We start from the raw sequence: 108,383 nt of genomic DNA on the forward strand, positions 1-108,383 counted from the left end.
GACATCATAACCTAATTTTGCAATAAACTGACAGTGATTGATGCATGGCGCTTCTTTAATACACACTTGAAACGAATAAACCTATACCTGTGTAATAGGTAAACGATGGTCAAATCCACAATCCCATTTCCCCCCCCACACTTTTACAGTATGTACAAGTAAGCCATAAAACCTGCTCCTTTGACTGATCATACAATTATATTATTTAAGTTAAGAATGTTCAGAAAAATCCAGTGGCGTTCCAGAATACTGGAAATGTAATAATTCACTCCTAAATTATCCAGTCTTGAACAAGAGCTTAAAGAACTTGATCATTGACTCGTTTAATTTAAATTATTTTAGAACCAAAGCATGGAAGTAGCTGGGAAATATTTAAATTCAAAGTAAGATATATCGCTATTTCACGCAGTAAGGAATTAAAGTAGCAAAAATGTTTGAAAGAATATGAGTATATGAATAAATGGAATGTTCTTTTAGAAAAGCATATCCCTTCAGAAAAGGAAGAAACAGATCTGAATACATCTCGAATAGAACTAGATCAAATGTAAACTGATTTAGCTAAAACCGACTTTATTAGATCAAGAGCAAAATGGGTTAGAGGGTGAAAAAAAAAGTAACTTTAAGAGAAAATCTCTTTCTGCCTTAAATATTGACAATACCTTGTGTAAAAACCCTAAGTGTAAGGCTCTGTATTTATTTTCTTAGTCAACCGTGTGTTCTGTTTCTTTGTATTCTTGAAGGTAGCCCTGTCTTCCGTTTTGACCCTACTAAGACATTTCCTAGCTCGTGTGTGAGAACCAGTTCAGTCCTACTTTTGATTCACCTGCCTGTTTGCTAAGACATTTCCTAGCTCGTGTGTGAGAACCAGTTCAGTCCTACTTTTGATTCACCTGCCTTTTTGCCTACCTGTGTATGACCATTGCCTGCCTGTGACCACGATTCCTGCCTTCTGCAAGGGCGAAATATAAATTGATAATTTTAGCATATGCTAATAGACTTAAAATGGGCTTAAACCGGCGTATTATTGAAACCCAAATTGGTTTCATGAAAGGTCGCCACATCAGCTGTGACATTGGGTTAGTTTGAGACTTGATTCAGTTTGATTCAGTTGACCCCGAGGCTATTATTTTATTCCTCGACTTTTTTGAAGCATTTGATACAATTCAACACAATGCTAATACTTTCGATGTGCACTTTTGGTTTCGGGAGTAGTTTTGTCTCTGTTATCAATATGTTTTATAAAGATATGAAGTTACGATTAATCGTAACACATCTCAAATATTCCATGGTTGCCCTATTTCAGCGTTCTTATTCATTTTAGTTGTAGAATTACTATCTATTAGCATTTTAAACAACTCTGAATTAAAGGGTATTTCAATATTTGGAAAATAAATACATATCTCAATTAGCAGACAATACCGCTCTGTTTCTAAAAGACAAGGGTCAAATGGCTTCTGCACTTAATGTTATCAAATCATTTCATTCTGCTTCTGGTCTGGAATTTCAATAATTGCAAAATATTGTCCCTGCATAACTTAAATTACCAATCGAATGAGAATATTCCAGTGAAAGATGCACATGGCGAAAAACCATATTGTCTGTCAACATCTCAATTTCTTTCAGAGATTAAAGAAAACGAAATCCATCTTTAATAACTGGCTCCAACATGACCTCTCTATTATTGTAAGGGTTTTATTGTTCAAAGCAGAGGGTCTGTCACGTTTTGTCTACCCTGCTCTATCCCTATTTGTAGCTGATCAAACCAGCAAGGATATCAAGAAAACTTTATATGGAAAAATAAACAACACAACCTTGAGAAGTCTGTAATATCAAACCAAAGAGCTGATGGTGGGTTTGAAGTACTAGATTGAATTGATATCAACAATATCTTCAAAGTAAACTGGATAAAAAGAGGCATGCTTAGCTCTGAATCTATATGGTACTTAAATTCCCTGTCATATTTCTATGAAATTGGGTGGTCTTTCATTTTTTTGGAAGTGCAACTATTCTCCAGCAAAATTACCCATCAAACTGTCCAAATTTCATAAACAAGCCCTTTCAGCCTGTCCACAACTTCTCCCCACACAAGACACTTCTGTGGAACAACAAAGATATTGTTGTTAAAAACAAGTATTTGTTCTTTCCTAAGTGGTTTGAAATAAATATTAGATCTGTGCTTGATTTATTTGATAGAGAAGGAAATATACTCTCGTATAGAAAGTTCTTACAAACATTTAACTTCCCAATACATTATAAATAATGTAATGCTATATGCAAAGCAATACCTTCAGGACTTACTCAATTCATTCAATGTAATTTATGTTTTGGAGAACATGTCAAGATAGATACACAACTAATGTTCGAGGTTGCCCCCTGCTGGAAAATAAATGTAATAATACATTCATAAAATAACTTTTTAACTCCAAGGACAAGATCTCTCCTAGAGCGAAATTCTTCTTGAATGCATATATTACTGAAATTGAATGGATGAATGCTTGGTTGCTCCCTCACAAATTTTGTATGTCAAAAAAGTAAAAGCATTCCACCTTAAAATCTTGCACAAAATATACCCTTGCAATAACTTGTCTAAATTCAAGGACTTAAGAGGACTATGCCTTTTCTGAAGGGAAAACTTCTTTATATGTGTGACTGTGAAATTATTTTGGAGCGAGTTAAGTATTTCAATTTTTTATTTCATCAATAAGACCCATGTATTTACAATTAATGATATAATATGTTATTATTCAAATGAAAACAAAACTACTGAGTAAGTCGTTAATTTCTTCATTCTCTCTGGTAAATTGTATATACACAAAAACAAATATTTTAAATCTGTCCCCAAATGCAATATATTTTTACTTGAAATCCAATATTTAATAAATCTCTAGAATTAGTCAATAACAAAAAAAACACTGTATTCTTACAACTCTATCATAGGTTTGTACAACTGTAACCCCTGACCTTCTTACAGCTCTATCATAGGTTTGTACAACTGTAACCCCTGACCTTCTTACAGCTCTATCATAGGTTTGTACAACTGTAACCCCTGACCTTCTTATTTTATTTAAGGTACTTTAACGTTTGAAAGTAAATTGTTGTGATTTCATTTTTTTACTTTTAATGTTATTTTATGTTTCTTCCGAGAAAATATACGTGTAGTGATGTCCTATGTTTTTTTTGTTGTTATTGTATTGTAATTAGAAATGTTATGATACGATTTTTTTTAAATACCCCAAAAAGTATATATTTATTTACAAAAAAACAGGGAGCGTTCGCAATTGTATGCAGTTGGTGAAGTCTTCTTCTTCGGTGGGGTTTATAGGCGGTTGGCATCCAACGTTATGGTGCATTACCGCCGTTTACTGTACTGGAGTGTGGGCCAGGTACAGGAAGAAACTGAATCCTACTTGCCAGCTCCGTTGCTCTTGAACAAAATAATAACATATTTGAGACTATATCTAATGATGTTCTACTCAATATACTATTTAAACTAATTTCCTGTATCCCCTTCTCCCTCATACTAGATCTCAGCCTCTTTCCCTCTGATAATACCCACACTGTGGCAAAACATGCTCCGCTGTCTGTTTCCTGGCAATAACCACACTTTCCTGTTGGATGCTTTCCTATCACATTTAAGGATTTTTTCGAACCTACTGTGTCCCAGCCTCTCTTCAGTCGGTGAAGTCGATATTATTGTAATAAATTAAATCTTTGTTTATATTGTTGTAAATTCATTAACTAATTAATCTGAATCATCTACTGTGTACTGGCTTCATGAGATTATTGCAAAATTGCAACATTTTTAAAAGATTAGAATGAATTTACAATAACTTTCTAGATTAGAAATCAAAATGAAAAACATATTTTCAGCAAATCAATTAACAAATGTAATCAAAAACAACATATTAAAACGCTTAGATTTTTCAGGCTACACCAAATCAAATCAAATTGTATTTGTCACATGCCAAATACAACAGGTGTAGTAGACCTTACAGTGAAATGCTTACTTACAAGCCCTTAACCAACAACTCAGTTTTAAGATTAAAAATAAATTAAAATAAATAAATAAAAGTAACAAATAATTAAAGAGCAGCAGCAAAATAACAATACCGAGGCTATATACCTCGTATACCTGTACCAGTAGAGTCAATGTGCGGGGGCACCGGTTAGTCGAGGTAATTGAGGTAATATGTACATATAGGTAGAGTTATTAAAGTGACTATGCATAGATAATAACAGAGAGTAGCAGCAGAGTAAAATAAGGGGGAATGGGGCAATGAAAATAGTCTGGGTAGCCATTTGATTACAGTGGTTCTTCCTGTAAAAGTTGCGTCATACTGCAGCACACCTTGCGGGCTGACGCAGAATTCTATGGCAAGTTATTTAACTGTCAGCCATTGTTGCCATTAATGCTAGTTAGTGCTAGTTTGACCACCAGAGGGCATCTTTGAGAAGCATTTGACAGTCTTCAAAATTGTCTGTACTAGAGAATTTAAAACCTTTTTTGTAAGAACATACTATATGGGATTAATTTTAAGTTTAGCTTAATTCAATTGATTAATATTATGGTGTTTCTATTCCAGGAATAACAAAACCCTCAGGGTTTCCGTTAGGAAAATATGGCTCTGTACAACGTGACAGGTCGGGAGTAGGCTACAGTACTAAGACCATAACATTTCCACACCCTAATTGTAGTCTAACCAATACCCAAACGGAGATTCAGTGATCATAAAAATCTCATTGATTTATCAAGACCAGTCCCCATGCCTGTCTCAGAGCAGCACAAAATGGTGCTGAAATAGTTGACCACACGCAGGTAGGCTATTGTTTAAAATCCTATTACTTCTAACTTCAATATGCTTTAAATGCCACAAATAATTGAACAAAATTCTTAAAACTCTAATGCTTTACTATTTAATAATTTCTGCCCTCCAAATTTATATTCATTGTTTAAACACTGAACCCCCTAAGCAAGGGGACTAGAATTGGTCAAACTTTCAGTTTAATACATGTCAAAATGATCCTCTTTCCCTAAAAGCATAATGGTCATTACTTTTTTTTTTTTTTACATGAAAGGGGGAGGTTAACTTGGACCCGCAGACAATCGATCTGAACTAGACTTAAGTTTCCTTTAACCCTAAAGAACATTATGTAGCGAACACACTTTTTTTTCTGAAATCAACTGTCCAGACATCAAGCCATGAAGGGAATACAGCACTGAGACCCTATAGCTCGGAATCACTCAATCTCTTCAAGAAATTATTTTATTTCCTCATTAGCCATGTACATTTGGCATAGGGTTTCCCAAGCTCGGCCAAAGTTTTTGTTTTTGCCCTAGCACTACACAGCTGATTCAAATAAGCTTGATGACGACTTGGATATTTGAAATCCGCTGTGTCGTCCTGCAATCAGGACCGGGCCCCAGGGCCGAGTTTGGGAAACCCTGATTTAGCGAACCCTCTTATCAAGAGCAACTTACAGGAGCAATTAGGGTTAAGTGCCTTGCTCAAGGGCACATCAGATTTTTTCACCTGTCAGCTCAGAGATTCTAACCAGCAACCTTTCAGTTACTGGCCCAACGATCTAGGCTACCTATTGCCCTATGTAAAATAAATGACAGCCAGGTAAATACTTGTACACAAACACACCTTTTTCAAAAAAATCATCCTATGGTTCTCAGTGAGGGCAATCTCTTGTGAAGGCTGATGGGACCTGGACGAAGAAGGACAACCCAGAATACAGTTTGAATGTTTTATTGGAGGGTTGGGTGACTGTAAAAAAGGAGCAAGCACCTGTAGTAAGTGCCTTAATACAAGTTATAAAAGATGGGCAATAGCTGGATATCTGAGGACTCCTGTTAAACAAAGGAAGTCTGAAATGGCACCCTATTTCCTATATAGTGCACTACTTCTGACCAGAGACCATAGAGCTGTGGTTGAAAGTAGTGCACAATATAGGGATTAGGGTGCCATTTCAGACACACACAGGATCTGAATCTATTACTGTGGTAGATCAAGTTTAGAGAGGGAAAAGCACCTGGTTCACTGAGACCAACATTAGGACCTTTTCAGTTTAGGTAAAAACTCATCCACTGATCATTACTTAAAAATCAAATAAAAATCACACATTTTCAACCTGGGCTCAAGTCAGTGCACATAAACATCGGCATTGTGTTACATAAGTTAGATAAAAATAAAAGGAATTCTACAAATGCCATTCCCTGGAAATTAGACAGAAATCTCTTTAAATACTGGGTGCAACTGTCTAAGGCAACTTTAAATTCGATAGAAAAGGGATCATCTAGAAGTAATGGTGTACAAAGCAGGAATGAAGCTATACAACGTCACATTACTCATTTTCCTTTCACACTGTACAGAGTCCACTTCCTTCAGCTCTGACCAGGCCGGCCAAAATACAAGGCAGTGTAACTTTTTTATCCTACATTTTACTGTGTCTCCCAGACACATTGTATATACACATTCAGGACATACAATACAAACATAAATATGAGCAGGACTTTCTTTCCGTCCCCAAGGCCCAGTTTAAGGCATCCAGACATACTGGACACGATTTTTCTATTGGCTATTCAATGAAATGTTGATCTCATTTTAAAATGCATGAGGACCATTTTTTTTTTGGGGGGGGGGGGGGGGGGACGACGACATTTATACATTTTTCCGATTAGTTGTGCAGTTAGCTACATAAACAGTCAATATGTATTAATCGAACAGAACTTATTGTAATACTACGAATAAAGGTTTAGCTCTGGTGTCCTTCCTTGGGTGTTCAAGGAATCGAAACACCAGAAACCTTAGATAAATAATAGTAGATAGCTTGTCAATTTTTTATGTCACACGAATCAGAAATGTTCTATCAAACATATTTGCCTCAGACGGATCTTAATGTAGATCATAATAAACAAGTTATGACAGGCCCGAGAAAGCATTTTAATGTTGATTATATGCATCTTGTGGCATGATTGTCATGCCAGACCAATATTTGGAACATATTTAGTTAATATCATAATGATATACACATACCAATGCAACCAGATTTAAACTCATTAGGATGGGGTGTGTATTCAAAATAAATGAGTAACTCTTCACTCAAACCAAAAAAAAATGCCAAAACCTAATTTACATTTTCATCTTTGATATAAAAAACCTCCCGAAAAGGGTATTATGTCTGAACACCATAAATATCTATATTTGCCCATGTATGTGTGAATGTATGTTTGTACGCACATACACTAAATCTTTTGCCAACTTGGGTTTTCAGAAGTCTGGAACTGTGTAAGGTTTCAAGAAGTGGTCACCAAGGCCTCACAGATATGTAGGTTCATTCCAACCAAATCATTTATTTGTTGAAAAATCTATAATAGTACTTTGATATTGAACAAGAATAGAATTACAAATACCGTTCAAACCATGTAAAAGGATATGCATGTGGTGCAATTTACTGAATAGGATTTGTTTGACTGAAAAAAAGTACCTTGGATACCCGTGGGGCTTGAGGATCAACTTTGAAAAAAAACTTATTCTAGAGCTTCAACAACAATAATATTGGTTATTATTAACATTGAAAATAATAAAACATGGAAAAACAAGAAGGGGCAAGAGTGGCTGGAGTCTCCTTCGGGCTCGGGTACTTTGGTAGACTAAATCTATCCGTTTTTCTCTCATTCCTCCCTCAGGCCTGGTGACTGGATATGGTGCTCAGAGCATGAGGTCATCAGAACACAGCAGCCACGCTTGCCTATCTTTCTGGGAGATCGCCTTTCGCTGTTCTACGCATTCTGCCTACGTAGGTAAGCCTGCTGTCCGTAAGTATATATATATATATATATATATATAATCATTAATAAATTGACTGGAACAGTTGAGTCTGTGTGGGGAGGATTGGTATGTACACCAGGCTACAAAGCCTCTGAGGGGGGAGTAAGGAGAACAGGGCGTATGGGGCCTTTTTGGGGTTCACCCATCATGAGACTACTCTCTTGGTATCCTCTCCTGCGGCCCTCTATGGGGTATAGTTCATCAGGACATGTATGTGTATACAGCACAGCTCACAAGTTCTTGGTGTTTATGTGTGTTTTGTAATGCTTCGTGAGATGGTCGCTCCTCATGAACCGTTTCTGACACTGGTTGCACTCGAAGCGCTTGTCTCCTACAAGGAAAAGACAGAATAAAATCAGTGGTTTAATTTTCCTGCATAACACAAAACTATGAAAGAGCAATACCATCCTTCTCTGCTGCAAGGGAATCTCTGCTACAAATCTGAGTGCCTGCTTGAGTCCTGGAAACTTCAGCAAAACTTAACATACTGTATGTTAATGTACTGCTCGAGTCCTGACATATGGTGAACACAATGGTGTATCAGAATGTTTTGGCATATGGAGTATTGTCGACTGACTTGTGCTAACCTTGCTGTGTACGTACCTCCTGTGTGTGTGTCCTGGGGTGTGTTCAGTAGGTGGAACACATTTTGAAAACAGGGGCGGTACTATCTGAACTTGTCCAATAAGAACACAGGATTGTCATCATCCATTGCAAAACGTTTTGCTACGGTGCTCCTTACTGAACATGACCCAGTGTGTGTTGCAGACTGACCTACATTTCACCCTACAGTGTGTATCAGCGTGTCTCCTGCGGTGGACAGACCTGTGTGTGTCCTGGCGTGCCGCTGCAGCTCGTCGCTGCGCGTGAAGCGTTTGCCGCAGAAGACCCAGTTGCAGACGAAGGGCCGCTCGCCAGTGTGCAGGCGCACGTGGGCCCGGAGGAGGGACGTTTTCCGGAACGTCTTCTCGCAGCCTGGGATGTGACAGATGTGCTTCCTCTTCCCTACCTCGCCGGGCCTGCACAACACAGAAAACACAAACTTAACTACACTATATATACACAAATGTATGTGGTCACCCCTTCAAATTAGTGGATTTGGCTATTTCAGCCACACCTGTTATTGACAGATGTATAAAATCAAGCACACCGCCACGCAATCTCCATAGACAAACATTGGCAGTAGAATTGCCTTACTGAAGAGCTCAGTGACTTTCAACGTACCACTGTCATAGAATGCCACCTTTCCAACAAGTCAGTTCGTCAAATTTCTGCCCTGCTAGAGCTGCCCCGGTCAACTGTAAGTGCTGTTATTGTGAAGTGGAAACATCTAGGAGCAACAACGGCTCAGCCGGGTAGTGGTAGGCCTCACAACCTCACAGAACGGGACCACCAAGTGCTGAAGTGCGTAAAAATTGTCTGTCCTCGTTTGCAACACTCACTACAGAGTTCCTCTGGAAGCAACGTCAGCACAAGAACTGTTATGTCGAGAGCTTCATGAAATGGGTTTCCATGGCCGAGCAGCCGCACACAAGCCTAAGATCACCATGCGCATTGCCAAGCGTTGACAAGAGTAGTGTAAAGCTCACCATTGGACACTGGAAGTGCGTTCTCTGGAGTGATTAATCATGCTTTACCATCTGGCAGTCCAACGGACGAATCTGGTTTTGGCGGATGCCAGGAGAATTTGACCTAACCCAATGCATAGTGCCAACTGTCAAGTTTGGTGGAGGAGGAATAATGGTCTGGGACTGTTTTTCATGGTTCAGGCTAGGCCCCTTAGTTCCAGTGAGGGGAAATCTTAACACTAGAGCATACAATGACATTCTATACGAATCTGTGCTTCCAACTTTGTGGCAAAAGTTTGGGAAAGGCCCTTTCCTGTTTCAGCATGACAATGTCCCCATGCAAGCGAGGTCCATATAGAAATGGTTTGACGAGATAGGTGTGGAAGAACTTGAGCCCTGATCTCAATCCCATCAAACACCCTTGGGATAAATAGTTACTCCGAATGCGAGCTAATCGCCCAACATCAGAGCCCGACCTAACTAATAATCGTGGCTGAATGGAAGTAAGTCCCTGCAGCAATGTTCCAACATCTTGTGGAAAGCCTTCTGAGAAGAGTGGATGGAGGCTGTTATATGAGAAAAGGGGGGGGGACCAACTCCATATTAATGCCCATAATTTTGGAATGAGATGTTTGACGAACAGGTATCCACATACTTTTGGTCATGTAGTGTATTCGCTTATATTTCTGCTTGGTGCACAGATATTAATAGCAGGAGGATGGAAAGTCGTTGCTTGCAATCGTGGTTGTTTCTCTGTCCCAATCTCACAAAAGGGTACACTTTTGCCATACAGGTATCAGTTTGTATCAACCAAGACTTTCCATTCTGGCAAAAAAATATATGGTTTAATACTGTATATAATGCTTTTTCCCACCAGGTGCTCAGGCCTGTCTCTAGTTTGCTAGTAAGAGCCACTTGCCTCTTCTCTGCGTCCTTACAGTTGGGGCAGGTGCAGGCCATGCGGCGTTTCTTCTCCCCAGGCTGGCCCTGCAGCTCCAGAGCCAGAGTCTGCTCCATCTGCACCTGGTGGCCCTGGGAGGTCACGCCGCCCAGCTGGAGGGCCCCGCCCTGCACCGTCTGCACTGTCAGGTGCTGCTGCCCTGAAAGAACAGTAGAGACATTTTAACATCTTGCACATGTATAATAAAAAAAAAAACCCAATCCACACACACATACTGACACATGACCACTGACACACACATGCAGGCCTCCATTAGCTTGCTAAAAGTCCATTGGAATGAAAAACGTTTTTAAAAGAAGACAGTATGGAAATAGAGTGGATATGGATATGGTCAAGCACTTTTTATATTTGTCACGAACACACACACCTCCTGCATTGGTGATGGTGACGGGCACTCCTTGCACCTGGACCCCGTTAATGTTTATAGTCTGCACGGCCTGGCCCGCCGAGGAGAGCTGGGCCGCGTTCAACGCTATCATCCCCCCCGCCGGAGCTATTTTTGGTAGGGTCCTCTCCTTCCTGCCCCCCGCCAGTGTTCTCTTGGTGGCCCCCACGGACGACAGGGTGGTGGTGACCATGCTGGAGGGCGTGGAAACTGTGGTTTCCTGGAGCTGCACAGTCTGCCATTCGCCTGATGCTGTTTTGATCAGCAGCTGAGAGGAGCACAGGGGTGTCAGACTAACATGGAACAAGTCTGTCAGATTAGGACACATTTCTGTATTAAAAGGCCCACTTTTATGGTTTCATTACATTTCAGCTGTTTGGAAAGCGCATGTGCAATCAATCAAGACTGAATCATGGACACTCTTACTGACAGCTGTGGCTGCTTCGCGTGACGTACTGTTGTCTCTAACTTCTTGCCCTTTGTGCTGTTGTCTGTGCCCAATAATGTTTGTACCATGTTTTGTGCTGCTACCATGTTGTGATGCTGCCATGCTGTTGTCATGTGATGTTGCTACCATGCTGAGTTGTTGTCTCATGTCGCGATGTGCGTTTTGTCCTTTACTTTTATTTTTAATCCCAGCCCCCGTCCCCGCAGGAGGCCTTTTGCCTTTTGGTAGGCCGTCATTGTAAATAAGAATTTGTTCTTAACTGACTTGCCTATTTAAGGTTACATACACAAAAATAAAAATAATAAACATGTGGGTAGCCTGGAGTGAGTGTAGAGAGGTGGTGTGCATGCAGCATCTGTAAGAGTACTGTGTATGTGGCCTGTGTGCATGACGACATTGGCAACTTCAGACTGACCTATCTACAAATCACCTCGCATCCTAACTAAATACTCTGAGTAACTCCTATATCTGTCAGTTTGCTGAGAGAGCTACATTGATGATCTCTAACAACTTGTGTGTGTACCTGAGTGGGCTCTGGTTGCAGGCTGGGTGCAGGCTGTCTCTGGGGGACCTGAGGCAGGGTGGCGGAGGCGGCCTGCACCACCTTCAGGGCCTGCTGGGGGATCTGGACCACCTGCTGCTCCTGTTTCTGCTGCACCAACTGCACCAGCTGCTGCTGGCCCGACCCGGTGTTCTGCACGATCAGGAGCTGGTTACCCGCCTGGGGAGAACACAGAGAGAGCAGCAATGAGACACAGACCTAAATCTGTCCAACACTTACTCATACAGGGACCCCAATACTGGAGGTTGAAGGGTTGATAGAGTAGGATAACCCTCATGTAAAGCATAGCACTTTGAGTTTGAGAAATACAGATGAAACCATTACTCATTTACACTCACAAGCATTGTAGACATATTCAGTAATTAGTACCCCAATCAAGCAAGTGAACTAGTCCACAAGTCATGGTTGACCCCACACCAAATGCAGCAGAACAACAAACATACCTGAATAATATTCTCCCCGGCTTCTAACAATATCGTCTCCATCTGCTCGGGGGGCGGAGAGGTGGTCTGTGGTGGAGGGGCTGCTGCCACCAGCTTCTTCCTTCCTCGTCTGCCCTTCGTTGGAGGGGGAGGAGCTGCTGCTGGCTCCTCTCCGGTGGCTACGTTGAGGGGCAGCGTGAGCCCGCTGGGCAGCCGCACCACGTTGGCTGCATTGGGTTTCCGCCCCCTGGGGGACGGCTTGATGGCCACCGTCTTCTGCGGGGTGATGGGCGCGGTAGCGGGCTGCGGCTGGGGGACCGTCATGGGCGTGGTGATGATGGCCTGGTTGGTACCCGGGATGAGCTGGATCTGTCCGCCCTGCTGCATCATCTGGATGGTCTGTGTGCCTCCCAGCTGCGGCATCACCTGGTACTGGATGTTGGATGTTTGATTCGAGCGGCCAGGGCTCTGCTGGATGGTGAGGACGATGGGGGTGCCGGGGCTGTTGGAGCCCAGGCCCGCTGGCAGCTGGATCACATTTCCTTTAGCGGACAGGAAGCCCAGGTTTTTGTGAGGGGCGGGGGCGATGGGGGCGGGCTTGATGGGGAGGAGACGGCGAGGTTGGGGTTGGGCAGGAGGGGCGCTGACAGGGGCCTGAGCGGCAGGGGGGCCGATCTTACTGCAGGTGGCGGCCAGGAGGGCCAGTGGGGAAGGCTGGGAGTCCTGTACAGGATGAGAGAGAAAGAGAGAGAGAGAGAGAGAGAGACAAATGGTTCGGGGTGGAACAAGTTGGACACAAAGGATTTACTGTTGATACCAGACCCGGGCAAAATCCCCGTCATTTGCATGAAGAAGCGACGCCGATACAGGGGACGCAGGTTCAGGTGCCTTGTGAGAATTCGCCGGTGAGTGGGTAACCCGCCTCTACCATCCGTCCTATTGGCCAATGTTCAGTCATTGAAGAATAAACTGGATGAGCTCAGTTCAAGACTATCCTACCAACGGGACATTAAAAACTGTAATATCTTATGTTTCATATGAGTCGTGGCAGATCGACGACATGGATAATATACAGCTGGCTGGGTTCTGTGCATCGGCAAGACTTAACAGCTGCCTCCGGTAAGACAAGGGGTGGCGGTCTATGTCTATTTGTCAATAACAGCTGGTGCGCAAAATCTAATATTAAGGAAGACTTAAGGTTTTGCTCACTTTAGGGTAGAGTATCTCATGATAAGCTGTAGACCACACTATTTACCAAGAGTTTTCATCTATATTTTTTGTAGATGTCTATTTACCACAACAAACCGATGATGGCACTAAGATCGCACTCAACGAGCTGTGTAAGGCCATAAGCAAACAGGAGAATGCTAATCGAGAGGCGGTACTCCTAGTGGCCGGGGACTTTAATGCAGGGAAACAAATCCTTTTTACCTAATTTCTACCAGCATGTTACATGTGCAACCAGAGGGGGAAAAAATCTAGACCACCTTGACTCCACACACAGAGACGCGTACGAAGCTCTCCTTCGCCCTTCATTTGGCAAATCTGACCATAATAATATCCTCCTGGTTCCTGCTTACAAGCAAAAACTAAAGCAGGAAGTACCAGCGACTCGTCCAATACGGAAGTGGTCAGATGACGCAATTCTAAGCTACAGGACTATTTTGCTAGCAGACTGGAATATGTTCCGGGATTCATCCAATGGCATTGAGGAGTATACCACCTCGGGTCATCGGCTTCATCAATATGTGCATTGATGACGTCGTCCCCCGTAACCAGAAGCCATGGATTACAGGAAACATCCGCACTGAGCTAAAGGGTAGAGCTGCCGCTTTAAAGGGAGTGGGACTCTAACTCGGATGCTTATAAGACATCCAGCTATGCCCTCCAACAAACCATCAAACAGGCAAAGCGTCAATACAGGACTAAGATTGAATCTTACTACACCGGCTCTGACGCTCGTTGGATGTGGCAGGGTTTGCAAACTATTACGGACTACAAAGGGAAGCCCAGCCTCGAGCTGCCCAGTGACACGAGCCTACCAGACAAGCTAAATTACTTCTATGTGCACTTAGACATTGAAGCATGCATGAGAGCAACAACTGTTCCGGACGACTGTGATAGCCAATGTGAATAAGTCCTTTAAACAGGTCAACATTCACAAGGCTGCAAGGCCCGATGGATTACCAGGACGTGTACTACAAGCATGCGCTGCGCTGACCAACTGGCAATTGTATTCACTGACATGTTCAACCTCTCCCTGACCGAGTCTGTAATACCTACATGTTTCAAGCAGACCACCATAGTCCGTGCCCAAGAATACCAAGGTAACCTGCCTAAATGACTACAAACCCGTAGCACTCACATATGTAGCCATGAAGGGCAGTGAAAGGCTGGTCATGGCTCACATCAACACCATCATCCCAGAAACCCTAGACCCACTCCAATTTGCATACCACCCCAAACGATCCACAGACGACGCAATCTATATTGCATTCCATACTGCCCTTTCCCACCTGGACAAAAGGAACACCTACGTGAGAATGCTGTTAATTGATTACAGGTCAGCGTTCAACACCATAGTGCCCTCAAAGCTCATCACTAAGCTAAAGACCCAGGGACTAAACACCTCTCTCTGCAACTCGATCCTGGACTTCCCTCACAGGCCACCCCCAGGTGGCAAGGGTAGGCAACAGCACATCTGCCACACTGATCCTCAACACAGGGGCCCCTCGGGGGTGCGTGCTTAGTCCCCTTCTATACTCCCCATTTACCCACTACTGCGTGGCTAAGCATGACTCCAACATCATCATTTTCCGAGGACACAACAGTGGTAGGCCTGATCACTGACAACAATGAGACAGCCTATAGGGAGGAGGTCAAAGACCTGGCAGTGTGGTTCCAGGACAACAATCTCTCCCTCAAGGTGATCAAGAAAAAGGAGATGATCGTGGACTACAGGAAAAGGAGGGCTGAGCACACCCCCATTCTCATCGACAGGGCTGTAGTGGAGCAGGTTGAGAGCTTCAAGTTGCTTGGTGTCCACATCAACAACAAACTAACATGGTCCAATCACACCAAGACAGTCGTGAAGAGGGCACGACAAAACCTATTCCCTCTCAAGAGACTGAAAAAATTTGGCATGGGTCCTCAGATCCTCAAAAGGTTCTACAGCTGCAACATCGAGAGCATCCTGATTGGTTGCATCACTGCCTGGTATGACAACTGCTCGGCCTCCGACCACAAGGCGTGTAGTGCGAACGGCCCAGTACATCACTGGGGCCAAGCTTCCTGCCATCCAGGATCTCTATACCAGGCGGTGTCAGAGGAACGCCCTAAAAATTGTTGAAGACTCCAGCCACCCTAGTCATAGACTGTTCTCTCTGCTATCGCACAGCAAGCGGTCTAGGACCAAGAGGCTTCTAAACAGCTTCTACCCCCAAGCCATAAGACTCCTGACCATCTAGTCAAATGGCTACCCAGACTAATTGCAGTGCACCCCCCACCCCCTCTTTACACCACTGCTACTCTCTGTTGTCATCTATGCATAGTCACTTTAATAACTCTACCTACATGTACATACTACCTCAACTATCCTGTGCCCCCACACATCGACTCTGTATTGGTACTTCCCGGTATATAGTCTCACTATTATTATTTTACTGCTGCTCTGTAATTACTTGTTACTTTTACCTCTTATAGTTATCCATATTTTTTTCAAACCGCATTGTTGGTTAGGGGCTTGTAAGTAAGCATTTTACCCTAAGGTCTACCTACGCCTGTTGTATTCGGCGCTTGTGACTAATAAAATTTGATTTGAAACACAACAGACCAGCAAAATTGATAAAAGGTTGTGGTGGCAGTAGAAGGAACAGCGGCAACAGGAAAAACCTTGGTACTTTCACACTAATATATGGTAAAGAATGCAAGCGACTTCAATAGCTAACATAGGAAAAAAACATCACCTGATTCTCTCACACACACACCTCCCACTCAACTAGTCTAAAGGCCAGTTTTATTGCTTCTTTAATCACAACAGTTTTCAGCTGTGCTAACATAATTGCAAAAGGGGTTTCTAATGATCAATTAGCCTTTTAAAATGATAAACTTGGATTCGCTAACACAACGTGCCATTGGAACACAGGAGTGATGGTTGCTGATAATGGGACTCTGTATGCCTATGTAGATATTCCATAAAAATACAAATCAGCCGTTTCCAGCTACAATACAGTTGTGGCAAAAAGTTTTGAGAATGACACAAATTTTCACAAAGTCTGCTGCCTCAGTTTGTATGATGGCAATTTGCATATACTCCAGAATGTTATGAAGAGTGATCAGATGAATTGCAAAGTCCCTCTTTGCCATGCAAATTAACTGAATCCCCCAAAAACATTTCCACTGCATTTCAGCTCTGCCACAAAAGGACCAGCTGACATCATGTCAGTGATTCTCTCGTTAACACATGTGAGTGTTGACGAGGACAAGGCTGGAGATCACTCTGTCATGCTGATTGAGTTCGAATAACAGACTGGAAGCTTCAAAATGAGGGTGGTGCTTGGAATCATTGTTCTTCCTCTGTGAACCATGATTACCTGAAAGGAAACACGTGCCGTCATCATTGCTTCGCACAAAAAGGGCTTCACAGGCAAGGATATTGCTGCCAGTAATATTGCACCTAAATCAACCATTTATCAGATCATCAAGAACTTCAAGGAGAGCGGTTCAATTGTTGTGAAGAAGGCTTTAGGGCGCCCAAGAAAGTCCAGCAAGCACTAGGACCGTCTCCTAAAGTTGATTCAGCTGCAGGATCAGGGCACCACCAGTACAGAGCTTGCTCAGTAATGGCAGCAGGCAGGTGTGAGTGCATCTGCACGCATAGTGAGGCAAAGACTTTTGGAGGATAGCCTGGTGTCAAGAAGGGCAGCAAAGAAGCCACTTCTCTCCAGGATAAACATCAGGGACAGACTGATATTCTACAAAATGTACAGGGATTGGACTGCTGAGGACTGGGGTAAAATCATTTTCTCTGATGAATCCTCTTTCCGATTGTTTGGGGCATCCGTAAAAAAGCTTGTCCGGAGAAGACAAGGTGAGTGCTACCATCAGTCCTGTGTCATGCCAACAGTAAAGCATCCTGAGACCATTCATGTGTGGGGTTGCTTCTCAGCCAAGGGAGTGGGCTCACTCACAATTTTGCCTAAGAACACAGCCATGAATAAAGAATGGTACCAACACATCCTCCGAGAGCAACTTCCCCCAACCATCCAGGAACAGTTTGGTGATGAACAATGCCTTTTCCAGCGTGATGGAGCACCTTGCCATAAGGCAAAAGTGATAACTAAGTGGCTCGGGGAACAATACATCGATATTTTGGGTCCATGGCCAGGAAACTCGCCAGACCTTAATCCCATTGAGAACTTGTGGTCAATCCTCAAGAAGCGGGTGGACAAACAAAAAACCAACAAATTCTGACCACCTCCAAGCATTGATTATGCAAGAATGGGCTGCAATCAGTCAGGATGTGGCCCAGCAGTTAATTGACAGCGTGCCAGGGCAGATTGCAGAGGTCTTGAAAGGGAAGGGTCAACACTGCAAATATGGACTCTTTGCATCAACTTCATGTAATTGTCAATAAAAGCCTTTGACACTTATTAAATACTTCAGGAATTATACTTCAGTATTCCATAGTAACATCTGGCAAAAATATCTAAAGACACTGAAGCAGCAAACTTTGTGGAAATGAATGTCATTCTCAAAACTTTTGCCCACGACTGTAGTCATTTACAACATTAACAATGTCTACACTGTATTTCTGATCAGTTTGATGTCATTTTAATGGGGTAAAAAAATGTTTTTATTCCAAAAACAAGGACATTTCTAAGTGACCCCAAACTTTTGAACGGTAATATTACATATTAGAAACGTTGAAGAAACAATACTCCAAGCAGCAGCTCCATACTACTTGTTAGAGCTAGAGAACTGATACTGTATACTGGTTGTTGGGGTGGGCTTGGCGTGGGGGGGTCCGTGGGTGGCTTTTGATAATTTTAATGGATTCCTCATGTCTAACTCATTGTTAGGTAGAATTAAGGTCCAAATTCGATGTTCGTTACTATAATTATTGAAGATATGAATCTTATAAATTAAAATGCCCAATTTGGGTGCCATCAATCGGCTTTACTTATCAGATATCAAATTATATTGCAACAAAACGTTTCAGGAATGCTAATCTTATCCGTTAACTACAGAAATGATTTCTGAACAATCGGAGATGGTGGGTGTCAATGCTCTTTCTTGTGCTTTTTGAAGTGGAGTGACTCTTGTGCAACAAAGCTTGGAGAAAACTTTCTATTTGTTAAAAAAAAAAAACTTATCATGAATTTCACACAGCCCTAGGTGGAACACAGTTTACATACAGGAGGTTAAGCTACATCTCACCATTGGCAACCAATAAAATACATAAACTTCAAAATTCACAATAGGATGGCATTGCTGGACTCAGTATTCACGCTTTAGTCAAATAATGAACCTCTTGGTTAATTTTAAGACACCACTGGGTGATATTTACACATCCGAGAACCACCGAGGACAAGCAGGAAGTAGTCTAGCTGTGACTCACTTGAGAGGAAGTGGCAGAGGGTTGGAGATACTCGCTGGGACTGACAGCAACAGTGGTGGCCATACTGTCCTGTTGATCTGCAACATACATGGAAACACACATTGCATATACTGTAAATAGTCTAACACATTTCAAGTACCAAAAATAATGCAGGTCACTGTCAATACGTCTGCTGCAGAGATTCAGGAAATTATTAAATCCGAGGGAGCTGTTTTGCCCTAAACGCATGCAAAGTAATTCAAATAAGACACAGTACACAAAGGAAAATGGGCACTGCAACTCTAATAGATTAGTTGTGGCTGGCTAGCTACCACCCCGTGAATGCCAGTCACATCAGACTTTGGTGTAAATTGCGTGACCTTTAATCCGTACTAAAAGTGCGGGTCTATGCCAATAAAAGATAGTCAGACTCATGCATTGCTAACTACAACTCCTAGTCTTCAGAATACAGAATTAAAAGGCCCTAAAAAATACAGTATGATAGCTAGCAAATGGGCACAGCAGAGAGCTACTACTTGTGTACAGTGAGTTGGTGGCTACTGTACCTGGCTGAATTCTCACGCAATCTCACAAATAGCTCAAGCATGATAATGTATCGCGAGAGTATTAATACAAAAATTGGACTGTACAAATAATATGCACTGTGGATTATTGGGGTCAATTGCAATCATGACCAATGTGACTGTCTCTTTAAAATCGGATATTTCATGCTTAGAATATTTTTGGAGCGCGGCCTGAAAATAGCGCCGCCATCAAACGTACACAGATAGCCAGCAAACCATTTCGCTTGCAAGAAGCTAACTGGAAGTCAAAAATGAAACAATTAGCTGGCATTGCAAATACTTTCTCGTGCAGCTGACTTTTCAAAGTGAGTGGAACAAACAGCCCATTGCGATACATGCATGTGGAATTTGTTTTAATGTGAGATATCGAAAATGATTATCATCAATGTATAGCTAACAGTAGCTGGAATTACAAACAGGATTCAGCTTTACTGGCTAGTATGCTAAGCTAGATACGCGTAGCAAATCAAACTCTTTGATACTGAAAAAAAGGCAGCCCTTTTCCGGAAGTGCATAGCTGGCTTGCACAATGCTCCTACTCAACAACAAACATAAGGAATTTCCAGCACAAACTGTTCGATGTGTTTTCTTTAACATAGACCAAATTGTTTTACGAAGTACAATGTAATATAAATACCAATGTTTTAATTCCTACCCACCGCTCATGACGACACTCGCTCTCCGTGAGCCTTCAAGAGCAAGCCCCTGGAAGATTCCGCCCACGCTCATGGACCAATCCACGCGCTATTGTTGAATGAAGGATGCCCAGGCCAGCCAATAGACACGAGCTCTCAATGTGATTGAAATTCAATTTTGCCAATGAAAAACATGAAACCTCACACAACCGTCGATGGATGCTATTTTAACCAATGGAGTATACAGATTATGGTCTATGGGGTGGGTTTTAAGGGAAAAGGTGGACCAGGCAAAGGGCCTATTATACTGGTTTTACATTTAAATGACGTCTATAATGTCCAATAAGAGCTCTATGGGACAAATCGGTCAAACTCAGAATGACATCCATTTTGATCAATGAGTTTGTTTTAAGCCATTTGATTCAGGTAATACCTACGACAAAAGCACAGATACAGTATGTTATTAGAATGGATAGGCTATACTCAGTCTGTCATAGTCAACACACAATAAGGCTTACGGATGACGAGGTATGAAGGTAGTGCTGATAAGGGCACAGGGCAAGCTGTTACAAACTCGTTTCTGTCACTCAAACTAAATTACAGCTGATCTGTAGTGATGTAGATCCTCAGGTAATCTATAGTAATAACATGTTTTCTAAATACTCACCTACACCTATGTGAATATCCCAGTCATTAGTCATCTGTTAAAGGTGTAGTAGCGCGATCATTGATCATGCAAAACAGGCTTATTATGCATGATGATCAAGCTTGATTTTGCAAAATGATGTCTAAGGGAACTATCAGACGTGTATTTCTGCTTATTAAAACATTATAGTACCACTTTGCACTAGCACCTGGTGGCCTACCATTTTTAGGCTGATTTGATATATGACATGGATAATACGCCTATAGAGAAGGTGTATTCAAGGTTTACCCTACAAGGTCCGGAAGCCTGCAAGTGCTCTGTTCTACCTGATCATTCATTTTACCACCTCATCTAAATCAGTCCCTGATTAGAGGTGAACGATGAAAACAAGCAGTGGAACGAACTGGCTTCAAGGTCCAGAGTTGAGTTTGATGGGTATAGAGGGCAAGAATTTGAAACCAGTCAGCAACAAGAGACCAGTTCATGGTTAGGGTCATTTCCATTTCAACACAATCAGTAAAATAATTACACACAAAAATTCAGCTCAGAATTGAAAATATCAAATAATTAAACCCTTAGTGTAGACCTGCTGGACCTTCTTATCCAATTTCCTATTTCAATATATAATCACAAACCCATTTACACAACTGGATTCTCTCTATAGAGGCCAATCACCAATACTGCTGGCATAGTTAGATGCCAAGTTCATGTGTTGTCCATCCATTAAGTTGGCCCCCAACAAGCATGTGTGTTTCAGCAGTCCTCATTCTCTGTATTACAATTCAAGTGGGTCAGAAGTTTACATACACTAAGTTGACTGTGCCTTTAAACAGCTTGGACAATTCCATAAAATGATGTCATAGCTTTAGAAGCTTCTGACAGGCTAATTGACATAATTTGAGTCATTTGGAGGTGTACCCGTGGATGTATTTCAAGGCCTACCTTCAAACTCAGTGCCTCTTTGCTTGACATCATGGGAAAATCAAAAGAAATAGACCTCCACAAGTCTGGTTCATCCTTGGGAGAAATTTCCAAACGCCCGAAGGTACCACGTTTATCTGTACAAACAATAGTATGCAAGTATAAACACCATGGGACCACACAACCATCATACTGCTCAGGAAAGAGACGTGTCCTAGAGATGAATGTATTTTGTTTCCCCCGAAAAGTGCAAATCAACCCCAAAACAACAGCAAAGGATATTGTGAAGATGCTGGAGGAAACAGATACTAAAGTATCTATATTCACAGTCAAATGAGTCCTATATCGACATAACCTGAAAGGCCGCTCAGCAAGGAAGAAGCCACTGCTCCAAAACTGCCGTAAAAAGCCAGATTACGGTTTGCAACTGCACATGGGGACAAAGATCGTACTTTTTGGAGAAATGTCCTCTGGTCTGATGAAACAGAAATATAACTATTTGGCCATAATGGGGGAGGCTTGCAAGCCAAAGAACACCATCCCAACCGTGAAGCACGGGGGTGGAAGCATGTCATGTCATGTCACAGCATGTCATCATGTTGTGGGGGTGCTTTGCTGCAGGAGGGACTGGTGCACTTCACAAAAGAGATGGCATCATGAGGCCGGAAAATTAGGTGGATATATTGAAGCATCTCAAGACATCAGTCAGGAAGCTTGGACGCAAATGACCCCAAGCATACTTCCAAAGTTGTAGCAAAATCACTTAAGGACAACAAAGTCAAAGTATTGGAGTGGCCATCAAAAAGCCCTGACCTCAATCCTATAGAATATTTGTGGGCAGAACTGAAAAAGTGTGCGAGCACGGAGGCCTATAAACCTGACTCAGTTACACCAGCTCTGTCAGGAGGAATGGGCCAAAATTCACCCAACTTATTGTGGGAAGCTTGTGGAAGGCTACCTGAAACGTTTGACCCAAGTTAAACAATTTAAAGGCAACGCTACCAACTACTAATTGAGTGTATGTAAACTTCTGACCCACTGGGAATGTGATGAAAGAAATAAAAGCTGAAATAAATCACTCTACTATTATTCTGACATTTCACATTCTTAAAATAAAGTGGTGATCCTAACTGACCTAAAACAGGAATTTTTTACTCGGATTAAATGTCAGGAATTGTGAAAAACTGAGTTTAAATGTAAACTTCCGACTTCAACTCTATGTGTGGTTTGAGGTGTGCATTACCCTCAGAACAGTCTCAATTCGTCGGGGCATGGACTCTACAAGGTGTGAAGCGTGTTCCACAGGGATGCTGGACCATGTTGACTCCAAAGCTTCCCACAGTTTTGTTAAGTTGGCTGGATATCCTTTGGGGCGATGGACCATTGTTGATACACACAGGAAACTGTTGAGCGTGAAAAACCCAGCAGCGTTGCAGTTCTTGACACACTCAAACCGGTGCGCCTGGCACCTGCTACCACTTTATTTCAGTCAATTAAAAATGATTGTGCGGGCCTCCCGGGTGGCGCAGTGGTTAAGGGCGCTGCACTGCAAGTCCAACCGTTAAAGTTTGCTTTCTAGAAGAAAAACTAGAATAAATTTGAACTTCATTTGTTTTGCTCTGTGCCATCAGAGTCCCTGGGTTCGCACCCAGGCTCTGTCGTAACTGGCCGCGACCGGGAGGTCCGTGGGGCGACGCACAATTGGCCTAGCGTCGTCTGGGTTAGGGAGGGATTGGTCGGTGGGGATCTCCTTGTCTCATCGCGCACCAGCGACTCCTGTGGCGGGCCGGGCGCAGTGCGCGCTAGCCAAGGTTGCCAGGTGCACGGTGTTTCCTCCGACACATTGGTGCGGCTGGCTTCCGGGTTGGATGAGCGCTGTGTTAAGAAGCAGTATGGCTGGTTGGGTTGTGTATCGGAGGACGCATGACTTTCAACCTTCGTCTCTCCCGAGCCCGTACGGGAGTTGTAGCAATGAGACAAGATAGTAGCTACTACAACAATTGGATACCACGAAATTGGGGAGAAAAAGGGGTAAAAAAAATATATTAAAAAAAATAAAAATGATTGTGCAAAAGAGGGAAGCCATATTTTTTCTCTTTTACTGAAAATGCTGAGCCTGTGGCCAGCTTGGGGTACGGAGGAACAGAATGATGAGCAAGTTACAATCAGGGATTTTTTGACAATTAAAACCAACAAACAAAGATCAACCATGGCCTCCTGTGGGCCAGTCCACAACAACCCTCATAGCAACAGGAGGGAAGAAAACAAGGAAATTATGATAATTGGAAAAAATAGCAGTACAAATGGACCAGTGCATCAACTTCAGTTCATAGGTACAGTGAATATCTGTCTAGGGATTGATTCAAAGTCTAGGTTCAAGTTGTTGTTTTTTTGTTTTCAGGTTGTTTACAGGCTAGAAGAGTCCGTTCTCCTGTCCGTTCTCAATGAGGCTGTGTCCTTTTTTGTCCCTGCCCCATGTGTGCCCGCCGTATGGACAATTTTCCAGCATTCCACTTCTGTCCCTTTCTACTCTCATTGGTCAAAGTCAAGAGAAGGCATGGTCATCTGGATCCCTTTGACTGCAGCTGACTGGATACAGAGGGTGCCCGAGGACTTTGATTGGCTGATGCTGGAAGACTGGCAGACCAGCAGACACCTCTTCCAGTTACGTCTGAGACTCGGCCACTTGTTCTACTCCAGCCCCTGGTCGAATGCTCTTGATTGACAGGTACATCTCTTCCTCTGCATCGTAGTAGTAGAACTTCCTCAGGTACATGATCAGTGGTCTGGAGAGGGAGAGGTCAAATGCAGAAAGATGCCTTTACATTATGTTTAGCATGCGAGGTAGTATTCTCCCTGTGTATAACACTCTCCGTAAAAGAAAGGAAACTGATGAGGATGATGATGGATTGCATTAAAGTACAGCTGCTTTTTATAGCACTTTTCACTTGGTCTCAAAGCACATCATCCAGGTCTAGTCTGTCAGCAATCAAGGATTATTTCCTTGATGTATTTATTTAGACTAAAATAATATGCTGAGGCATTTCTGTCAAAGCTCGGGAGAGAATGCTATTTCACTAACAACTATTTCCAAGAAAACAAATACAAGGTTAAAATGAATGACTAAATAAATATTTGGATAAATTGAGTATGGCAGTACTTGGGCAGCGGCAGCTCCTGGATGTGGTCGATGCGGACCATTTGTCGGATGCAGAAGCGGCAGAGGTGCTGCAGGGACTTGACGTTGCTGAACCGGGACACTGGGTAGAGCAGCTGCACCGGGGTAGGGGGAAGCCCTGGAACACACACACACGAATGAGCACAAACAACCAATACAGATGCTCGTAACCTCTCAGCAACCTTGTATGCTATGCTTACTGTCATTCCAACCACTACACTATGTGGTAGTTCACATAAACATCTAATTGGTTAGGCCGTGTAGGAATGGGGGCCGTTTTTTACCTGGCACACGTGATCGCAGGAAGTAGAGGAATTTTCCATTCTTGGAGTGCATGATGGCTCGCTCGATAAACTCCACCACAGAATGACATCGGTCCTCAAACTTGGGGTGACACCACAAGCTGAATGTCCCTATAGATGGAGACATGGAAGGGACACACACCTTAAGGTTACAACGAACACTTACACGTACATACCATTTAAAGGGGAATGAAATAGAACCAAATACCATTTAAAGGGGAATGAAATAGAACCTTGTGGTACCACTTTATTTAAAGTGTTCAGGTATAATGCTTTATTACTTGTTATAGGCACGTATTATGTCATCTGTCACTTGTTTTTCTCAACTACCCTGTGAGTTGGGTGGCTGATATGTGCTGTATGTGTAAAAACATAAATAGAATTAACTGCATGCTTTCTGTCTGTCATATATTTACACTGCATGATGAATGTGTCTGTATGTGAGTAAATCCCGTTAGAAGTGCTTTATGCGTATGCCATGTATATATGCGAGCATGTCTTTGTCGTTCACCCAATTTGTGTGCGGGTGACTCACCATGTTGCTTTGTGTGCGTGTGTGTGTCTGTGTGTGTGTGTGCCTGCCTTTGTGTGTGTGTATGTGTGTCAATAAACATACTGACTGAGTAGCTACAACATTTATATTTGTGTGATTGACTGACTGTGTGCGCGTTTCTGCGTATTTCCTGTACACAGGACTCACCTCTGTAGTGCTCCATGAGCATGTGGTGTGTGTAACTCACCTCTGTAGTGCTCCATGCGCGTGTGGTGTGTGTAACTCACCCCTGTAGTGCTCCATGAGCGTGTGGTGTGTGTAACTCCCCTCTCTAGTGCTCCATGCGCGTGTGGTGTGTGTAACTCACCTCTGTAGTGCTCCATGCGCGTGTGGTGTGTGTAACTCACCTCTGTAGTGCTCCATGCGCGTGTGGTGTGTGTAACTCACCTCTGTAGTGCTCCATGCGCGTATGGTGTGTGACTCCCTGGGAGCGGAAGCTGAGGCTGAGGATGTAGCGGGGGTCAGAGCTGTCCCTCACCAGGAACGCCCCGTCAGGCTTCCCCTTCAACTTCATCTCTGCATCTTCCCAGTTCATAGGACCCCAATACCAGCCACACTGGGGATAGACATGTAAGTGATTATGAAAAATAGAAACATACACACAGACACACACACACACCATCCGTAGAATCAAATATAAACGTAGAACTGAATGAATGTCGTGAAGAAGTTTTCATCAATTAAAGGTTTGTTATCACACACCCACTAACACCAAGGCAGTTATCATGAATTAAATATTTGTACCTATTTGTTAGTATGTAACCCAATTGATTAGTAGTGAGTCTATATTCAGTCAGTCAGTATGTATGTGTATGTGTGTCGTTGAGTGGGTTCGCAATTACCTTTTCCAGCTCTCTCAGACTAGCGGTGAAGTTGCTGGCCTCAGGCCGCCTCAGAGGACAGAGCCTTGGGGGCGGGGCCAACCTGGAAGAGGGAGGAGCTGAGATGAGCTGTGAAGAGGTAGAGTGAGGCAGGGCCCGGAGGAATGCATCTGAAACAAATAAGAGAAATATTCAGCTAGACACAATGATATGAATGTGTAGCCCAACCCATTACATTTGGCATAAATGGGAGTTGCAAGAAAGTTCAAGTCACACGCATAGATCTCAAGTTAGGACTTGTTACTAATAGATGATAACGGTGTTCAATTTGAGCAAGACTGCTTAGACAGACCAGGTGCCACAAATACTAATTCTCAAGGCATATAATGAAAAGATCAGACAAGCATTGGTTTGCGACCGCACACCTTCACAAATCATTTCCACGCTGATCGGTCTGTATAGTCTTTCCTGAATACAAGCACTTACAGTATTTGACCTGAGGGCAATTATACAACCTTCACCCCAACACGCGAGTGTCACAACATATCACTCTACGAACTTAGGCATTGGCCGACAGGCACACAGGTTTTTATGTTACATATATATTCATACCTGCAGATGTTATACATGTTTATGATTACTGATATATTCACACATGTTTATAAATACAGCATTATAAATATATCTTATTGGTACTGTTTTGTATTATTATTGGTCTTTTCAGAGTCTTTGGCTCTGGCCATTACGTGCTCTATTACGACACCGTCCGCCCGTTTGCCCCATGCACAGCTCCCAGCTCTCTGCTCTCTGGTGTCTTACCATTGAGGCTGATACTATGCTGGATGGTGGCATGGGAGGGATGAGGAGGAGGAAGAGGCAGGGGGAGGGACTGTAGGGAGGCCCCCATAACACCCACTAGGAAAGGACCAGGCTGCGGCCCACCTATGTCATCTGGAACAGAGCAGGGGGGGGGGGGGGGGGGGGAGGTTTCAGACCAGGGAGGGGTCTAGATCACAGGCTTTCTCAACTCCTCTCCTCTGGACCCACTGTGATGTGAAGTTTTCATCTCAACTTTTTTTGCACTGTTCATTTTTTGATACATATTTTGATTTATTTAAATGTACTCCTTGAAGTATTCTAGGGTAATTAACAAATCAAAACGACATCCGATGTAATTTTAGATTTTTAGGTTGCCAGAAATGGGTGATTCAACGTGACATTCAGTAAATTGGTTTGTCCTTGTACCACTGCTTGGCTGAACATTCAATTCTGATAGGTCGAGAGGGTGGGTCCCCAGGATCGACGTTGAGAAACGCTGGTCTATAAAGGCCACAATACAACAGTCCCTCAGACTTATGGCTGTCGATGTGAGTGTTGCCGTGGGGATCAGAGATGGTGTAAAGCTATTAGGCTCTCCATCACCATAGAACAGAATGAGTATGTTTACATACTGTGATATTGCTTTCAGGAGAGGGAGGTAATACGGTGGCTATAGGACAGTAGGGTGAGTGAGGGTGTGCAGGAATAATTTTTAGTGTTTGCGTTTGCCTTCAGGTAGAAACATAGGCAAAAGAGATGCGTAAAAGAAAGGGAGAGACAACAGAGAAAAATAGACTACTCTACAGAGACACACATGGAGAGAAAGAACAGAGAGAAAGAAAGGAGGTAAAGTACCTAATAGACTGAGACTTCTGCGTGGTGGAGGTGGAGGCGTGGGAGGGTGCCGAGTGTTCGCTCCTCTCCTCGAAATATCCACATCCACCAATGAAACAGTCTCACCTGCACCCAGAAATGGAAAGAAGGAAAGAGAAAGAGAGAGAGAGGGAATGTGAGAAAGGAAATGATAGAGGAAGAGAGTGATGCCACTAAAGAGACATGAGTTCTTGGACCAGAGTTTGCCTCTTCAGCCAAGAAATGGCAGAGCCCCTTACCAGTGAAAGGAGCAAAGGAAGCAGGAGAGAAGGCACTTTGGGCCCTGGTCATTCTGGGTTGGCTATGGCAAGAGAAAGACAGCAAAATAGGAATGAAATAAGTTATAGAGGGATGGAATATAGAGGTGATAGGGTGAAAAATAGATATTAGCTAGGTAGCTTAGATTTAGAAGAAACAAAAACAGATTTTGAAAATATTCTGACAGTTATGGGTCTATAGTATCCTGATATAAATTATAGGCATATAATCAGTAATTACTCACGATGCTTAAAAGTGTTGAAGTCCTTACCTGTCCACGTCATGCTCCCCACCACTTCCACTGGCCATATCCGTCAGACTTCCAGCGGAGGAGATTGAAAAGGCCACTGATGGCCTCTTATCCAGAAGGGTATTGGAACCACTACAGCTTTTAGTTCTGAAAAGTTTACTCAGGCGTATTTTAAGTGAACCCTTTCTGGACTTCCCTGGAACTTTTAGTGTTTTCTCTCCGTCGCTTCCCCGACCGTTTGGAGTCCGGGGCGCACTGACGCACTTGTCTGCCCGCTTCCGTGGTGTTGATGCCTGGCTAGGGTTTGGACTGACAGGTCGGTCCGAGCTTGGTGTAGCCGCAGAGGCCCCAGGTAATTTCGACACCTCCGGATTCTGTTCTGTATCTCCCGGGCTCGGTTGAGTTGGGTTAGGTGCGTTTCCATGCAGGCTACATACTTGTGCGTCACCGTGCGCCGACGGACAAGGTTCTCCAGCCACCCCTTCCATCTGTCTGGTCAACTCTGCTTGAAAGCTACTGAGAGAAAATGCACCGGACATCTTTTGAACTCGACGTGCTCGACTTTCATCCGAATCGTCCTCCGGGCAGCCAGTGATACCCAGGCTGGCCACGTCCCCAGTCCCAAGCCCCTCCAGCACCAACAAAGCATCGCTAGTCTCAGTCGGGTCATCCCCATGCCCCATCCCCGCAGGTGCCGGCCCATGTGCACCCTGACACGAGCACTGGGGCATCTCCCCGTCCTTGAATAATATCTTGGGTACCGCGCCGAGCCCCAGCTCCCCGAACCTTCTGGCCAGGTCGAACACTGGGCCGTTGGGCAGTTCCCCGGTTGTGCACCCCCATTTCGACTCTATCATGGTGAGAGGATTGGATTTATCCGATAAGGGATGCCAGTCTAATGGGTTGGTGATCAAACGGTGCCGATGACATAGCTCACCTCCCTCGATATCGGCAGCAACCGTGGATAATGCCACCCGGGGATGCAGACCCCAGCTCCGGGACAGATGGTTCTGCTGTTGCGTGTCGCCGGCGCTGAGCGTGTTGTTATTGATGCCTCCGCTTATGTCGGAGACAGAGCCGGAGGTCTTGTCCAAACCAATATGTTCCCTCGACTGATTCCGACCGTCGGATTCACGGTCTAAAATCTCCTCACCATCCCTCAATATGTTAGGAAACACAAGGAGCCGAGGCCGTAAGCCGCCTCTGTGAGCGAACTCAAAGCCCTTGGCCTCCATAGAGCTCTGTGGAGGAAGAGTAATAGACACCGAAGGTCTAGTTGCCATCACCCCGGTGTCAGGTGCCGCCGTTCCGCAGCTCTGTTGTGCATTGTTCAGCGAAGAGAGATGCCCGGAATGCGCGAGGCCTGTCTTGGGATCTCGGGAGAATTCCAAGCCCCCTTTCATGTTGCTATGAGCCAAGACCTCTTTACCGAGTCCTGCCACCACTCCACCCGACGACAGATTCCCATTCTCCTCGTCTAAGCGGTCATCCTCGGCCGCGGAAACCAGGCGCATCAAGACAAAATCGGGAGACATATCTTGCGCGTTGTTCATAATTATTCCTCAATTCACGAAAGGGAATAAACGATTTCAACGCTTCACATAGCTACCGCCGTTTGATGGATCCCCGTTGTCATATAATGAAGAAAGGCCAAAGCGCTATCTACCATAAATAGGCTACGAGCGAATAAACTATTTAAAGCGTTCTTTCATTATCGCACAGATAAGCACCTACAAAAAAAACGACATCCATTTCTATTCTAACGAAGACCGAGCGAGTGCACGCATGAATATATCCAGCTTGCTGTTGTAAGCAGTCGAACCCCGGGGTCAAACATACGGTCTCATTTGTTAGAATAAAAAGCCTCACAAGTCTGACCACTCTCTTTCTCTCGCTATCTCTATCTCTCTCATGTTCCCAGCGAAGCCCCACCCGCTCCCTCACTTCCGCAAATCCTATGCGTTCGTTCTGTGTTCAGTGTGTCCCTTGTCTCCCTCCCCCCATTTCTCTCTCCCTGTGGCGTGAAGTGATGAGAGAGAGAAATCAAATAAAAGTTTATTGGTCGCATACACAGATCTGCAGATGTTATCGCAGGTGCAGCGAAATGCCTGTGTTTTCTAGCTCCAACAGTGCAGTAATATCTAGCAATACAAAAAAAAATACACACAAAATAACACAAATAATTAATCATTTCAGAATGCTAGGCTGCTTTGCAATTAGTGACATGCATAGTAGCCTAAATATTACAACATCCAAATTGATCCAATTATTGACATTGATTGGGGGAAATTAATTCAATACAAGACTACATTTGGTGTTGCTGAATTTGATTGATTGATGGCTGTATAATAGGCTATGGATTGATTCGTTGCAAGAATCAGCATGGTACTAACATCCCTAATAGCTTAGGTAATAATAAACATTTACTATTCAAGGCCTATTTTGAATTCACTGCACGTCTTAGGAAATGATAGGACGACTTCAACAAATTAGTCCATTATTTTCTCCGGTGCACAGAATAAAAATCTGACCACTTGTGCCAATGGCTGTGGGCAGTGCTGGGCACCTGATCTGCTCAGTCTGTTCTTGGCATCTCACCGCCCAGTCTTCGCCAAACTTAAAAGCTGTGTCAATTTCAGTTCAATTTGGCTCGGGAAGAAACAATCTAACATTGTGCTATTAAAGTGACTAAGGAAATTAGGGGAGGAAAAATAAGAAATAAAGATTCGGAATCTATTCTATTCCAGACTGTGCCACATCATCAAAACTTCCTGGACGAGAGTCATCGCATAGGCCCTCACACTATGTGACTGCACTTGATGTGACTGCACTTAAAAACATAAATCTGGTGATTCAGCAATCCACGTGTCACTTATAAAATGTAATGTCATAGAATAGAACAGGATAGAATATAAAGTCCATCAATTCATTTGCAAAAGATAAATCATCAATGCATGGGCGTTTATAATTAGACCTCCCCTATCATAACCATTTGACTTCCACTTGTAGCCTGCTAGATTCAGAGGAGTGGCCTCCTAGACTGCACTCATTGTTCCCCAATTAAAGTGATAAGACATGATTTGGGAATTCTAGAGCCTTCCATCAGAGCAAGCAGCACTGTCCTGAGCTTGACAACCTACATTTCAGCAATGCCTATCTGCCCTTGTTGGATACCCCATTTCGGATTTCAGAATGCTATCAATTTCCTCCACTTGTCATATACAATACATACCACCTTGCAGACAAAGGATGGCAAAAGGTTTTCATCCATAAATCATGACTCATTCAATCCGTTGTAAAAAATATTTTATTTTTTAATTACATCTCTCAACCAGAAGGTGGTGCTACAGGCCACCAATGATGGTAAACCCACTGAAGCCCAGTTTAATACAAATGATCATCGTAGAATGGATGGACAGACATTAAATTCTTGATGAGTGCTAGCTAGTATGTAAACACATATATTTTTGTCAATGAGATGGTGCAGGGTAATGCATTATCATGATCACAGATAATGTTTCATTCAAAAGCTGCTTATACAGGTAATGTTGGGCAGGGCTGGCAACACAAGGGGCTGAAAATGCACATATGCACAACAATAAAATGGCTTGCTTATCAAGGGTCATTTTAAACAGAGTCCTGATTGCGAGATTTGCATTGCCATTGAGTCCCGATTGTGATATTTAAATGGATGTATACATAAACACAGACTATGCACAAATCATTTGGTATCAACATTTACAAGCAGGCTTAATTCTGTATTACTATGAACAAACTCCCAACTACCTACAGTAAAAGCACAGGCACATGTGAACACACAGAAACACACAGACTATACACACTTAAATACACACACACACACGCACACGCACACACACATCTGTGCAGCCTCATTGTCTTTCCCACACCACTGCAGAACCTCCCCTGCTCTGCAGTCCTGGGTGGGGGTAGGCGGCCCACAGGAATGGATGAAAATTCTCAGAAGCCCGTTGCCATGGCACCGAAACAAGGATGTGCCTGCATCACCCAGAGCCTGGAGTTGTCTGCTCCATCACTGAGATATAAGAAGGGGTGGGAGGTGTCTCTCTCTCTCTCTCTCTCTCGCTCCCTCTCACACACACAAACACTCCCTCTCTCTCTCCTTCTCTCCCACACACCCTCCTTCCCTCATTCTTAGCGATGATGAATACTGAATCGTATGATAAGGGAGATTCCCATTTTATAGCCACACATGACGACACTCAATATGAATCTATCTCCACCTGTTCGCCAAATAGACACCGGTAATCTATTTGTCAACACACCTCATACAGCTGAAAGCATCATCATATCTATAGCATCCCTGACTTCCCTGGCAGTGTGTGTCACTGTGTACATATTCCTGGAGGATCAAAGAGCAGCCTGGTCCCTCATCCACTCTCCTGGCTGACCCCGCTGGAACACCAGGGGTTAATCCATCGAGCGCACGATTTTGATGGATGCCCAAATACAGGCGGATTAACCCTCATCCCGCATCATCCTCTCTCCTCTTTGCGCTGCAGACACACACGCACACTAAAACACACACAAAGACACACACAGACAGACACAGCAGTCCCTGCCGCCAACAGATGTGCACTCTCATCACTCCACAGGCACAACAGTTACATTAGCATCTCCAGCAGCATACTGAGGGGGAATCACAGAAAGAGAGAGAGGGAGAGAAAGGGGGTAGAGGTTGCGGAGCAGGGGTAATCACCGTCAGTCAGAAAGAGAGAGCGAGAGAGAGAGTGGACAGTGAGAGCGAGAGATGCTTTACAGAGGAACTGTGGAGCGAGCAAGAATGTAACAGGCAGACAGAAGGAGGAGTGCAGGAGAGAGAGAGAGAGAGAGACACAGAGGAAAGACGCTCTTTTTCTTTCCCCTTCCACACACTACTACACCTGCTCTCTCTCTCCGCCCCACCTTGCCTCAGACCCTCAATATTGGGCTGTTCCCTCACTCCCCTCCTCCCTCTCTGCCTCCTCCTGTCGTACACGCTTGCGCTTGTTTCGGGCTGGGAGTGTGGCGCACCTCTCTCTAATCTCGGTTGGTTTTGTCTCTCACTGCTCTGCTTCTGCTCTCCACGGGGACTTGTCGTCGGGAAACGGGAATACAAACATGGGAGTGACAGGCAGATTGACTGCGGACATGCTGGGAATGGTAGTGGGATTGAGCGGGAACGCCACTGGATTTTCCCAACAATTCCCTCTCCCTCCCACCGACATGCAGGATTAACCAGGAACACCAGTTGGATTCCCCCAGTTCCCATCGGAGGTAGAGAGTATGATTTTTATCCGTGTGTGTGTGTGTTTGTGTGAGTGAGGAGTGTGTGATTATGAGGCACAAATGAGCACGGTGTGTTGTGTGTCTGAGACAGTGCTACAGATGATCGACTCCCCCTTGTCGTTACAGTAGACACCTGCTGGAGCACCTCAGCCTGTATGACTACGACTGGAGAGAAGAAGAAGAGACATAAAGAGAGATGAGAGAAGAGGCTTATGAGGCTTTCCAAGCCTCGGCCAAAATGTGACATTTATTTGAGGATTTTGAAAAAGGTCAAGACTAGAGATTATAAAAGAGGGGGGTATTAGTATATGGCCCCCCCAACGGGAGTGGATTTGAGAATGGGCCCTGTTTGGCTCCTCTTGTTGCTGCTCACACCCCTTCTTTCAGCACAGGTTAGCATAGTTTCTGAATTGGCGACTACAGCCGAGTCAGAGGACCCAAAGTCATCCGTTGTGAGCGCTACAGGGGAGTCGGGCATCCCCTACAGCCCTGATCCCTCAGGGTCGGTCACGACCCCCTCGGAAGCCCCAGAGGAGGACTGGACGCCGGCAGAGGTCTTTCTCTACAGCGGGGACAACTCCGTCTTGGAGATAGTGGAGTGCGACCGGGCGTACAGTCTCACGGGTCAGAACGGCCCCCTGCCGCGGGGGTTCTATGGCCCCCTCCGACCGTCCATGGATGCCCTGGCCAACACGGCCAACTTCCTCAACATGATCCTCCAGGCCAGCGACCTGCGAGAGAGCAGTGTGCGAGAGGACATGGAGTGGTACCACGCCATGGTGCGCGCCCTTCTGGAGGCCGACCCCCTCATCCGGCAGGCCCTCCTCACCTTTGACGCCGACCCAGCCTCCACCGCCCCCCAGCTCGTGCTCCGCGCCTCCCGGAACCCTGCCCCCCCCAGGTACCAGAACATCCTCCTCCAGGACCTCTCTAGCCAATGGGAAAGTCTGCACCTCCCGGCCCCCGCACCCGACGACACCTGGTTCAGCAGTTTCAAGTTTCCCACCTCCTCAAACCAGCCCACCTCAGCCCTATCTAAAAGAGTCCTCCTCAATGACCTCAGCACCCTGGACACGCCCAAATGGGTGCAGGGCGATAGCTATGTGACCAATCGCAGCGGGGTGCGCTGGGCCAACGGGCCATTCCTAGAGTGTGAGGACGGCCGCTTCCTGCCGGGCTGGCTGCTCACCCTATCCACTTCCTTCTACGGCCTGAAGCCCGACCTCAGCCCTGAGTTCAGGTCAGTCAGGGCCCTGGCTGCGTCTAAAATGGCACTCTATTGCTTATATAGGTTTTGACCAAGTGTCACCCTATTCCCTATATAGTGCACTACTTTTGACCAGGGCGAGTTGGGCGAGGGCCCTGGTCAAAAGTAGCACACGACATAGGGAATAGGCTGCCATTTGGACAAACCCATGTCTCTCTCTGTGTCTCATACTGATGACCTCTTTGAGGTAGATAGGTTTAGTACCATCATCAAGGACTATGATGGCTCCAACCCACTACTCCTGCCCCCAGTAGGCTATAATTCACGTTTCGTGCCTGGCTCTAAAAATATCTGGCCCCAGCAGTACTAGGGCCTATAGTAGAAACCAGAGAGCCACACTGTAGATACTTTGATAAGCATTTGAAATAGCAGATATGATTGAATTACCCATTGCTGGATACGATCTGACATTTCAAAGTAAGGCCCTTTTAAAGGCCAAAGAGGTTGATCTAGAGAAAATGTCAAGCTCCAGGCGATAGAGTTGAATACAGATGATTCAATTACAATAATAATATATTTGTTCCCATAAAAGGTCCTGTTGTTGTTGTTTGTGCCCAGTTCGTTTCCAGGATATTCTCTTTTACTGAAATGGATGTGTCTCTTTGTGTGTGTGTGTGTGTGTGTGTGTGTGTGTGTGCGCGCGCGCTCTTGTGCCAGGGGTGTAATCCGTGTGGATGTAAACGTACAGGGCTTTGATGTGAACCAGTGTGACACGGGGGACGCTTGGTTTGCCAACACACACCAGTGCAACCGCACCACCATGGAGGTAAAGAGACTCTCAAAACATTTAAGCCCTGGAAAAACAGTAACTGGAACCTCAAACTGTTGTTGAAGAGTTACAGAACCTCTTGTCTCTGACCAAAGGCCTAAATTCAATCAGATCAAGCGTTAACCGGTGATAGCGTTGGAGCTGTCAAATCGGTGAGCAGCTGCTCTTGATCATTGCCACGAAGCCACACCCCTCCCATCCGCATTACAGTGGGTTTTGACCAAAGGCCACACCTTCTCTTGACAATGCTTTGCTCCAATGCTTCGCTTTGATTGAAGTTTTTATATGTAGAGCAGAGCTCAACTTTTTTCTACCGCTCTGCTAGCAGGGTTCTCGCCGCTCACCTTCTCACCATCCCCCGCCCGTTTCTCTGCATGCCCTCGGTGAAAATGAAGGGGAACACAACTTCTCCAGCTGAATTCGTCGTTGGTGAAACCCCTGCATTAGAAGTTGAGAACGAGAAAGTGTAGGCTACATATACATAATTACGTTCAAATTGAAAGTCATTCAACAAAATAATGAGGATTTCTATCAGCCTAATCGAGGTGTAGAGCTCACATTCCAGTGTTGGAACTTGTAAACAGGGCTGCACTGGAATTATCTTAATGCAACTCCATGCACCCAATGGCAATGTCTGCTGTAGATATAATGCCAGGAGCCACTTGTGGATTTGACCGCTCTAACGCACTTCCACCCCCGATAATGCCAAAACAACCGCTATGCGGATGTCTGCTAAAGCGGATCTGATTGAATTGAGCCCTAAATCTCCTAGAACCAAACCTTGAGTGGGCTGGCCAGCTACTCTGTCACAAGAGACGGCAAAACCCCCTAACTGGCTAAACTCAACTCCACGATTTACATTGGAGTTGAGGGTACTGGAGCTCTGACGTCACATAAAATGTTGATTTGATTCAAAACTGCTGATTAAATCACCTAAAGCAGCTGTGCCACCAGAGACCCTGGGTTCGCGCCCAGGATCTGTCGTAACCGGCCGCGACCAGGAGGTCCGTGGGGTGACGCACAATTGGCCTAGCGTCGTCCGGTTTAGGGAGGGTTTGGACGGTAGGGGTATACTTGTCTCATCGCGCACCAGCGACTCCTGTGGCGGGCCGGGCGCAGTGCGCGCCAACCAAGGTTGCCAGGTGCACGGTGTTTCCTCCGACACATTGGTGCGGCTGGCTTCCGGGTTGGATGCTCGCTGTGTTAAGAAGCAGTGCGGCTTGGTTGGGTTGTGTATCGGAGGATGCATGACCTTCAACCTTCGTCTCTCCCGAGCCCGTACGGGAGTTGTAGCGATGAGACAAGATAGTAGCTACTAAAACAATTGGATACCACGAAATTGGGGAGAAAAAGGGGTAAAATAAAAAAAATATATATAAATAAATAAATAAATCACCCAAAGAATAGCCCACAGTTACACAGAACAATGTCTTGTGTAATTGCGGGCTATTCTTTGGGGGCTAAAATCTGCCGTTTTTGAACCATCCACACTAGTCACCGCGCAACTCCATCGTAAATGGTGGAGTTGAGTTGAATAAGCTACAATACTCCAAACCCTAACCTATATACTTTTGTAAGTCACCATATAGGCAGTATTTAAGTAGTAGTAGTGGGTATTGTGACATCATATGATACATATAAATGCATTCGTCAACCCTAACCGCTTGAAATAGCTTTACTCTCTCTCCATCTCCATCCTTCACCTGTTACTTCATTTACATTTGTATCCTCCACTCAACCCCTCATCCATTCATTGTTGTCCTCCTCTGCTCCTCCTTTACCTTCACCCCCAATTTATTCCCCTTCTCTTGTTTGATCATCATCTGTCCTTTCCGACACAATCCTCTCCCTCTCATCCCGCCCTTCTGTTTAAAGATAGCTGTGCTGGGTGGCGGAGGGATGATCTGCAGGATTAAGATGATAATCCAGCCATGAACGACAACCTTCCCCCAATCCCCATGCACCCATCACTCATCTGACAGGCAGAAACAGAACACAGGAGCACGCCCATATCCCAATCTCATCAGCATCATCCCCTCTCTAGTCTCATCCTGTCCCCTCATGGAACATCCAGAGACAGGTCAGAGGTGGAACAAGAGAGAGATTGATTTCCAGGTAGAATGGGATGTTTTATTAGAGATGATTTAATTTCCTACAAAAGGAGTTCATTGATTCAAGTTTAATTGCGGGCTAAGGCCTCTTTTAAAAGGGGAAGAGATGACTTGCACTATTAAAATAATAATACTGTATTTAAACTATATGATCTTATGATCTAGCTACACTTAAATCAAGTGATTTGATACCTTTATCAGGTTTTTTCAAAAGGCAAACATGTCTTTCACTTTCACTTGTGTGTGTGTGTGTGTGTGTGTGTGTGTGTGTGTGTGTGTGTGTGTGTGTGTGTGTGTGTGTGTGTGTGTGTATGTGTTACATACAAATTACTCACCAAGTCAATTGTAAATCCATATAACAGTCAACTAAGAAACATAAAAACACTTCTCAATCAAAATGTCATAACGCAATAAAAAAAACATACAATGAACCATATTAGATAGACACTCAGTAAGAGTCAAGCCATAGAGCAAATAAGCCTCTGGAGTGAGCTTGATATGTACATCATGAGGCTTTAAAGTGCTGGTCCATGCTATGTCTACCAACCGGCTGACTTATTAATTACTTGCTATGTATGCCATCTCCATCTCAGAATTAAATTGCCTTCATGCCTGAGTTCAGTTGAATCCATGGAACATACAAATATTTAACCCTTTCAGTAGAAACGCGTTTACCCCGCCCACCTGAGGATTTGTCTTTTTCAGGCATCTATTTCCTGTGTTTGAGGGGTGAAAATCCACTTGTCACTTAATTCTCGCTGGATTGATACCTTTCATTTGAATCCCCCGACTCTTTCATACTCTTGCTTGTGCCTGTCGTTTTTCCCCCGTTAACGTTACGACCGTGGAAATGTTTGTTCTGACCTGTCAAACACACCCCGGCAATGGCTGTCATGGGCTCAATGGGATACATTGTCTTTCTGTTGAATCTATATGAACGCTAAAGCTTCGTCAACACACCGTCTCGACGCTTACATCACAAGAAAGAGAAGAAAAATAACCTTCTTTTGATGGGTGTTATTTTTTTGTGGAATTGAAAAAAAGTAATCATTTAATACAGTTGAAATGTTTACAAATTAGATGCGCTGAAGTGAAACCAACTTCAGAAAATGAAGACTCGAATTATAGTGATATTATGTCTGATCTCGCCAACAATGTAAAGTATGTTTAGATACTGTAGGTGTAATCTAGAGCCAAGCGTGTTTCTTTTTAATCTAAGGGTATCCTGCTATTATCACACTTGTTGAATTATGCAAGAGAACGTGACAACAACAGTAATAAATGAGGCGGACAGTGCAGGTGGGGTTGACAAAGCAAGTGTCTCGTGGTTGCAGCCCTGTTCCTCCTCTTTGTGTTAATTTATTCATATCTGCAAATACGTCTGGTGTATTTATGCAAATGAGGTACATATAATAATAAAAAATACCTGATACATTAAGTAAATGTATATGAATGAGTGCATTCTAAGAAAGAAAAGTGAAATTTGACAATAAAATGGAATACCTGAATTCCCACCAAAATCCCTGAACTCTAATTCAGTCAATATCTCACGGATTATACAAACTCAAAACGTTTGGAGTATCTTCATCCATTGTCCAACTGTTGCATTTATTATAATAGTTTTGAAACCTTTCAACAGTTTAGATGACCGTTGCTACTTTAAGCAAGCAATTAGGTCTGTCAATACCTGAAGTGGGATTGCACATGTACTTGAGGGTAGGTGTGTGTGTGTGTGTGTGTGTGTGTGTGTGTGTGTGTGTGTGTGTGTGTGTGTGTGTGTGTGTGTGTGTGTGTGTGTGTGTGTGTGTGTGTGTCTTCCTACGTGTGTGTGTGTGTGTGTGTGTGTGTCTTCCTACGTGTGTGTGCATATGGGATTTCACTGGTAGAAAAGGGGTAATGCTCTTGGTAGCAAAGCATTACATATCCATTTAGGTTTTAACTTAGATTAACACGGAGGCGAGAGGCAAACGTCCAAATGGGTGTTTCCTTGACTGAGTGCTGCTGTGCTGGGAACCATCATGGTGGAGAAACTAACACCAGGCTGGCTGAGAGAACATGTGGAACACACTCCATCTCCATTAACTCGAGAACAGCCAAGCATGTCAGTCCAATCAGGCATAGGCAAATACAGTCACCTAACTGTAACAATTCATACCAACAAAGCCCTATTTATCATAACAAGAGAACAGTGTTTTTTTGGCCATTTTCACACAGAAATGCTGATATTACAGCAGCAGCAGATAATGATGCCTTGGTTGCATTGGTTTTTCTGACGTCCACAGCTGTTTACAGATGGAAACATTGCAGATATGCCAAAGAAAAACTATTACTTGCAATTGAATTGTTTTTTATTCCTCTAGGAGCTCCCCTTTCAGGTGTGGAGTGGGGATATTGCAATAATGATAAAGTCCTCCTAATACAGACATGTCAAACTCGACACCTCACGGACCCTATTCATCCTTGGTATCAATCAGGGACAATGATTGAACAAAACCCAAACTACCCTTGTCCTTGTACTGTGATGTGAACTTAAATCCCCACTGCTTTTACTACCTTCCAGTGTGAGCCAATCACAGGCCAGGGATTCAGATTGGGCCAGTACTGCTGTCGCTGCAAAGAGGGATACTACAGCCCCCCAATGGACGGTAAAGTAGACACACAGGCTTGCATCCCAAATGGCACCCTATTCCCTTTATAGTACACTACTTTTGACCAGAGTCCACAGGGTAGTGCACCCTGAAGGGAAATTGGTGCCATTTGGGATGCATTCAAATAATCAAGAACACTTCTATTCAATGTTTGTCTAAGAACTTTACTTTATATAAGACCCTGGTTAATGTGATGTAATCTTTTGACTTGTAAGCCAAAAACAGCTCTAAGACAATACTTAAAGATTCATTGTCGTCACTGTCCAGCTGTCTTTGTTTCTATCCCCGTGTGTGTCTAATACAGAAGGTGGTGCTCTGAACGGCAGTGGTGGGGAGGGGGGTGGCGTGTGTTACCCGGCCCTGCCCATCTGTCTCCCCTGTTGGCCGGGCTGCAGGCGCTGCGAGGACGGCACCCCCTGTTGGGTAGAGGAGGACTGGTTCCTCAGAGCCGGGGTGCTGGCCGTCCAGGGCTTCTTCATGCTGCTGGTGTTCATCAGCATGCTGGTGGCCTACCAGTTCAGATGCAGCAGGGTGAGTGAGTTCTAGTGGGTGAGAGGGTCATATTCATTAGGGTACACTGTAGCAAAATGTATTGCAACGGAACATTTAAATGAGTGCTTCTTGTTGGACAAGTTAAGGTAGTCCCTCGCTGTTGCAGTATGTTTTCTTCCGTGTGGTGCCTAATCAATACACCTCTGGAGTAACTCTAACAGTTAAGGTTAATGGTAGAGAAATATGATTCTAGATCTGTGGTTAGGGGCAACTTCTACAACAAGCCATCATTGATGGTTAACTGTTCGGTTTCATCATGAAGATCTCACTAGTCTTCAAGTTTCAATGTTTATTCGCAGTGCTACTTGAGTCGATAATTAGAAGGAAATTGACATGAAGCTCTGCTAAAAGTAACAATTAAGTTGTTCCCTCATTCTTTTGAAACACTGTCAGTGCTAGAATATTGCTTCCTTGTATATAGCATATGCTGAAACTCTGCTCTGTGGCTCTATTACAGGTAATCTAGTCATCTTGACGTCTTCTGTCATTACTCATCATAATCGTTGTCACTCTACATAAGAAATGTGGAAATACCTAACTCAGGGCTCTGAGCTTGAATTTAAAAAAACGTCTCAAAGTAGGAGTGCTGATCTAGGATCAGGTCCGCCCTGTCCATATAATATTATTCACCACGATCTATAAGGCCAAATTAATTCTATATCAGCACTACTCTAAGAATCCTTCTGAATATGAGCCCCGAGTGTCAACATGAATTGAACATCTTAAGCCATGTTCTATGTGACAGCTTACGAATGAATACATTTATCCAATATCAGATACAGTAAGGCCAACATACAGGTAAGTGCCAAAATAAAGGAAACACCAACATAAAGTGTCTTAATAGGGCGTTGGGCCACCATGAGCCACATCAGCTTCAATGCACCTTGGCATAGATTCTACAAGTGTCTGGAACTCTATTGGAGGGATGCAACACCATTCTTCCATGAGAAATTCCATAATTTGGTGTTTTGTTGATGGAAAACGCTGTCTCAGGCACCGTGCCAGAATCTCCCATAAGTGTTCAATTGGGTTGAGATCTGGTGACTGAGACACACACACACACACACACACACACACACACACACACACACACACACACACACACACACACACACACACTTAAACCCCCTATACTCCTTTGATCCCCCTCTTTCAAAGTCACTGAGATCTCTTCTCGCCATGGTAGCCAAACTACTGGGCAACTGGGCATTTTATACAAGCATGATGGAATGGTACGTTTTTTTTTAAAGCATTGCTTAATTAACTCAGAAACCACACCTGTGTGGAAGCACCTGCTTTCAATATACACAAGTTTGGGGTCACTTAGAAATGTCCTTGTTTTTTAAATAAAATCACATTTTTTGTCCATTAAAATAACATCAAATTGATCAGATTAGCCTTAATGAAGCTGCCAGTTGAGGACCTGTGAGGCGTCTGTTTCTCAAACTAGACACTCTAATGTGCTTGTCCTCTTGCTCAGTTGTGCACCGGGGCCTCCCACTCCTCTTTCTATTCTGGTTAGAGCCAGTTTGCTCTGTTCTGTGAAGGGAGTGGTACACAGCGTTGTACGAGATCTTCAGTTTCTTGGCAATTTCTTACATGGAATAGCCTTCATTTTTCAGAACAAGAATAGGCTGACGAGTTTCAGAAGAAAGTTATTTGTTTCTGGCCATTTTGAGCCTGTAATCGAACCCACAAATGCTGATGCTCCAGATACTCAACTAGTCTAAAGAAGGCCAGTTTTATTGCTTCTTTAAACAGCACAACAGTTTTCAGCTGTGCTAACATAATTGCAAAAGGGTTTTCTAATGATCAATTAGCCTTTTTAAATGATAAACGTGGATTAGCTAGCTCAACGTGCCATTGGAACACAGGAGTGATGGTTGCTGATAATGGGCCTCTGTACGCCTATGTAGATATCCCATTAAAAATCAGCCGTTTCGAGCTATAATAGTCATTTACAACATTAACAACGTCTTCACTGTATTTCTGATCAATTTTATGTTATTTTAATGGACAAAAAATGTGCTTTTATTTAAAAAACAAGGACATTTCTAACTGACCCCAAATTGTTGAACAGTAATGTACTTGTACCCCTCATTTGCTCAAGTGTTTCCTTTATTTTGGCAGTTACCTGTATATCTTCATGTATCATCGCATTACAGCAGGGGCATTAGTATAATTGTACCTCGCCCTGGCCATTCTTCCTCTCTAAGATAGTGCTCCACGGCCCTAGTCTCTGCATACATCAACACATGTAGAGTTAAATGGTTAAACGCGGAGCCACGATGGTCCACAGAGACATCGGAAATCAAAGCACTGTAAAATAAGCACATCATACTGAACCAATCACGTTTCCTCAATTCCTCCCCCCCCCCCTCACTTTCAATCTCCATTTCCACCTCTCTCTCCCTCATCCACCCCTTCCCTCTCCACCCTCATCAACTGCATCCTTCTCGCCATTGACCTCTACCTTCCCTCTTCTCTGCCCTCCCTCCCCCATCTCTCCCCCTCACCTTCCCTCTCCCCCACATCCATCCCTCCTCTCTACCCTCCCTCCATCTCACCTTTCCCCCTTCCCTCTGTCTATCTCACCTCCCCCTATAGAGGATTCGGGCATCGGGTCTCCTGCTTTTGGAGACCATCCTGTTTGGCTCTCTGCTCCTGTACTTCCCGGTGAGTGAGATAATATATGAGCGAGTGAGTGAGTGTGGAGATAAGAGCGCTCTTTTCAGATCACTGCGTTGGGTTGGGGATTATATTGTAATGGAGGATTTAGATTGGTGGTGGGGAGGGGGAAGGTTGCAACCCAAAGGCACCCGTATAGACCCTGGTCAAAAGTAGCGCACTATATAGGGAATAGGGTGCCATTTGGGAAGCAACCAATGTATTCGTTGCATAACTCTGCTTTACTCGATGGCCGACGATAGGTTATTAATCACTTGTGTGATTCATTATCTCTATTAAGTAGTCGTTGCTGTCAGAGTGTGAGCAACTGGTCGAAGGAAGTCAGGTGCAGAAGAGCAGAGATGAGTGAACAGGCACACTTTAATCAGGCAGAGGAAAACAGCCAGAAGCAACTGCATCACAACACTCCGGCCCAAGGAAAAAACGATAGCGCACAAATCACACAAATAGGTACAAAATAACAAAACCACGGGTTACAACAATACCCGGTGCAAAACCAGTCTGTAGCGTCACACACGTAACGAACGAACAAAACCACACACAGACATGGGGGGAACAGAGGATAATCTACACATAGAGTAATGAGGGGATATAAACCAGGTGTGCGGACAAACAACACAAAACAAATGGAAAATGAAAGGTGGAGCGGCGATGGCTAGAAGACCGGTGACGTCGACCGCCAAACGTCGCCCGAACAAGGAGAGGGACCGAATTCGGCGGGAGTCTTGACAGTTGCACAACTCACCCACACGTATATCTACCCTGAATCATTGATCAAAGTATCCCGTTCAAGCCAATGGTAAATGATGGGGGCATGTGATCATATTACTTCGCTCGCTAGAACACAAGGTTGAGTTACATATGTGCGATATACACATATTAATGTGTTCCCTTCCTCCGTTCAAAACGGGGGAGCTTTGCTGTGTTCCCACTTCACTACGGTATCACAGATGCACTAAAGAAACACCTATGGGGGATTGAGACGCTAAAAGACCGACACAAAGGTGAAATTCCTTTCAATCTGCTGTAACTGTGGAGCGTTGGCCCAGACAAAAGGGCAACGGAGGGACAGACTCTCTCATCTCTGTAGGGCATCACCTGGGGGGGGGGGTCACACATCGCCCCCTTTAGCCCTCCAGCCATTTGATCTACTGTTGCCGCGTCACCGACCTAGAGCACACATACGAATCCACTCATGTACACACACAGTCCTGTACACTGCGCATTTATGTACACGTTCTGTACTGTTGTGTACAGTTGTGATTACCAAGTGCATAATGTGTCTCTCCACTGAGGAAGGTAGAAATGTTCTATTTCAACACATTCTAATCAATTATGGTCCTGTATTATTTTTTTATCCACAAAGCCTGTTACCTATTGTAACTACAAAGACAAGGTAAACTAAGCTCACGGGGAGTGATTTCGCGTGATAGATCATCTGCTAATGCCTCTCTCTCTATCTCTCCCCCTCAGGTTTTCATCCTGTACTTCAAGCCCAGCACCTTCCGATGCATCCTGCTTCGCTGGGTGCGACTTCTGGGCTTTGCCATCGTCTATGGAACGGTAACACTGAAGATATATAGGTCTGTACTACCGCACTCTCTCACTACTACATTTCACGTATCGTCAGTATCACCGCACGGGTATCCCCTCTCTATAGTCAGGTCGATCAATATGTTGTAAGCTCTTTCTCTGAACTCAGATCAGTTTCTATGCTGTAATGTAATTCAAAATGTGTCAAAAAAGTGTCTGTGTATGTTTTATCTCTGAGGAACGAGTAACATCGAGTCAACTTCCCACACATACAGGGTTCTCAAGGTGTTCCTGTCGCGCACAGCCCAGAGAGTGCCCTACATGTCCAGCATACACCTGCTGAGGTTGCTGGGAGTCATGGTTGTGACCGTCAGCTGGTTCCTGTGTGCGTGGACCGCGGGCGTTCTACAGAACCGTGACCGTAACGTTCCGTTACTGATCATAACGAACACGTCTGATGGTCAGGGCTTCAGCCTCTGTGACCTAGACCGCTGGGACTACATGATGGCCGTGGGTGAGTGGATAAATCTAATTGAAAAAGAGGGTTGTTGGTGTTTTCCAGGTGATACAGAGAAAATAATCTATATTGAAAAGATAAACTCCAGCACACGAGCATTCTTGTGTAGACCTCTTGACCAAAACCAAAAATCCAGTGAATGCTACTGTTATCGATTTGGCTTTTTTTGTCTGGCTACAAATCACATTCCTGATTGAGGTCAGAGGTAAAAATCAATTTACAAACATGATTTTGAGCTCAACAACCCAGACAAAATAACACATTACTGCCTGACACTACTTGTGTATGAGAAGAGTATAAACGTTATGCCTGTCTCTTTGTCTGACTCAGCCGAGCTGATGTTTCTGTGCTGGGGCAGTTTACTGTGCAGTGCTGTGAAGCCAGTGCCCTCAGCCTTCCACGAGCCTCGCTACATAGGTATCGCCATACACAACGAGCTGCTGCTATCCTCCATGTTCCACCTGCTACGGTAACCAGCGTACATGATCCTCGGCTCTAAACAGAGGCAGTAAACCGGGATAAAGCCAATGATTTATAGTATATAGGCCTACACTAGATGACTAACAGGGGGCGCTGTTTTGAAGCCACTGCACCTCCATCTTGGCACTCCCCCACCGTTGTGAAAAATATTTTGAAAGCTGTAGAAATGTATTTATTCATGTCTTTTGTACAATACGTTTATTTTATTACAGACACAATGCATACTTTCAATTATATTATGTGAGCTAAACATTTAAAAAATAAAATAAATAACATGTTCCTTAATAAATTATAATTTTTGTAAAGTTCTGTTACTGTTCCCACTACAACAAAAAATACCTAAATTCATGTAATTTTGTCCTTGAAACATTTCATTCCTATGGAGGACTGCTTCTTCTAGGGAGTGCCAATATGGCTGACCGGTGGCTTCAAAGCCTCTGATTGGCCAATACATAGCATCAGCAATCCAGGGTTTATATACATCATTGGATAAAACATGCTTATTCACCACGAGAAACGCATATTGTATAGGGACATATAACATGTCTTCCTGTTTTATATTTTCCTTAGGTTTGTCATGCCCTCTCTGCATCCTGACTGGATGCTGTTGCTGTTCTTCACCCATACGCACGTCACTATCACTGTGACACTTGCCCTGCTCTTCATACCCAAGGTACATGGCAATTTTCTTCCACAAGCAATGTAAGTATAAACCTGTCTCTGACACATAATAACTACTCTGTGTGTGTATTCTGTAGTTCCTCCATGTGTCGAGGGCAGGGAGAGAGGAGATTGCAGAGGAGGTGTATGAGGATGAGGTGGACTTGCGGCGATCCGGCTCGTACCTCAACAGCAGTTTTACCTCAGCAGTTTGGAGTGACCACAGCTTGGACCCCGATGACATTCGGGTAAACTCCCTTTCTGCCCTGGACCCTTACTAATTGACCATTTCTATTCAGGCACTGTCTAGGCCAAGACGGGAAGAAATTATTCAATAGAATTTAAACCTTAGTAAAATAAAACTATTGTAAACATTGAATTACTGCTATAACCATTTGTAGGATTACTTTATACTAATTTAAAACCAATTAGACTCTTCATTATAAACTTAGACATAAAAAGCCCTGTGTGTATTACACAATATGTTGCCTGGCATAGACCTGACCTGTTTTCTCCTCCGCCTGCCCCTTCTCTTCTCCCTAAACTTGCTCTCCTTAACAATAACTCTTCCCCAACTAACGGTTCCCAATGGTTTTCCCTCTGCTCACTCATACCAATACCCTCCCTAATTCCCTTTATCCTTCCTTCTCTCTTCCTTTTCACCTGCACCAGGATGAGCTGAAGAAATTGTATGGTCAATTGGAGGTCCACAAGACCAAGAAGATGACAGCAAACAACCCCCACCTGCAGAAGAAGCGCATCTCTCGGCGCGGGCTGGGCCGGTCCATTATAAAGCGTATCACTGAGATCCCAGAGTCCATGAGCCGACAGTGCAGCCGTGACGGCAAAGAGGTCAACCTGGGCAGCAGGGATGTTACGCACGCCGAGTCCTGTAAGAGAGCGCCAGATACTTTTAGCATAAATTACAAAGATGAACCAGTAAAGCAGCCTTCACCGATGCTGCGTAAATCTCAAAGTGACTATGACTATGTAACCGATAAAGACCCCTCCTTGCACGACACCATGTTAAGGGCGAATCTAGCTAAGAGATGCTCACAGCGCTCTGAGACAGACTCGCTGGATATCGCACCATTGGTCTGTAAGTCGGCCAGTGCCCAAAACCTTACAGTCGATAACAATCTCCTGCTTCCTGGACCTACCAAGCTACACAAGTCACTGAGTTTAGCATCCAGTAAAACCCACAGTCTGGAAGACACCTACCGGGTAGGCAGAAATACTCCAGGCGAGCAAAGGCAGTCCCAACAGGATATCGCTATCAAGGACCAGACCTCAAGTGCCCTTGTGCAATCCCAGTCTTATGACAAAGCCGAAGTGTGTCCCTGGGAGCTGGCGGAGGAACGCCCTGCCAATAAGAACCAGCCACACGTTACCTTTGCTCCCTCCGAGGAAGAACCACAGAGCCCAGAGAGTATATCATCACCAATACTGAAACATATTTGCCCCTGGGACCATTTACCAGTTCCTAACCCCGCAGAAAGTCCTGCTGGGGATTCACAAGGGGGAGAGGCAGATTGCGAGTCCCCGAGACCCCAGGCTCCCATCTCCGCTAGTGTACCTGGGTCCCCAAAGGCCGCAAACGACACGCGGGTCTTTTCCTTTCGCACTTCCACCCAGAAATGGCTCTCTGTCAAATCTTTCGTAGGATCTGTGGATGCAAGCATCAAGGAAAAGGCCAAAAAGGAGACAGCAGGAGATACGGTAAAGAAACAGGACTCAATATCAGGAAAGAGCCAGGGGAGTGTTGCCGCCATCGCCGTCATCGCAGCATTAAAATTAAAAACTCCAAGCACTTCAGGCGCAGAAGCGAAATCGCGAAGTGTTTCAAACTTGGAGAAGAAATGTGGTGTTTCAAGCGTAGACAAGAGGACACAGCAAAAAAGAAGTATGACAACAGGAGATGTGAAACCTGTCCTTGTGAAACAGGCTGCAATCAGACTGTCCTCAAGTGATTCCTCCGAAAGAAGTCCTAGGAGAATAGTGGTTGTACAGTCCACTGTCTATCCCTGGGACTCAGAGGACATGCAAAAGGACAGTGTGTATGAAAACGTGTTCATCTCAAGGGAAAACACTGCACATAGCACAGCTAAGACTCCTTCCACTCACAGAAGAGGTAGACAAATTAGGCCTGCTCTGAGTTTTTCCCAATCAGAGATTTGCCCATGGGATGTTCCTGCTTCCTCCCAGCAGGCCCCACAGAGACAACAGAGCACCACAGCAGACATTTGCCCGTGGGAGGTGGAGGAACCAGAGGAGGATCCAAATGCGCCTGCACGTGTCAGTGTATGTCCTTGGGAATCAGAAGAAGTATTTAAAAGACAGGAGAGTGTCCGGGGAGATGTATGCCCTTGGGAAGCTGATGTTTCCGCCATCCCAATTACCTCAGCGTCCAAACAGTCTGAGAAGGAACCAGAGGGTCTGAACAAGAAAGCAACAGATGTATGTCCTTGGGAAACTGATGAAACCCCACAGATTTCTCACGGCCTGAAACCCCAAAAGAGTGTACGGGTTGATGTCTGCCCTTGGGATGTGGGGGATTCCTTCCCTGAAAAAGTAAAGGTGCCGATTATTTATGAAAATGTTAATCCACAGGAGGACAAGGGATTACGTAATGCGCCACCAAAATGTCAGGAGACAATACATGCCAATGTCTGTCCATGGGAATCTGAAGAGACACCAAAATCCCAAGACAGTGACCGGGAGAATATCTGTCCTTGGGAACCAACAGACACGGCAAGCATGGGGAAACAAGATGTACAAACAAAAAGCACAGAGCAAGCTAAATCTGCATCTGAAAAACTAAGTGTCCCCTTAGCAAAAGCATGTCCATGGGAATTCCCTGACCCACAGAAAGATTTGACAGTACTTTGTCCTTGGGAAGAGGAGAGTACAATGCCACCCATAACCATAAAGATCACCAAAAGATCATTTTCCCAGGAGACCACTGTGGCAAAAACAGACATTTGTCCATGGGACATTGGTGACCAAGAAAAGACAGATGTAAAAGACAGCCCTTGTACAATTGTTTGTCCTTGGGAAACTCATGGCAGAACTCAAGCTGATCCAAAAAAGACTGACAGCATCCGAGTAAATATTTGTCCTTGGGAGACTGAGAAACCAGAGAAAACAGAGCAGCAAGACAGCAGTCCGGCTATTGTCTCCATAGAAACAGGAAAGACTAAAAGACAAGACAGCCTTCTAGCAGATGTTTGTCCTTGGGAAACTGGGGCAAATGATGAGCCAGACAAGACAAAAAGACAAGATGGCACTCAAACGGACGTTGGTCCATGGGAAACTGAGGAGCCAAAAAAGACAGAGGAGAAAGATGGTGTCAAAGTTGATGTTTGTCCTTGGGAACCTGGAGAGACAGACAGGACAAATGGACAAGACAGTACTGAAGCAGATATCTCCAAGGAAACACAAAAAGAGAAAAGACGAGACAGTGTTCGAGTTAATATTTGTCCTTGGGAAACTGATGTCCCCGAAGAACCAGAAAAGATGAAAAAGCAAGACAGTGTTCGGGCAGATGTTTGTGTATGGGAAACTGGTCCAGCTGAAGAGTCAGAAAATACTCAAATCCAGGACAGCACCAAGGCAGACATTTGTCCATGGGAGACCAGGGATCCTATAGAACCAGAGAAGATAAAAAAGCAAGAAAGTGTCCGAGAAGATGTTTGCTCATGGGAAACTGATGAACCAGAAAAGTCTGCAGAGAAAGAGGAAACTATCCTTGCCAGTGGCAGACAGGACGTCACAGAGACCCAGGGTGCACTCTCTATGGAACAGGGTGACGCTGCACAATCTGCAGCCGGCAGCACGCAGGGGGCAGAGGCAGCCAAAGCTAACGTGCCCCTGGCTCGGCGTGATGCTATGTGCCCTTGGGAGATGGAAGAGACCAAACCACCATCATCCCCCTCATCCATCACAGAACACGACAATAACTCGGACATTTTTACATGGGATCCTGAAAACATTCCCGAAGAGGAAGAAGACGATGCCGAAAGTGCTGCAGAAGCCTTCGTTTTCCCATCTGACTTGTAAGACTTTTTCAAAGTCAATTGTGTCATTTAGACAGTCGTGGCTACAAGGACATCAAATTTAATGTCAGTTCTGTAGATCAACTACATGATCACGTCCCCACAGGCACAGTGCTAATATTAATAATATAATACATCGAACTTTAACAGAGAACTTAAAATCGTTCTAATTCAATACTGATTGAGCTATAATCTGTTATTTTGAATAATTTACAATAGCAATTTTATTAGCGGAATAATAAATACATATTTAAAAAAAAATACGTGTGTGCATTTTGAGGATGCACGACCAAAACTTTTTTCACATTCTTTTTTTTAAGCATACAACTTGGAAACAGTTGCCCTAAAAACAACTGCACCTCACTATAGTCCCATTAAAACTGTACATAAGGCCCTTGTCATTGATTTATTCACCATTTCCATGCTTTATTTACCAAATGTATCCATCCATATTTGACACATCTCCTCATTCAGTGAAAATGAAAATGTTGTGCAGTGGTGAGATCGTCTTCATGCTTTGCCTCGTGTTATCCGCGATGGACCAACTTCGTTTTGTGAGTGTTTTTTTGATGCATGTAAGGTGTTTTTTGAATGGGTGTGCTATGTCTTTTTGTTAAATAGAATCAAATACCATCATCATTACACAGTGCATCCTTTTTGTATGCATGTTGAAAAGTATTTCTGTTGATTTCAGTTATTTTTGTATGTATTGCCGATGAAAAGTACAGATTATTCTGAAATAAATGTACATTTACTGAAATCCAAAAAGGTATGAAAAAAAGAGATGGGACATTTTATTTTTGTATTTTTTAAATGAACATGTAATATATTCACCATTGAAATAAACCATACAATCTCTACAGATCTGGACAATGTGGATTATTTGAGATATACAAGTGTAAGGTGTAACAAACAGTGTATTTTTATATAAAAAGGCAGAAAACTAAATGTACCTTCATGGTTTCTGAAAAAAAATGAGAACGTATGTGTTGGCCCAGAATTACAGCTCCCAACTGTGGTCTATTTGTGCCACTGCACAGCCTTAGGCTTGGGCACTTCATAGTTGAGCCCTTCAAATTCCTCGCCTGGCTTGAGCTCCGGGCCAGGGATCATAACAGTCTGAAACAGAAGAAATAAAAGCCAGTGAGCAGAAATTACAACCACAGACAAATGGGCTCTCATATTCGCTTTTGTGTACCATACAAGTTACTGAGAAATCTAAGGCCAGTCCTAAAACTGTCTGAGACAAAACACAGATAGTAAATAACAGAGATTCAGTACATTAAAAATAATTTAAAATCAGTTCAAGTAATGAACTGAAAATGTATTCAGGAATTTCATTAGCCATCTAATTATTTTCTAATCAACCCTTTGGTAAACAGTGTTAAAGGGGCACATCACCACTTTTTAACCACATTAATTTGTGACATGCCCCTTTAAAATCAGTAAACTTGCTATAGACTCCTATGAAAGGTCACCTTGACGATGGGTTCCTTCACTGGGGCCCAGGCTGGTACTATCTTGCCATGTAACCTCCACATGCCGTATGGGTTGACGAGGTGCCTCTCCAGAACCAGGTACTCCAGCACATCCCTGGGCTCCTCTTCGCTCCCCATCATCAGTCTGCCGAAGCGGTCGTAGACAGCCAGGGTCTAACCACCAGAACACACAAGTTAACCATTTAGGAATGATGTTAATTCAGGTAACACAACAAGGTAACACAACCCTTACAGAGGATAATGGTGAAACGATGATGTAAACAGAGTGGTTACATTCAGCCATAAGAGTGGTACAGATTCAGGGGGCAGGAAAAGGTAGGGGGGGGGGGAGAAAAGAGAATGAGTTAAGAGAGAATTGGTTCACTCATTACTAAATTGGTTCACTCATTACTAAATTGGTTCACATTAGTAATTGGTTCACTCATTACTACTATGCTAATGCAATGTGAATGTTTGAGTCTATAAATAAACGCAGACCCTTATAGCTAAAGCTAAGCATAGCGCCATTGTCTCCTTTTAACGTTTCAAAATGTGGGATTCCATAGTACCCAACCTGTGTGTTATATACTTGTTTAAAGGCTCGTCGTGACAGTATTCCAACATGACGACAACCATTTTCGGAGTGACAGACCGTGTGTTTGCGACTGTCTGTCTCACCTGTCTGGAGTGCATGCGCACCGTAACCTGCCCATACAAGTTGCCTTTGCTGACCATGTCTGGGCAGCGGGCGTGCACCACCTTGGGCGGCTCCAGGGACTCCACGAAATGCCACCGCAGCGTCTTGTAGCGGTTCCCCCTCACCATCTCCTGCACAGGATGGACAGACAGTGAGCTAATGCCATCTAAGCTAAAAGAGCATCCCAAAGACCAAACACAACAAGTAACTTGTAGGTTATAACATAGGTTACAAGTATATTTAACATTTGATCATACTATTTCTTTGTAAAATACCTGGTTAATTCTGTACCGTAAAATTAAGTTCAATAGGCTTGGGCCCATGTGAGGTTGGTATGTGCTAGCCCACTACTTATAACTAAGACATGTCAAAGAGATGATATCCAAGTCAGGGCTGCAGCTATGCATTTGGTTTGCTAACTGGCTAGATGTCGTCAAGATCAAGCTTCTTGCTTACAGCAGAGACATTCAACTCCCTCCTGGATCAAGAGCCCTGTTGCCTAAATTGTTTTGAGCGTTTAAAAACAGAGCGCCATGTGTGCACTTCTGGTAACACCGCATACCCCAGTACGGTACAAAAACGGTATGACAATCTATATACCGCACAACCCTAAAGTGCAACCACACACACACACACACACACACACACACACACACACACTATTTGCAGCAGCAGCAATTTTCATGACATGATAACACTGGGATTGTATCAGTGCAAATAGAACTGAGAATAAATATACATGGTGAAATAAATAGCCTGTGTATTGTATAAACAATAACAGTTAAGCAAGTGTACTGGTGATGGTGACAATAACTGCCAGAAGGAGAGAGAACTTACAGGGTAACATCTTTCTGTCACAAGGGAGTGAAGTTTCTCCTTGTTAAACCTGAAAACACACAGACAGAAGAAGGGTGATACACTTAAGAGCGACTGTCCCTAAAAAGCCACTTCTTGTTTTGATAGCGACCTGTGGCATCGATGGCAAAAACATTTATTCTGGTGTCAAAATTTACTACAAAGTGTAATAGGATCATTTTGGTCATCAAGTAAGTCTCGACCAAAACGGAGATTTGCGAGATAGCAAAAATGGTATGTCATTGAATGAATGGGACTGTAACAGTTTTCCTTGGGTTGTGTTTATGGGTACTGCCAAAAGCTGGCAGCACCCAAAAAGTAATCATCGATTTGGAGCGCAGCTGCACACGACCAGATTTGAATGCCCATGGTCATTTAAAAAAAACATTTGATATACCTATGGGGCTAGTTAGGGACCATGGGTAAAATACACACTGTACAGTGCATTCGGGAAAGTATTCAGCCCCCTTGACTTTTTCCACATTTTGTTACGTTGTAGCCTTATTCTAAAATTGATTAAATGCATTTTCCCCCCATCAATCTCCACATAATACTCCATAATGAGAAAGAAAAAACAGGTTTAGACATTTTTGTAGATTTATTCAAAATAAAAACCTGAAATATCACATTTACATAAGTATTCAGACCTTTTACTCAGTACTTTGTTGAAGCACCTTTGGCAGTGATTACACCCTTAAGTCTTCTTGGGTATGATGCTACAAGCTTGGCAAAACTGTATTTGGGGAGTTTTTCCCCATTCTTCTCTGCAGATCCTCTCAAGCTCTTTCAGGTTGGATGGGGAGCGTCGCTGCACAGCTATTTTCAGGTCTCTCCAGAGATGTTGGATCGGGTTCAAGTCCGGGCTCTGGCTGGGTCACTGAAGGACATTCAGAGACTTGTCCCGAAGCCACTCCTGAACTGTCTTGGCTGTGTGCTTTGGGTCGTTGTCCTTTTGGAAGGTTAACCTTCGCCCTAGTCTGAGGTCCTGAGCGCTCTGGAGAAGGTTTTCATCAAGGATCTCTCTGTACTTTCCTCCGTTCATCTTTCCCTCAATCTTGACTAGTCTCCCAGTCCCTGCCGCTGAAAAACATCCACAGCATGCTGCCACCACGCTTCACCATAGGGATGGTACCAGGGTTCCTCCAGACGTGACGCTTGTGCCAACAAGTTCAATCTTGGTTTTATCAGACCTGAGAGTCCTTGTTTCTCATGGTCTGACAGTCCTTTAGGTGCCTGTTACCGAGGAGTGGCTTCCGTCTGGCCACTCTACCATAAAGGCCTGGTTGGTGGAGTGCTACAGAGATGGTTGTCCTTCTGGAAGGTTTTCCCAGCTCCACAGAGGAACTCTGGAGCTCTGTCAGAGTGACCATCGGGTTCTTGGTCCTGACCAAGACCCTTCTCCCCCGATTCCTCAGTTTGGCCGGGAGGCCAGCTCTAGGAATGGTCTTGGTGGTTCCAAACTTCTTCCATTTAAGAATGATGCAGTCCACTGTGTTCTTGGGGACCTTCAATGTTGCAGACATATTTTGGTACCATTCCCTGATCTGTGCCTCGACACAATCCGGTCTCGGAGCTCTACAGACTATTCCTTTGACCTCATGGCTTGGCTTTTGCTCTGATATACACTGTCAACTGTGGGACCTTATATAGACAGGTGTGTGCCTTTCCAAACCATGTCCAATCAATTGAATTTACCACAGGTGGACTCCAATCAAGTTGTAGAATCATCTCAAGGATGATCAATGGAAACGGGATGCACAGGAGCTCAATTTCGAGTCTCATAGCAAAGGGTCTGAATAAGGTATTTCTGCTTTGTAGTTATGGGGTATTGTGTTTAGATTGTTGAGAAAAAAAAGAGTATATAATCAATTTTAGAATAAGGCTGTAACGTAATAAAATGCGGAAAAAGTCAAGGGGTCTGAATACTTTCTGAATGCAATGTCCATGGGACAATATTTTAAATGTCAATAGCTCCTTATTTCAATGACAAACTATAAATTGTAGAAATTGATACACAAATATTGAAAGCATTTATTGAGACAACTAAAAGATGCACAAAATGAAAATATTGTCCCATTTACATTGTATAAATTATTGACAGTCACCAACTAGCTCCAGGCTATCCAATGTCAAACCAACTTTGCCACGGTCACACACTAATCAGCTGAAGCTAATTGGCGAAAGAAGGTGGCTAGCACTAGCTAGCCTAGGCAACTTCAAGACTAGACCTGGTTAGACTGTTTCAAGTTACTGTTGAATTTTCTTAATGAGCCAGCTGAAAAACTAAGCCAAATCAGGTAGTTCAGATTTACAAACAAGATGAGCCTAAACAGACTTTCACAGCAAGCTATATCAGTGAAAGCAATATATCCATCATGAGCACAGTGAGCCACTATCTCACTTCCATTAGAAATGCCTCACTGGAATAACTGGGGACACCACTCACCCCTTTCACAGATCATCTTTGCCTGGTAGCCAAGAGTGTAAGCAGGATAGGGAGCAGTTGATTTGGGTCATATGAGAGTGAGTGTATCTCTTACTGTGTGAGAGCGTTGTGCGCGTCAACGAAGATCTCCTGAGCTTTCACAGGGAACGCCTTTGTGGTGAACTCAGCGTCATGCTCTTTGATCTTGCGTATCCTGCAGTGGAGAGAAGGTTTGGTGTTCCCACTCTAAACGAAATACAACTTTTAAGGCTTCATAAACCCTTTATTAGGCTTTCATGAATGGACTATAAAGCCTTTATAAAAGTTTGTTTAAAGTGTAACCGGGTTTGTTTCAATGCCAAAGGCGTTAATGCAATATAAGAGACAAATAGGTACTCATTCTAAGTCTAATACTAACAGAGAGTAAGAATATCTAAGGAGTACATGACAGACAGTCTTTGCTAGCTGGGAGTATTTGAGTGTGTGTGAAAGATAAGGAAGGATCACTCAATATCCTACAAAAAGATAAACAATGGGGCGGCGGTCAATGTTAGAGTGTGACACAGGAAGACTGTCTCACGCTAGCTGGGAGGCAGCACCCTGTTTGATCTGCTCTGTGCGCTGTTTCAGACCCTCTTTGGACAGACTGGAGAGACGAGCATCCCCTTCTGGGGGGATATAGGGATCAAACACTCCCGCTGTGGTAGTGGAAAGGAGAGAAATATTGGTTATTGTGACTATGTATATTATTTGCTTCATTGTAACAGTGGCAACCCTCTTAACTTTGATTCTGTGTACAACAAACTGAAGGTTTGAACTTTAACATGACCATAATGTATATGCTAATACTGTACTGGTCTAGCTTGCTTTTAGAACAAGTCTGCAACATGTATTCTCAAAATGGCTCATAAGTCTTACACTACCGCTGATATGCAGTCATCAGCAGTAGTGCCAGACTGTCTGACATTTTGAAAAGTGTATGAATGCACATAAACAGGTCTGTACCAGTGCAGGCGATGTTGATGGCTCTCTCCATGTACTCCTGCCTCAGGACAACACCTGCCGCTCTGGCTTTGGCCTCCTGGTCTGCCGAGACTGCCGCCTTCCCTTTTATCCCCACCGCGGGGGGAATGAAGTAGCGCTTCTTGGTCCTTACCGGGACAACAAAGGGCAGGGGATACCGTACCTCCAGCGAAGCCTCTGCATTCTGCACGAGGGAAAAGCAGGTGGATTAGATCAGAAATCATGGAGTACCAGTCTATGCATAAAGGTTATAGCACACTTTGTTCATGTGGTTTTCAATTCATGGAGATAAGATAATTGCACATCATTATCAATTGGTTATTATTGTATGGTTAATATCATAATATGATGGCACATTCGAGAACATTTTCGTTTATGCATTTAGTATAAACGAACAACTTGGTTTTGGACATAAATACAAAAATCAGATGACGCTAGTCAAAGAGACTGAAGAAAACAGTGTTATAAAATGCAATTATGACATCTTATTGAGTTACATACGTTTTAGGTTGGCTACGGTGATTGATTAATGAGTATAAACTAGCGAGGTAGCTAAACTGGTTTAAAAAACTTAGTCAGTTGAAAAATTGAGTGTTTTAGCAAGAGATGCCTTCCAAAAAGATCTGCTTGCTGGGTTTAGCTAAGTTAGCTAGCTAGCTACTGCTGATTATAAACCTACAGCTTTTTTCGGTGTCATTTTCTGGGGCTGAGCAGTCAACATTTCAATGAATTATGTGTAATTTATAGCTAATGTAATCCATATTCTCTCAAATAATACCTTCAAATTGCTGAATCTCATCCGATGCAGAGGCAGTAATGCCCTCCTCATGGACATCGCCATATTTGCTGTCAGACTCAGTTTGAGGTGTGTTCAAGAACAATATATCTGCGCTGTGCTGCGTATTGTTACGATTCTTCTTGCAACGTTTTGGGGGTCACTTTGGCTATTCTGCCTTGCTCTGCATTTTAGAATAAACTATTACTGTTTAGGTTTTTTTTATCATGAGAATCTGCTTTCAGTTATTGTTGATTTATAGTTCAAAGATGTTTAGATCAGAAGACAAAAAATCTACAAGGTGTGGCCAAATGTTTAACTGTTGTAACAAGGGAGAGGGCTCCATTTTGCTCTGCATTGACATGATTGGTTGATGGTAGGTGAGGGCGGGCGGTCCTGTATGAACACAAACTCACTTCCTTGACAATTTCCTTCACAACAGCTCTACGCTGCCCCGCAAAGCACAAGAAGTATGAATGCCCTGACTTGCATAGCCGGTAAATGCTGACCGTAGTGCTGCACTGCCAATGCAGACGTCAGAATGACCATGCAGCGCATTTGATATGGCCTCTGCAGAAGTCAGTGCATTCATAGTTTTTGCGCTTCCCTAAGCATCTCAGAGCTGCTCTGAAATAAGCTGTCAAGTGAGTTTGTATTTATACAGGACCTCATACCCGCACCTACCATCAACTAATCATGTCAATGCGAAGCTATATGGAGCCCTACTCATTGTTACAAAATGTGAGGCGCACAGTGCAGTACGGAGCGCAATTTGGCTACTGCTTGCCTCTTGAGGCTTCTCAATTGCATCACACCATCCATACGCCTCCGACCACATTTTTGGATCAAGCATAAGTTGGTTCTTATGGATGCAGGCTACAGCACCAGTTACTTAGCCGTTGGACAACAGATAATAAAGAGTTACATGGGTTTAGATAGTGGAATTGTCTCTTAAATTGGTTTCTTTTTCATGACATGATCTGAAGATTTGAGCAGCAGCTACTTCGAACACCTTCAGGCTGTGCACGTCTTTTTGGCAGGAGGATTCTTAAGCAAACAAAATATAGTTGATAAAGAGATGTCTGCAATGACCTACATGAGTCATGTGAGTAGCTAAGCCCTCTACTTGTTTCCATAGGTGATTTACACACACTCACTACTAGGCAACAACATAGACAATCATCAACACTTTCACAACATAAAAAGGTAAACAACCTGTTTTTTATGCAAATTCTTACTTATTTTCAGAGAGTGCAGATGACTTAATGCATTATTGTTTTTTCTGCTACTATCTACTACTACTAATAAGGAATGCTACAAACAGAAAGCATGTAATTGTCAATTATGATTTATGTCAAATATTTTACATAACATAGCTATATTTTTGGAGAGAAAAAGGTTACTGCAATTGACAAACTAATTCAAAACCAAACATATTGAACACACCCCCTTGTTCCAGTGTTCCTCCGCGATGACGCTGTTTCTTCGTCATACTGCGCAGCTACACACGTTGTTACGGTGGATTTGAAGTGAGAGGGGAGGACCCTAGCTGGTAACATTTCTAGCTAAGGATTTTATGTTGCTGGTTCTCGGCCGTCGGGTTTCGCTGTCATTCGTAAAACGAGTAATTCCCCAAGATCCAGTTTTGTTGTCGAAGCCCATTTTGCAGAACTTCAGAACTATCAAATTCCGAGTAATACACAGCAGCACCGTCTTCGCAATCGCCACCAGACAAAATACAGACACCATGCCTGAAAGGAGGCCCTTCGTAAGGTTGCCCACTGACGTCTACCCTGTCAACTACGGGTTGTGCTTGAAGCCCGACCTCATCGACTTCACTTTCGAGGGCAAGCTAGAGGCGATTGTGGAGGTAGGTGAAGAAATTTAAATACAATTTGTATCGTACTTGGTGCATGGTTATGGAATCTATTTTGCCTAATGTACAACGTTCGAATGGCGAACGTCAAAATGCTAACTAGCTAGCTATCTTGCCAGCTAGCGAACCACAAACTAACCTTATCTACTAACCCATGATAGTAGTGGCAAATAGCTAGCCTAGCTCACTTTAGTTAGGTTGAACATATGTATTCAATGTAGAAAATATTGGCCTGAATGGTACTGTCCAGAGTAACTAGCTAGTTAGCTACCTACCAAGATGAACCGTCATTCGCTAGTTAACTGCTAATACTAGTTAGATTGCTAGGCACAATAACGTTAGCTCGCTGTAATTTTTGCAAATCGTTCACTGGCTAATAGTCACTACTACACACTTCTCACTTTAAATTAATGTATAGTATGATCAACGTCAATGGAAAGATGTTGATTTAGCTTCAATGCTAACGATAGTTGCATGTCAGCGCACCCAGTTAGCATGCGCGCTAGTGCTAACTGAGCTAATGTTTGCTAAATCATAGCTAGTAAATGTCTTCCTACTAGACTTCCCAGCTTCCGTCTGTGTTAACCTATTTTGCAAGCGTGTTGCTAGCAGACCATTTCAATGACAAAACCCTAGACATTCAACACCCATGATGTATAACATTCAGAACGGATCTTGTTTGATGATAATGACAGTTTCAGAAATTTAGTTAAATGATTCATAATCTGTCAGTGATTGGGAAAATGGTGTGCAACCTTGCGTACTTCCCATTGCCTGTTGGTATGTTGATGGTGTAAACCAATTACTCCATACGGATGGGCATTAATTCTCAAACGGACGTCAAAGCTCGATCTAACTAGATTACTTTTATTTATTTTGTTATACTGTACAACTATTTGGTGGAATGTGCTTTGGCTACCCGTACAGACAATTTACATTTAGTCTTAAAGACAACTATCCTTTCACTTGCGGGGCACAACAAAAAAGAAACCAAGCCCCCCTCCCCTCCCCCCCCCTCCGTTTTACCCCTAAATTCCCTTTCCCCTCCATGCCTCATTCACTCAATTGCCTTCTGACTGCTCCCTACACACACAGGCGTGCTGAGTGTGCATCACAAGCTCCCGTTAGGCCTACAGAAATAAATGCCTATAAAAACGTTATCTAGCTGATGGATACACAAACTACATTCCTTGCCAAATGATGACAGTTTTATCACAAATTATAAATGAACTGGTTGAAGTAGGAAAATGTGTTCCAACAACAAGCAGCAGTTTGGGAATAATTGTCTCCAGCCTATTTTCTGCTGGGTTCACCTAGACCTAGACTGACTTGTTAAATCCATTTCAATCAGTGCTGAAGATGAAGGGGAAGAGACAGGTCAAAGAAGGATTATTAAGCCTTTGAGGCATGGCTTTTGTATGTGTGCGCCATTCATATTGTGAATAAGCAAGACAACATATTTAAGTGCCTTTTAAACGGGGTATAGTAGTAGGTGCCAGGCGCACCGGTTTGTCGAACTGCAAAACTGCTGTTTTTTTTGCGCTCAACTGTTTCCCGTGTGTATCAAGGATGGCCCACCACCCAAAGGACATCCAGCCAATTTGACACAACTGTAGGAAGAATTGGGGTCAACATGGACCAGCATCCCCGTGGAACTCTTTCGACACCTTGTAGAATCCATTCCCTGTAGAATCGTGGCTGTTCTGAGGGCAAAAGGGGAGGGGGTTTAACTCCATATTAGGAATGTGTTTTAAATGTTTTGTACACTTTCTGTATGGGGCAATTAGTATTTGTTATCTGTAATACTTGAGTATGATTTAATTTTTTCCCCAATACGAGTACTGCAACTGTCAAATGCCCATCCCAAATACTACACCACATGTGTATTACAGACTTGCTTGCTTCATTTGATTAGTTTCTAATGGGTGTCATATTTGGTGACAAATGTGGTGCGTAGATTCCTCTCAGATGTTTGCATACACCATCTTCATCTCAGAACACAGGCTAGGAACACAAGTTACTCGTCAGCATGGGGACATAACACTGGCTGTGTTACAATGACACTTAAAACGCCAGGCTAAACTATTTTAGTACTTTACACACAAACATTGTCTAAATCTAAAAGATTACGGTATGTGTTATCTATGTGCCGCTGATCTATGTTTGGTAGCCTATCCATAGGGGGATGGCACATTGTTTTACGCAGTTGGTGAACTGCATTTGCCAAGGAAATTAGGCTAGATGAAAGGATTAGACTACTCTGCATTTAAGTGACAAATACAGTTGTCAAGTATGGCATTTTTAACTGCAATACATGGGCTATGTGTTGTCAGTTGCGTGGCTGCTATTTGTATGCACAATCTATAATTTCATTAGCCAAGTTAATGTCAATGCCAGCCCATGATTTAAAAGTCTACAGATAACCGCACAATAGCCAATAAGACTCATAGCGATGTGGCACCGTGCCATCACCTAGCACACTCTATAATTACAGCCCTGCCTTCTTGGTTACAACCTCCCAGCTCTCTGAGTATCAAAATAAACAACGGCAGCACCCAACCGTCAATAAATGGGACTAGCCTACTCTCTCAGAAAGCCGCGTCTGAGTGTGCCACTGGGTTCCGCCCTCAATAAGTCGGACGGTCGACCGTCGCATGAGCTGCTATCACATTGCATTCTAGTCAGAAGCCCTATAGGCTGTCTCTTTCTTTCCCCCTCTCCAAACCTTCTTTCACTCCCTTTCCGCTCTCCCTGTCAAGCCACAATTGTTTTTCACGGTGACACTGAGCCACTGTAGGTTAAGCCTGCTTGGCCTACAGTAAGTTGTTTGATCCCTATTGCTGCTATCTGACACAGTTCAGATTAGATTTACCCTTAATGGTGGATTTTCTTATGGCAGAAAAACAAATATCCTAGTTTGGAAGTATTATATCGAGGGAGTATTATCGTTGAGGGACTCTAGAATGACTTTTTTTTTTACACTTATTAAAAATATGGCGTTCTTATGTCATCCCGGGGATTTATACAAGGGTGTGCTAGGTCCAGATTTGACTTAGTAGTCGTGTTTCTGTCATTTTCCCAGGTTAACCTAGCCACTAACCAGATTGTGATGAACTGTGCTGACATCGACATCATCACAGCATCCTTTGTACCAGAGGGAGGGGAAGGTGAGGGTGAGATTCTGTCAATTGTCTTTTCATATTCCTTTTAAATATAGACAAACTATTATATATATATATATATATATATATATATATATATATATATTTTATTCAATATATTTCTTCTATTTCCTGATTAAACCTGCTTTTTCAGGCCTGTTAGGCACATTTGTATATTCTTTTCATTATTATGTTATGGCAGCGAATATCAGCCTTGCATTTTTTTCCTACTCTTTAGAAATTAATGCTACAGGATTCAACTATCAAAATGAGGATGAGAAAGTAACTCTGTCATTCCCTAGTGCTCTACAGAAAGGTAAGTCAAAGGACTCGCCGTTAACCAGAATGGCTCCAGGGCTTTTTAGGTTTATACTAAAACCTCCACTCTCTGCCATTCACTATTCTTCCTGGTGTTTGACACCATGCCATGTCTTTTTGTTTGTAGTTGACAAAAAAACAAACCTCTTGTTGTAGTAAAGGCTGAATAAACACACGTTGGTTTTTGCGCCTGTTTCCCAGGATCTGGCACTTTGAAGATTGACTTTGTTGGGGAGCTGAATGACAAGATGAAAGGTTTCTACAGAAGTAAATATGCAACTCCTGCAGGAGAAATCCGCTATGCTGCTGTCACACAGTTCGAGGTACAGTAACTAGGCGCTCCTCCTGTCCTGCAACACTTATTGGTACAGTAATGAGTACATTTTCTCTCGGCAGCAGAGTTGATTTGCTTAACCCGTGTTGCAATAGTGTTTGAGGGTTGTCACACCCTGGCTCTAGGCTGAATGTTTTAGCAACCTTTGTTGTGGATTCTTGATAATGCAACATTGTAATCTCTTAACTTTAGAAAAAAAAATGTGGGGAGGGGAACGACATGCCCAGCTGCTATATAAGGAATGTTATTTATTTTCAACTTTCACTAGAGGTCATTGGAGTAGCTTTATTATAAAGCAGCCCTCTGACACCCTCCAGAATGTTGGCCTGACATAACACGCTGTGAAATGTGTTGAAAGTATCTCGCCTAACCTCCCATGGTGTTCCCTCCTCTCTTCTCTCCTCAGGCCACGGACGCTCGCCGGGCCTTCCCCTGTTGGGACGAGCCAGCTATCAAAGCCACCTTTGACATCTCTCTGATAGTTCCCAAGGACCGAGTAGCCTTGTCAAATATGGTACGTGTCACACTCAAACTCTTCCGCCTGGGGACACAAGACCCCAAACAGCTTGAGTCACATTTCGCCGCTCTGTTGTTTGCGCTCTGCTAACATTGGCTTATGTAACATAAGACAGTGTTGTTGGGTCACTGCATTTCCCCCTCCTCTAGCTACAAGAGTAAGTCTGCTGGCATTCAAAATGTAACCGAGTTAGTATGTTTTTCCAAGATGTCTGCCCCGTGGACTGTTAAAGGCTATGAGCTCATTCTTCAAAAGCATTGCTGACTCTGATAGGACTTTCTGATGACATTTTCTGTCCATACTAATATGCCCTTGTCCTCAATGACACAGAATGTCATCGATCGAAAGCCACATCCAGAAGATGACAGCCTTCTGGAAGTGAAATTCGCCACCACCCCCATCATGTCCACGTACCTTGTAGCGTTCGTCATCGGCGAATACGACTTTGTAGAAGGCCAATCGTCGGACGGCGTGACCGTACGCGTCTACACGCCTACCGGAAAGGCGGAACAAGGGAAATTTGCACTAGAGGTGGGTTGTTTTTAGCCCTTTTTAAACCTGGATACTGGTTAGACCAGTACTAAACACTAGTCATTTGTCACATATTGATGAATGACAATTGGCATCAAGTGTAAAATAGAAAAAAAAACTAGATATAATTTCCATTGACTTTTCTCACAGGTTGCTGTAAAGACCTTACCGTTCTACAACGACTACTTCAATGTTCCTTACCCACTGCCTAAAATTGATCTAATAGCTATCGCTGACTTTGCTGCTGGTAAGTACAATTCAAATGACTATTTCAACTATTATATTGTGACGAAAAATAGGAATTATAGTCAAGATCTAACACGCTTGGTGCTGCCCCCTCCAGGTGCCATGGAAAACTGGGGCCTTGTTACCTACAGGTAAATCTAAAGTAATGTTGCTAAATTTGCAACTAATGAGAGGATGCACAGTTAGCCTGCCAATCATGTTATTCCACACAGATTATTTTGTTACCACTGGTGGGAAATGTATGTGATTAAAAAAATATTTAAAAAAATTACATGCAATTTATGTTTTTGTGTTAATGCATGCTACCACTAGGGGGAGTGTGAAATGATTCGCATTTTGCACTTGTTTTTTTTTTTGAGTTGACCTCGCTGTGTGACCTCGTTTTCCCAGGGAGACGGCGCTGCTGATTGACCCGAAGAACTCGTGCTCGTCCTCACGGCAGTGGGTGGCCCTGGTGGTGGGACACGAGCTAGCTCACCAGTGGTTCGGAAACCTGGTCACCATGGTAAACAACCACTGCACTCTTTACTGCTTATGTAGAAACCAAAAACACTCTGCTGGTCAATGACCGAAGGACATTATCATGAAAGATATTACATTATTGAAGATTATCTGAACAATTTTCTACAATTGCATTGTCATGAATTGGTTTTAGTCAATAAGATCCCCCCCCCCCCCCTCCCCCTTGCCTTGTAGGAATGGTGGACCCATCTGTGGCTTAACGAGGGCTTCGCATCATGGATCGAGTACCTCTGTGTGGACCACTGCTTCCCTGACTACGACATCTGGACACAGTTTGTGTCTGCCGACTACACCCGCGCCCTGGACCTGGATGCGCTGGACAACAGTCATCCCATCGAGGTGTGTTGGCTTTAAGTTTGTAAGATGATATATACATACATATATACATACCATATGTTCTGGACCGAAGTTTTTCAAAAGATGTGAATGTACGTGAGGTATCTCTGTCAGATGAAAGCGAACCTCGCACTGTGTTTTGAAAGCATGAACTGACTGATCCCCTGGGCTGCAGGTGAACGTGGGCCACCCGTCGGAGGTGGATGAAATCTTTGATGCCATATCCTACAGCAAAGGAGCATCTGTGATCCGTATGCTGCACAACTACATAGGAGACGAGGTGAGGAGCTGCCGCCCAGGCACACTGCCATTGTTGTCCACTAATTAGTCAAGCTCTCTTTCATATGCTAGCTAAACGGGTATTGCGTGAACAAGTGTCTCTGTTAACTATTTGTATGTTTTCATCTCTGATGTTTTTCTTGATTTTCTATCTTTCTTTGTAAACCTCTTTTGTTTCTTCTGTCTCTAGGATTTTAGGAAAGGAATGCATTCCTATCTGTTGAAGTTCCAACATAAAAATGCAGCAACAGGTAACACTGTCAAGTCTCCTATAAATCTCATGAATTTATAATGTCTTGTCTGGTCCATTATAACAAGATGTATATTTGAGCATTGTAATTGGTTGGTGACCACCTCTCTCCCCACCACCTCTCCCAGAGGACCTATGGGACTGTCTGGAACAGGCTAGCGGGAAACCCATCGCCCTGGTGATGAGCTCTTGGACTAAGCAGATGGGCTTCCCTATAATCGTAGTGGACCAGGAGCAGGTAAATAGACCACAATGGAAATAGTCTTTGGACAATATGAATGTTCTGTGTTTATCCTGTGAGAGGGGATCTCTCTGTTTTGGATATAGCTGTTTGTGTATTAAATAATCACATGTATTTATTTTTTTTTGTAGCAAGGGGATGACCGCATCCTCAAGATATCTCAGAAGAAATTCTGTGCCAGTGGACCACATAATGGTAAGATAATATTTTCCAATAACTCAACACAAAAACAAACAAAAAAAGCCAGGTACAAATCGCTGGTTCCCTATTTGTCACTTATTAGCTACATGAGACACGCATCCTACTTTGCTTCATCTCATTGGGTCTTGCGTGTGTCAATCATCCACCAGGTGAGGACTGCCCTAACTGGATGGTACCAATCAGTATCTGTACAGGTGAGGACCCCGGCTGTACCAAGCTCAAGGTGCTGCTGGACAGCCCAGAGACCACCATCACGATCAACAACGTCAGCCCTGACCAGTGGGTCAAGGTGAGGACAAACAAATTCCACCTATTACGTCTGTCTAATATAGAATTGAGTTGAAAACCAAGCCCTGGGGCCTTAAAATGTACTATAATCCTTATACAGAGTTGCATGTTTAGGGAAATAGAAAGCGGTCTAATAAAAGCGAAATCGATACAAAAATGCTCGCTTCAAGAGCCATGACCTTGAAGGTCTGCTTTCTTGGAGAGTTATACATTTTTGTGAATGGGCAGTAACATTCATGATTCTGAGACGGTAAATACTAAACAAACGGGTGGGGGATCATTGAGAGTTCAGTAAACCAATCACCTGACAAAAAGGGTCAACGAGAGGTTAAGCCAACCATGGCCCTTGAAGGTCTTTGAAAGGGGTCAAAAGGTCACACAGAGGGCTGTTGAAAGGGGTCACTAGAGGGTCAGGATTTGTGAATGGACCATAGAAATTGCTGTTCACTGAAACGGCGTCATTAGTAATGTCAAAGTAAGTTCGGGGAACTGAGAACCATTCAAAAATAACCACTTGATTGGGACTAATGGTTGCTTGAGCAGGATTATAACCTGTCTAGTCCCTATCTAGTTAGCAATGATAAAGAGGATCCACAAGGCCAGTGGTTCCCAATCAGGGGTACTTAGACCCCTAGGGGTACTTGGCCTATCCACAGGGGGTACTTGTGAAGACTCATGAGACCATCGGCTCACTGGTAAAATGCACAAAGGGTTACTTCGGGGGTACTCCGGGCAGAGCAAAATTCAATTGGTGGTACTGTAACCCAAAAAGGTTGGGAACCACTGCACAAGGTTATGGTAGGGAGAGTGAAACTACTTATGCGTGTGCCTTTCAGAACAGAATTATCCATGTACTGAGTTGATCAAAGGGTTAGAAAATATCTCTTCCTGTTTCCTTAATGCTAAGCTGTACTTTTTATGGCTAGAATAGAACGTTATTTTGTTCATTTGTTGGGTGGGGTCACTCAAGCATATAAGGGCTTTCTTCCACACTTGCTTGTTAGGCAGATTTATTTCCGCTTTAGCTAACAAATTTGGAACAGCAAATGGTTTTGCATGACACCGACAAAGGAGTGGAAGAAAACAGATTGGCAACAAGGCTATGGTCTTTGGCTGCTGTTCAACTGTCCTCCTCCTCCCCCTATAGATCAACCCAGGAACAGTGGGCTTCTACAGGATCCAGTACAGCTCGGCCATGTTGGAGAGCCTGCTGCCTGGTATCAGAGACCTCACCCTGCTGCCTGTTGACCGTCTGGGCCTGCAGAACGACCTCTTCTCCCTGGTGAGAGAGAGAGACGACCGTCAACACTACACCAACATGCCCTTTAGCTTGACGCTAACGTTCAAGAATACATTTGATATTTATGGTATTGGTGCTTGTTTTTAAAGTTAGTCATGAACAGGGAAATGGTCAGTTCCTGTAACAATCATATTCATAAAAAATAATTCCCTTCTGCCACAAAACCCTTAGGTTCTTTCCCCTTCCATATAGCAAGGCCCCATCTGTGGCAAAGAAACAGAACCTTCAGTGTTTAAACAGATACTTTTTGAGGAAGCTCAGGGTCAAAGTTTCCCCTAAAATAAACTCTAGCAGCTCAATGTTGTAAATGTGAAATCCACGCAACATAAAGTTAAGGGACCCCAACATAGTGTCAAATCAAATTTTATTTGTCACATGCGCCAAATACAACGGGTACAATTTCACCTTACCGTGAAATGCTTACTTAAAAGCCCTTAATCAAGTTAAGAAGAAAAAGTGTTAGGTAAAAAATAACATTTTTTTATATTTTTTAAAATAACACCCAAATTGACTCATGCGCTCCTATGTGGCAGAACAGACAGGGTTGGTTTAGACTGACATGAAAACTATATTTAGTCTCCAAATACATTTTGCACAATGAGCACTTGTTGTCTCTCATAGTTGTTGGTTAGATAGCTAGTGAATTTGAGCCATATTAGTATAGACATGACATCCGTCAAAACGAGATACAACTTGCTGAAACGAACCACTAGCTAGCTATCTGACCGTTCAGAATCATAACAACGCATGCCTTCTTCCGGACACATTGTTGCTAGCTATCTGACCGTTCAGAATCATAACAATGCATGCCTTCCGGACACATTGTTGCTAGCTATCTGACTGTTCAGAATCATAACGCATGCCTTCTTCCGGACACATTGTTGCTAGCTATCTGACCGTTCAGAATCATAACGCATGCCTTCCGGACACATCGACGCATGTTGTCAGCCAACCTGTCTATAGCTATGGCAGCCAAAATAATTATCTGCTCAGCATTTTTATACATTACCCTAATCATGATGATGTCAATTGCTTAATTTACTCAGGAACCACACCTGTGCGGTAGTGGTGAATGAGTCATCTGCAACCGCACGACTATGTATTACAAAAAAAACAAGAGGCCCGCACCTGAACCTAATCCGCACATTTAGAAAATGTGCATTCAGAGATGTTTTTTTGACAGGGGTGCAGGATTTATTTTTCCCTAATTTAGATGCATTTCTGATAAATAATGTCTGATATTTTGGTAAGCTATTTTGAGAGCTTGACGGGTGCAGGCTGTCCCCGACCAACAAAATAAATATTGGTCTACAGAGAGTCAATTTTAATGTATTTTTTCATATAGACACACCCTTTGTTTTACTAAAATCAACTGTACGTTGGTTGCTGAGCTTGTCTGGTGCTTTAAGCTCTGCGACTTTAAAAATGAAGACACAAATTATTTGAGAGCCAGAGATCAATATAGTCTATCCAGAATAAAAAAAATGGTTCATGTTCCCCCTCCCCCCCCTGGTTTTGCAGATTCTGCCATTATGCTCATGATGTTGCCGGTAATAAGCTACACCATTTGGAGTGCCAATTTATCGTACCAGTGCCACTTATGATTTTCATATGCACATTTTAATCTAAATGAAATGAATGAAAATGATACAATTCTAAAAGTAACTTCTATTGCCGATATGTAAAAAATTGCCTACATAAAGCCCAAAAATGTACATTGCAACCTGCAGGTAGAAAAGATCATGATAAAAATAAATATCCTATAAATCCCATTGGCTTTGCCTGTCTGCAAGGATGTTGAAACATGGTCTAGCCAGAAGCTGGTGCTTGCAACATATTCTGGGCCCTCAGTTTCCTGCACCGGTGAGCTCCTGACAGACACAGCTGTAGGCTATTTGCGCAAGGGATAAGAAGTAATCAGGAAGGCCTGTTTTATGACGGTTCCACTGGATCTACACTTTACTTTTGTTCCCCTTTCATGCTGAGTGGTTATCGATACAGGTTACATTGAGGAATTAATGCGTCTCTCAATGGAAGTAAAAACAGACTTTTGTTTACTTGCTGTTTTGAGGTGACAATTGCTTTGACAAGCTCCACAGTGATGGCGAGTTAAGACGATCAGAAATGGTCTCAGATCCTCAAATGGGCACACTTATAGGCTGACATTTGCAAGCAGGCCAGGTAGCCTAGTCCTACTTCTATGCGTAATCAGGTGCGTGTCCTTACTCCAGAATTTACAGGAGCGCTTCAAACAAAAGACAACGACTAGATTGACCATTTGAAAATGGAATGAAATAAACCCAAACTTTCTTTCTCACAAGTGTAGCCTAGGATGTGCACTCTGCACGTGCCCAACCCTAGAATGTGAACGGTAAGACTATAATAATAATAATATATTGAATGCATTATAACATAAATAACCGTAACCAAACATTGTAGATTAGAAATGATGTGAATTAACGGTAAATGTACTACTGGTGATATTGGTGTGCCATCCCCTCGTCCTCTGCAATGGATTAGTCCACTGAGGCGTGAATCAGACATGTTTCTCGTGTGCCATAAAAAAATATATGTATGTTTGTGTGCGACTGCTCGAGTACAAAAAATCTTGGTCGATCAACAGCCTGTCGACTAAATGTAGTCAGCCAATCCAGTTATTGACTTGTTTTGTTTAATGGTCTCTACCTAATATAGTACTCTAAATACCCCAATTCATGTTAAGTTCAAAAGAATACAGGATCAAAAATGTACACCATTTAAACCAATGAAGGTTTGTAACTTTAAAGCCTGTTATCTCAGAATCCTCTTTTTCCAGATGGAACCTTGTAGACCCAAGCTCTCTGACGTCGTTTTGACCGGTTGTAAGGAAATGAAAAACTGTGAAATACGACCCAACATGTTTCTGATAAGATTTCAGTTCGGCTTGGACACATTTTATGTGGTTAGGAAATATGGTCAGCTTTTATCATGCTGATTTTAAGATAGGGGACTGTCTGTAGAGGTGCTAACTACATTCGCATTCTCTCAAGATGCTGAAAGAAATCATATTATCCCATATATTTCAATATGTGCTTTTGGTGTATAATTTTGCTGAAAGAAATGCTTAATTCTGCAGGAGTTAATATTAAGGCTATGCGAGAGGATATAGACTAACAGTCGGTGTCCGGATTTCAGTTTCCATTTAATCCATCTGAACGGTAGGCTAAAGTTCCCTGTCTTGTGACTGTCGAATATGTATAGCGCCCCCAAACATTACTTTTCTGACCCTCCCTTCTCTTTATTTTCAACTCCATTTCGCAGCATTTCTCTTATTTAATTCAACTCCGACATTGTCCTTTTTCCCTCGGTGGATCGACATCCACTGTTTCTGTCCGTTCCCAAAAGCATTTGGCGATTGGCATTTAGGCTATTTGGGGCTCTCTACAGTTAGGACAAATGCCAGAGAGCCTCCAATAGATGTATGAATTTAACATTTATGTATTATTTTATGTATTTTCTCTTTATTCAACCTGCCACCCACCTGCCCTTCATCTACACAATATTTAATGAGCCGAAACCCACCCCGCGGATATACCTGCGGGGACTGCGCCTTCTGAGTCTACCTGCGCATCACTACAGTGTGGAAGCACCTGCTTTCGATATACTTTGTATCCCTCATTTACTCAAGTGTTTCCATTCTTTTGGCAGTTACCTGTACATGTTATTGTTGTGTGTTTTGTGGCCATGTAAACGTAACTGTTATGGTTCGATAACGATACTTCTCCTTTCTCCCTCTGTACCCATGAGTATTAAGCTCTTTGACTAAGATATTGTCATGTGAATTGTTAACGATTGATTCTTCAGCCTTTTTCTCACCAAAGCCTCTTGTGAAGATGTTTACTGTAGATGTTGGATAAACAATGTGTAATCTAATCTGCTTGTTTTCCTGCTTTATCCTATTCCTCAAAAGCTTTGTTGTCCCATTCATTCAGGGCTCAATTACAAACACTGTAGATAACAACATCATAATACTGTGACTCTTAACCACATTTCCCCTGTTCTTACCTCTTCTATTCCTCTTACCTCTTCCCCCTCATTCTTCATATTCCTTCTCTTCAATTCCTCTTTTACCTCTACTTTATTTTCCTCCTCTATTCTCCTTCTACCCCCCCGAAACATTCCTTCTCTTCTTGTCTCCCATGTTCATCCTATTAATCATCTTCCTCAGTCGCGCGCTGGCATGATCAGCACGGTGGAGGTGCTGAAGCTGATGGAGGCCTTCGTCAACGAGCCCAACTACACTGTATGGAGCGACCTGAGCTGCAACCTGGGCGTGCTCTCCTCCCTGCTCTCCCACACCGACTTCCACGAGGAGATCCAGGAGTTCATCCGGGACCTGTTCACTCCCATCGGCCTCAAGCTGGGCTGGGAATGCAAGCAGGGCGAAGGTGAGCCCCCTGGGGCCGGTGGTAAGCGTTACGAACTGAGCTGCTTTTAGCCCCAAGTCACTTGATGTAGCTCTGATTGGGTTGGATAGGTATAAGAGAGAGGGCAATCTGTCTACATTGCACTCTTGATAGGCTTGGGGGGATTTATTTTTTGCTATATTGCTTACACCTACCTATACAATCCTTTCAGTTCTGCTGAAGTGCCTAGGGGTTAGGGGCTAAGGGTCAGGTTTGGAATTAGGCAAGTTTTTTGTGTAGTAGGGGTATCAGCCCAGAGCTGGTGATGTATGTATTTACTGGCTCCTGGATTGACTAGCAGTAGATAAAGTCGGGCCTTTTGGATGAAGTTCAGTGTGTCAAAGCGTTTGTGTTTTTAACGTGTTTGAGACTGACTGGTGTTTTTTTCCTTTTTTTTCCTCTTCTGTTTTCTGGCCCCGGTTCTTTTATTCTCTCCCCCCCCCCCCCCCCCCCTCTCTCAGGTCACCTGGATGCCCTGCTGAGGGGCCTGGTTCTGGGGAAGCTGGGGAAGGCGGGACACAAGCCCACGCTGGAGGAGGCCCGGCGGAGATTCAAAGACCATGTGGAAGGCAAGCAGATCCTCTCTGCAGACCTCAGGAGCCCAGTAAGCTGTTCTGCGCCACACACACACATTTATTCATAGAGAAACACACGTGTTCTTAACATGTAGTTACATAAACAAAGGCCCCATTCCAAACTAACCTTTGCCCTCTAACCCTAGGCTCTTGATGACTTTCCGTCATGAATGTTTAAAGGATTTGATTGGTCAGCAATTTGATAACGTCTCCACCTAGGCCTCTGGTTGGCTAGGTTGAAGCATCGTCAGTACTGCTTTCACCTGTCCATTTATTTCAATCAGTTGTGGTCAACATTTCAACAATGGGCCTGCAATCATGTTATTGATCCTACTTTCCAACAGTGACTTCTCATTTGTAGATCATTTCTAAGTGCTAATGATAGTTATTTAGTACCACCATGACTTGGAAGTAGATGCCCTTTATGAGACAAAGACATAAACTGATTGTAAAATCAAGTGATGAAACTGTGTTGAATGCCCATGTGTATGGTCTTTGTTTCTCTTCAGGTGTACTTAACAGTGCTGAAGCATGGCGACAGTGCCACGTTGGACACAATGCTGAAGGTAAGTCACACCAGCTAATGGTGTATTCACTAGTGCACACCGTAGCAAAATGTTTTGCAACGAAAACGAGCATTTCTTATTGGATAAATTCAGATTAGTCCCGCCCTGTTTCGTCACATTTGGTTCCTAGACAATACACCCCAGCCAGGCCAGCTGGTTGGCGATCAGTCTCCTCAATAAGCATGAGCCATATATTGTAAGCGTGAATGATTTCAATTACATTTCCTCAGTCAGATGAAGAGGATTACCAGCTCGCTCCCTGTCCTAGACTCTCGTTAGAGCCTCACCAATAATCTGTGACAGATAAAGCTTTAATCACAGTCAACTGATGAGAATTGATATCATTTGATTTCATCCCATAAATGTCACACCAAAGGTAAAATATTAATATTTTTATCTCACATTATCGCTCTCTAATCTCTCCCACCCTCTTCAGCTTCACAAGCAGGCTGACATGCAGGAGGAGAAGAACCGCATAGAGAGAGTGCTGGGAGCCATCTCTGCCCCCGACCTCATCCAGAAAGTCCTCACCTTTGCCCTCTCGGTATGTACACACAACCATTCCTGCCCTGGCATCTGGAGTGTGTTGCTTGCTCCTGCTATTTTGTCAGGAGAATATAAAAGACGGAACAAAAATCCCTAGAAACATGGTGTTCATTCTTGAAAATAGCCGGTGCAATTGTTAACACTGGTGTTAACTAGCTTCGTAAATGTAGCCCTCCTAGTTATTTTGGTCATACGAGTTTACCTATAAGATGAGCATGATGAATTCATGGCAATTCGCAAAAACCGACCCCTCTGTCTCCCCTACCCAGGAGGACGTGCGTCCCCAGGACACTGTGTCAGTAATCGGGGGCGTGGCCGGAAGCAGTAAGCATGGAAGGAAAGCCGCCTGGAAGTTTGTCAAAGACAACTGGGAGGAGCTTCACAACCGCTACCAGGGCGGCTTCCTCATATCACGGCTCATCAAGGTAAATGCTCCGCTCTGAAGGCTCTGAAGCATTGTCGTGGAACTGTTCTTATTCTCATGTTTTCCTCAGAGGGCACTGTATACGGTGCATTTCGGAAGTTTCCAGACCCCTTGACTTTTTCCACATTTTGTTACATTACTGCCTTATTCTAAAATGGATTAAATACATTTATAAAATCCTCATCAATCTACATACAATACCCCATAATGACAAAGCTGAAAGTTTACACATTTGATTAAAAACAACAAACAGAAATACCTTAATTTACTTAAGTATTCAGACCCTTTGCTATAAGACTCAAAATTGAGCACAGGTGCATTCTGTTTCCATTGATCATCCTTGAGATGTTTCTGCAACTTGATTGGAGTCCACATATGGTAAATTCAATTGATTGAACATGATTTGGAAAGGCACAACTGTCTATATTAAGGTCCCACAGTTGACAGTGTATATCAGAGCAAAAACCAAGCCATGAGGTCAAAGGAATTTTCCGTAGAGCTCAGCTCAGGATTGCGTCGAGGTACAGATCTGGGGAAGGACAACCATCTCTGGAGCACTCCACCAATCAGGCCTTTATGGTAGAGTGGCCAGATGGAAGCCAATCCTCAGTAAAAGCCACATGACAGACCGCTTGGAGTTTGCCAAAAGGCACCTAAAGGACTCTAACCATGAGAAACAAGACTCTCGGGTCTGATGAAACCAAGATTGAACCCTGACACCATCCCTACGGTGAAGCATTATGCTGTGGGGATATTTTTCAGCGGCAGGGACTAGGAGACTAGTCAGGATTTGAAGCAAAGATGAACTGAGCAAAGTACAGAGATCCTAACGAAAACCTGCTCCGGAGCACTCAGGACCTTCGACTGGGGCGAAGGTTCACCTTCCAACAGGACAACGACCCTTAGCACACAGCCAAGACAGTCCAGGAGTGGCTTCGGGACAAGTGTGAATGTCCTTCAGTGGCCCGGCCAGAGCTCGGACTTGAACCCGATTGAACATCTCTGGAGAGACCTGAAAATAGCTGTGCAGCGACGCTCCCCATCCAACCTGACAGAGCTTGAGAGGATCTTCAGAGAAGAATAGGAGGAACTCTCAAAATACCTGGTGTGCCAAGCTTGTAGCGTCATACCTAAGAATACTTGAGGATGTATCGTGGCCAAAGGTGCTTTAACGAAGTTAAGATTTCTAAACCTGTTTTTGCTTTGTCATTATGGGGTATTGTGTGTAGATTGATGAGGGGGGGGAAAAAAAACATTTAATCAATTTTAGAATAAGGCTGTAACGTAACAAAATGTGGAAAAATCAAAGGGTCTGAATATTTTCTGAATGCACTGTATATTCTGTATATATTATTAGAGGAATGTAATTATGGAAGACTGGTAGCTTACACTCACTTGTGTATTCACCCCGCTTCACAGCTCTCTGTGGATGGATTTGCCATTGACAAAATGGCTGCTGAAGTGAAGGTGAGCAATCAAATTGGTTTATACCTCTTTTAATAGTGTTGTCTCGCTCAATGAAACTGTTAAATGTTAACTAAAATAAGTATAGCCAACTTCTGTCGTTTTTTAACTCTAAACGCGGCCATTTTGTATCTTCTAGAGTTTCTTCGAGAGCCACCACGCGCCGGCGGCCGAGCGCACGGTGCAGCAGTGCTGCGAGAACATTCTCCTGAATGCCGCCTGGCTCAAGCGCGACGCCGACGACATTCACCAGTATCTACTGAAGCGCAAAGCTCCCCCGGTCTGAACAACCCAATCTCCCTTCCAGCGCGGACCTCCCTGCATCATAGCTGCCTCGGCCCCCCTTCTCAGTCCATAGATGGAGAGCGAGCATACTCAAAGCAGGCTTAATGTCTCTAAAAGGAAAAAAATACATATGATGACGAAGTCGACAAACAAGCCAAGAATTTAACCAAGCGTTGAAAAAGAAGAGACTATTATACATAAATAACAAAGCAAATTAATTTGTCTGACAAAGAATGTAGTTACCCCCATTCTGCCCATCGGAAGATGATACATGAGTTAGGTTACTGGGGTTTAACACTCCCAGATATGATTTGCGGAATGGCTATCCCAGTGTGTGTCCCAAATGACACTCTATTCTCTATTAGTGCACTATTTTTGACTTGAGCCAAATGGGCCCTAGTTAGTGCACTTTACAGGGAATAGGGTGCCATTTGAGATGTACACCCAAGTCTGAGTGCATGCTCACACTCCCGTACAGTTACCACACGCAAAACATAAACACTTGCATACACACACAACCTTGCATTGTAGTTTGAAAACTGTGAATTTCTTTCTTTTTTCTCATCTCACTCCTACTCTATGGAGAAAAAAAAAGCATGAATAATATGATATATCCTGTGTTGCTGTTTTTGTTCACTTTGTTTGTTTTCTGTACAAACAAATTATTTTCTTCTTTTTTTTCCCGTCATCGGCGTTTCGCAGTTGCTGGTTTTTACCCAACAGGTGTTGTGATTGGGTAAGAGCTGGGCAGAATGGGGTTAATATAGCGTGTGATGTTTTGTTGGCGGTAGTTAAATGAACTCATGGCACTGATCTCCATCTCTACTAACGGTTAGGACAAAAGGCGAGCAGCGCTAGCATGGTACTACATGTATACTGTATAATGCAAGCATTCTTGCAAAGACGTTCCACAAATCTGAATAGCGATGTTCATCGTTACCTTACCCACCCCTCTCTTCCCCCTCAATCCATCATTCTACTCTGGCATTTGATACATACCATCTCTCCCCCCAGTCGCCTGTATTCTCAGCCCTCTGTAGAGTTACAGAATGATGTATAGTATGGCAAACGACAAACATGTATATTTAAATTGTTTCTTTATCTGCCACATTATATACAAAATGACGTCTTGTTTTCAAAAACCTGTTTTTATAAGATGCAGTGATTTTTCATTTTAACGTTGAGGAAAAACTTTCATTTATTCTAAAGAATTAGTAAAACACTACTTGGGCCTTTTAGTGCAGTTAACACCAGGAAACTTTAGTGTAAGAACCTTAATGATGTACTGGCCCAGTTTGACCTTTGAAATGATAGGATTTACTTAACACTGCTATTGAACTCCAAAGCCTTAAATTGGTAAAGTGGTTTGCAATAATTACACTGAAGTGGGTGAAATTCCACTGCAAAGTTTAAAAAATATATATTGTTTCTAACATGACCGATCTACACACACTTGTTGAACGAGTATATCTATACAGAATTTGATGTGGCTTTGAAAACATTTACCGGAGAAGATCATCAAACTAATTGTCACTCTTTCCCTGGAACATTTGTTGTGCTTTTGTTTAAAAATACAGTTGGTGTTCATTAAAGTAAAAAAAAAAAAAGACTTAAACAATATGAAACTAGTACAGTTGATTTATGATTGCGGTGTGTGTGTGCATGCCTGGAAGTGGAAACCAGTTTGATATGTAATTGAACAATTACTAATACAATTTAATACAATTTTGTATGATCCTAATAAGCAAAAACATGATCATAAATAGATTACAAATGGTTCTAGTAAAACCTGCAATAGAAATGAACGCTGTACATAATTAAAGTTGACCTAAATGAGAATAAAGGAAATGGGTATGATGTATCGATGGAGGGAAGTAAAATTAGTCTGTACATGTTGTTTCACAAGGTGTCTGTAAACTTGCGGTGGTGGATTTTGGTATGTCTGAGATTTACATGCTGTTATATTTTCATTGCAGTATTACGCTGCAGTCCACCGCTTTGTGGTAGTGCGTGGAAAAAATGACTCCGTTTTTCAAACACTGAATGATCAAACTTGGTGTTGAATGTCACATTGCTGCCGAGAAAAATGGGGGGGAAAATGTATTGGCAGGACGGCTGTGACGCTGGTGTTGCCAAAGCAGTACATTAAGATGCAGTACAATAAAGTAACGTGGTAATTAATATCCTTCACTATGGGAGATTCTTTCACCTTGGTTTACAGTACCTTGATCTTATGATGCATTGATATACTGGTGAGTCTTCAATTACAGTTTTCTTAAACTATTTTTTTTACACCTTTCTATAATCCTACGCACAGTGCTTGGGAACTAGTACTACAAACCTGATCTTGTCGGCTGTATATAGCGGGGTTGGGGACCGCTGGTCTAAATGCACTTCATGGATTGAGCAAACACTAATGTGTAGGCATATTCTACAAAGTAATAATGCTGACATAATTCGATCAATGTGTAGCCACATTTTTTCTCTTTGTAGGCTCCTAAAATGTTGTTTTTTTGGGTGCAGAGCTCCTTTAGCAACTATATTACTGCTGTGTGAAGCGTACAACCAATTCTCTTGAGGGGTGTAGGAGTGAACTTGACAATAAATGAATCGGGTTACTGTAAATAACTTATAGAGGACTGGTTAGGGTCACATTGTCTATATATCAGTTCCCATATGTATATTTGTAGGATGATGTGATTTGAATATAGGCCCAGTGTTACTTGGTGGTTTGTGTTCAGTTATGAATGTGCTACTTTCCCTGTACTGTAGGCGGCGCCAGTGGATAAGTGTGAGAGACCCCGGAAAACGGAAGAAGTGAACTTGACACTGACTGGTTCGTTAGTTACTGGCAAAACAATAACCATTACTAAAGTTGTGCTCGGAACAATGTACAGGTGAGTAGCTAATGTTCTTGTTCCACAAACCTGCTAAATATTGTGATAACCGTAAGTGTTGCTTCTCGTAGCCCCGGAAAGTTCTTTGTACTAGACTACTAACATTAGCTAGCTATGTAAGGTTAATTTAGCGTAGCCAATTAGCAAGCTAGCATGAACGCTGGCAGCAGTAGCTTGCTTCTTGCAAGGCTGATGAAATGTAGCTATGTTATTCGTATCAATTAATCTATTTGCATATGTGTTAAATGTATGTATTTTGCATATAGTTAACGAGCCACCAGTACAATACTCGACGTTTCGCTATCGAGCTAAAGTGTCCACATCATGGCCACGCGCTGTCAAACAATTGCTTTAGGACTACATTTTGCGTTAGCGCATAACTGAGTCTAGCTTTATAAGCTATTTTGTTAATGGGATTAGCCAGTCTGTGGCTGCTCTAATAACTAATTCACAGGCCAGCGATTTAGACGGACATGTAAGTGAGCAGTTAGCCAGCAGTCAATGCAAGGCAGACAGACAGGGTGGGCGTAACGTCTTTACAGATGGGCTACTCAAGAAGTATCTGCAAAACATGTGTAGTATATTACAAGGTTGCAGAGGTCACACAATGCTAATCTTTAGAAGAAGCTAGCTTGATACTATATTTATAGAGCAGAGATATAGTGCAGGGCTTGTAGCCAGATCAGTGATCTACAGGCAGGAGGTGTCCGTTTCTAAACATCTCTTAAAAGTCAACTGGCTGAAGACCATATTGTCCCCTTGAGGATTTGCCCAGTACAAGCTTTATCAGGCTTATACTGTACTGTAGGTAATGCATTTGTTTGTGTTGCCCTTCAGGTTATCAACAGATGGTAGAAGGTGGGTGTTGTCCAGTCGGTGACTCTGACCATCCATCTCCATTATGGTGCTGTGCAGCAGCATGCTGGCTGTGGCATTCCTCTTGTCTCAGGCTGGGGGGTTCCTGCACTCTTTGGAAGAGGATGCCCTTCCTAAGGAGTGGGTGCTGCTCCACATGGTGCAGGGCCACATCGGGGCAGGCAACTACAGCTACCTTCGGCTCAACCACGATGGCAAGATCATCCTGCACATGCGCAGCCTCAAGGGTGATGCAGACCTGTACGTCTCGGACAAAACTCTGCGGCCCAGCTTTGACACCTACAAGCTGCAGTCGGTCACCTGCGGCCAGGATGTGGTCGTAGTGCCTGGAGACTTTGGGAGGCCCGTGGGGATTGGCATTTATGGCCACCCGTCGCACCAGGAGAGCGAGTTTGAGATGAGGGTGTTTTACGATCAGACTTCCCTCCAGGACCCGTTTGATAAAAGGTCGTACCCTTCGGAGGAGGACCGGGGGAAGCAGAAATACTCTCCAGCTCCAGAGGATGACTTCCAGGAAGAGGAGTCCATCTTCTGGACTATTTTAATTGGGATTCTGAAGATTATACTTGAAATTTTGTTCTAATAAATGTGTGCTGCTGCTCTCTGCCATGTGCATTTTTAGAATGAGGACACTTGTGGTGTAGTCGAGCTGAGCGCATGATGTTAATCTATCTGAGCCCGGTTTCCCAAAAACATTTTAAGGCTAAGTTCATCTTAGACCATAGGATGCTTTTGGGGAAACCTGACATTGGTGATCTGAACATTGGACTGAAATTAACCTGAGGGGAAGAAGCGGAAACGCAAAGGGAATATTATTTTTTATTTTCGTAATTCAATTGAGTGATTATCTTTTGATTAATGACAAAGGCAATGCCTCAATATGTTGCTTGTCAATCAACCTCTTGGCTGAGGCTTACCTCTTTGGAAAAAATGATTGAATCAAACCACTAGTATTTGCATATCTATATCAATTATGCCATCTGATTAAATGACTGGGTTATGGTGAATGACCACTGCTCTCCAAGCAAATACCATGGCCTAACAAACAATGGAAGTTTCTGATTGGTAGTGCCTCACTGGATGGACTGATAGCACTTCTTCATGGAAGTCGTGCAATGAGCCTGTTCACTTGAAGTCATGTAGAATTTAGCCAACCTGGGCCTGGTTTCCTGATAGCAAAGACACTTAGGCTTACAAGTGTTTAAACAATGTATCTTTCCTACAACGGCCTAAGATGTAACATTTCAGTGATAATGCCAGTGAAGCTGGTGTTTGGAGGATATATTGGCACGGATGTCTCGGGCTGGCAAACAGTGCCAATATATCCTCCAAACACTGGCTTTGAGGACATTATCACTTTTATACAATGGGTTACCAACAAACAAATAATGATTGACATTTTCATAAACATTTTGAATTTATTCATACCATTTCATCCTTCCACAAGATTAATTCTATTGGTTATTAATTCTATCGGTTGCCGGAGACACGACCTAGTCGTTCACTCTTTTTGTTCTGTATCTATGGACGCAACCCAGTTCTTTCTAAAAAGTTACCATACTGATTTCTTTCAGTTACCACACTGACTGGCAACATTCTTATCCCTCGCTTGCTAGCCAACTACGGCTAACTTAGTCACGTCAAACATTGCAGCCAGAATAACAGCAAAGTAGCTGCATTTGCGTTTGTTTAAGCTGTTTTCCAGAGACATTTCTCGTCAGGACACTGTTCAGACGAATTAGCCAACAACACAGCTAACACAATCCCTTCAAACTGTAGCTCGAAAGACTGCAAACTAGCTGCGTTTTGTTTTACCTGTTTTCTATTGACATTTCTTTGTGTATATCCATAAAAATTATGCCATTTGATTCATGATTTCGACTGGCTGAGAAAAGCTGTCTGCCTTTCTCGTCCCAACTCCCCGAAACGTTCATTATTATAGGACAGCTAGAGATCGAATTTCAATTTTGAAACAATGTTGGAAATGTCGGAGACGGCAAGATTTAGACAAATCTCCGCTGTTGAAAATCAAATGCTTGTCAAAAATAAATGGGAGATGGGCATTTCAACGCCATAGCTTTAGCCGGTGGTCATTTTTGGAATAGACACTGGCTGGAATGCGGTTTTAACCAATCAGCATCCACGATTAGACCCACCCGTTGTATAATTCCCAAAACACTAGGCAGAGAGAACATTCGCCAAGTGCGTCGTTGAGGCCTGTGTGGATACTGACAGGATCGGAATAATGCCAATGCTGCTCTCTGATCAGCTTTCCGTTAAAATCTTACTTTAACATTCTAATTATTCCACGATACTGACGATGGATCAGCTCATAGAAAGATCACATGGCTAAAATATTAGGCAAATCAAGATTTGGCACATCATGAAATGACAAATTACAGACGGTATCATACAAGAAGCAAAATATAACTCAATTTCTTGAACATTAAATGTCTTTCAATATGATTGAAATAGGCCTATAGCTTACTTACTGTAGGCTATATTTTAATGCAGTCATCTCTGTTTTAATTTGAAGTGTGTTTTTATATGTCGCTCAAGTCCAACGATGGTTTTGGGAAACAGCTCAAACGGTGCGCCTACAAAGGTTCTAACGATGAACTTTGCCTTCAGATGCTTTTGTGAAACCGGGCCCTGTTCAATAGGTTCCAAATGGGAACAAATTACTTGGAGGCGGCAGGCACTACCTGAAACTCGCGTTTCCATTTGAAAACGTTTGCTCCCATGTGTGCCTAATGAACAAGACCCAGGTCTAAATTGGTGTCCTGGGTCTGAATTATGCAACAACTAAATATCAGTACACCAGTGAGCAGAGATGTTCAACAGTGCCTTTTGATCTGTCATGTCTTGGGTGAATGGCAATGCAACATCTCATGCAAATGGAGTCATTTTATAAGATTTTCAAAATAAAGATGTGATTATCGTTGCAAAATACCTAGTGTCTGATTGTCTATGTCTGGGATATCCACAATATTTTTGTAAAATGAATTCAGATTCACTAAGTGCAATGATTTCATCACAGTTTGTTTACTTGACTGTACAAGTATACGACTCATTGAAATGCATATGTGTTCATGCATGCATTCATGTAAAATATAAAAATATTGCTCTTACAAGCAATATTTTACATGCATGCCATGAATGCATGCATGAACACATCTAACATGAGGCAAAAGCAAGAAGAGGACCCTGCTCCACACACTCGATGGTGCTCTCACAAGAGTTTCCAAACTAATTATAGCTCGTTTCTCGCGAGTATCCTACAGGTTTCATTCCATTTGAGGTCGCTGTTTTCCCAGTTGATAAACTCGTCGGCGGTGATCCTGTTACCTGCCTGCCTCCATTTTGTGTTGGACGGCCCAGTTCCGGGTTTCCGAGAAGCGACAGAAACAGTTGTTAAGCGAGAGTCTCGCTTTACTTGCTGGTCAAGGGGAGAGCAGAATAAAAAAGTATATGAAAATAGGATATAAACTGGAGTTACGCGTACCTCGAATTAGCTTTTGCGCCGAAATATAACTTGTTTACAGCCATAGTTAAGACGCCAGCAAAATTTCACTTGACAGCTGTCGCGAGTAAACAGTAATTTAGCTAGCAAGCTATCTTTGGGTATTGGATTTAGTTGATTTCGCTAGCAAGCTAATTTAGCTGCTAGTGTCCCCCAGTTTTTATTAGATTTTCTTCGCAAGTAACCAAGAGAGCCACCTACTGCCTGGGATTGTGTTAACTAGCAAACTTGCCACAACTGCAGTTTCCATTCATGTTGTTATTGAAGACGAGACTCACAATCCTTCGAGACAGGGTAAGTCACTGCCAATCCACCCAGCTAGTTAGATCAACATGTTATCCAGATAATAACTAGTTGACTCACTTGATATACATTTTTACCTAGATTGCTACATTAATTCAAACAATGTCAAGTTAGGTAGTTCAACTTTTAGGCCAAGGGGAAGGAATTGCATTTTAATTTATTTTAATTTATAACTTACATGTTTTTGGGCTCGCTCACCTGGCACCTATTGTAGCTTGACAGAGAGCGTGCGTAGACATTGGCTAGCGACCCGAGACCATTTCTGATTTGGAATGTTACCTTATCAAATTTGTGTTTACATTTTCTGCATATCAGAAAGTGAAATTCAAGTGACACTTCTGACTCAGGCCTGCTCGTTTTAGGTTTGCTACTTTGTGTTTAATATGACGTTAGGCCTAAAATAGTTACTGACATCGGCACTTTTTTTTTTACTCCTAGTTTATTTCCCCGTCCACAAAACCATCAAACTAACTCAATTGGTCACATATTATGTTAGAGAAGGAGCTGAACACCTCCCCTACCCTGCAAGAATGTCATAATCTTTTTTCTGAGGTTTTAACATTGTAGTCCATTGGCAATTCTCCAAGTAGGCGCATGTACAGGTGGTAACTACCAAAATAATGAAAACACTACAGTAAATCAGGAATGCAAAGTATATTGAAAGCAAGTGCTTCCAAACAGGTGTGGTTCCTGAGTTAGTTAAGCAATTAACGTCCCATCATGCTTAGGGATCTACAAAAATGCTGGGCAGGCCATTATTTTGTCGACCATGGCTATGGATGGTCGACAAAGGATGACCATGCCCCGTGTGGAAGCAGGAGTGGTCACTGAATGGTGTGATGAGCATGAAAATGATGTTAACCATATGCCATGCCTGCCTCAGTCACCAGATCTCAACACGATTGAACATTTATGGGAGATTCTAGAGACATTTTGATTGACATAAATGGTTGGCAGTGCAAACAAACAATAACATCAAATCTTCTCAATGGATGAAATGTGAAGTGGCGGGCTGTGCTGTCCACTCTCGGTTTCTCTCACTCCAGGTAGCAACTTACAATGGCTGCTGCATTTCTGTTCCTTATCGCCTCACTGGCAAGCTCACCCGATGACATTCCATTTGTTTTCCTCTTCTGTGAAAACCTGTTCAAACACTCTTAACAGGTAGCTTGTGGAATGGAGTTTAGGGTGAGTGAAGGAGGGTGGGGTTTGCTGCCTAGCTGAACGTGCTGTATGTCTGTATCCACAATGAGCTCAGCCCAGCCAACCAACTGGTTTTGGGAGCTCTACTGAGCTGAATCATTCTAGAGTGAGAATATGCATGTAGAATTAGAGAATAGTTGTTTTTAGTGTGGTCCATGCCACCATTGTAGTCAACAGCTACAAATAGAGGTGAATTTGTAATGGTCTTTGAACAGATGTTCCAATGATATCTCACCTGAATTCAATACAGTCCACCAATGTCAAACATGACACTACAAGGATGTACAATTTTACTCTGACCCCAGTTTAGTTCAGGAGTGTATATTTTTGACCTTGTTGCGTGTATTTGACTGAGCCCGAGTCTCTCCTCTGTCTTGTTTCGCAGGAGTTTGAGAGTGTACCCAGAGCTGAGACGGTGAACAAACCTCCTCCCCAAGGTGCCCACAGAGGGACAGGATGCCCGTTCCTCCTCCTCCCCCTCCTCCTCCAGGTCCCCCTCCTCCCCCCACCTTCAACCAGGTCAGTCCAGCTCCTAAACTGATGTTCAAAACATGACAAAACTCACAAGTCCTCTGAAGGGTTTCTAGAGATTCATAACTGCATGATAAAATAACTGAAGTCACTCATTATTTGCTGTTGTGTTGTTAATAAGGATGATTTGACACCAGCTGGTGTTAGGTACTATGCCAAATATGTTATTATGCCCACTTCCCATAGTATGATTTCTAGGGTTGCTATGCCATGTTTATAAAGGATGCAGTTTTTACATTTTAAACAAATCCAAACACAAACCAAAAAATGTCTGAGCTGACCAAACACACACCCATGCAGGCACCATGTGGATTACTATCAACTTGCACCATAATGCTGCATTGCCATCTATTGTATCTGTTGCTCTAACGGCGGTACCTTATGCAGTTCATGTTATTATCTTTGGCATGGTCAACCTAACTAACATGGTGGTTTGCTCATATCTTTTCCTCAGGCGAACACTACAGCACCTAAGTTGAATCGGGATGAGGCGAAGGGGAGAGGAGCGTTGCTCTCTGATATCTCCAAAGGAGCCAGGCTGAAGAAGGTTGGAGTGGTCCATGACAGAAGTGCACCTGTTATAGAGAGTAAGTAGCATAAGAAACCTATATGAGATAGAAACTAACTTTTGCACTCTCCTCATTTCCTGCTGAGACACACACACACACACACACACACACACACAGACTATACATGTACGTTTATGCATACATACAGTACCAGTAAAAAGTTTGGACAGACCTACTCATTCCAGGGTTTTTTATTTTTACTATTTTCTACATTGTATAATAATAGTGAAGACATCAAAACTATGAAATAACACATATGGAATCATGTAGTGACCAAAAAAGTGTTAAACAAATCAAAATATAAATGTATTTCAAAGTAGCCACTGTTTGCCTTGACAGCTTTGCGCTCTCTTGGCATTCTCTCCACCAGCTGAGGTAGTCACCTGGAATGCATTTCAATTAACAGGTGTGCCTTGGCAAAAGTCGAATTGCTGCACAGAAACCACTACTAAAGGACACCAATAATAAGAAGAGACTTGCTCGGACAAAGAAACACAAGCAATGGACATTAGGCCGGTGGAAATGTTTCCTTTGCTCTGAGTCCAAATGTGAGATTTTTAGTTCCAACCGCCGTGTCTTTGTGAGATAAATAGTAGGTGAATGGATGATCTCCGTATGTGTGGTTCTCACAATGAAGCATGGAGGAGGAGTGCGGGTGCTTTGCTGGTGACACTGATTTATTTAGAATTCAAGGCACACTTAACCAGCATGGCTACCACAGCATTCTTCAGCGATACGCCATCCCATCTGGTTTGCGCTCAGTGGGACTATCATTTGTTTTACAAGAGGACAATGACCCAACACACCTTCAGGCTGTGTAAGGGCTATTTGACCAAGAAGGGGAGTGATGAAGTGCTACATCAGATGACCTGGCCTCCACAATCACTCGAACTCAACCCAATTGAGATGGTTTGGGATGAGTTGAATTGCAGAGTGAAGGAAAGCTGCCATCAAGTGCTCCGCATGTGTGGGAACTCATTCAAGACTGTTAGAAAAGCATTCCTGGTGAAGCTGGTTGAGAGAATGCCTTGAAACCTTTGCACACTCTTGGCAAAGGCTGGCTACTTTGAGGTATCTCAAATATAAAATACTTTATTTTGTATTTTTTTTATGAAACACTTTTTTGGTTACTTCATGATTTCATAGTTTTGATGTCTTCACTATTATTCTACAATGTAGAAAATTCAAAAAATAAAGAAAAACCCTTGAATGAGTAGTTGTCCAAACTTTTTTGACTGGTACTATACATGCACAATTCTTTGCCACAAATGGCTTTCAACAATATCAATGCAAGCATTATCAGCACAACAGTGTAACAAGGACATTCGTACCTCTGCTTTCCCCAGAACCAAAGGAAAGTGGTGGAGGTGGTAGAGGAGGTGGAGGAGGGAGCAGTGGTGGGCCAGGGGGAGGCCTTTTCGCTGGGGGCATGCCAAAACTACGATCAGTTGGAGCTGGAGGTAAGCAGAACTCACTACATATGATTACAATGTAAATGGAGCCCTGTAAACTCAGATTTATTTTTTGCCTGGTTCTGTTTAGTTTTTAAATGTGTTTCTCCAGGCCTCCCGAGTGGCACAGTGGTCTCAGGCACTGCATCGCAGTTACTAACTGTGCCACTAGAGATCCTGGTTTGAGTCCAGGCTCTGTCGCAGCCGGCCGTGACCGGGAGACCTATGGGGCGGCAAACAATTGGCCCAGCGTCGTCTGAGTTAGGGGAGGGTTTGGCCGGCAGGGATGTCCTTGTCCCATCGCCCTCTAGCAACTCCTGTGGCGGGCCGGGCTCAATGCACGCTGACACGGTCGCCAGGTGCATGGTGTTTCCTCCGAGACATCGGTGTGACTGGCTTCCGGGTTAAGCGGGCATTGTGTCAAGAAGCGGTGTGGCTTGGTTGGGTCGTGTTTCGGAGGGCGCTTGGCTCTCGACCTTCGCCTCTCCCCAATACGTACGGGAGCGATGAGACAAGACTGTAACTACCAGTTGGAAATAGGGGAGAAAAAGGGGTAAAAATATTTTTATTTTTCCAGGTTTCTGTTTTCCTTTTCAAGCTTTCACGCTCAAAATCACACTTTAAATGTGCACAATGCAGAAATAGCTCTGCCATTTCCTGCTTGCTACAATTCTAATAGTCAAATCAAATTTTATTTGTCACATGCGCGGAATACAACAGGACCTTATCGTGAAATGCTTACATACCAACAATTTAGTTCAATAAATAGTTAAGAAAATATTTACACAATGATTGCCTAATTTCAAGCAAGTATAGTGTAGAGAATCATTGTACCATCTAAACTGCTGTGAAATCTTTTCCATTCCCAAAAAGATGGTGTTTGAAGCTGGTGTAAAAGACTCAAAAACAAAACTTAAGAACAGGAAGCATAGAAAGATCTACCACTTCATAGACTTGCTTTCAATGAGAATGACATATCTATAACTCACATTTCTATGTGAATTTGTTCAGGTCGCCCCCAAAAAGTTATATTGCAGCTTCAATAGAAAAACAACCAAATAAAATTTTCCAAGTCCACAGCGATGCTTATTTAGATTTTTTGGTGTAGTTTAATGCAAGTTCGCACCATCAAGAGACTGTTTGGTTAGCAGCTTTTCTGTTGTGCTTGTAATTTGAGTTTGCAAAACAAATGGCCACTGGATTGATGCAAATAATTATGATATCATTCTGCCAGATAGGCATAGGCTACTTTGTAGTCAACGTTGAATTGAGATCTCTACCAGAAGAAGGTTATCATTAGCATCATCGCTAACGGCTACACAAAGTGTAGACATACGCGCCCACTGCGCGCACACACAACTTACGGCCATTTCTGTGTCATTTCAGAAAGTTGCATGAAAATACAAATCACTGGTGCATTTTTTGTTCAGGTCTTATCATTAACTTGGCTAAATGTATGACTAAGTTCAATACATTTAGTTTATTTCCAACTAAGTTCAATACATTTTTGAATATTGTTGAACTCCATTTTGTCTGGATTTCGTGATTCCGCCCGTGTTCTCTACAACATGGATTTCATTGGGCCCTATATAAATATGCTACTATAAATATACTGCAGAAACAGACTGGCACCCAGGCTACTGGATGTTCTACATTTGCCATGAAGCTTGATGTGTGTAGGTGAAAGTATGTGAATGGGTGTATTTATGCATAGTGTTCTAAAATGTGTGTTTCTATGCTTTCCTTCCAGACGCTTCAGTGGGCAGATCCGCCCTGCGTCCCCCAGGCTCCAGACCTGCAGCCCCCCGGTCCACCCCAGGCCGATCTACCTCCCCCTCCCCAGGAGACAAACCCTCCCCAGGAGACAAACCCTCCCCAAGAGACAAACCCTCCCCCCCGGAGCCCCAGCGCTCCCACCGCCCCTCTCTCCCCGACATCTCCCGCCCCCCAACCAGTGCCAGCTCATCCCACTCCTCCACTGGGGGCATGAAGCACAGTACTTCAGGCTCAGCTCCGCCCCCTCCTTCAGGCATGAAACACAGCACATCAGCCCCACCCGCTCCACCTTCTTCGACAGGGGGCTTGAAGCCCAGCACATCCGCCCCAGCTCCTCCCCCGCCGTTTAACCGAGGTGGTTACCGCAGCAATGCCCCGTCAACCCCTCAACAAAAGGCCCCAGTAGGCCCCAACAACAGCCGGGAGAAGCCCCTCCCCCTGCCGCCGCAAAGAGGCCCGGCTCCGCCCAGCTCTGGTCCCCCTCCTTCATCGAGACCGCCTCCTTCCTCCACGCGGCCACCCACTGGGGGGTCCTCGGCGCCCCCTCCGCCCCCGCCTTACAGGCAACCCTCTGGGGGCACCTCCAACGGCCCCATGGGGCACCCTGTTGGAGATGGGGCTCCGAAACTTCCCCAGAGGCACAACTCACTGCACAAGAAGAACTCCTCAGGCGGCAGCTATGGCGGACGCAATCATGCACCTCCTCCACCCCCCTCGCCATCTGCAGGACCTCCAGGGGTTGGCAGACCACCCCCACCCGCCAGGGAGCCCCCCAGCAAGAGATCAGGTACTAGAACACAGCTCAATGTTTGTATTGGGGAGCCATAAGTCTTATCAAGGGACTGCTGTCACAAAGGGTAATGACCTTTTCCAAACCAATCCTTTCTTCCACACACAAGTTCATCGTCTGAAAGGAAAGGATGGGTAGTAAGCCATAGTCTTAGACATGTCAACATTGTATATGTCCCATTATGGTGTCAGAGCATGGGCAGTGCCATTGAGTCAATTTTCTTCTACTACTTCTATGAGTTGGCAAACAAACTGAAAGTGGGCATACTGCTACCTTTAGTGTGTTGTTGGAACGGGTATGAAGCCAAGGTTGCTGATTTACTGCCACCTGCAGTTATGGAACGTTTGCTCACAAGTATGCAGTGCATTCGGAAAGTATTCAGACCCCTTGACTTTATCCACATTTTGTTACGTTACAGCCTTATTCTAAAATGGATTGAATAGTTTCCCCCCCCCCTCATCAATCTACACACAATATCCCATAATGACAAAGCAAAAACAGGTTTTCAGAAATGTTTGAAAATTCATACAATTAAATATCAAATTTACATAAGTATTCAGACCCTTTACTCGGTACTTTGTTGAAGCACCTTTGACAGCGATTACAAAGTATTCAGACCCCTTAACTTTTTCCACTGTTACATTACAGCCTTGTTCTAAAATTTATTAAATTACAATCTACACACAATCTACACACAAATGTATTAATAATAAAAAACAGAAATACCTTATTTAAATAAGTATTCAGACCCTTTGCTATGAGACTTGAAATTGCGCTCCGGTGCATCCTGTTTCCATTGATCATCATTGAGATGTTTCTACAACTTGATTGGATTCCACATTTGGTAAATTCAATTGATTGGACATGATTTGGAAAGGCACACACACCTGTCTATATAAGGTCTCACAGTTGACAGTGCATGTCAATGCAAAAACCAAGCCATGAGGTCAAAGGAATAGTCCGCAGAGCTCAGAGACAGGATTGTGTCAAGGCACAGATCTGGGGAAGGATACCAAAAAAACATGTGCAGTATTGAAGGTCCCCAAGAACACAGTGGCCTCCATCATTCTTAAATGTAAGAAGTTTGGATCCACCAAGAATCTTCCTAGAGCTGGCAGCCCAGCCAAGCTGAGCAATCGGGGGAGAAAGGCCTTGGTCAGGGAAGTGACCAAGAACACAACGATCACTCTGTCAGAGTGATCTCTGTGGAGATGGGAGAACCTTACAGAAGGACAACCATCTCTGCAGCACTACACCTATCAGGGCTTTATAGTAGAGTGGCCAGACTGAAGCCACTCCTCAGTAAAAGGCACATGACCGCCCACTTGGAGTTTGCCAGAAGGCACCGAAAGACTCTGACCATGAGAAACAAGATTATCTGGTCTGATGATTCTTGGCTTGAGTGCCAAGCATCACGTCTGGAGGAAACCTGGCACCATCCCTACGATGAAGCATGGTGGTGGCAGCATCATGCTGTGGGGATGTTTTCTGTGGCAGGGACTGGGAGACTAGTCAGGATCGAGGGAAAGATGAACGGAGCAAAGTACAGAGAGATCCTTGATGAAAACCTGCTCCAGAGCGCTCAGTACCTCAGACTGGGGTGAAGGTTCACCTTCCAACAGGACAACATTACTAAGCACACAGCCAAGACAATGCAGGAGTGGCTTCGGAGCAAGTCTTTGAATGACCTTGAGTGGCCCAGCCAGAGGCCGGACTTGAACCCAATCGAACATCTCTGGAGACCTGAAAATAGCTTGAGAGGATCTGCAGAGAAGAATGGGAGAAACTCCCCAAATACAGGTGCATCATTCCCAAAAACTCTCGAGACTGTAATTCGCTGTCAAAGGTGTTTCAACAAAGTACTGAGTAAAGGGACTAAATACATATGTTAATGTGATATTTTTTACAAATTTGCAAAAATGTCTAAACCTGTTTTTGCTTTGTTGTTAGGGGGTATTGTGTGTAGATTGAGGGGTGGGGGGACAATTTTTAATACATTTTAGATTAAGGCTGTAACGTAACAAATGTGGAGAAAATCAAGGGGTCTGAATACTTTTCGAATGCGCTATACCACTTCTGTTTACTGTAGAGTACAGTACATACATTTTTCAGAAAGCTACAGGTTGGAAGGGATATGTTTGCTCCTTAATTGCTGCTATGTGATTATTTTAATCAGGCATCATCATGGTCTTACTATTGCGTGTGTTTGTTTGCTACCGATGCAGCCCCTTCTGCACCCAATCCTGGGTCACGAAACGGGGGTGGTGGGCAAGCCCCTCTTCCCCCGCCCCCCTACCGGATCCACAGTGCTGTCGCTCCCAACACCACCTCCTCGGAGCCACCCCACCACACCCGGGGGCCCAGGCCCCCTCCACCCCCTTCATCTTCCTCCCGGACCGGACCCCCGCCGCCTCCCCCGCCCATGCGCAACGGACACTCCTCTTCCTCCAAGTCCAATATAGGTGAGTCAGGACAGGCTCATTTCCTCCCGTCTCCCAGTCCTGGTCGTCATTGTCCCCTGTACATTCTGGTTTTCATGCAAGTCCAGTTTTTGAGCAACTGTCACTTTGTTTGATTAATATGATGTGATTGCTGGCTTTTCATCGCTTTAGAATCTATCTTGTGTTGAGTATTGGCCTCAACAGCCCTGAACACGGTCTACTTTGGAACACTATGGCCATTTGTTAGTTCTCAAACCAACAGACATGTTGGAGACACTAGTAGCCTAGTTGTTGTTGGTAGTAGATTGTCAGGTATTATAGCCCCATATTCAAATGCCAGCTCAGTAATGCAAATGTTCCTCTTGTATTGTGACCAACCCAGAGCATTCATAGAGTTCATAGATTGCACAGTCAAATTAAAGTTTCCAGGAGAACTGACCATTGTGCATGGCATTTATAAATGGAAATGGAAATTACTAGAGCAAGCTCGAGAAGTCAAAAATACATGACTTCTAATGAGTTTATATGCTGGACCAATGTTACTGTACTTTATTCATTCTATTACTGTACTACGGTCTTGGCCTTCATTTTTTTGCTAGTTTAGTGTTATCTTGATTTACAATGTTGTGTTGACCCTTTACCTTTCTGAACCCTCAGAGGATTTTGAGTCCAAGTTTGACTTCCACCCAGTGGAGGACTTCCCACCCCCTGAGGAATATAGGAATTTCACCAAGATCTACCCCAGCAAAAGCAATAAACCTGGACCAGGTACAGGCTTAGGCTTAATTCATTCTCCACACCACTGTTTTTGGAGTTAAGAACTGACCTGATGTACCCTTTTGTTTCCTCTACGCCCTGTAGGCATGTTCCGGGGAGTACCTCCAGCGCCACCAGTGGCAAGGTGAACTATGGAATTCAGGACCAAAGGACTTTAATAAGTCACTCGGTCTAATCAGAGGACGTTCAGGGGAGTGGCACGACACTTGAAACACACACAGGCCTAAACATAGACACTTTATATGACTAGCCGGAAACAAGTCAACCCCCAAACACTATAGAAAGTTCACTAGTCTTGTTCGATGCTACTTTTTTTACAAAACCCTACTCTACCAGTCGCTCTCTTTTCCACAAACACTTCAGACACTTCTGTTTCAGCATGACAAAACCACTGAGGTGCTGAAGAACTGACCTGTTTGACTGTGCTGTGGTCACAAGCCAATCTTTCTGCAAGATGGGGGGGGCGTTGCATTGATTATACTTTATAGCAGCAGGACCAACTAAGAATTCTGCATTCCATCTTTTGAAATGTGTGCATAATCCACGATGATGATGATGATGATGATTTCCTGCAATATATGAATTGTTTTTGTAAATGTTCTATCGTTAACCGCAGTAACTGTGTCGTCTGTAGGACAATATAGGGGGGACACCAACATCTGCAAAAATGCGTTGGGTGTCAATTGGTATCTATAGTATGTGGTGTTTTCTATAGGTTTTTTTAAAATGCCGCGCTTCCAGTGCCCTGAGGAGAAGGTGTGGACTAGAATTCTCTCCTACCTTGATGTGCCAATAGTTGGGTGGAGTAGAATCAGGGGCCTCTCACACTTAGGAAAGCTGTTGTTTTCGTCACACAGAAATGGCTTCGTTTTTTTTGGTATGAAACAGGGACAGGAGAAATTACTTGAATGCTTGTCATGTTATGAGAGGGCGAGTCTTGCTGACAGTGCGTGACACAGTGTAAAGACTGTGAGGGGCATTCCCAATTAGATCTTTTTTTGTTCTTCCTCATGGCATTGCTCTGTGGCAGCTTAACCGTGGCCCCTGTGAATACCATGTTTTTACACTAGAGGAGAACAGAAAGTGCTGCTCTGATCGGTTGCAGTCTAGATTTATCTGAAACAAAAAAAATAAATGCATCTTCGTTTTGTCAACACTACGACATGTTTCAGGGATCCATAATGCCGGTCCTCTTTAATGATCGTTAGCTGCCAAAGCTCCTTTACTTTATTGATCAAGGAAGGCGTTTGAGAGTACTGTATGAAATTCTACTTTCACTTTATTCAATGCTGTTCCTGTTTCTTGCCACAAGGGGGGCGATCATGGCTAAATTATTACCCTCATTCCTTTCTTTGGACCAAGGGTAGCTTTGCAGGGCTGTCAGTCATTCAACCCTGTCTTTCTGAAGTTCCTTCAAAGAACAAAAAAAAATGTAATCAATTTTTTTGAAATTAGAATATTTGATTTTACTGCTGGTGGCCCTTTGGAATGGACTGTATCCTGGCCAGAAGGAAACCATAATGCTTGAGTTTTTAATGCATTCCTATGCAAGGAACGATTTTGTTTGTATTCTCACTTCTCATTGGTAGCAACTAACCAAAAAGGAAATGCCTAAGTGCCAGAAGAAGGTTGTAGGGTGAAGATGCTCCTAGGTGCTGATTAGGGGTCAGTTTTGTATTTTCCCTACTCATGTTTTAAGGTTAGGATTGGGGAAGGGAATCTTATCCTAGATCTGTACCTAGGGGAAACTTCACCTGGAGCACCAGGGAACTATTTGGGCAGAGTAGGCCCCCTGAAATGTCATCATGGTGGATTTATATATATTTTTTTTTTGACTTAAGAGCTTCTTAATGCGTGATACCTAAACTGTCATTACATTGTAGCTTTGTGATTTCTGTAATGATTCCACTACCGTGAAAGAGAACTACATGGACCAGCTACATGACAATAGATTCATTTTCTCTTCTCCATTCCTTTTATGTCGTCCTCAGGCTGGTTGTTGCCTTACACATCTATTGTCATACTTATCGGTACCAGTGCATTTGATAAAAAATAAAAGTGAGTCTATTAAAAATGCAATAAATAATGTATATTTACATAAAGTATGAGAAATATGGTAATTGTAGTTATTGATATATTTTAATGTTTGTAAAAAGCTTGTAATATAGGGAGGAAATTGATTAAAAAGTTTAACAACAGTCCAGTTGTGGGCTTTGTCTGACAGCCAGAGAGACGGGTCTCTTTGCAGCACTTCTCTGTATGTCTGACCGTGTGTGTGTGTAACTTGTGTGATTGATGGAAATGTTTAGTCTCACACAGGTGACTCATTGACTGTGATTCTCATGTTCTCACCCTGTTCATTCCTGCCATGGTCATTTCACTTGTTAATCAACCATGTTTTATCATTTGAAATAAATATATGCTTTTGGGGGGAAAAGGGGTACGTGATTGTTTTGGTGTCCATTGTATTTGATTCTTTATCACCATCTCTATCATCCATCTTTTAAGATTCTTGCAGATGTAATTTATTGTGGAAGTTAACAATAATGATTGAAATAGCTTACTCATCATTTAAAAAAATATTTCGATACATATGCCAGAGCACATATGCAGAAGTTTGAGTAATTCTCTCAAACTGCAACCAAATTACTAACGACACCGGAGAATATTGTGTTAAATGTTACACCAGACAATGCTGAATTTCCCGGGAGATTTCCAGTCCGCCAAAATATATATTATTGAAACTCCCGCCACCGTGTACTTGTGTGACGTAGACACTGACGCTACCTAACAATCGAAGATGAACCAATGAGAGCCTGGGAAATAACAAAATGACACAAGAAGGACAAATCAGACCTTAGCTGCGGGAAGTCCAGCTGATTGGGGGAGGAGTTGTGGAGACATTTGGCGCAAGTTTTGTTTCTTAAGTCAGTCAGACCAGAGCGCGCCAGAGACCACACGAAATCCACCTAGACGACTAGCCGAATACTACTTAATCAAGAACTGAAATAAGGTAACACTACTTTCAATACATGTTTAAAACGTGTGAACTTGTAGCATTACGTTGGATTTGACGAGATAATTGTAATTTTTTTTGTCAGAGTTGGGGGGAGGAGATGTATTGCGAGCGAGTTTCCGTAGCATACTGGGGGGGATTATTATCAGTCAAGTTTAACTAGCTAGTCAGATACAAAAAAACAGTTTGTCGAAAACCGCAATAAATATATTTCCTGTTTTCTTTGATTTGTGGTATTTTACGACATTTCAGTGTTTTTTAATCATATTTGTACTGTTGGCGCCACAAATGAGGACACGTATAGTTGTCGCCATTGAGTCTGCAGATACAGTAGTTACTGAGAATTCACACCATTCCGATGGCCCCGGAAAATGGCAAGTTGTTTGTTGCATTGTCAGTATACAATCGAACATTCGGGCTATAACCTTTTGTAATGTTGATTTACAACAGTGCAACAACGGCACAAAGATCGCATACTCTTCTAAATCGTGGGAGTCATGCTTAGCAGTTATAACAGTAACTTGCGTGGAAAATACCGGAACTACTTCGATCAGGGTAGGCCTGATAGCTAGGATGGATGGTATCATTTACTATTAAGCGGTTCTGTACCTCTTCTGTGTTCACTCATTTCAAATCACTCTTGAACATAAGACAATTGTTTTTCTTGCAGTCTTATCTATTCACAATGGCTGTTGTGTTGTCACAATGGCTGACCTTATCTCTTCCCCCCTCAGTCTTTTGAAACCGGTCTGGACGCTAAAGTGCTCACAGGGAAGATGCCCAGCACACGTTCCCAGGCTCAGCCTATCCTCCAGTTCCCCAGACGCAAGTCCTCTGGGGTTCACTCAAAAAGCACCCCCTCCAAGAGCACATCCCAGCTGAAGGAGACCCAGTCCCTCTGCTCCGTGGGGGCTTCTAAACCGCAGTCCCTTCCAGAGAGGGCCCAGCTAACGCCCCTCTCACATGGGCCCGTGGCCCTCAAAGACATAACTTTGTGCCCAAGAATACCCCTCAGCCCTCGCAAACGCACAGGTATGGGATTGCTATTATACACAACTTTGAAAGTGTTTCACTGTCTAAAACTTTAGGCAGTTAGTGATTTTTACATATTCTGTGCAAGGTTTAAGCTGATAAACCACCGTGCTCAAAATCAAGTAATTATTTCAACTCTTGATGCAAACGTAAGGTGCTATCGAAAAGACAGACATGTTGTTTCTAACCTAACCATCTGTCTTCTGTGTGTTTCTCAGGAGATGAAAATGGCTGTAACCTCAGTGCCACCCTGCTGGGCTCTCCTCCCAAACAGCCCTGCCTTAACCTGGCCTCCCCCCGCAAGCTGGGCTTTGATGAGAACTCCCCCCTTCTATCCCCGAGGAGACTACTGACCCCCCTCTCCCCAACCTCCCGCCCCAGGGCCTCCCCCAGCAGACTGCATGAGACCCCCAGTGGGAGCCCATCATGTCCCCGATCAGAGAAGACGCCTGGGGTCCGCCTCTTTGCTGAAAGTAAGACATGTCTCTCACGCTCTCTTCTTTTCCCCTCCCTCATGTTCACTTCCTCATAGCTTTTTCTCAAGTGCAAATGAAGAGCGTTAAACTCCAAAGACAAGTGTGCCTTTATTTGATTTGCTCATTATTCTAAATGTTCACTTCATAGACTTAAGGCAGAGTATTTACCCATCTTCCGGTCCCTCTCCAGAGTCTAAGTTCCACAGTGTGAAGCAGGCCCTCCACACTGCTGTCCCAGAGCGCCTGCTATCCCGGGAGGCCGAGAGGTCCTCCATCCGCTCCTTCCTGGAGGACAAGGCCCTGAAGGCCAGCCCGGCCAGCCTCTACATCTCTGGAGCCCCCGGCACCGGCAAGACGGCTTGCCTCAACTGTGTGTTGCAGGAGATGAAGGTTAGCGCCACTGTTTGCGTTTGCCTCCGCTTTGTTGATGATGGGCTAATTGTTAGCATTAGCTTAGCATTGGAGTTGTTGCCTTGACAGGATTCCAACATTCATTAGCCTAATGTTGGTTCTTGAGTGGAACCCAAAACTCTAAAATGACCTTACAGTTCTACCATAAGGTGCAGAATCACTTAATTCCACCCTTTGTGTACAGCCCTGAACCGTGTGTAAATTGAACCTCATGGATTTCTCTTACATGAATTTAACTATTTCCTCTCTTGATCCAGGATGAGCTGAAGGAGATTCAGACGGTGGTGTTGAACTGTATGGCTCTACGTAGCTCCCACGCCATCTTCCCCTTGCTGGCAGAGAAGCTGGGGGCCTCCGGGGGCCACACCGACACCAAGCTGCAGAAACTGCTGACCAGCACAGGGCCCACTGTGTGAGTATCTATAGCCCTGAACTAAAACTTAAATAACTTTTGCAAAGAGAAAAAAAAGTTGCGTTTCGCTCTGAAGTTTTCTTCATCCATCTACTCTGAATTTACACCCTAAACAACAACATATTTGAGAGAGGATTTACATTTTGCTGACTGATAAGTTTTCTCGCTTAACCTCCTTTCTCCTTCTCTTCCCAGTCTTCTAGTCCTGGATGAAATGGACCAGTTGGACAGCAAGGCCCAAGATGTTCTCTACACCATCTTTGAGTGGCCCTACCTGCCCAAGTCCCGCCTCTGTCTTATCGGTAAGAGCCCCCTAATATACAGTGTTAAACCATATACACCGTCTCTGGTATACACGTTTCATTGGCCGTTACAATTTCTATGTTAATATCTTAAGAATTCATCTGAAGATTTCACCCTAAAACCCTCATACACACGTCTACCCATTTCTATATTTAAATTCCATCCAGTCAACTCTCTCATAGCCACTTCCTCATACGGGCTGTCCTTAGTCCTCCTGTATGCAGGCAGGTGTAATGACGGTGTCGTCCCATTCTAGGTATCGCCAACGCTCTGGACCTGACCGACAGGATCCTCCCCCGGCTGCAGGCCCTGCCTCGCTGTCGCCCCCAGCTGTTACACTTCCCACCCTACAGCCGCCAGGAGCTCGCCGCCATCGTGCAGGACCGACTCACACAGGTGTCCGGAGAAGGGTTACTGGACGTGTCGGCCGTGCAGTTTTGTGCCAGGAAGGTGTCTGCTGTGTCGGGAGACGCACGCAAAGCTCTGGATATCTGCCGGTGAGGGAACGAATTGACTAAATATCTTAAATACACTGTTAATACTAAATAACATGTTGGTTGCAATGCTGACGGCTCAGGACACCGTTGGCTTGGCCATGAAAATAAATGTAAGATCAAATATGAGCAACCCCCCAAAAAATATGCGTTTTACTATGGCTAGTTATAGGTGGTCTTGGAAAGTTGGTATGGGAAGGACGATACCTTGTCAGTTTAACTGAATGCATTCAACTGAAATGTCTTCTGCGTTTAACCTGACCCCTCTGAATCGGAGAGGTGCGGGGGGCTGCCTTAATCGGCGTCTGGGGAACAGTGTGTTAACTGGTTGAAGTTTTGTTTGAGAACAAAGTAGTAGCGTGACGCCGGTTCCTCTGTTACAGGAGAGCTGTAGAGCTTGTGGAATCTGACGACCGAAAGAAGGCCGCAGAAACGACAGCGTCTCGTGTGAGCGTGCCCCAGGTGGCCAGGGTGCTGTCGGAGGTGTACGGGGACCGCATGTCCTCCTCCGAGGGAGAGAGCTTCCCCCTCCAGCAGAAACTACTGGTCTGCTGTCTGCTACTGCTCACCCGCAACGGCAAGAACAAAGAGATCCCACTGGGCAAGGTGAGAGATGGACACTGCATTGGTGCCAACACAATACTACCACCCAAGTTTGTAAATTGAGAGCAAACATTTAGCTTGTTTGTTTGTTGCTTTTAATAATTTTCTAAAACACCTTGATATATACAGTGTACAAACCATTTTAGAACATCTGCTCTTTCCATGACAGACTGAAGGTGTTCCTAATGTTTTAACATAGAAGTCTAGGTAGCTAGTCAGAATGAAAAGTGATGTTTTCTCTTTCACTGACCTGGTTACCACTGAAGGTCATTGGGTTGCTGAAGGTCAGTACCAATTCTTTCTCAAGTCTGACTCTTCTCTACCCCTCAGCTCCACGAGGTGTACAGCCGCCTGTGTGCCAAGAGACAGGTGGGTGGTGTGGGCCAGGGCGAGTGCCTCTCCCTCTGCGGTCTGCTGGAGAGCCGGGGCATCTTTGCCCTGAAAAAAGCCAAGGAGGCTCGCCTCACCAAGGTTTCTCTGAAGATTGAGGAGAGGGACGTGGAGAATGCTCTGAAGGATCGCACCCTGCTGGGCAGCATCCTGACCTCTGGCCTACCATGACCTCTCACCCCAATGATATCAACTGACCGAGATTTATATTTGTTATTTATTTTAATTTTGGGGGGGGATTCCTTTTTGGGGGGGGGGGGGAGAAACAATGGGAAATGCAGCGATTTGTTAAATTTTTATTAACATATGATGAACATGGACTAGAAACATTTCAAATGGTCAGCCAAACTGACTAGCTGCTTTTAACTTGAGTTTAAAATGCTCATTTTTGGGGGGGGGTGAAAACCGTATGTACATTTATGTTGTAATAAATGAATGTACAAACTTTTTAAACAGTTGTTGCTCTTATTTTAATTCGGCAAGAGGCCTACCATTGTTAAACATGGTGCATCAAAAAAGAAAGTCAGAAATAAAAACGATTATTTTGTGAACTGTAGGCATACCCATCAAAATAATGAGGAAATATAGCCGTAGTCCTTTTTCCTTAGTCAAAATAAATTAAAGGCCTGCCTGCTGCTAATGAGCTTTCTGTGAAATATGCAGTCCACAAAAACGGGTGCAATGACAACGCACGTGAGAGTCAAAATATCTCAGCCAGCAAAGCCATTGACAACCAAACAGCCGGAGGAAGCAAACCGGGTAAGTCCTTCGTTAACTAATTTAATACACTGCCCACATTAATTGTAAGTGCGCGTTCAATTGTTTAAGCCGAGGAGTTGCAATTTGGAAACGGTATCAACACACAGATCAAGTCGTCCATATTGTAAGTATTTATGTACAGTTGAAGTCAAGTTTACATACACCTTAGCCAAATACATTTAAACTCAGTTTTTCATCAGTTTTTCATCATTCCTGACATTTTAATCCGAGTAAAAATTCCCTGTTTAAGGTCAGTTAGGATCACCACTTTATTTTAAGAATGAAATGTCAGAATAATAGTATTATTTCAACTTTTTATTACTTTCATCACATTCCCACTGGGTCAGAAGTGTACATACACCCAATTAGTATTTGGTAGCATTGCCTTTAAAATTGTTTAACTTGGGTCAAACGTTTTGGTTAGCCTCCCACAAGCTTCCCACAATAAGTTGGGGGAATTTTGGCCCATTCCTCCTGACAGAGCTGGTGTAACTGAGTCAGGTTCGTAGGCCTCCTTGCTCGCTCACGCATTTTCAGTTCTGCCCACACATTTTCTATAGGATTGAGATCAGGGCTTTGATGGTCACTCCAATACCTTGACTTTGTGGTCCTTAAGCCATTTTGCCACAACTTTGGAAGTATGCTTGCGGTCATTGTCCGTTTGGAAGACCCATTTACGACCAAGCTTTAACTTCCTGACTGATGTCTTGATGTTGCTTCAATTAATCCACAATTTTTCTTCCCTCATGATGCCATCTGTTTTGTGAGGTGCACCAGACCCTCCTGCAGCAAAGCACCCCCACAACATGATGCTGCCACCCCCGTGCTTCACGGTTGGTATAGTGTTCTTCAGCTTGCAAGGCCCCCCCTTTTTCCTCCAAACATAATGGTGGTCATTGTGGCCAAACAGTAATATTTTTGTTTCATCAGACCAGAGGACATTTCTCCAAAAAGTACGATCTTTGTCCCCATAAGCAGTTGCAAACCGTAGTCTGGCTTTTTTTATGGCCATTTTGGAGCAGTGGCTTCTTTGTTGAGCAGCCTTTCAGGCTATATTGATATAGGACTCGTTTTACTGTGGATATAGATACTTTTGTACCTGTTTCCTCCATCTTCACAAGGACCTTTGCTGTTCTGGGATTGATTTGCACTTTTCGCACTAGAGTTCTTTCATCTCTAGGAGACAGAACGCGTCTCCTTCCTGAGCAGTATGACGGCTGCGTGGTCCCATGGTGTTCATACTTGCGTACTATTGTTTGTACAGATAAATGTGGTACCCAAGGATGAGCCAGACTTGTGGTGGTCTACAATTATTTTATTCTGAGGTCTTGGCTGATTTCTTTTGATTTTCACAAGGTAGTCCTTGAAATACATCTACATGTACACCTCCAATTGACTCAAATGATGTCAATTAGCCTATCAGAAGCTTCTAAAGCCATGACATTGACTTGAATTTTCCAAGCTGTTTAAAGGCACAGTCAACTTAGTGTATGTAAACTTCTGACCCACTGGAATCGTAATACAGTGAATTATAAGTGAAATAATCTGTCTGTAAACAATTGTTGAAAAAAAAACTTGTCATGCACAAGGTAGATGTCCTAACTGACTTGCCAAAACCTATAGTTTGTTAACAAGAAACTTGTGGAGTGGTTGAAAAACGAGTTTTGATGACTCCCAACCTAAGTGTATGTAAACTTCTGACCTCAACTGTATTTCCTCCTTTGTGGTCCTTGTGAATAGCATGCTGTTTTTGTAGTCAGTTACTTAAGATGCTTACTATTGGAGGTGATGGTGTAAAGGGTGTTTAATTTCTTCTTCTGGATTCACACTTCAGCATGGGTACCTCAAGGCAGCCAAAGCCTATAGCCTGCAAAATACAATGACCTGTAACAGATCCATGGTTATTGGTAGGTTTCTGTCCGAACCAAATGTAGCCTAAATGCCTTTGTTCATGACCATCGGATCTGGATCGCGATACCTTTTACTCTATCCCACATGGCAGTCAAATGAAACGTAATGGTGAACGACATGGGTGTTTATAAAGCTGGTGAACATTGATGAATCACCGGACTGCGGAAAGCTGTCACGCAAAGTTGGTTTGGCGATTTCCTGTAACGTGTTCTACGCGGTTCGTGTGACACGGTGGAAATTCCATTTCAACATGGGTGAAAACCACCAACCGCCTGCTTGCCAACACTAAGAACAACTCAAATCTAATGCAATGCAGCTTTTATTATTCTTAGCAGTTTTCATAAGCAATGCCATATGATGAACACCGCTGACTGTATTCGCTTGGATAGTTACACCGCTGATATTCCTATTTGAACGTGATTTATTATAGTAAACCAGGTGCTGAGCTGCCACAATGTTATCCAAATGAAGTGGTGGGCCTGTAATTGTCTTCACAATTCTGTTCTCTGCACCGCATGAGCACACTGCCTCTAAAATGAGACTCTGGGGAGAGAGTGGAGGGGGGCACTGCCTCGGAGGTGGGCATTGCCTCGAACAGGAGTGTCTCTCGGGAGAGAGTGGAGGGGGGCAGTGCCTCCCCAAAAAAATGGCACTCTGACGGAATTGACACAACACCTTCCAGCTTCATTGTATGTATGGGACTGAGACAGATATGCTGTTGGGAATCTATCACAAATGTTGATAATTGTAGAGCTCAGAAGTGATATTACATCATAAGGCGGAAGTAGCCTGGGTTCCAATCTGTCTGTGCCATCATGTCACTCCTTGGCATGCAAGGAATGGCTTGATGGCACAAACAGATTGGAACCCAGGCTAAGGCAGAAGATATTATAGACCGAAGATCTCTCTGTGTTGAAGCCAAATCCTGCAGGAGAGACCAGTCTCACCTGTACCCAGCTGTCTGTCCATGCGAACAGACATGTCTGTTGATCCTCCGTTCAACTTCCAAGACAGAAGAAATATCTACTGATCAACAGCTTGTCTGGTTTGCGTTCTCTTATTCTGCTCGTTTGTTTCTAATCAATATTTTTGAAGCAAACCGTAAATCACCAACTTCCTGTAGTTTTATGAGTTGAATGTGCTTCTTTACAGGGCCCAGCATCAGACCATACACAGCTGTCTGTCCAAGAACAGGGATCAGTCAATGGAACTTCAAGAACACTTCAGGAATGGGAACCCTGGGCATGCGTAAGAATTGATCACGGTTCCCTCTTTTATCGTCTTTATGTCTCCACATTAAAGCATGAAGTCAGGACTCGCTTATGTTTAACTGTAGGTCTAAGTTGTCTGCTGACAGGATCCAACAGGAGAGAATTCCCCTGGACTCAGCTGTGAGTCCTTTAAGAGGGACTGGTCAATGGCTCATCCTAAAACACAATTCAGGGAGGAAGGCATTTCTACTGATCAAAGGTGAGTGCTTTAGATCTTAGAGCTAGACAGACAATTGCTGTATTCAACCATGTGCCAGATGATCATCGATAAGGTAGCACTTGTGATGCGTGTTATGTCATGTGTGCAGAGAGATCAGTCAGACATTCCCCGTGGCCTGTCCACGGCAGACGTGTCCTCCATATTCAAGGTGAGCTGGCTCATGTCTTACAGTTAAAAGTGAATGGATAGTTGTTTGGTATCTTTGACCTTTAACCTCTAGTATTTAAACCCCAAGGCTCAAGGTCCAACCAGGAAATACAAATGATTAAATGTTCAGATAAATAATGTTCTTTACATAAAGACCTATTCCAGTTGGTTGAAGACCAAGTCATCACATTTGTAATGAGTGAATTAAAGAAGTTCAAGAAGATTCTGAGTCCAAATCACCCAGAATGCTCTGACAGTCAGGGGAAGGTGGTGGTGTACGGTGAAGATGAGAACCAGGAGAGCAGTGCCAGAGAAGGGGCTCTGAAGATCACACTGCACATCCTGAGGAACATGAAACCAGAACGAGCTCGCTGAAACACTGGAGAACAGTAAGATCTTTAATGTTCAATTTCAATATGCCCACAAAGTTGGATACAAAAATACGTAGTGAAAGTACTATGCCTTTATTAGTTCAGTATGTATGCTTCAAAGTACATTTGTCATTTTCAGATCGTTTAGGTGAGCTTGTGGTGAGTCAACCTAAACTCAAATTCAACTTAAAAAAAGTTGGGGGGGGGGGGGCACTTGACCTTCAAGCACTTTTGTTTTTAATGGAAATAAGAGTCCGCAATCTCAGACTTCAACAAGTACAAAGTACTGTTTGTCTTTGATGGTCTGGAGGAGTGTCGACTTCCAGAACAACGAGATCTGGTGTGATGTTACAAAGTCGACCTCAGTGGGCGTGCGGCTGACAAACCTCATTCGGGGGAATCTGCTTCCCTCTGTTCACATCTGGATAACCTCCCGGCCAGCAGCTGCTAGTCGCGTGTTGACCAGATGACAGAGATGAGGCTTCAATGACCCACAGAAGGATTTACTCCAGGAAGAAAAATCAGTGACAAGAGCCTAGCCAGCAAAATCATTACACGCCTGAAGTCTTCAGGAAGCCTCTCCATCATGTGCTACATACCAGTCTTCAGTTGCATTTCAGCTACAGTTCTGGAGGCTGTTGCGTGAAACAGAGTCCAGAGATGCTGAAGGCCCTGACTCAAATGTATTCACACTTCCTGAACTGTAACATATGGCAAAAAAAAGAAAAATATCCAAAGAGACCAGATAATGCTGAGGCATATTCACAACTGGGAAAAGGGCAATCGGATCTCCTATGAAGGAGACCTGGAAGAATGTGGCATTGCTGTTACAGAAGCGTCAGTGCACTCGGCTCTCCAGACACTCAATACCATCTACTGTATCTTGCCCACGCCGCTCTGTACCATCACTCATTCATATATCTTTATGTACATATTCTTTATCCCCTTACACTTGTGTCTATAAGGTAGTAGTTTTGGAATTGTTAGCTAGATTACTTGTTGGTTATTACTGCATTGTCGGAACTAGAAGCACAAGCACTTCGCTACACTCGCATTAACATCTGCTAACCATGTGACAAATAAAATTTGATTTGATTTGACAGGAGTGTGGGTTGTTCCAGGAGAAGGTGTACTGCTTTGTGCATTTCAGCATCCGGGAGTTTCTTGCCGCTGTCTGTGTTTGACATTCAACAACGAGAATGTCAACCTCGTGGTTGAACAGGAAACGAGCAGAAGTCTTCTAACATCTGAAGAGACGCCTGCAACCATCGTCCACAAGAAAGCAGTGGACGAGGCCTTGGTGTAAAAATGGACACCTGGACTTGTTCTTCTGCCTCCTCCTCTCACTGGAATCCAACCAGACTCTCTTGCGGACCCCTACTAACAAAGACTAGAATCAGGTCAGAACAATGGAGGAAACAGTCAAGTACATCAAGGAGAAGCATCAATCTGTTCCACTGTCTGAATGACCATTCTCTAGTGAAAGGAGATCCAAACCTACCTTAGCTCAGGAAGTCTTTCCGAGGCCAAACTCTCACCTGCCCAGTGGTCTGATTTGGCATTTGTGTTGCTGACATCAGAAGAAGAGCTGGATATGATTGACCTAAGGAAATACTGCAACTCAGGTCTTTTGAGGCCTTTTGACTATGATCAAAGCCTCCAGAACAGCTGGTGATTTTAAAAGCTCTTCATTAGATATGATACATTTCCAACAAAACAAAAGGTACACTTTTATTGCATGGAGAGTGTCCCACCTCACCTTCCAATGGATTAAAAACCTACTAGGCAATATTTTTGTTGATCATGTAAGTAATTCCTCTTCAAACTGAAAGGATGTAACCTCACGGAATGATGCTGTGAGACGCTGGCCTCAGCTCAAACCTGAGAGCTGGATCTGAGTGACAATGACTTGCAGAATTCACGAGTGAAGCTGCTCTCTGCTGGACTGGAAAGTCCAGACTGCAAATTGGAGACACTCTGGTTAGGAAATTCAGTTTTTAGTTAAAATTACTAAAGTGAACTAACGCACATTTTAAGCATCAAATGGTTTGTTACTATCTTTTCACTCAACGTGGATCGAGACGGACCTCCATGAATGGGTTTTGAGAAGGTGTGGATCATGATGCAGAACACTGGATCAAATCTGGCCTAAGAAAATGTTGAATGTCTCTCTTGAAAGCTGCACACACACAAATGACTCAGTGAGAATACTTAAATGTTTTCGTTGGATAGAAATAAGATTAAATGAGTGATTCAAAATACTAAT

The 108,383-nt window shown here is 43.5% G+C and overlaps 8 protein-coding genes across 17 annotated transcripts; 5 read left to right on the forward strand and 3 right to left on the reverse strand.

Annotated features, from left to right (window-relative positions):
• Nucleotides 1–7,331: 7,331 nt before the first annotated feature.
• LOC139424596 (transcription factor Sp2-like) lies at nucleotides 7,332–20,185 on the reverse strand. 3 transcript variants are annotated; one of them, XM_071176585.1, is made up of 8 exons: nucleotides 20,023–20,185; nucleotides 18,801–18,877; nucleotides 12,203–12,904; nucleotides 11,721–11,918; nucleotides 10,732–11,017; nucleotides 10,323–10,503; nucleotides 8,661–8,854; nucleotides 7,332–8,166 (listed from the first exon to the last, which is right to left on the reverse strand). In XM_071176585.1, exons 1-8 carry the CDS (start codon nucleotides 20,090–20,092, stop codon nucleotides 8,066–8,068), a joined length of 1,809 nt encoding a protein of 602 aa, XP_071032686.1. In that variant the 5' UTR covers nucleotides 20,093–20,185; the 3' UTR covers nucleotides 7,332–8,065. The 3 variants fall into 3 exon arrangements, with proteins under 3 accessions (XP_071032686.1, XP_071032688.1, XP_071032687.1); XM_071176587.1 differs by having other exon boundaries at nucleotides 7,847–8,166; nucleotides 20,019–20,040; XM_071176586.1 differs by lacking the exon at nucleotides 20,023–20,185 and adding an exon at nucleotides 20,001–20,017 and having other exon boundaries at nucleotides 7,847–8,166.
• A 2,527-nt stretch (nucleotides 20,186–22,712) lies between these two features.
• On the reverse strand, nucleotides 22,713–30,557 carry LOC139423831 (suppressor of cytokine signaling 7-like). Of its 2 annotated transcripts, XM_071175468.1 has the most exons (10): nucleotides 28,641–30,557; nucleotides 28,351–28,412; nucleotides 28,094–28,198; nucleotides 27,239–27,370; nucleotides 26,441–26,589; nucleotides 25,986–26,154; nucleotides 25,028–25,156; nucleotides 24,726–24,861; nucleotides 23,636–24,351; nucleotides 22,713–23,078 (listed from the first exon to the last, which is right to left on the reverse strand). In XM_071175468.1, the coding sequence occupies exons 1-9, from the start codon at nucleotides 30,170–30,172 to the stop codon at nucleotides 24,231–24,233; spliced, it is 2,535 nt and encodes an 844-aa protein (XP_071031569.1). In that variant the 5' UTR covers nucleotides 30,173–30,557; the 3' UTR covers nucleotides 22,713–23,078; nucleotides 23,636–24,230. The 2 variants fall into 2 exon arrangements, with proteins under 2 accessions (XP_071031569.1, XP_071031571.1); XM_071175470.1 differs by lacking the exons at nucleotides 22,713–23,078; nucleotides 27,239–27,370 and having other exon boundaries at nucleotides 23,952–24,351; nucleotides 28,641–30,488.
• Nucleotides 30,558–33,372: 2,815 nt separating this feature from the next.
• On the forward strand, nucleotides 33,373–51,399 carry LOC139424597 (G protein-coupled receptor 179). Of its 2 annotated transcripts, XM_071176589.1 has the most exons (12): nucleotides 33,373–33,914; nucleotides 34,053–35,166; nucleotides 35,851–35,959; nucleotides 40,634–40,718; nucleotides 41,026–41,252; nucleotides 43,881–43,949; nucleotides 45,435–45,544; nucleotides 45,770–46,008; nucleotides 46,342–46,480; nucleotides 47,062–47,164; nucleotides 47,250–47,399; nucleotides 47,824–51,399. In XM_071176589.1, the coding sequence occupies exons 2-12, from the start codon at nucleotides 34,235–34,237 to the stop codon at nucleotides 51,208–51,210; spliced, it is 5,550 nt and encodes a 1,849-aa protein (XP_071032690.1). In that variant the 5' UTR covers nucleotides 33,373–33,914; nucleotides 34,053–34,234; the 3' UTR covers nucleotides 51,211–51,399. The 2 variants fall into 2 exon arrangements, with proteins under 2 accessions (XP_071032690.1, XP_071032691.1); XM_071176590.1 differs by lacking the exon at nucleotides 33,373–33,914 and having other exon boundaries at nucleotides 34,013–35,166.
• Nucleotides 51,400–51,412: 13 nt separating this feature from the next.
• Nucleotides 51,413–58,811, reverse strand: LOC139424598 (mitochondrial ribosomal protein L45). The gene is made up of 8 exons (XM_071176591.1): nucleotides 58,463–58,811; nucleotides 57,667–57,868; nucleotides 57,242–57,359; nucleotides 56,777–56,875; nucleotides 54,219–54,267; nucleotides 53,363–53,512; nucleotides 52,685–52,858; nucleotides 51,413–52,325 (listed from the first exon to the last, which is right to left on the reverse strand). The coding sequence occupies exons 1-8, from the start codon at nucleotides 58,523–58,525 to the stop codon at nucleotides 52,227–52,229; spliced, it is 954 nt and encodes a 317-aa protein (XP_071032692.1). The 5' UTR covers nucleotides 58,526–58,811; the 3' UTR covers nucleotides 51,413–52,226.
• A 1,138-nt stretch (nucleotides 58,812–59,949) lies between these two features.
• On the forward strand, nucleotides 59,950–79,025 carry LOC139424599 (puromycin-sensitive aminopeptidase-like). Of its 4 annotated transcripts, none has more exons than XM_071176592.1 (23): nucleotides 59,950–60,329; nucleotides 63,418–63,508; nucleotides 63,735–63,812; nucleotides 64,016–64,137; nucleotides 64,555–64,662; nucleotides 64,996–65,196; nucleotides 65,347–65,443; nucleotides 65,540–65,573; nucleotides 65,833–65,947; nucleotides 66,139–66,303; nucleotides 66,476–66,580; nucleotides 66,770–66,830; nucleotides 66,958–67,067; nucleotides 67,202–67,265; nucleotides 67,421–67,560; nucleotides 68,707–68,841; nucleotides 73,067–73,307; nucleotides 73,766–73,908; nucleotides 74,389–74,445; nucleotides 74,882–74,989; nucleotides 75,261–75,416; nucleotides 76,835–76,882; nucleotides 77,019–78,306. In XM_071176592.1, the coding sequence occupies exons 1-23, from the start codon at nucleotides 60,036–60,038 to the stop codon at nucleotides 77,163–77,165; spliced, it is 2,820 nt and encodes a 939-aa protein (XP_071032693.1). In that variant the 5' UTR covers nucleotides 59,950–60,035; the 3' UTR covers nucleotides 77,166–78,306. The 4 variants fall into 4 exon arrangements, with proteins under 4 accessions (XP_071032693.1, XP_071032695.1, XP_071032696.1 ...); XM_071176594.1 differs by having other exon boundaries at nucleotides 73,067–73,286; XM_071176595.1 differs by having other exon boundaries at nucleotides 59,965–60,329; nucleotides 63,418–63,502; nucleotides 73,067–73,286.
• Nucleotides 79,026–79,955: 930 nt separating this feature from the next.
• Nucleotides 79,956–83,887, forward strand: LOC139424600 (UPF0669 protein C6orf120 homolog). Of its 2 annotated transcripts, XR_011635958.1 has the most exons (3): nucleotides 79,958–80,061; nucleotides 80,899–82,076; nucleotides 82,252–83,887. XR_011635958.1 is itself a non-coding variant. In XM_071176596.1 (2 exons), exon 2 carries the CDS (start codon nucleotides 80,963–80,965, stop codon nucleotides 81,518–81,520), a length of 558 nt encoding a protein of 185 aa, XP_071032697.1. In that variant the 5' UTR covers nucleotides 79,956–80,061; nucleotides 80,899–80,962; the 3' UTR covers nucleotides 81,521–83,887. The 2 variants fall into 2 exon arrangements, 1 of the variants encoding a protein (XP_071032697.1); XM_071176596.1 differs by having other exon boundaries at nucleotides 79,956–80,061; nucleotides 80,899–83,887.
• A 387-nt stretch (nucleotides 83,888–84,274) lies between these two features.
• On the forward strand, nucleotides 84,275–96,738 carry LOC139424602 (WAS/WASL-interacting protein family member 2-like). Of its 2 annotated transcripts, XM_071176598.1 has the most exons (9): nucleotides 84,569–84,754; nucleotides 86,352–86,485; nucleotides 86,952–87,084; nucleotides 88,413–88,526; nucleotides 90,268–90,360; nucleotides 90,397–91,080; nucleotides 93,309–93,545; nucleotides 94,182–94,292; nucleotides 94,386–96,738. In XM_071176598.1, exons 2-9 carry the CDS (start codon nucleotides 86,423–86,425, stop codon nucleotides 94,427–94,429), a joined length of 1,479 nt encoding a protein of 492 aa, XP_071032699.1. In that variant the 5' UTR covers nucleotides 84,569–84,754; nucleotides 86,352–86,422; the 3' UTR covers nucleotides 94,430–96,738. The 2 variants fall into 2 exon arrangements, with proteins under 2 accessions (XP_071032698.1, XP_071032699.1); XM_071176597.1 differs by having other exon boundaries at nucleotides 84,275–84,754; nucleotides 90,268–91,080.
• Nucleotides 96,739–97,233: 495 nt separating this feature from the next.
• LOC139423832 (cell division control protein 6 homolog) lies at nucleotides 97,234–101,891 on the forward strand. Its single transcript, XM_071175471.1, has 9 exons — nucleotides 97,234–97,314; nucleotides 98,052–98,349; nucleotides 98,568–98,822; nucleotides 99,016–99,215; nucleotides 99,494–99,648; nucleotides 99,844–99,950; nucleotides 100,208–100,448; nucleotides 100,829–101,051; nucleotides 101,379–101,891. Exons 2-9 carry the CDS (start codon nucleotides 98,094–98,096, stop codon nucleotides 101,607–101,609), a joined length of 1,668 nt encoding a protein of 555 aa, XP_071031572.1. The 5' UTR covers nucleotides 97,234–97,314; nucleotides 98,052–98,093; the 3' UTR covers nucleotides 101,610–101,891.
• The last annotated feature ends 6,492 nt before the right edge of the window (nucleotides 101,892–108,383 follow it).

This window comes from Oncorhynchus clarkii, chromosome 13, assembly GCF_045791955.1.
Source record: "Oncorhynchus clarkii lewisi isolate Uvic-CL-2024 chromosome 13, UVic_Ocla_1.0, whole genome shotgun sequence".
NCBI lineage: Eukaryota > Metazoa > Chordata > Actinopteri > Salmoniformes > Salmonidae > Oncorhynchus > Oncorhynchus clarkii.

Excerpts from the sequence above, each read along its gene's own strand:
- LOC139423832 (XM_071175471.1), top strand. The coding sequence starts at position 98,094 with ATGCCCAGCACACGTTCCCAGGCTCAGCCTATCCTCCAGTTCCCCAGA. Across the intron at positions 98,823-99,015 it reads GGTCCGCCTCTTTGCTGAAA|AGTCTAAGTTCCACAGTGTG; the intron begins GTAAGACATGTC and ends GTCCCTCTCCAG. Across the intron at positions 100,449-100,828 it reads AAAGCTCTGGATATCTGCCG|GAGAGCTGTAGAGCTTGTGG; the intron begins GTGAGGGAACGA and ends CCTCTGTTACAG.
- LOC139424602 (XM_071176597.1), top strand. The coding sequence starts at position 86,423 with ATGCCCGTTCCTCCTCCTCCCCCTCCTCCTCCAGGTCCCCCTCCTCCC. Across the intron at positions 86,486-86,951 it reads CTCCCCCCACCTTCAACCAG|GCGAACACTACAGCACCTAA; the intron begins GTCAGTCCAGCT and ends TCTTTTCCTCAG. Across the intron at positions 91,081-93,308 it reads GCCCCCCAGCAAGAGATCAG|CCCCTTCTGCACCCAATCCT; the intron begins GTACTAGAACAC and ends CTACCGATGCAG.
- LOC139424597 (XM_071176589.1), top strand. The coding sequence starts at position 34,235 with ATGGCCCCCCCAACGGGAGTGGATTTGAGAATGGGCCCTGTTTGGCTC. Across the intron at positions 41,253-43,880 it reads ACCAGTTCAGATGCAGCAGG|AGGATTCGGGCATCGGGTCT; the intron begins GTGAGTGAGTTC and ends CTCCCCCTATAG. Across the intron at positions 47,400-47,823 it reads TGGACCCCGATGACATTCGG|GATGAGCTGAAGAAATTGTA; the intron begins GTAAACTCCCTT and ends CACCTGCACCAG.
- LOC139423831 (XM_071175468.1), bottom strand. The coding sequence starts at position 30,172 with ATGAACAACGCGCAAGATATGTCTCCCGATTTTGTCTTGATGCGCCTG. Across the intron at positions 27,371-28,093 it reads CAGAAGTCTCAGTCTATTAG|ATGACATAGGTGGGCCGCAG; the intron begins GTACTTTACCTC and ends GCTCTGTTCCAG. Across the intron at positions 26,155-26,440 it reads GTCTGAGAGAGCTGGAAAAG|TGTGGCTGGTATTGGGGTCC; the intron begins GTAATTGCGAAC and ends GTCTATCCCCAG.
- LOC139424600 (XM_071176596.1), top strand. The coding sequence starts at position 80,963 with ATGGTGCTGTGCAGCAGCATGCTGGCTGTGGCATTCCTCTTGTCTCAG.
- LOC139424599 (XM_071176592.1), top strand. The coding sequence starts at position 60,036 with ATGTTGCTGGTTCTCGGCCGTCGGGTTTCGCTGTCATTCGTAAAACGA. Across the intron at positions 66,581-66,769 it reads ACAACTACATAGGAGACGAG|GATTTTAGGAAAGGAATGCA; the intron begins GTGAGGAGCTGC and ends TTCTGTCTCTAG. Across the intron at positions 75,417-76,834 it reads TCATATCACGGCTCATCAAG|CTCTCTGTGGATGGATTTGC; the intron begins GTAAATGCTCCG and ends CCCGCTTCACAG.
- LOC139424596 (XM_071176585.1), bottom strand. The coding sequence starts at position 20,092 with ATGAGCGTGGGCGGAATCTTCCAGGGGCTTGCTCTTGAAGGCTCACGG. Across the intron at positions 11,018-11,720 it reads TGCAACCAGAGCCCACTCAG|CTGCTGATCAAAACAGCATC; the intron begins GTACACACACAA and ends TGCTCCTCTCAG. Across the intron at positions 8,167-8,660 it reads GCACGCCAGGACACACACAG|GAGACAAGCGCTTCGAGTGC; the intron begins GTCTGTCCACCG and ends TTTTCCTTGTAG.
- LOC139424598 (XM_071176591.1), bottom strand. The coding sequence starts at position 58,525 with ATGGCGATGTCCATGAGGAGGGCATTACTGCCTCTGCATCGGATGAGA. Across the intron at positions 57,869-58,462 it reads TGAGATTCAGCAATTTGAAG|AATGCAGAGGCTTCGCTGGA; the intron begins GTATTATTTGAG and ends TCCCTCGTGCAG. Across the intron at positions 54,268-56,776 it reads GCGCACAACGCTCTCACACA|GTTTAACAAGGAGAAACTTC; the intron begins GTAAGAGATACA and ends GTGTGTTTTCAG.